The following is a 117,124-nucleotide window of genomic DNA, read 5'->3' as shown; positions in this document are numbered from 1 at the left end:
GGGCACCCCAGGACGTTTGCCACTGCTGGGGGGGAAACCTCTCCTCCTTTTTCCCCACTCTCTCCACGCCAATCCCTTGGCCCATGTCCGGGCCGGCCTGCTGGCGTTGAGGGGACCCGGACCATTTTATTGATAAATGTCCCATGATGGACATAGGGACAATGATCCAGGTCCCAGACGTCCAGCAGGCTGCCCACGATCAGGCTGGCCGAGAAAGAGCATGGTAAGGGGGCAGACGTACGGATGGGAGAGGCTGAGCTGGGACCACAGAGACTGGATTCAGGGGAACCGAGTGCAATCGAGAGACAGAATCTCTCGGAGCGTGATGATTTTCCCCTGGAGCAGTCTCAGGATGAGTCGTTAAAACACGCGTTCGAACAGGTCCGTGCCATCGACGGTCAGCCTCTCCAACCCGACCGGCCGCTCACCTTTCCCTATTTTTCTATTATTAAAGACAGGTTGTATCGAGTGACACAAGACACTCAGACAAAGCAAAATACAACCCAGTTATTAGTACCAAAAAGCCGTCTGGAAATGCTTTTCCAGGCGGCTCATTCTAATCCCATGGCAGGACATTTAGGTCAAATAACGACACTTAATTGTCTCATGGCCCGTTTCTTTTGGCCGGGCATTCACGAGAACGTGCGCAGGTGGTGCGCACGACCTTCTTGTCGTGAATGTCAGCTGGTAAATCCTCCGGCCGCCCCAAAAGCGCCATTGTGCCCACTTCCTCTAATGCAGGCCCCCTTTGAGAGAATTGCGATGGACCTCATCGGGCCATTAGAACGATACGCACATGGATATCATTTTGCATTAGTAATAGTGGACTATGCAACATGATATCCCGAGGCAGTGGCGCTCCGCAACATCTCGTCTAAGAGTGTCGCGGACGCACTGTTTCGCGTAATCTCCCGGGTGGGGATCTCGAAAGGGATCCTCACTGATCAGGGCATGGCGTTCATGTCACGTACATTACGCAAACTTTATGAGTTATTGGGCATTAAATCGATTCGTACCAGAGTCTATCACCCACAAATGGACGGACTGGTTGAACGGTGTAATCGCACGTTAAAGACCATGATTCGTAAATTCATTCACGAGGACGCCAAAAATTGGGTTGGAACCCCTGTTGTTTGCTGTGCACGAGGTCCCGCAAGCCTCCACGGGGTTTTCCCCCTTCAAGCTCCTTTATGGACGTCAGCCCCGCAGCGTGCTAGACGTCCTAAAGGAAACTTGGGAAGAAGGACCTTCGGAGAGTCGTAATGAAATTCAGTATGTCCTGGACCTGAGAACAAAACTCCACACCTTGGGGCGGCTCTCAATGGAGAATTTGTTTCAGACTCAGGACAGACAGACCCAGTTATACAACAGGGGAACCCGACAGAGAGAATTTTCACCGGGAGATAAAGTCCTTGTATTGCTCCCAACATCGAGTTCCAAATTACTCGCGAAGTGGCAAGGGCCCATGAAGGATACCAACGCATGGATCACCCATAGGTATCTGGCTTTACAGCCTTTTAAGTTCCAGGTGGTCCACAGGCCCGGTGCACAGATGGCTGTGGCCGACTTTCTCTCCAGGAGGAGGGGAGAGGAGGCTGCAGGCTGAATGGCTCCCCGGGCTCCCCAGTCGGGCGGTGGGGTTATGTGGCAAGGGGGGTGTGGTTTAGCGAAGTCTGTGACAGGGAGAGGATCGGGAGACAGGTGCGGGGTAACTGGGTCAAGTGCAAATGACGAACACCTTTGTGTTGTTTCAGTGATTGGCATGGAGAGACCATATAAAAGCCACGAGGAAACATAATTTGAGGAGAGAGTACTGGAGATCGGGGGAGCGTTCGTGACTGGAGTGCTAAGCAGACCGAGAGACTGTAAGGACCGCATATAGCTCAACCGAGCAGGGACCAGCATGAGAGCGAGAATGAGGACTTTGGGCTTTGTATGCGAGAGCGTGGAGTGCGCAACCACGTTGTTTTTGTTAGTTTTTTGTTTGATTTAATAAAACCCCCTCGAACTCCTAAGCCGACCCTGTCCTCTTCCTTCCTGGAACTTGTAACTCTACTACAGTGGTCTTTTACTTCATTAATATTACCTACAAACACACTTTTTTTTTTTTTTTTTTTTTAATTGTAGTGGAAACTAATTTTCTATGCCAATAATGCTTGCTGGTGAAATTTGGATAGTTTAATTGCCAGTTTTCCAGAAAGAAAGTTACATCTGAAAAGGTATTCAAGGTTTTTTAAATATGCATAATAGGTATTTTTTTCTCAAAAGAAGGCATATCATTCAGCTGAAATAGTTTTCTAAACTATTTGACCAGGGACCGCCAAATATGATGATCTCCTTATAAAGGAGTCCTAAGGCCTACTGTGTGAGAATTTTTATTTATTTTACAAATCTAAAATAAGAGTCCAATCAAATAAACCGAATGACTGATTTTACTGAGAAAAATAAATAAAGGGTATCCTCTGACAGACACTGTTCTGACGCTGTGGGCACTGGGCATTCCTTGACGTCGAAAGGGCATTATTGACATACAGGATATTATGTAACAAGTTCTGTTTTTATCCCGTTTTTTTTTTTTTTTTTTTGAGTATTCTTTTCCATTTGATTATACACTGGTATTTCCAAGTCATACAAGTCCTCTGGTTTCGGTCGATTTTTTTTGCTGACTAGCAACAAATTGAGTTTACTCACTTTAACCACTATGAATCATGCCCACTACAGTTACATTTTTTCTTAATTAGTGGATTTTTATTTAAGATCCATTAGTGGTTATATCACACATTAAAAAATTGGTTTAACTTTATTTTGATGGTGCCTTTAACACCTTCTGTTGACATTAAGGTATTTTTTAAGACAAAAGCCATGACAATATTCATCAGCCCTAATTTTCACAACCCTCAAGAGTGAAAATATCAGTCAGATGACAGAAGGCATGTAGTAGATTGTGTACAAGATCTTGAAATTGAGAAATTGATGCACATATCGATGGATATAACATCACACCATTTATTTCCATCAAGAGGAGCATTAATTTTTGGTCAAGATCTTGTTTTGCCAAGCACTCTGTAAAGTCTACTCCAGCACATCCCAAAGACGTTCAATGAATTTAAGGTCTGGACTCAGAAGTGCCAATTCATGTATGAAAATGATTTTATACACCCTCAACCGTTCTTTCACAATTTGAAATTTCATAGACTCGTTTGTCTGTTTAAATCCAAACAGCGACTTTCTTTTTGGCTGGGCAGTGTATATTTATAGATGTATAAAGAAAATTTGAAACAATGAAAAATACATTTTGTAAATCTTATTTTAATCAAAGAATTAAATTCGGGCAGGTTGAGAAAAGGTGGCCAACTAATGCTAAAATAAACCCCTCCCATTAGTTGTTCCAATGAACACAGATAATATCTAACGGTACATATTATCCACAGACAGATATTTCTTAGTGTGAAACCAGAGATGATTCTGAATGTTCAGTGGAAATCTAATAAGTAACCGCTGCTGAACTAACACTTTTGCTCATGTTTGTTGACAGGCGTAGTGTGCAACATATCAAGACAAATTTTTAAAAAGACAATTCAAAGAGAAGCATCATCTCTAACAATTTTACCATTTTATTGGAATTTTAGTAAAAATATACAATTTTAGAGTTCTCGTATTTTGCAGGAAATCCAAATCACAGTCATTGTTTATAAAAACACAAAAAAGTTGTCAACAGGCAATAATGCATGAACTGTTAAAACATATATAAAAACAAACATTATACCACAATGTTACTTTATGTTTCCACTTCTGAGTGATGGAAATAAATGTCAAATTAATGTGAACAGTCAGCTGCCAGCTACTCTCTGTGTCTCAAATCAGAACTAACACTGAGCTGTCCTCCACTGACGACAGACGTAAACGCAACATCACAACCTACCCCAACCCCCAGTGGTTACTGGAAACCTATGTAGATGATGAGAAATTACTCTTTTGGGAAGGGAGGTCGTAGCGGTTTCCTCACTCTTGCACACCTGTCAAAACCACATATTCCTATAGGTGTGCTGGAGTGAATGTCCTCTATAGAGCAGCGATGGCTTTAGCTGCCATCCTCCGGCCCAGGGGAAGGCTCAAGTCTGTGATGGACAGCACAGTTTTGGGTTTTGCAAGTGCCTGAAGCTTCACCAGTTCTGAAATCTGTGAAGACATATTCAAAAAGTAAAGGTTTTCCATACTAAAATTTAGAGCTGAATCATAATTTTAACTGATAATAATAATTTATGCCAATAAAAAAAAAAAGAGATTGAGATAACTTTTTTCAGTGTCCTTCCAATGTACTTACTGTAGTAATAATAACAGTTAATTATGCACAATTACATGCAACTAACTCTAAACCAAACCCTACCCTATAGTAAGTACATGTTAATTAATATTACTCGGTACTTAAATGTATAATTACACTGTAACAATGACAAAGCGTAACCGATTTCGATTATTGATCAAGAATTTTCTTTGGTTATACTTTATTTTACGTTGTCCTTGTTACAGTGTAATTATTCATTTAAGTACTGAGTAATATCAATTAACCACATGTACTTAATATTGGGTTTCGCTTTGGTTTAGAGGTAATTGCAATTTAATGTAAATAAAGTGTTACCATTTCTTTTTACATTTCATTAGAATTTTTGCACATTCATATAAGCACAAATCAAGAGAACGCCATACGCAGGGTTTATTTTAGCTCATCTAGTTTCCTGAATTATTATATGTATTATTTACATCAACACACTCTCAACATGAAAAATGGTAAAACCTTAATTCTTAATATTAATTCCAGATATTCCAAATTGTTATTTTTTTCCTATTAAAACAACAAAACTTTGTACTGTAGCACAGAGGTTGCACAAGTGCATCCACAATCGCAAACAGTCAAGTTTTTGTTTGGATTTATTACAGTCAGTCACTGAGAATGTTTGATCCCAGATTTAGTCATAGCAAATAGCACAAGCGGCCCCATGAATGAACACAGTTTGGCTGTATTAAGCTTTCTTTTGAGCAGAATAATCGCAATGAAGATCGCTAAACTCCAACAAACATGTTTGTCAGCGTTTTCAGATCATCAGCGCTTTATGCAGTGCAGAGAGAGCATGTGCACATGGTTGCCAGGTTGGGAAGATTAAGTAGAACACTGGGCAGAAATGTATCCACAGAAAAGCTCTGATTGGGGGGGGATTTAAACTCTTGACATCTGGTGACCAAGGCAAGATATCAGAAATGTCAAATTATAAATATCAAGCAGGCAAATATCGCAGACAATTATACCAATTTAAGTGAGAGAAGCAGAAATTTTAATCATGATTCAAATACGATTAATTGTGTAGCTTTACCAGAATGCTGAATGTATATCAGTGTGTTTATGTTGTGCATGTATAGTACTGTAGATGATTCCCTCACCATGGTAAAGGGCAAAAATTGCAAGATACTGCCCCGGCTGCCCTGTTCTGAGCACTCCACACACTCCTCGATAAAGCTCTGAACAAACTGTGTGTGAGGGCCTGCTGTCTTAGACCCCAAAAGAGAGGAAATCAACAGGAACAGATTTGCTAGAAAGAAAAAAAAAGAGACAAGAATCTGCCTGTAAGCACGGCTTGTAAGAGGTAGTGCAGTGGTTATTTAACCTATATAGTGGGACTAAATGTTCATCAGATATGCAGCACAAACCTAGCACTCTGTTGAGAGGGTCTCTCATATTGACAGTGTGAAGCTGAGAGGCAGACAGTGAAGTGCTCATGGAACGGTCACCTAGAAAGATAACATCAGTTTATTTAGTGTCAGTTTTAACAGACCAAAATGTTGTAATATACATAGAAACCGTAAAAAAAATTGTACTATGTCACAGTGGCTATCAAAGCGGATTTCACTATACTTCCCTTTCTTGGTTTACTGCATGAATAAAATCAACACTTTCATTTTCAGCTCTTCCTCCTTTTTTAGTGAAAGTGACAAAATAGTCAATGCTTCCAGAAACTTCTTATAACAATACAGTTTTCTCGATTTTCTCACTTTCTATTTTCTATCTATCCATTTACGTTTATTCATTGAGCAGATGCTTTTATCCAAAGTTGCTTACAAATGAGGAATGCAACAAGCGATTCACCCTAAAAAGACAATAATGTGAGAAGTGTTACCAATTCAAAGTTTCAATCGTTGTCCAGATTAGTACAAGATTTTTTTCAGGGAGGGGAAAAAAAAGTCTATATTTGTGAAGTAACAGTAATCTTAAAGGCATTTAAAAATATTTGTATGAATTCAGCAAATAATCTTAATCTAAATGAAGGAAATGAACAAAAATGTTTTTTAGTTTGTCTTTGGCAAATTATTTTTGGAAAATTAGTTTCATCCATTGTGTCATGGCATATTGAGTGATACTGCCACAGGAAGCTCAAAACTATTGCAAGCTATGTTGCATTTTTGTGGGGATTTTTCTGCAAAATTGACATCTTGCTATTATTGCAGCATAGGCAGATTTGGTTAACAAGTTTCTAGATTGACTGATAGATAAAAATTGCACATTAATCCTCAGATGGACGTGATTATAATGCAGTTGTTTTTTTTTTTGTGCAGCTTGTGTTAAGTGGGGCAGGCAGGAAATGACCTGGACTGGACAGCATGACAGTCTCGTCCTCATTGGAGCTAAGCAGACGCATCAGTTTAGATGGCTGTGTGTCATCCAAAGGGAACAGGCTGGTGTAGTCCTAAAAACAATGAGAGAACAATGAGTGAGACTTAAATTTTAGTTTAAGTTTTAAGAAGTATGTGCTAAAGGGGTAAGACATACATGTGTTAATTATGCAAATTTCTGTAAGCATACACAGCATGACTGAGTTCAGTTAAAGTGCCCCATTATGCTTTTTCAGACATTACCTTTCATGTAGTGTGTAATACAGATGTTTTTGTAAAGGTCTGAAAAGTTCTAAAGATCAAAGTAAACAATAAGTGGAGTTATTATCTGTCTCCCAAAGAAAAAAAAGATTGATTTTGAACGGCCTGAATCGAGTCATCAGTAATTCCAGTCTTACTTCCTGCCCAGACCTACGTAGGTTTGTAACAAATTTGTATAATGCCATCCTATGTTCTTCATAGGCTGCCCGCGAACAACGTCTACTTTGACCCGTCCTCAAACACCAGTTGTAGCCGAGGACTGGAAGAGATTAGTTTCTTGTTGTCGACATGTCGAGAAGACGCAGTTTTCTGCGCTGTGAAAGCAAATCCACTTAGCAAGCAATTATCAAGGATGAGGACCCGGGTTCAAATTGATACGGTAAAATTGTAACTGTTCATATCACTGTGGCTCAAGTGCTAAGGAAGCCTCTGGAGCAGAAATTTAGATAGTCATTCAAATAGGCATTTCCTTACTGACACACGCTGTAAGCGGTAGACCAATCACAACAGACTGGGCATTCTGACCAATCAGAGCAGAGTAGGCTCTCTGAAAGGAGAGGGTTTAGAGAGGCCAAATCCTTTATCAAACCTTTTCAGACACTGTGAGAAAGGAGGTGATGCTGCTGCAATATATATATATATATATATATATATATATATATATATATATATATATAAAGTGTAGGTGTTTTTTGACCTTGTATGCATGTAAACCTATTAGGTCTCCTAGTAGGAGACATCCAAAACAAAATTAGGAATCTTTACAAAAGCATAATAGAGGCAATTTAAAACATAAGCTGTGTAAGAAACAGTGTAACCAACCTCTATATCCTCGCGCTGTCTCTTGCGCTGTCGTGCCGATGCTTGACCCTTATGATGAGACGAGTAAGAACTGAGAGCACACCACACTGACAACCTATAACACACACCCGCACACACATTATCATTTTTTCATAAAGACTTTATGAAATCAAAATAGGATTTCTGTGGCTTTTAGTTAGTTTTGAAGTTAACATCTGGGTCAATGACGTGGCGTGTCAATTCTGGTGTCCAAAGCATATTCATAATATTTTAAAAAATAATAAAAAAAGTTATACATTTTTAAATGCACTTCATTAAATGACTCAACTTCCCCCCTTTAATTACTCATGTGAGAATTCATTATAAATAATTAATCCTTAAGGAACTACTGAACTCAAAAGTCCTAAAATGTCATTCCGGGTAACTGCCCCGGCTTAAAATCTGAATACAAAAATATGACAAAAATGTAAAAAATATAAATAATTGTATTTAAAATCTACTTGGGCATAATTCTATTGATGTTTTCAATGATACCTACAAATATAGTGATAATACTAAGCTTATTTACATTTTTATGACAAAGACTTTTGTCTCCAAATTGTGATTTCCCTAATGTCATTCCTGGATAACAGACATCAATGACCATTTTGGACCATAATGCATTTTGGTATGTCATGTGACATAATATTGTATCAAAAAGAAGACCATGAAGGAGCACCAGAACATGTGCAAAGGTCAGTAAGCGTCACTAAATTGACATAAAATGTTTTTTTGGTCTTTTTGACATTTTTGGTCATTGGTGCACTTTGTAGCAATATCATGTGTCCTTTTGGATAACACTAATAAAACATTTATAATGTTTTTATATTAAAAAAACTAGGTTGCATAATTAAATAGGTTATATAATTATACATTTAAGTACTGAGTAATATTAATTAACTACATGTACTTACTCTAGGGTTAGGGTAGGATTAGGATTTGGTTGAGGGTTAGTTGCATGTAATTGTGCATAATTTACTGTTATTACTACGGTAAGTACATGTAACATACATAACAAGGACACTGTAAAATAAAGTGTTACCAAAAACTATCTATTTGATCTAAAAGATTACCTTAAAGTGATGATAGCTAAGATGTAGTTTTCCATAGGTGGTTAAGTTAGTGCCTAATTACAAAGAAATATATTTGTTTTGTCATTCCTGGATAACATATCATTCTTGGATAACAAAAAAATCTCTGTTAGCCAGGACATGCCATCCGTTATCCAGAATGACATATGCATAACAATCTAGTTTTTAATTAACATTTGTAAACTTTTAGGCATAGTTATTATAGTTCTATTATTGACATGATTAACATAATTGTATGTTTATCTTGATTTCATATGATTCAATGAGTCACATGGGTCATTATCATTGAATTGAATTTTGTAATGTTAATGGTCAAATCTAGCCTAGAAATCTAGACGCACCCTAGCGGCAGCAAAATTTATTTTGCAGCCAGTGTAGTCTAACAACTCTCCGTTGACTTTCAAGCTGGAAAAACCAAACTCTAGTCAGGCCAATCACATCGTGTATAGAGTAGGCGGGGTGGGCTTAACATAATGACGACAGAGTTGCGACGGTTCTCTGCTACTTGAAAACAAAGAATGGCTGCTGCTGCGGGCGAACAGCGGTCTTTTGAAACGGCTTTGGCCACGACTCTGGAGGACTTGGAGTTAAGCTGTTCTTTGAGAAAAGAACAAAGAATGGCACTTAAGTCAAAAAGGGTTATAAAAAAGGAAGATGTGTTCCAGATACGGCAAAAGTTTAATCTATCAACTAGCCCCGCTGGTGGGAAAACGCTCTGGTTAGTTGTAGCGCTATCCTATTGCGTGCAGAGGGAATTTGAAAGACAACCGTTTATCCCGCCCCTCGGATTGAGCCGTGCCAATGGTGAGTTGCCAGACCTAACATCTTGATGTAGGTCTGGCTTGCCAGGCTAGGTCAAATCATGAATAATGTAATCATATTTATTAATACATCAACATTTTATTAAAGCTTTAGTATAGCTTCTGGTGTTTTAAGGTCAATTCTGTCCTTCCAGATGCCTCTGTCTAATAAAGAGAGGCAGAGACGGTTCAGAGCCAGGATAAACGCAGATGCAGAAGCTAGGGCTGAGTATCTTGGAAGAAAGAGAGCAAGGTATTATAGTGATGACTCAGTGGAATAATAATGTGTCAGTAACAAGCAAAATTAATTAAAATATTAACACTCATTTGCTATAAGCTTAAATGTTTTAGCTGTATAATGTGTTGGACTATACCCTTGGCCATTGTTTATGAAGCATTATAGTTTTACAGATTTACTGTAATATTTTGAAAATATGATTGTAATGAAATTGATGTAATTACAACCTGCATCTAATACTCATTATTGTGTGTAGCTACTACAAATCAAGGTTAATTCCCAAAAAGCCTGTACAGCAGATGATCCCTTCTGCTGCAAGAACAAAAGGGAGCAGTGGAGGGTAAACCAGAGGAATTGGAGGGAAAGATTAAAGCAGATCAATGAATTAATGAACGACACTCCAGTCTCAATGAATGAGTCTAATCTTGAAGAACCCCAACCCAGAGAGCCAGATAACCCTCAAGAGAATGTCCAGCCACTTGCTTCGTCTACTCCAGAAAGAAATGGCAACGTGCAAACAAAAAAAGCAAACAAAAATAAACTAAAGAATGAAATAGACAAACTTCAAAAGACAACTTGCTCCGTCAAAAAAATATAAAAAAAATAAGAGAAACTAAGAAAATGTTTCACAAAACAATAGTAGAGCACGTCAATGAAAAACGCAAGTCACAGGGAGCCAAGAAGCTTGCTGCAGTAAAGAAGGCAGAGGTTACTCACTTCCTGTGTAGGGATGAAAATAGACTTCTACCAGGAAAAAAAAAAGACACAGTTCAAAGAAGAGTCCTACAAAAACCAAGGAAAGAGTTACATTTACAATACAATAAAGAAACACAAAAGGAACTCATACTTGTCATACAGACAGTTTGTGCGCTTGCGCCCCTTCTACATAACAGAACCTAAAACAAGTGATCGCAACACATGCGCCTGCATTGACCACGAAAACATCCAATGCTTGTGGAGAAACTATTTCAAAGTGGCTTTGTAAAAGTGGCAAGGATTTCAGAGTTGTTGGCATCCATTGTGTGTGATCCTCTAAGAAAGGATTGTATGTATCGTGTCTGTGTTAAGTGCTGTTGCAAAGAAGTGGAAAGAGCCCCTCAAGAACAGAACACCACCACCACATGGCTACAGTGGGAAAGGGTCAAGACCGTTCAAAGGTCAAGAATTCACAAACTTTGTGGAAAAAAAAACAGAATGTGGAATGTGGCAGGACCTACAAAGAATACTGAATGAAAAACTTGATCTGCTTGCCAAACATCACTACAACTGGATACACCAGGTTGAGCAGTGCAGACAAGTGGATTTCTCTGAGAACTATGCTTACAAGCTCCACACCGAGAAGTCGTAAACAGGCCACAATTCACACCAGTGTGGTCTACACATCAGATGGGAGTCACAATTTCAGACAGCCTACGTCATGATGAAAGAGATGTGTGGGCACACATTGAGCCAATTTTAAAGAAGTTGAAGGAGCAGAAGCCCACTCTTACAACCATCCATTTCATGAGTGATGGGCCTGTTACCCAGTATAGAAATAAGCGCAACTTCCATCTCCTGACCACACTGCCATTTATTTTGAGCTTCAAGGAGGTGACCTGGTATTTCTCGGAGAAAGCCCATGGTAAGGGTGCACCAGATGGCGTGGGTGGCGCTGTAAAGCGCACGGCTGATCAGAGGGTGAAAATGGGAGAAGATATTCAGACACCAAAAGAGCTCTATGAAGCTTTACAGAGCACAGCCTCTTCAATCAAGTACTTTTGGGTGTCAGAAGAGGACATCCTAAGACAAGATGAAGCTGTACCGGAGAAGCTGCCTGTTGTGAAGGGCACAATGAAAATTCACCAGATTGTGTCTCTTATCCCTGGACGGTTTAGGCACAGAGAGCTGTCCTGCTTCTGCAGCCGAGGAAAGGGTAACTACTGTGACTGCTTCAGTCCAAATGAAGTGGACATGAATTGCATAAATGTGTGTGAATTACCCACCAATGCTCCAGCAACACCACCACATCTTACTATGACACCAGATATTGTTGGAAGGTTTATGATTGTTGAATATGATGCCCAGCCATTTGTAGGCCAAGTCCTGAATCTGGTGGGTGATGATGAACTTGAAGTGAGCTGCATGCGACAGACAATGGGCAGAAACGCCTTTGTGTGGCCAACCACCCCAGATGTAATATTTTATTACATATTTGACATGCAAGCTATCCTATCGGAGCCTGAACCATTAACAAACCGCTCGTCACAACTATGTATCCCAGGCTGGGAGAATTCCAAAACATGTGGTAGTCACATGCCCACACTCATTGGGTGTCAAAGGTTCCAATCTTCAGTGTCACAGAACAGAAATGTCTGAAGTTCATTTGGAAATGTTCAAAAGTTCCAATCTTCCCTTCATTAACAGTGCTGTAAATTCATCTGATTAAATATGTTTGTTACACAAATGGTTACGTGAATAATTACAATGTCACTCATTCAGTAAGTATAATTTCTAATGTAGGTAATGTTATTACCAAATCAAATGTAGGTACAAAATGTATGAAATATGTTAAGTATTAAATGTTTTATTACAAAATGTATGAAATGCTGTTGCATTTAAGTGTTGGCTGAATTAATTTACATAAAATAAAATAAAAAGTTGATTAAACTTTTTTTAAATCATTAAAAATGTGTCAGTGTCTCTTACTTCGTTTCAAGTTTGAGTGTTTTGTAAAGAAAAATGATACCTAGGATGGTAAAATATTGCAGAATGTCCTTCCGTCTAACAGCATGTCATTCCGACTAAGAATGACACAGGAAATTAATTTAACCCATATTTGTGTGTTAGATTACACAATTCTGTTTTTGTTGAAATCTTATTTACTTTATTGGAAAACATTTTTAAACATTCCAGCTTTTTTTTTTTTTTTTGGTTCTGAATTTTGAGTTATCAGCAGCCAAAAATGAGCCCATGTCTATATGAAATTGATTATATTAATTGTGATTAAACTGTAGTTTTCCAAGCACTAATTGTTTGTTGAGCTCCAATTATGGATATCAGTACATTTGTATATGCCAACAATGGTAGAAATGTAATTAATTAAAAAATTCATTACGTTAACCAGGAATGACATTTTCATGGGGAAAAAGATCTGATTCACCAAAAAAAATGGTTAATTTCATTCTTGAAATGTGTACATGTCATTGCATTATATACACAACACTCTAATAATTTTTATTATTAGATTAACAAATAATTTTTTGCCAGTTTTTTTTTTCTTCACATTTTAAATTCTTATCTGTCATTCACCCATCTACATGCTAATATACTTTGAAAGGTTGACAGAAAAGACATTTAAAATGTAGTCTCTCCTCTGCGCTAAAGCAGGTGTTCCCCCATGCAAATTCTGTCAGATGAAAGAAGGTTTACATCTAGTAAGGGTGATTGACCTCATATAAATGTTCATTTAACTAACTGTAACTAAATAAAAAAAAAGAGAAACCAAGGAAAAAGCCTGACAACTTCATATTCATCACAACGGATGTCCGTTTTGAATCTCAGACTGAAAAAAAGAGGAAGCAGATGAAAGCAAGCAAGTCAAAAGAGGAAAAAGAGTAAAGAACTTCAGAGTTCATTCATACATAAATTTGTCATTCATTTATGAATAGGGTTGGGAATAGAAAGAAATTTTCTGGTTCTGGTTCCTGATAAAAAAAAAATAGTAGTAAGAGGAAAATGCACAATCATTTTTGTCTGTTATGTCTTATACTTGTCAAATGAGTTTTACAGACTGGTAATGTCAACAAATTCAACATATTATTTAGCAATTTTTCCAAAAATAAATTTTTCTGAAGGAAAATAAACATTTCTGCATTCTCTAGGATAATTTGGGACCTCTCCTATAGCTTATTGTATCTCCAGCAGTGGAGAATACCCTCTCAGTAGGGGTAGAATATGCTTGAACACGTAAAATCCAGACAGGTGAAACTCTAGCGCTCTAGCAGTTAATAAAAAGAACTGCATGCGTCTTGCGGAAGAACATTGTCGACGGAGCTACTTCTCTATGTTTATGTCTATGATGCGGGTGAGTGACGCGAGTGAGTCACGCAGGCACTTGGCAACTCCACAGGGGTGCCGACCCGACCGGTGTAAAGTAGTCCGAGACTAAACGCTCATTACGGGCTTACCGTAGTGATTCAGGATAAGACAAAAACACGGTTTGAAAAAAGGCATTCATGATGTACTCGCTCATTATATACATTTTGTAAATTCTGAACATAAAAGTTACAGACTGCAGCTTTAACAGTCATCTTATGAATGTTTTGAAGCATCAGATGTAATCGATACACTCGTTATTTGAAATGACTTTCAAAAGGTGATTTTCTCTGTTCTGGTTGCTACCGTAGACATTGGTGTTTATACTCGAACTATAAACTTTTATCTCAGCATTTCTGTAATCATTTGAATATTTGTAACACAGAAATATCGATACTGTGTGGTTGAAAAGACTGTGAAAGTGAAGCTGTTTCATATATATTGACAACTGCTCTCTCTGGGTCAGCGACAGCACAAACAGATTTTAATGTGCCGGTGTGAAGTTTTTGCCATTTAGGAATAAGATCGCGTGGGTGTTTGAATCAAGATCTAGATCGTTTAAAGATTAATCTTGCAGCTCTACTGTCTTTATTTTTTTTATTTAACCTTTATTTAACCAGAAAAAGCTCTCTGAGATTAAAAATCTCTTTCACAGGAGTGTCCTGGCCAAAAATGTGCAGCAGTACAATCAATTCCATCACAGATAAACATCACACAAACAAATTAAAGGCACTTAAAAGCAGTTGCATATTGTTAGATCAACTTCCATTTGCCGGATAACTGATTTGAAATGGTCTAGAGTCAGCAGATTTTCTAATTTTAATTTAGATTGGAGGAAATTCCAAATTCCAAATTCCAAATTCCAAACTCCGGCGCTGCATACATAAAAGACTTCTTACCTCGCTCAGTTCGAGTGAAAGGAACAGAAAGAGTATAAAAGTTTTGCGAACGAAGAAAATAATTCTTGGTAATTTTCTGTTGCATAAAACAACAAAGATAAGAAGGCAACAACCCCAAGATGGCTTTGTAAATAATTAAGTACCAGTGCATTTTTCTTCTGATAGACAGAGAAGGCCAACCTACTCTGTGATACAAAGTGCAATGATGAGTTGAAGATTTACAATCTGATATGAACCTTAGAGCACCATGATAAATGGCATCTAAGGAAGAAAGAAGATAAGAAGGTGCAAACTGATATACAACATCACCCTAATCAAGGACAGAGAGAAAAGTAGCAGAGACTAATTTCTTTTTTACATTAAAAGAGAAGCAAAACTTGTTCCTGAAATAAAACCCAAGCTTGATTTTCAGTTTATTCTTCAGTTGAGTGATATGAGAGCTAAAAGATAGGGCATCATCAACTATGATGCCTAGATATTTGTACTCTTTTACTAATTCAATCACTGTACCTTGAAGGGTCTGAAGAGATACTAAATTATTTTTAAGTTTTTTTGAGTTGGAAAATAACATATACTTGGTTTTATCAGTATTCAGAACAAGTTTTAAACTATGAAGCCTTAACTGAATAATATTAAAGGCTGACTGAAGCTTAGACAAGGCTTGCTGTCCAGAGGAAGCGCTGCTCTCTTTATACTCTCTCTGCGTTGATATCTGACGCAAAACGTATACGCGCGAGGTAGCGCGAGGGCCAGTGCATTCATTACTATTTTAATTTTCATGAGGTGAGACGTCGATATAAGGATAAGTTCCCAGCACTTCGCCCACACATCGCACCAGAACCGTTTTCGGAACCGAAACTTAGGAATTTCGCACGGTTCCGGCATTTATCAAAAACATTAACGGTTCTGGATAAGAACCAATTTTCAGTTCCCAACCCCATTTATGAATCATGTTCAAAACAACAACAACAAAAAAGCACAGAAATAAATAAATAAAATTAAAGTTAGATAATCTTAATATAATAAAATTTAAATCAATATAAATTGGTTTTATAATAAGATATTAAATAAAATATTTTTTTTTTTAAATGGGGGGGGGGGGGGGGTGTATTTTTAAAAAATATATTTTTTATTTTAATTGTATGTTTTTTTTTTTTTTTGTATTTCAATTAATGTTAATATATTAATAGTAATATTTATATCAATTGTATTTATAATAATAATACATTAGTTTAAATAATTTTGATCCTGCTGCCCCCTTGGAAGGGTGTTCTGAGTGCCTGTTTTGATTAGTCCACCAGTTATATTTATGCTTTCAGTATAAAAAGTAGTATCATATTAATACTGTATATTAAAAATAAGGACTGTACACAAATAATAAAACAAAATTATACCTAATTTAGGGTTTTGTTTATAATTTAGTTACATTCAATCTGCCTGCGCAAATATTTACACTAGAATACAACATATAAAAATAACAATATTGCAAATTGTGATTCTGTTCCATTTTTAAGCATTATAGGGATCCATTTCTTTCTTCTGCTGAACATAAAATATGATATTTTGAAGAATATGGGTAACCAAACAGTTGATGGGCTCCATTGACTTCCATAGTATGGAGAAAAAAAAATTCTAAGGAGCCCATTAACTGTTTGGTTACCCATATTCTTCAAAATATCTTAATTTGTGTTCAGCAGTCATGGCTCGATGTCATGGTGCAAAGGACTCCAAGTTGATTTTACTTTATCCCTTTAATTATCCTTAGTTATACAGATTTGGAATGACAAGAGGGTGAGTTAACCTTATTGCTTTAAGTGTACCTTGATGTAACCTTAATGTTAAGTGTACCTTAAAGCAACACTGTGTAGGATTTACTCCCATCTAGAGGTGAAATTGTATATGACTACCAACTGAATATTACTTTCTAGCCCCTCCCATTCCGAGGGCGTTTTAACTCCTACGGTGCCGTATTATTTCAAATCTGCCGGCAGTCGCGAGTAATCTCCCTCTCGCATTCGTCTCGGTGCCACTGAGTGTAAAAACGCGAAAGGCGAAGCTTGAATTTCCAGGTATGTCCCTCTTTGGCTAATGTATTTTCAAGATGGATGCGCAAAATGGCTTCCGCCATTCGAGCGACTCGCTCGTATGCATTCTAAATGGCAGACTATACACTTACGAGAATACTTAAAGTGTGTAATGTATTCACCACAATTTTAACACAAAATGCTATTTAAAAAATAAAAGAGAAAAAAAAGGCCATACTTTGCCAGGGCTCTTCCAGGCGGATCTACCAGGCTGTGCCAATGGGCAGGGTCAGTGAGGAGACGTGGCAGAATGTGTCCCAGCAGGGTGAGGGTGATCTGCTGTGTGTCCAGGCAGAAAATACTGTACAGCAACTCCACCACACGAGACGCCCACTCTTTACGGGTCTCCTTCAGGAGCTCCTACAACAACAAACATGCACAAAAGTCGGATTACAGGTACAATTCATTTCCCTCAATCTTTAATAGTGCAATCCCAAACACATTTACCTTAACCAGGTTGTTAGTAAACCAGAAAACCCCTCCCATATGTAGTAGGTTCTCAAAGAGATGGAATGCATGGGAGTCCACCCAGCCCTTCTCCAGAACCTCCCTAAACTGGGTTTGCAGAGCCTGGTGGATGGGCTGGCGGGCTGGGAGAAGGTTACGGTAGGGAATAACCTCCTGACCTTCGACCGCTGGTCGCAGGGAGAGTCCAGTCTGCTGAAATACATCAGCGCACATGTGCTCCAAGATAGAACTCATGATCACCACACTGGAGAAGGTGTGAAAGAAAGAGGGAGACAAATACAATTCTTTCAGGGCTATTCAATTCTGTACCTGGAGGACCACGATCAGCATTGATTAGTTCCAACCCTAATCAAACACACCTGCCTGAAATCTTGAAGACCTGGAACTAAACACGGCAGTACATGGCACATGACTTTCATAAATTCTTTTGTGTGCTGTCAAAATTAGTGCTCTAACGTATGCGATTAATTTTTTCAGTTCAAACCGTTAAAAATATTTAACGCAATTAAAGCAGCATCCGTTTTTTCTGTAATATTTGGCTGTCGTTACATTATATGATCACACTCTTATTCATGTAAATGCTTTTAAACCATTCAAAACAAAAATGAGAACAAGGTTCTAAGCGCCTCAGCCCGCTTAGAACCTTGCCGGAGGTGGTACGAAAAAAAGTACCTGGAAGCAGGTACAGGTACAACTTTTACACAGTGGAAAACCAAACAGAGCCGAGTTGAGTCGAGCCGAGGCGAGCTGGTACTGTGTAGTGGAAAAGCGCCATAAGTGTGGTTATGTAGTGATCCCTACCGCTCATGGTAGAACTGCAAAGTGTTTTCTCCTGACATAGGAGTCATAAGCTGACGAATCATAGTCTGAGGTTTCTCTCTCTCATCCAATCCTAGCATCCGAACATGAGCCACCAGCCACGCCACTGCACAGATGGCCATACTGCACACCTTCCCTTTGATGTTATCAGTGATCTTCTACACTCACAGAAAGAGAAAGAGATTTCTTCAGTTACAGCCATAAAGATGAAACGAATATATTCTGACAATATGGCACAACTCAGAAAAAAAATCTTTCCAAATTGTCATGACTCTTATTGCTTTAGAATCTTTGAGCCTGGTTAAGGCCCCATGAATGTCCTCACCTGAACAGCCTCTACTGATAAAACTCCATTCTCCCAGGCATTGAGAACCTCCAGTATAGCTGCTGGAGTACTGAGACATATTTCATGCCATTTCATCGAACTGGAGAGAGAGAGAAAATGTTTTACTAATAGATCCTTAAGACAGAAAAAAGCAGCGCAAAACCAAACAACCACAACCATAAACTAGGGCTGGTCCTAATACCATTTTTTGAGCTTCGAAGCTTCGGTAGTAATGAACATCGAATATTCGAAGCTTCGGAGAGAGGGTGCTGAACATATTCTTCTCTCTAATAAAGGCAGGAATCTATATGTGTCTGTCTGTCCGTTTGCATTTTGATTATTTTCAGAACCATTCATCCAATCGACTTCACAAGGGAGTGCAGTGTCGCATTTGGTGCAATATAGATAGACACGCGAGACGTTCAGAATTAATAAACTTTTAATAAACTACAGAACAACGTGAGCGGGAAGCGGCGCACCTCACACGGGCAGGGCTTACATGCTCTGAGAACGGACACTGCACTAGTGATATTAAACACATCTTCCCCATGAATAACACAAAGTAAACACACTCGCACGTAACACACACACACAGGTCTGTTAACTTAAGCAATACCTTTAATAAGGTAGGCTAATATTTTTCTGACTAACAAATTACTGACACAGTAAAGGGTAGATTTAAATAAAGAAAAATTAAATTTAAATAATGAAAAAAAACGAAATTTAAATAAAGAAAAACGAAATTAAGTTAAATTAAAAACGAGATTAATTTAGATTGATAACGGGTAAAAAGCTTAATAATTTTGTTTCTATTATTTGTTATTTGTTTCAACGCAGCTTAACCCAAAATACAAGCTCAGGCATGCACTTCTGTCCATACACTCCGCTGTTCTGCGCTCTAGCCAGAGAATACTCCCGTTGCAGGAACACTTTAGTAGGCCAAGAAGAAGCAAATATATTTATTAAGTATAACGAGGTTGGGTTCCTTCAACTGTCCATCCTATTAAAAATGGCTAGGCTATATAAGATAATTGTAAAAAAAAAAAAAAAAAAAAAAAAAAAGAGTATTGTATTTCGTCAGATTTTATAGTGTTGAACATATTCAAGCACGAATGAGAACCGTTTCGGGGGGGATGCAAGGTGTGCAACAAAAAAAAAAAAAAAAAAAAACGAATATTCGAATGTCAAATTTTCTAATCGAATACAAACCCACCGAACGAATATTCGAATATTCGGGTCCAGCCCTACCAAAAACCTCCTCCATTTATTGAAACCAAACTGCAAAATATTAATTTAAAAGCCATAGCTCATTAACATTTTGAATTAACAATTCAAAACTTTAAAAAAAGTTTTACATTTTACTGAATTTTTATTTTTTTTATAAAAAAAAGTTTACTGAAGTTTTCATAAACAAGATTGTCCTGTTCCATGAATAAGCAAATTCTTAATCAAATGCAGTATATACACAGAAAATATGTGATTTTCAATGTAAAAATATACTAATTCTAGCTTTGTTAACATTTTGTTCAAAGAAACGCTTTCAATTTACCATACTATTTGGCATTTAGTAAATTATGTTTTAACAAAGGTCATTTTAAAGGTGCACTATGCAGGATTTTCTAAAACAATAATAATAAAAAAATAATACTCAAAATACAAAAATAATGCCTCTAAATGAATTATGTATGGTCCGCTAGAAGTGTGTGGTGGTGTTTGTGTCTAGAGACACTGCACTGTGCCTGATTATTATAATAAAATAATAAAAATGTAAATACATATAATATGTGCTATTTATACTAAGCAAGTCATAAAAAATAAAATACACATTCTTCAACATAAAATTGCATATGTGCTTACATTAGAATTTCTTTTCATTGAAGTGGCATGAAAAACCTGTGGCTTGAACTGCTCAATGGCTTTTGATTTTTGAGAGGTTGAAGAACTATAAATGCCCAGGAACCATCTTTTCTAGAAACAGCAGCAGTCAGCACACAGAAATTCATCAACATTTTCATAATAATAATAATAATAATAGATCTGCCTTTCTCATCACAGATGCATCACTCAAAATGAGTCAGCCTTATCTGATATTACACTAGAATTATTTACCTCATGTAAATGGATGGAGATATAAAACAATGGTAACACTTCATAATAAGGTTTCATTAATTAACATTATTTAACTACTTTAGTTAACATGAATTAAGAAAGAATGAACAATACTTCTACAGCATTTATTAATCTAAATTAATGTTCATTTCAACATTTACTAATAAATTATTTAAATCAAAAGTTGTGTTAGTTAACAATAATTAATGCACTGTGAACTAACACAAACAACTGTATTTCTATTAACTAACATTAACAAAGATGAATACTGTAACAAATGTTTTGTTCATTGTTAGTTCATGTCGTCATAATACAATAACGTCATTAAAGAACAGAACAGCCGGTGTAGACATGAATATTCAAAATGTAAAAATGTAAGAAGTAAAATACAGTAAAAACAAACAAACATTAAAATGATGAAGACGTTTTCTACATATTATCGACCAGCTCTACACATAACGTTGGATTTATAACTATATTCAACTTTATCTGCATACATACAGTACCCTCATGTAAAGCGATATATACTATAGCACATCTCAAATGATTGATTGTCTATATTGTCAAAAAATTTAAACAATATTATCGCACAGCTCTATATAAAGTTGGATATATAAGTACATGATGAATATTATCTATACAGTAAAGATAGGCATTTCATCATTTTCATTTATAAGCACTAAATATATATAGGTCAAAAATGGCATGCAGGGAATTTTTGGAGGCGAAAATGTTTGAGAGATGACAAATAAATTGTTGAAGCAATTCACAAACAGTTTGAACCGATTCATAAAAATAAATTAAACTTAACTCTAACACAGCTACTGAAGTGGACGTTTTGTGAAGATGTTAATGTGACAAGAGTGATTGATGTGAAGAAGCACTTACACAAGCTTCATCTCAGAGGAAGAATTGAGCAGGGCCACCAGACTCTCCACCTTCCCAGACTCAGGTCTGAAGCAGGGGTGGTCTGGATTCAGGGTTTTCCCTTCCTCTGGCATGCAAGTCTGCAACCAAGTCTCAAAAAAGGGTGTCTCGCTCGATGGGCTGGGGTCCGAAAGAATCACCTGGACAGACAAGGAAGAGGATGTCAATGACTCAGGTATAGGGGAACGCCTAAAAAAGAAGAAGTGTTCTGTGACGGAAGGATGTGGTTATGAATTATGTAATAATGTTACACAACTTCATCAGACTGTAACACCCTTTTGCTCTATAGCTCAAACACTTAATCTGTAGAATAAATATGTGTGAAACTGACCTCTGACCCATAGGTCTGCACGACATGACACAACATGAGGAAGGAAATGTCAAACAGCAGAGCTCGTACTGACGCAGACTTCGCTGGAAAGTATATTCACAGGTGTCATGTTAAAAGTGTGTATATAAACACACACACACACACTAAAGCTAAAAATTATCAAAGCAAGTTCACACGGCAGATGCGGCCCGTATTACTCTAGTAATACTCAAGGACAGAGTGTCCTTCACTTTCCGTTATAATTTAGAAAAATACATGAAGATGACAATTTTAAAAGTGTCCCGAAATTTTATCTTGCATGAACATTTTAGCCTAATGCCCATCTGAATAATAACTGATTAACAGGCTGCATGTAATTGTAGCAAAATAAAGCACATGACTTACATCCTTCTCCACTGATGTGTTTTGGAAACTCATTAAGCCTGAAAGATAACAGCAAATATATATATATATATATAAATAGACACTTTGTTCATGTATTTATCTGAGGAAATATAAGATGATCCTGATGCAATGTATCCAGTTTCTGTCATATTGTCATACTTGATAAATTTGCGAGCGAAAGACTTGAGCTTTCCAGTCGCTGCGGCAGCGGCCAGTAGCAAATCAAGACTTTTCCCTGAGAGCATGTGACCCAAAACTCCCAGCAGCCCCTCAGGAGATTTAGAATGATCTGCATCCACAGTCTAGACAACCAGAAAGAGAAGAAAATCGGTCAGCTAACAGGTTACAATAAGGTTCCATTTGTTAATATTAGTTAACATGAACTAACAATGAAACAAATAATTCAAAAGCATTTATTAATCTTAATGTTAATTTCAACATTTACTAATACATTATTACAATAAAAAGTTGTACCTGTTAATATTATTTAACGAACCTGAGCTATGAACTAACAATGAGCAGTTGTATTTTTATTAAATAAAGGGTAACACTTTATTTAACAGTGTCCTTGTTATTATTTAACATACTTACCATAGTAATAACAGTAAATTATGCATAATAACATGCAACTAACCCTCAACCAAACTCTAATCCTACCCTAACCCTATAGTAAGTAATTGTAATTAATTAAAGGAACTGTATGTAAGATTGTGGCCAAAACTGGTACTGCAATCACTTTCAAATTACTGTAGAGCGGTGCATCCCCTCCCCCTCCCCCCTGACTAGAGGTTGCCAGATAGGCTGCAGGATCTAGCAGGAAGGTAGGCTGACACGTTTGTAGCTGCAGCTGTGGTAACTAGAGCAGAGCTGGCAACCCGGATGCTGAAACACAACTGACTTTGTGATTGGTAGATAGGTGGAGGGTGGAGCATCAGGCCAAAACACAACATGACAACATCAACATCAGTTGAGGGCTGCAACTATCACTTTTAAATTACAATATCCTGGCCGGACTACTGTTGTCAGTGATATAAGTATTTGAAATGAACATGATTTCTTAATGTCTAGTGACATATCAGGGCCATTTTATGATTAACTGAAATACACTTCTTACATACAGCTCCTTTAATATTACTCCGTATTAAACATATAATTGTTGTAACTATGACACCTTAAAAATAAAGTGTAACCAAATAGAGTTAAAGAGTAATAAATACTGTATCAAATGTATTGTGCATTGTTAGTTAATCTGTATTAACTAACATTAACTAATGAGACTTGATGAGATTTTTCTTTACTCGTCAAGTAAATAGAGCATGAAACCATTAACCAACTCATTTGGAAGAGACAGACAACATATTCAAAATCATATTTCACTCTAATAGAAAAAAATATATATATATTTTACATAATGAAAATAAAGCCTATTTCCAGGACCATTACTTTTTTTTAATTTTGACAATTTTTTTTATAACAATTTTTCCCTCCAAATTCTGATGACAATTTTTTTTTTTGCTCTAAAACACTGTACATATAATACTATAAAGTATAAAATACTGTGAGGTAAACCGTCATGAAAATGAATTGTTTCATCAAAACACCATAACTGGATCAGCTGGTGCAGTCTTGTGTTCATCTGTCTCCAATTTTGAGTGCAACGCTCACATCTCAAAAACTGATGCACAAAAATAAGTCGCCTACATTTTTTTCTTTACGATAATCCGTAACACTCGGATGAACATCACAATGCAGAATAGAAAATCTGTCACTACTTCGGTTTCATCGCGACTATAAACAGGCTAATTTCTTTCTTTTTTGATATTGTGGTAAAATATAACTTGCACAAGTTTTTAACAGACTTTGTGAGATTCCAAGACAATCAATATAAAATTATATAAAATCAGCTGAGGACCTTAAGGATGTTGGTGACTGTTGGTTCGGCTCTCAGGATGAGGCCTGGGTTGGGCTGAATATTGGCATTCTCTGCTGTCTTCAGTCTGGGCGCATGTTCTCTGTCCTCAGTCCTGAGGAAAAAAAAGAAGAAAAAAAAAACATGGCACAGAGAGAGAAATCAACAAGGAATATAGATAAAGAATGTGTATGTTGCCACATTTTAATGATATAATAAAAATAAGAATAAAATGTTCTGACAATACCGTTTTGCAGTAAGATTGGCAGTGTTGGGATCAGACAACAGACCCAGTTTATTACACTCCTGCAGTAACAGACTCAAGCAGTCACAGCTACACACACACACACACACAGTGAACAACAGCCTTATAACTGAACAAAAACAATATTGTGAAGTCAAAAACACACATGGAGATTCAATGGTATTCTTGAAGTACCATATTCACATCAAGGTACATGATTATGGTAACAGATCAGTGTGTATATATTTATGTAAGTTCCAAGCTCTACCAGTTGATCTAAAACCATGGTATTTATAAATACCTTCAGGGTTCTTGCAGGTTTCAGTTAGTCAAATTTAAGACCTTTTTAAGACATTTTAAGACTATAAAGATTGAAATTTAAGACCTACATTGCATTGCCAAAAAAATATTCAAATTAAAGAATTCATTTTATTTCAATGAATTCAGTAATTGAAAAAGCATTAACTTAATTTACAGATAAAGCAATCACATTAGTAACCTTCCAGACCCAACAATGCGTGTCAGAGAAAAGAACAGAATCATATATAATGTTTTTTATAGAAAATTGTACTTTGCATAATATACTGTAAAAAACACATAAGTTGATTTTAGTTGATCATAGCATAACATCCGGCCAATGGCCATACAAATCATCATTCCAGCTTCCTATGTTTCAGCACATAACTAACACAGGTGTTGGTAGTGGCGACATACTTGCATCTCTGGTCGGCTTTATCCAGCAGTGGAGTGAGATTCAGAAGATATTCAAATGCCACGTTCACATCCTCCGTAAAATCCTGACAAACACACACACGGACAGGTCAGATAAAGTGATTAACATTATGTGGACTGACATATTTTGCTGACAGACATATGAGGTTTCAGGTGTCATGAGAGATACAAATTAGAACTAGAAACAAAATAGTTAAAATCCTACATGTACAGGTGAAGTAAACAGTCAAATAATTGTACCTGTGTCTTCTCTCCTTGTGGGTACTTCTTCAGCCTTAGTAAAACCTGAGGAATCTGGAAATGTCATGTGAAAAAGCTCAATTTTACTCCATAAACAACAGCTTGACTGAACTCCAAATAGATAATAATTGTCTGAAACAAAGTCAAATAACATAGATAAAGAGTCTTGTTCTTCAAATAAGTTTACCAAAACTTAAAATTTTCTGTCTTAATTTAATCACGATATTAATTTATCTAACATTAATGGGGAAGGAAATGCTTTCCACATATATGTTGGACCTTAAAGGGATGGTTCGGAGTAAAATCAACCTAGGGCCCTTTGCACCATGACATCGAGCCAAACACCCCCCCCAGAACCCTTTTTTCCCTTGGTCAAACATTATTAAAGTTAGAGCTTATTTAGAGAAATCAGCCGGATGGTTTAGTGCAGTCGCTAATGGCTCCAAATTTGTATCTCGTAAATTACCCCACTAATAATACCTAATAATGGTACCAAACTTCTACAGTAGTACAAATAGGTTCTGTACTCATAAAACGAGGCATTGTAAAGTTTGTAAGTACATCAGGAGTACTTAAACATAGTTTTTAGAAATACAATTTTTCTTTAAATAGAAAATGTTATTATTTTTAAGTTACAAAATAAGAAGCAAATAGCAGTTTTATAAAATAAAATATATATTCTTAAGAATGTTTTGTGAATTCGGCAACCAGGTTTGGAACAATATGTGGGTGAATAAATGATGACAGAATTTACAATTTCTATTTCTATCTCTTTAACTGGCCTTTTTAGCACAGCCAATATTACAACTGAAAGTTCAAGAGAGACCAGTGATTGGTGACTCAAGCAAACCTTTAGGAAGGTAAAGGCTGTCCATTTGAGCTCCTCATTCCCCTCTGGAGACTCGATGAGTCCAGTGAAACAGGCCTTCCAGATCTCCAGTACAAACAGTGGAGCTGGGATACGCTACAAACACAGATCACAAAAACACATCAGAAAACCCACACATACACCACTTCATCTCAAGTATGAACACTGGTGTCTGAAGCCACCTGCATCCTCTTGATCATCATGAGCTGCTCAACTAACGGCTGCGTCTCTCCAGTGAGATTCATGGTTCCCTCCAGCATGACGAAGGCATGGACTGAAGGAAATGTGGTGTGGACCGGTGGATCACACTGAAGACACAACATCTGAGGAATACTATGAAAACACAAATGAATCATTTAAAAGAATAAAGGCAGCTTTAAGTGAAATATGAAAATGAATCAAAATTACCAACTTTTTTAAAGATTCATCTTTGTCATAATGCTTCTGGACATTAAGTGTCTTTAACCTGTTAAATACTTCTATGTACAAACATTTAAATGAATCATTTGATACAATGCACTTACTGTTTACATAAATGTAGGTATTTTTTTCTTTAATAAAAATACATAATAAAAACATGTAATAACATCTATATTTAAACTGTTGATCCTATGCTTACCCTTAACCCACCCTTAAACCTAACCATATACCATATACCATGAATGACCCTAACCCTACCCATATCCTCCCTCAATAGCAGCAAAAGTGTTTTGCAATACAACATAAGTGCATTGTACCAAACAATTACCTTGAGGACATGGTAGTTAAAGAGACCTAATATAAAGTGTCTCCTTGTTATTGTTAAACTAGCCTAATGACTAAATGGCCAAATTGCATTAAAATCACTGCAATAATCACAACATTGCTTCATTTTATAATTGCCAGCAACCTCTTTGCAAATGCATTGCGAGTAATCAGTTTCTTCCCAGCTCTTTCATTGCTGCACTTCAAACAGTGAGTCTTTTTGGATTCTCACCTATTGACCAATGAAACACACTCCTCAAGATTTTCCTTCAGCGTTTGATTGGTCACAGCATTAAGATTTTCTGACAGCTTGAGCAAAGCTTGCTCTACATTGGTCCAGGATGCTTATGAGACAAGAGAAGACATGGCAAATTAAATGGGACTCAATATAATGATCATCATGATTTAAGATTTTATAAACATTAAAAAGCCATTCAATAAAAATTTACCCACATATCATTTTTTTTTTTTAGATAAAATAAATAAATTTGGAAACCATTTCTGATTGGAGATGCAGAAAAATTAGTAATCCGATTCTCTGAAAGGCAGAGTTTAAAAGAAATGATTTGTAAAAATGAAATCACACTGAGTCATTCTGATTAATAGGCCACAGAAAAGTGTTATGTTGGTAATGGAATACTTGATGACTACTTACTGAATCCTGTGTGGTATACACTATTTTTTTCTGCTGGCATTATGCAATAAACAGCAGTATGCTATAGTGTCACATGGTCTCAAGTTGCAAGTGAGAGTAGGCAAGATTGACTCAGAAAATGGATGAGAATATAACAGTACAAAAATAAAACAAAGCAAATACAGCCAAATATGTGATTAACAGTGAATAGTTTTTTTTTTTTAAATACATTTTTATAAAGTGACAACGTCCAAAAGTGACACCAGTTTTACATTAACGGAAATTAAAGGTACACCACGACATCTGTAGTGCAGGGGCAAGGGAGGCAGTGTCTCCTCAAATATAACTATATGAGAAAATAACCAATATCACAAAAATAAAGCTACGTAAATATTACAAAATGTGACATTAAAACGTGTAAAAGTCACTCGTTATAAAGTAACACTGTTCAACAGTGACTCCAGCAGGTAAAGTTACAGCGGGAGGCTGTAACCCCTAAAGTGTGTGCTATGATTGGATATGATCAGTTATGATTGGTTCGTGTGATAAATCCTGCCTCTTGTTTTCATGCGCGATCTGGAATTGGTCTGAATGAAGACAATGATGGTGATAATGGGAAGACAAATTAAAAAGCAAATTACAACTCCGCCACTTAGATATCACCACTTTGTCACGTCAAAATCAAACTTGAAATGGCCTGAAAACATGACTGAGCGGGGTTTTAGTGAGCGATCAGCTTGGGGAAATTAAAGGTACATCTTCATGTCTGTGACCAGTGTGTACAAGCTTGATGACTGATGAAAATAAGTTGAAAAGTTTAAAGCTGAACATTAGCTCACAAATTCTACAGTATATATATAAATTGTTACTGCCTTTAGATATTATTTTGGAATAAAAACCCTAACTTAATGAAATTTATACTTGGGTAAATAAATAAAACATTACATGGTTAGTGTAAAAATACAAAACAGAAATGTGTAGGACAGACAGACAGAGTTACGGCACGCACGGAGATGAAAAGGGTACGTATGGACTTATCTAACTCTGGGGGATATGGTGAATAAGCTAAAGTCCCAAAAAATCGGCGTGTTCCTTTAAAAAATAGCTGAACTTCAGTTCACAACTAAAATTTACATTACTTTTTTAATTTTTGAATAAATGTAAAAATGCAAAAAAAAAAAAAAAGCCTATATATATACACACTTGGATTTAAGAAATATATGATTCATGTAAACATACAAAACAGTATTGTATTGGTGGGTTTTGATGGAGTAAATGTTTGTTGTTATACGTTTTACCTGGAAAAGGGTCAGAATGGTTGAAAATCATTTTTCTACAGAGAATTAGCAGGACCTGGAGAATATTTCTGAAGAACAGTGCTCAATTTAACTGCTCAGGACAAACAAGGGACTCAGATCGACTGCACTACATTACTGCCATTCTCCACAATGTATTTGTAAAAGTGGGGATTTAGCACTTACTAGCATGAAGCTGTGTTACTGAATGAATGAATGACATTAAGACCGCCACCTACTGGTGGTTTTAATTGAATATTTAAAAGTACCACTTTATTTTACCAATATTTTACCAATATTTCTATATTGAATTATTTATTTTATCTAAAACATTATCTCATAATATTATTTATGCCACTGTAATCGCATTTATGCCACATCTGAGCAGCATTAAACAGTGTATAAATACTATTATACTAAATACATTTAGATGCTGCTTGTGCCACTTCATTTGATTGAATTTATTCATTTAGTTGAATTTATTGCTGTATTTAGTATAATAATAATTAAATGACTGGAATTTTAAGAATTTTACATAAACCGTGAGACATACATTTAATAGGGTTAGAAAAACATTGCCTTCATAAAGGTAACACATGTACCTGAAAATCACTTTAAGAGGGCAAATATTGGAGAAGGTGTGACTGCAGTCTAAGTGGAAGAGAGGGGGTACGCAGAAGGGTGTTAAATGCCTCAGGGGGTACACCACTGTAAAAAGTTTGGGAACCACTAGTGTAAGGGAAGGGTCAACAAGAAATTATTTACAGCTGTAACTACATGCAGCTATATTTTGGTATATGTAAAAAACACTATGTAACCACTATGTACAACAAGTCGTTTGAGAATCATTGAACAATTTGGCGATGTGCAATGTATATTATCAGAAAATGAAAGATGCATGTCAACCTGTTTTAGAAGATTTCCAAAACAAAATTAGGAGCCTTTAAAATAGCATAATAGGGGCACTTAAAAAAAAAGATAGATTTCTTCATGAACGACTGAGCACCAAATAGATTGAATTGACACTATTTACACTGTTGCTTATTTATATAAAGTACTATGTAAGTATATCATAAAGAGATAATTATTATTAATTATTCTTAGTAAATACACACACACCTTGTTCCTCCAGGCGTGCAATGTGCACCAGGGCTCTGTTCTTGGTGCTGTGTAACAGATTGTTCATGCGTTCCAGGCAGGCTCTCAGACTGTTCTCTACTGCAGGAAGACCGCTGGACTCCCGCAGTCTCTCACAGTACCACGCACAGCCCTGCAGGAGCCAAACCACGGTACACAGCATTGCACGGCACAGCCCGATACACTCCTCTGTCTTTCCATGGCAGCTGCAGGAAAGAAACACAAGAGAGAAAAACATATTACTTCTGTCCTAGGAAAACTGCATCTCACTGACTGTTAGACAGACTGATGCGACTAACTGATGGATGGGTACCTGAGTCGGTTGGAGAACATGCCCATGATCTCAAGCAATGATTTGATACATAGCTCCCGTGAAAAATCATCAAACTGTGGATAGACAAATGGAAATTTAGTAAATTAAATTAAGTCAAAAAAGTCTAAAAATAATATGTTTAAAATAAAAAAATAAAAACCACAAACCTTGCTGATTGCTGTCAGCACACTAGAGTATGACACCATCTAGAGGTGGGAGAGAGAATATCATGTCAAAAAGCTGCTGGGCCTATTGCAGTCATCTTGAACTTATACTGACACCTAATGGTGTAGAAGCAGCATCACACAAAAGTAAAGCTTACAGTTCCTGTTGTTGTTGTTTTACACATGCACTATTAGCAGACAGTCATCGTGATTAATTTATTCTGTGAGAAATGTTGCAAATAAAAGGCTATGATAAATCAAGCACTGCAAGCAGTACGTTTTACCTGTGAACTGATAGCATACTTCAGGTAGGACAAGATGAGAGGGTTGGGTGATGGACCAATCATAGCCTGCTCCAGAAGAGCCTCTGTATCAGGAGAAACAATAATCACAACTTAACAACTATACGACAGGTTACATGCATCACAGAGTGTTATCTAACACAGCGGCTGTCAACTGGAGGGTTACAGGTCTGTTAAAAAATAAATAAAATATAAAAAGCAAATAATAAAATAATAAAATGTGCCATATTGTACGATATGGCGCACATAAAATTGTCAGGGTTTTTTTATTCATTTTTTATAGAACAAAATTACCATGTAATAATATTGGATATCACTGAGCCCCTTGCAGTGTGTGTGTGTGTGTGTGTGTGTGTGTGTGTGTGTGTGTGTGTATGTATGTATGTATATATATATACAGTATATATAAATAAAAAATTTAAAAAATTATAATATAAAAGTATTATATAGTTAAGCCTTTTATCATGTAGCATATTTGAATGATTTCTGAAGGATCATATGAAACTCAAGACGGGAGTAATGGCTGCTGAAAACAGAAAATAAAATAAAACTGAAAAAAGTTATTCTAAATTGTAACAATATTTCACAATATTACTATTTTACTATATTTTTGAACAAATAAAGACCGCCTTAGAGAGCATACGAGATGTGTACATGATTGCTCAACAGTGGGCAAAATGAATTGCTCACAAATGTCTAAAACTGGGTTGTGTATAGTGTGATACAGTAATTTCTGTACTTAATATGAGATGATATATTTAGATATGACCTGCTAGATTGAGGTAGTCCCATGTGGATCCTTTAGGACAGTTCTTCTTGATGTTAATGGCCCATTGATAATCACTCCAGCGCTCCTTCCACGCCTGCAGGATAGCCTGCTTCAGACTCAGATTCACCTTCATTCTGTCTGTTTTATAAACTATAACGTTACATCAAAACATTAATTAATCAACCATATATGGAAATCATTTGTGTACGGCAGAAGAACGACAGACATCATCTCTACTCATAACGTCTCACAGAAAAATAACACATAGTTATCGCATAAGGTGTATAAATCAAGATTTCTTGTTTTTAAAATCCTGCTTACCACAAAATATTCCAGTTCATGCCGTAAATGAATCAGGTTTTGTTCATTTACAATTCTCAACACCCCAGCGCTGCCATTTTGTTCTGTAAGATCACGTCCTCTGATTGGCCGAGAATGTCTGTTTGCTACAGTATAGCTCAATCCGATTGGATAGTGTGATATCGGGTCCTCTTATTGGTCGGGAGATTGTATTAAACTTTTGATTTAGGAAGAGAAACACTGAAATGTAAGTTTCAACGTTTTCACCATAACAATAAACGAAGTAATATTAAAAGCAATATAATGTCTTTACATTATACCATGCCATATTAATGGGTTTCTTTCATGTAAATACATACGTGGATATTGTAATCATTCAGTTCCAATGATAGCCTAATAGCCAAGCTATATATAATGGTACCACCAATCATTGCATCTTTGTACCACCATGTTACCACCGTCATGCTATTCTGTAAATATTACTATACCGTTATAAATATATTACAACTCTAAATCACTTTTTAAATTATAAACACTAAATGGAAATATGGAAATGTATCAATTCTGCTGGTTCCGATTTTGGATCATATGAATTCCAGTTCCTTAAAGATTCCATAAATACTCTTACGAAAATTAACCATGGTTTTACTACAAAACAACAACAACAACACGGTTCTTGTGGTTAAATCATGGTAACACAGCCAACTAAACACACTCTTAACTTAGCCAAACAATTCAACTTTACTGCATAATGAAGTGCTGTATTTTTTTCTGGTAATGTATTTATTAGAAGTAAATGCTACCGGTGTGTTCTCTAATGATTTTATAACGTAATCAGGTTTAGACACACAAATACATTAATGAAATTCATGTTTATCGTAAAGTTCTGTTATACGTTTTTTCCCCTACCCCCAAAAAATGTCAGACACAACACAAACATGCAGCAAATTTTAAAAAAAAAGTTTTTAAAAAAAGTTTACTGTTGTACAGTTCTGCAATCAAAGTTTATTGATAACCCTATAATTTACATCTGGCCAGAGAATTTCATCTTCACAGAATATATTCTTATCATACATGATTATGGTGGGGAATGTGAATGTTCTTCTTCCTCAACATCACGTTTGGTGGTATTTTGGGTGGTAAACAGTTTTTATTCCATTCAACTTCAGTTCTGAAAAATGTTTGGGCATTTACAGAAATTGCCACTCTCAGAACTACAAATGTACACCATGCACCAATAATATACAAATATAGAAGTGGAATGTCTTAGTTTCCTTCTCTCAAGAAGACACCATGAATTACTACATTGTCTGTTAGGGTGACTCCCATTTCATTTGAAAATCTGTACGTCTCTTCACAGCTCTTCCATCCTGCTGTGCCCTTCTTTTCTGTTCATGTCTTCTTGTAACAGTTGATTGGGAGTTAGGATGATTCTAAGAGCCCACACACTTTTGGGGCCCCCAGAAATCGATTTCATTAGTAGTAACAAGCATGTAATAGAAATTATAAATGTATAATCTACCAAAGAGTTACAATTACAAATAAAACTAAATTATATGTTATAAATATATGTTTGGTGCGAAATGGGTGCGGTAGGCGGCCCAACCTCATATTCTTTCATAGGGCCCAAAATTGCTAGCGGCGCCCCAAAAGGCTATAATAATGTTTGTTACTTTTGATTGTGGTAGCTGTGTAAACAATTAGAAAAATCGCATTTCCTGTGATGTGTGTATTAACCCACCAATTTGGGGCCAACTCATTCCAAGTGCAATTGAGAATATGACATTTTTTGTAAAAAAAAAAATCAATAAAAAGAGCTGCAACTGTTTTGTTTTTTTTTCTCCCTGAAATATACAAATTTTGGTTGGCTGTGTGAACTGTTGTGAACCCATTTGAGACTTTTGTACTAATGCTTTGAGAAAATTATGCATATTTTTTGTAATTTGTATGAAAGTTACAAAGTATTCAGATCACCGTTTTAATTGTTTTGAAAGCAGCGATCTGAGTTTGGAAAAATGTGTCAAATTGATTGAGAAATCTGTAATTGCTGTAACCGGGTCATTCAGTGCGATTTGTGAACCGGTTCAACCGAATCGGCTCAGAGTAGTGATGGGCATTCCGGCTCTTTTTCGTGAGCCGGCTCGTTTGACTCGGCTCACTGAAAAGAGCCGGCTCTTTTTGACTCACAAACGGCTCTTTAAAAAATATATGTTTTAACTCGCTGAAAGTCCACCACACAACTGTGCAACGTGAATATTCAAAATTTTAATTGTCCATAACAACCCCATAACTAGCCTGCTTGCCTTGCACATCTTATTAGGCTATTGGACAAAGTTATGGCTGACTATTTTTCTTACCTTCTTTTTTTACTTTTTAATGTGTAGGCTATATTAGGCTATTGAGCTTGTAGAAGTTTAGCTCTTGCGTTCTTCTGAACATCTTGCGCTGCAATTGCCCGATGTCATTTCTGAGTCATATCAGACCATAACTCTCTTTTAAATGCATATTCCACAGAGGTAGTAGGCTACGATTGGCTGTTTTAAAATATAATTAATATCGAAATAAAATAACAAAATAACCCAGGCGGTCTCATCTAAGAGACGTTTAGGCCTCCTCCAATAGTAGACAGCTGGGCATAGCTTGCAGGTTTGCTTAGTGGCAAACTTTTTTTTTATTTGATTGGTTCAACCGGCACCCGCCCGAATTTAATTAAAATATTATTTTTCGTCACGTCATCCGCCTGATCCACGGTTTATCCGTATCTCTAGTGTGTGTGTGTGTGTGTGTGTGTGTGTGAGTTAGCTCGGCCCTCCCTCATGCAGTTTAATTGGTTGACATCGCGTGTAAGATTGACAGGAACTGAATGTGAGGCTGATCAGACAGTCGAAACAAATGTGTGTGCGCCTTTAGGCCTATATAATTATGTTTTTGTTGGTTTTTGATTAGTCAACTATTTAAAATGCAATTAAAATCATGAATTATTTCATTATTAGCCTACATAATGATTTAATTTCTATAGGCAATATTTTTAAAAATAGAGTCGGCTCTTCAGATATGCGAGCCGGCTCCCGTCGTTCACCGACAAGAGCCGGCTCTTAGATCCGGCTCATTCGCGAACGACCCATCACTAGCTCAGAGTCAGAATAACTGTTCGTTCACGAATTAGACATTGCTATCGGGTTTTGTTAGAGCAGGTCTCGATGTCAGATGCGAGATGTCTCCATCGGGCCAGGTGGTACATTAGATCGCTATCGAAAGCCGAATATTATTTTTGGGCTTCATTGGTCGCATTAAATGTTTATGATTCACTAAAAAGGACCAGCTCATAAGAGTAATTTGTTCTCTCAGGTCTCGTTGTATCGGACAGTAGATAGTATACTGTGATCATACATGTCATCATCGCAGCTTACATGATCCCAGAACACCCTTAACTCAAATATTTCTCTGTAATGACACAGGTGACATATTTATCATTTATTTTGTCAAGACTGTCATCAAGCTGTCTGCTATTCAAACACTACTTTAACTTTTTTTCCTTCTTTTTCTAAATGATATGTCAATTTATTTAATTTTTTTTGTGGATGCTTTCATGTCCACAAATATGTTGGGAATGTCTTATTATTGTACAATAAGTTACAAATGTACAACAATGTACATTAAACAACTATTTATGTGCCTCATATGTCATCAAAAGGAGTTAAAATAATGATGATTAATAAAAATTACACACTTAACCTTTAGACATCTTGCACTGATGTTCCAGAATCACTTTTTCAATAAAATATCTAAATGAACAATTTTGCAAGTTATCTTTATTATTACTATATCAATCGGTAATACATTGTGAAAGCCAAAGCAATGTTTGACATTAATAATGGCACCTGCAGCATAATTGTATTCAGTCTTTCAGAAATGCCATCAAGTGGTCAGTAATTTTTGTCCATCTTCACTGTGTCCATTTTTCCCGCCGTCCCGTTTTCCATTAACAGTGTTCTGTCGCTCTGTCCGATCTTTACCAGCAGCAGAAAGCATCTTCTTTTTAAAACTGAAATCTGTGCCTCGACTGTTGTCACAGTCATTCTGAAAAAAGGAGCAAACTATACCTTTAATATGCAAAATCAGTTACAGGTGTAATGATTGAAGAATGACTGCTTAAAGGGATAGTTCAACCAAAAATGAAAATTCTGTCATTAATTACTCACCCTCATGTCGTTCCAAACCGTTAAGACTCTCGTTCATCTTCTGAACACAAATGAAGATCTTATTGATGAAATCTGAGAGCTTTCTGTCCCTCCATTGACAGCTACACAACTGACCTTTTGACGCTTCAAAACATTCATAAGAGATCGTAAAACGAATCTATATGTATTGAACGGTTTATCTGATGAATATATTGAATTTAGACTTTTATTCACATATATTTACTTTTATTCAGTTGCGGAGCTGTCTATGGAGGGACAGAAAGCTCTCAGATTTCATCAAAAAGATCTTCATTTGTGTTCCGAAGATAATGAACGAAAGTCTTACGGGTTTGGGATGACATGAGGGTGAGTAATGATAGCACAAGTACATCTTGGAGATGTCTATTTGATGTCTGCATTTACATCTGTGCAAGATGTATTTTTTAGAGTGCTCATCTGCAAGGACATTTCCTGTTAGATGTCATATAGACATTTAGAAGATGTTTAAGATTTAAAATGTATGTAAAACTGCCTTCTCTAAGATATCAGATGTTTTTACACAGCAGATGCTTTCCAGATTAACAGATCTTTAGCAGACATCTTACAGATGTACCTGTGCAATCTGGACAGATTAACTATTCCTTTAAGCCAGGGATGGGCAACTTCAGTCCTGGAGGGCCACTGTCCTGCAGAGTTTAGCTCCAACCCTAATTAAACACACCTGAACAAGCTAATCAATGTTTTCAGGATTACTAGAAAAGAGTTTTTGCCAGGGTTGGAGCTAAACTCTGCAGGACAGTGGCCCTCCAGGACCGAAGTTGCCCATCCCTGCTTTAAGCAAAAACAACAGGCAAATGTTTTAATGTAGCATATTCAAACAGCACAGCAGTTTATTTACTGAGCACAAATTGAATATACAGCACAAACCACCTTTAATATAATTAAGCTAGTGTGAATCTGTTCCACTTCGATATAATATGACTGTCCTTCATATTGAAAGATGGTTGTATGCTGCATAGCAGTGTGCCAGCGCCATCGATCTCCAAATGTTCCTCTTTGCATTTGAGAAGACTGAAATGAAAAATCTATGTTAATGTTCTACCTGTATATTAAAACGTTCCAGCAAGCAGTTCTGCAACCTTTCTGTCCCTTTTTGCATTTAGCATTAAAAAAACTGTAAGACTGATGGCAGACTATCTAGACTCAAAAAGGGCTACTCACTGAGAAAACAAAGGACTTTTCTGGATATTAACATTTGAACTCTCTCTTGCAAAATTAGCATCCCCAGCCGAGAGTCAATACCTCAGTATTGTCTTGTAAGAGTATCTTTTACTCTTTATTCCAGATCATATGATGTTTTGTATTGATTTTCTTTGAATTATGGAATTGGCATGATACATTTACCTGACTAATAATAAATTGTTACATTTGAATTTATTCTGACTTGCTCTGAAATTATTTTCTCAAGAAGATTAAGTGAAGGCAAATGTTACCGCAAATCTGCGTCAGGTTAGTAATGGACTGAAGTCCAGTTTTGAGTGGAGCATAGGTCGCACCAACTGCGATCTTAGAGCTCCGGCTAACACTTGGCACTAGTTCAAGTGTACTTAGACTGTAAAGGCTAAAAAGGGAATTTCCGTTTAGGACAACAAAACGTTGATCCACCAACCTAAATTTGGGTAAGCCTTACCTCTGTTTAATGTAATGTTACTCTAGCTAAGTGTTTGTGGGAAACCATGGCATGACCAAATCAATGCTAATATAAGAGAAGTAATGTTGGTCGGCTTATATCTGTAGTAGTGGTCATGACCTCTGACTAGAGATAGTGTTACTTTAATTCAAGCGTATACAGATCTATGGGGACTAAACAAATACTTTTAGATAGAGCAAGCATGAAGGCGGCCATCTAAACAGTATAGTCAATTACCTTGAGTTTGTGATTGTGAGACCCACATTAAACAGCCTGCGTGAGGCTCTCTGTGTGACATAGATTTCTAATGAATGAGTAAAATATAAAGTAAAGAGTTAAATAGAATAATCTAGACATTTGATTATTCTATTTAACTCTTTACTTTATATTTTATTCGTTCATTAGGAATCTATGAATTGGCATTCCAACCTAAATTCGAGGTCACAATAAAATGGAGTTAAAAGGAGTATAAAATTAAATTGGAATTAAAATACTTTGCCACACTAAAAAGACAGAACACACAGGAAACCTTCACCCGGTTATCGGAAACTGTCGTTAGGCCAATTGGGCAGGCCTTACAATAGCTACACTCTTAGCCATACTTTTTATACACTACCATTCAAAAGTATGGAATAATTAAAGGGTTAGTTCACCCAAAAATGAAAATTGTGTCATTAATGTCATTCCAAACCCGTAAGATCTTCGATATTTTTGATGAAATCTGAGAGCTTTCTGATCCCTCCATAGACAGCAAGCAAGGTCATTGCAACTTTCAGGGCCAAGAAAGGTAGTAAAGACATCGTTAAAATGTAATGTTATGAAGCGACAAGAATACTTTTTGTGTGAAAAAAATAAAATAAATAAATAACGACTTTATTCAACAATTTCCTCTCTTCTGTGTCAGTCTCCTATACGCTGTTCGCGTTTTTGTTTTTTTGCGCACAAAAAGTATTCTCGACATTCCTGTTGCTTCATAACATTACATTTAAAATGTAAATTGTAAACCAAACTATTTCAACAATGTCTTTACTGCCTTTCTGTGCCTTGAAAGTTGCAATGACGTTGCAGTATATGGAGAGATCAGAAAGCTCTAATTTGTGTTCCGAAGATGAATGAAGGTCTTACGGGTCTGGAACGACATGGTTTTAGTAATTAATGACACAATTTTAATTTTTTAAATATTTGGAAATAGAAATATTTTGTAACATTATCAATCTCTTTACTGTCACTTTTGATACATTTAATGCGTCTTCTGGGACACCAGGCGAGTACTAGCTCAAGTCTGCATTCGATGCATCCTCGGTATCAAGAACACATCCGGGTTCTTTCATGCGTCCTCTGTACTTGCGTTCTTGAGAATTGGGTCTGAACTTCGACGGTTAATGATGACGTAAAACGAGAACACAAGGACGCAAGATCGCTGAAGAACTCATATTGAGAAACACCCTTTGTTTGGATCTGTATCATGATCAAGGGCAAGCGGGAGATTTGAATTCAGTCTACTCTCGTGAAGTGGATTGTGATATTAACAGTGGTTCAAACCAATCGTATTCGTTGAGAGCAGCCGTGAGCAGGAGCCCTGTTGTCAGTCAGTCCATTTGGATCACTGATCTATATAGATCAGTGGTTTGGATTCTTCGGAAATAACGCCCTTTTCAGTGAGCCTGGTTCGTCACAGCGGACATCATGCCAACCTATCACCGGCTGAGGTAAGAGTCTACATGTGAACAATATTTTATATTACATTTGTGTTAAGTTTACGTTACAGTTTTCAAGCTAATGTTAGCATTTTAAATGATGTTCAGTTAACTGGCTAGAGCTGGAGGCAAAACACTGAAAATGTAGCATGCATCTTTACATTTTCCATCTGTTTTAAGAAAGATCAGTTGAACACTCACCTCAAAAGACCTAAAACAAGCTTTCGTAGACTTGTTATACATAAAGTCCGTTTAATTGTGTATACATTCTTTGTTAATACACGATAGTATCTGTCAGTAAATCAATCTCTTAAATGGGACATTTTGAAACACTAGTGTCTGGAAGCTGAAAACTCTTCTCTTAAAAAATAGTAACCACGTTGTTGGCGGATTTTTATTAAAATTTTTAATAACCACAGTTATACTACAAATAGGCCTAACGTTACCAAGGTTTTTTTTTTTGTTAAACCATAGTTCATTTTCATAAGGGTTAACGTGGCTATCAAGACCGTTAAGAAAACGAATTCAGTAAATACTGTACTTGTTGATGATACAGGAAAACACATGAGACTAGCTATATAATGCATATATGTGCATATATTAGGCTTAAAGTAAGTTGAGGTTTTGCATTGTCCTAGTTGAACATATTCTGACATGTGTAAATGTAATACTGAGTTGTAAATAAATAAATAAATAAATAAATAAATAAATAAATAAATAAATAAATATATAGTGATTTCAGGTCAAGTGGAAAGCAGAATGATCATGGCAAACAAGGTATGGGAAGAAGTAATTTAAAATATTGTAATGGCAGAGTCTTCTGATTCCATATGATTGCACTAAAAGTGGCAGAAAATTTTATTTGTTTTATACTATATTTCCCCATGTGAATATTCATTTGATCCTTGTGAGGCCACTGCACAAGGTTTGGTTTTGCTACAGTAAGACCACAATTGTGTTAGATTCCACCCATCTATATCTATCTATCTATCTATCTATCTATCTATCTATCTATCTATCTATCTATCTATCTATCTATATATATATATATATATATATATATATATATATATATATATAATTATTTTATTTTTTTGTATTGTAACTAGGCTCTGTCATTTAGAAACATGGGTTTTCCTATCACTTTGTGACATATATCTCTACCTTTCATTCCAGCCAGAGGATCTGACGGTTGCTGCTCGCATCTCAGCCTACCTGATGGAAAATTCTTGCTGGATGAATGACCTTCAACTCAACCTTGCCAAGACAAAACTGCTTATGGTTTCACTTTCACCCAAACCATGCGATCCTGCTGATTTGCCTTATACAACATCAGAAAGATCCGGCTCTTCCTATCGGAGCCACACAACTCCTTGTCTAAGCTCTTGTTCTATCCAGACTGGACTATTGTAATGCTCTCCTGGCAGGCCTTCCAGCATCAGTCAAACCTCTGCAACTGATCCAGATGCTGCAGCAAGACCTAAACTCACTGCTTCAGATCTATGTGTCTCCAGAAGCTTGTGTTCTGCAAGTGAACGGCGCCTTGTGGTGCCATCATCCCAGAGAGACACACAATCACTTTCACTGACCTTTCCCTGGACTGTTCCCTGCTGGTGGGATGACCTGCCCAACTCAACACATTTTCAAGAAACCGCTAAAGATCCATCTTTTCATAAACACTTGACCCAATAATACTAAATCTTTGTTTTAAAAAAAAAAAAAACAATAATAATTGCTATGAGTACTGTGCTACACTAACTGGGACTTGTCACAGCACTTGTTGCTTCTATTGTTCTCTTAATTTTTAAGTCACTTTGGATAAAATGTAAATGTGTAAAATAAGTTATATTAGAGTATAAAGGTATACGGCAATTGCCTTTTAATGTGGATATTTTTACATGTTCTAAATTATATACTAAGATTGTATTTCCTATCATTCACGTATCTTGATGTTATGTGTTGATGTTTAATGAGTAAAACTGTAAATGTGCAGGTATTCTGAACTTATACATTTAGTTAATTTAACAAAAATTGACTACATTTGCTATTATTAAGTACTTAATTAGAGATTGGTCAAAGTTTTAAAATTGGAAATGCAAAAATTAAATATACAATGTATGTAAATATACAAACTTTTAAATTTATTTGAATTTATTTGAATTTATGTACTTATTGCATTTTTATACATAACTTCACAGTTATTATACACAGAAAAACTATATTAAAAGATAATTACTGTAGATAGACAGCATTATTATAAAATAACTTTATAAAACCCTAAATTTACAGTTTAACCTAAAAGTTAAATGGTTTTTTTAATATAATATGACATCATTTATCCGTTTTTCCGCGGTTTAATAAGCCATTATCAACAGTAATGTACTGTAATTTAATTTGGAACTTTTAAAGTCAATTCTGTATTTTTACTGTTTTTGCCAGTAATTTTGTGAAATGGTTATTTGCCGTAATTTAACGGAATCCGTCTGGAAACTTTGCTGCCAGAGATTTACCGTTTGTATACGGGATTGATTTTTATTTTTTTTACAGTGTAGTAGCTATGGATTTTAATAATTTTAGTAATATATAGGTGAACATATAGGTGCATATATAGGTGAACATATAGGTGCACATATAGGTGCATATATAGGTGAACATATAGGTGCATATATAGGTGAAAATATAAGTACATATAGGTGCATATGTAGGTGCATATATAGGTGAACATATAGGTGCATATATGTACATATAATATAGGAAAACGGCCAATTTTATATATGTCACATATATTAAAAACCTATATCAAAACCTATATTAAAACATATGTTTATATAGGTTTTTTCCGTGTGGGAACAGACACGATGGCGAAATCTACGCATCTCAATTCTCCAGCGGCAGTCGTTTTTTTTGTAAACGAATTCAACCCAAACGCTCTTTGGTGACGTGGATGATTACGTTACTGTTGATCATCTGTCCATCATCGCATAAAGCCCGCCCTGACAATTTGATTGGTCCGAACAGCTCAGGTTCGAGCATAGTTGCTCCACAACGGATCAAGTCCAGACCGAACTTCCCGACCTCAAATGTTGTGGGCGGGGCTAAGTTCGGCTGGCATCCAGCCTAGTTTGTCACAGCTGTGTCCCAATTCAGAGGCTGCATCCTTTCAAGGCTGCATTCGAAGGTTGACTGCATCACCGTGGCGCGACAAAGTCTGTCCCAATTCGAAGGCTCCTTCAAATGCGTCCTTCGTTTTGCGGGTAATGAAGGATACAACAGATGGATCCTTTGCATCCCACGCTACCCCAGAATTCATTGCACTGAGGTGATGACAGGAGAATTTGCTGAATTTGAACTGGTATATTTGGATGAACTATTCTATGAAAGGCACAAACCAGTTGGCCTGACCAAATTTAGACATGTGAGTGGGTGATTTGTAGTTATCTCACCCCATCTGAATGCTCGGGGAGGGTCTGATATGGTTGTGATGACTCAGTCTTGCAGGGTCTGGCGTCTTCCAGTAAACCCACTGAAGAATCAAAGTCCTCATCAGTACTGGAGCCCTTGAAGAAAGAGGAATGAGTGCTCTGTATCATGACATAATTGGCTGTTTAAAATAAATAATTTTTCATTTTCATACAGGCATTGTAGGCCAAATCTGGAAGCAATGGGCTTCATGCACAGCTGCACTACTTCCTGAACTTCAGCCAGCTCTTTGTTTCCTGTCTGCCATTATTGGACAAACTGATTAATCCAGGTGTGCCTGACCTCAGTAACAATAATCAGACACACCTGGATTAATCAGTTTGTCCAATAATGGCAGACAGGAAACAAAGAGCTGGCTGAAGTTCAGGAAGTAGTGCAGCTGTGCATAAAGCCCATTTAGCATTTTAGCCCTTCCGGTTCAATGGGTTTTTTAAATGGGTTTTTGAATATTTTAACTCAAACTTTCATGGATTTTTTTTTTTAAACAAAGCCTGAAAGAGTTGTCAGAACCTTAATGGTGGAGCATTTTTTTATAGCTTACAATTAGCTTTTTACTTCTGATGATTGCTTCAAAATTTATAAAAGTTGTGGTCATTTGTGAAGATTATGATAAACAAAACCTGTAAGAATCATAAACTTTTGTTGGTCACAAAGCTTATTTTCTGAAATAATCTAAAAGCCGATTGAAAAATCCTATTGGGGTTTTGACGAGAGAACCAGTATAATGCTGGCTTCTGGGTTGGCCTACAAAAATATGTCATCACTGCAACACTTTATTGTTCCTCATACAACAATAATAGGAAATGTGGAAACTAGTTAAGGTTAGGTAACCTGGGTGAAAGGTTTGGATTGGGACTGAATGTTCTTGGGGGAGCCAGAGCCTCTTAATCTTTCACTGAACCAGGAGAAAGGCACAAACGGTGGACCAGAGGAACGTGAGGATCGGTTCTCTGTTCTCTCTGAATCCCTGCATACAAACACACAAAATACCTCACACACTTGCATCTATACAGGTACGCAAGGAAACATAGGTGCTCAGATGACTGACATTAGCTGAGTAAACACAGGACAGACTCACATACATACCGATTTCCTGCTGATAGTCTGTTGGATCTGTCTTTCCTGACCTTTCCATATGTGCGACGCAAAGTGACTCTGCCCCGCAGAAAAACAAGCAGATAAAATTTAGATCCCAACTCTGGCCACTACTGTGTCATCTGTATGATGTTAGTGGTTGACAGAGAGCTTAAAAAATATTTGCTCTCATATACAAATTCCTGGAGTTTACAGTCGTCAGGAAGTAAAGCAACAAAATGCCTAATTATATAGTTTCTATATTATCTGCATGTTTAACATTAAAAAAACTTTTAACCTATGCCAATATTATTACAAATGAAATGTAGCAAACAAACTCCTGAAAAACTGTAGTTAGATTGTACATTGTACTTTAATAAAATTAGAACTTAAACATGTTAACTTCTATTTTAACTGCTTTTACTCAATTTAAAAATATTATTTAACTGAATCAACTTAAATACAGTTATTTACAGTAGGATTTGTAGGAAACTAACCCCAGATCAAGAAACCGTCTCCTGGTTTTCTTGTCCAGCAGCACTGTTGGACTCTCTGGTTCATCAGGGCCTGTGTCATGACTGTCATCTGAAAACAGATCATCAAATTGAGCATCAGAATCCAGATCACAATCTGGGCCCAGGTGGTCAGATATTTTAATCTGGAACAGAAGGATTTGGAAATATCATGTTTTGCTATCCAGGATCAGGTAATCCATCTCACTTTTATGGCAATTTTTCAAAAGCAAGATTGGATTGGATCACCCTAAAACATATACACTGTGATGCACAGATACAACTTTTCCCGATTACCAAATCCGGATTACACGTGCTCTGAATGGGCATACATGTAACAGTGTAGGCTACTAGCTACTGTCAATAAAAACAACAGGTAGAATAGTCAGTGTTGGGACACTTTATGTGTTTTTATTTGAATTGTTAGAAACTACTTTTGACTGGTACATCTCAGATAATTGACTGATCATATTTAATATAAAGTGATAAATGGCATTTAAATTAAATAATTTTGTTTAATATTGATAGCTGTTTGGGCTGGGGAGATTATATTATGGAGAATTACTTTTTTTATTTTATTTAGTGTACTGAAAGGCGTATTAGGCAACCTAATGTCTACTCTATCTACTTTTTTTTTTTTTTTTTACTGTAACGGTAAACAAATCAAGTGAAAAATGTGAATACATTTGAATGAATATATACTATATGATGCAAACATTTTATTATTTGAACAATTTTATAATTTTATTACGTTTTGTTGCTGAATTCCCCCCTTAATCCATCCTTCTGATGAGATCACGGTAATCCTAATTTATTTATTTTTTTTAGATCAAAGGTATCCCAATCTTACTAAAAAAAGTTTTGAACAAAAACCAAGACTGGGTTACGTGATCTAATTCGATTTCAGAAATCATTTTTCTTTTGAACAACCTATTTTCAAGATTTTATCAAATCCGAGTTAATTATTTCAGAAAAACTGGGCCCAGGATAAGAATCATAATCAATCAATAAGAATTCAGAATCATAATTTGTCCAGATCAGAATAGAGTATCTACAAAATCTATAGTAATCCAGGTCAGAACTCAGAACCAGAGCGGGAGTCAGATTCAGGATCAGAATCAGTTCAGATTTGCTATCAGAATCAAAATAAATTCAGGATTAGAATTCACATTTATTGTCCAAGTTACTCTTTTAAGTAATCTTGCTGATTTCTTGCTACTTTATTAGGTATACTTTGCTAGTACAGGGTTGGACCCCCTTTTGCCTTCAGGATTGCCTGAACTCTTTATTGCATAGTTTCAACAAGGTCCTGGAAACATTCCTCAGATATTTTTTGTCCATATTAACATGATAGCATCATGCAACTGCTGTTGATTTGTCGGCTGCACATTCATGATGCAAATCTCTTGTTCCACCACATCCTAAGGTGCACTTCAGGACTGAGATCTGGTGACTGTAGAGGCCATTTGAGTGGTGAACTCATTGTTATGTTAAAGAAACCAGTTTGAGATGATTTGAGCTCTGTGACATGCCGCATTTTCCTGCTGGAATTAGCCATCAGAAGATGGGTATACTGTGGTCATAAACGGATGGACATGGTCAGCAACAATACTCAGGTAGGCTGTGGCGTTTAAATAATGCTCAGTTGGTACTAAGGGGCCCAAAGATCGCCAAGAAAACATTCCCCACACCATTACACCATCAGTGACCTGAACCGTTGATACAAGGCAGAAGGGATCCAAGGTTTCATGTTGTTTACACCAAATTCTGACCCTATAATCTAAATGTTGCAGCAGAAAACAAAACTCATCAGAGCAGGCAACGTTTTTCCAATCTTCTATTGTCCAATTTTGGTGAGCCCGTGTGAATTGTAGCCTCAGTTTCCTGTTCTTATCTGACAGGAGTGGCACCGGTGTGGTCTTCTGCTGCTGTAGTCCATCTGCTTCAAGATGATGTGTTCAGAGATGCTCTTCTGACCTTGGATGTATCGATTGGTTATTTGAGTTACTGTTGTCTTACTATCAGCTCAAACCAGTCTAGTAATTTTCCTCTGACCTATGGCATCAATAAGGCATTTTCGCCCACATAACCGCTGCTCATTTCATATTTTCTCTTTTTGAACCATTCTCTGTTAACCCTAGAGATGGTTGTGTGTGAAAATCTCAGTAGATCAGCAGTTTCTGAAATACTCAGACCAGCCGTCTGGCACCAACAACCATGCAACGTTCAAAGCCACTTAAATCACATTTCTTCCCCAGTTTCAATGTAAGCAGATCATCTTGACCATGTCTACATGCCTAAATGCAATGAGAAGCTGCCATGTGATTTCCTGATTAGATATTTACATTAAAGTGCAGTTGAACAGGTGTACCTAATAAAGTGGCCGGTGACGGTGTGTGTATATATTTGGTGATGAGATGTACTTATGCAGTTCAAACCTTCACTCTGTGAGTATTCTCCATAGTGTAGGAGGGGTTGGCTGCCCTCTCGTGACTTGAGGTTGTCCGTCTCGCAGCGATGGGCTGGGGAAGATGTCTCTGAATGGACGCAGGGTCTGCAGGGGGATTTAGAACGGGTGAGGTGCAAAGTCTCCTGAGAGGAGGTGTTCAGGAGGTGTCTGTAGCTCCGTCTTTCATCTTGTACCTCCCTTTCTCCAACCACAGTGTAGGGGTCAAAGGTGAAGGACTGGTCTCTCCGTGAGGAAGGGGAGGAGAGAAGCAGATCAGAGGAGGGGGAGGAGCAGCGAAAGGAAGGGTGGAGTGGAGAAGATGAGGTCTGCACGGTGCCGCCGTAACTCTAAACCGCAGACACACACAAAGACACACATAGCATTTTTGAACTGGCATTGATAAGAAGAAGAAGAAGAAGAAAAAGAAGAAATGTTTCTTGAGCATCAAATCAGCATATTAGAATGATTTCTGAAGGATTGTGACACTGAAGTGTGAAGTAATAGCTGCTGAAGTTATTTAAAATTGTAATATTTCACAATATTGCTATTTTTACTGTGTTTTTGATTAAACAAATGCAGCCTTTATGAGCATCTTGATGAGCAACTTCTTTCAAAAACATTAAAAATCCACTTCACTTTGTCATTCTTTAGTTATTTACCTATAGTAGTTAATTAATCGGATGTCTCACAAATTCACAGAAAATAGCTTACTTCCAGTTGCGTGATAATGTGGATGGGGCATTAATTGAGTCAGGACTGCTGTTGCCTCAAAAAATAGTTGTATTATGATGGCCCTTATAACAGCGAACAAGTTTGGAATGACATGAGGGTGAGTAACAACATGATACATATAAGATATTGTCATTTGTGTGTGTGTATACACACCATTCTATCAGTGCTCTCATCCCCATCTATCGAGCTCACACTATCTCTCAGGCGGGTTCGGGAGGGCCGATGCCTCTTGGTTTTGATTGACAGTTGTGCTTTAGCTTTTTGTAGGCTGCTGTCAAGTCGTTCTGTCTCAGGAACCACCTCTGTCAGATCTGATATGGTATAAAACACATACAGTAGAGACATATGTAACACTTTTTTGATATTGAGTATTTGGAGGCAAACATGTCGACAAAGACACAAACTGCAAACATGATGAAAATCTTGATAAAAGACTGGTCTCAACTGGTCTCAACACACACTCATGCACATATTAGTGTTCTCGTTACAATCCATAAAACGCAGTGACACCGTAAAAGCAGGCCTGAAGCGCTATTAAGCTGTCAGCAGCCTAGATTACTTATATGAATGATGAGCGGTCATTCCTCATGTGCACCCTGGGGGTGTGTGTGGGGTCAGAAACAGGAAATACACAAACACACACTGACATATACATGAAAGTGAGAGAATGACAATGGGCAATGTGTAGATATGTGCAAAATACAAAGTTACAGATTAAATTTTATTCACATTTCAGTATTTTGTGTTTAGAAAATGAACGTGTTAGTAAAAACCAAACTGCTCAACTTCACACAATTACATTCATAGACATAAATTTGCTGTGATTTAATGATTTGATGCATAAATAAATAAATAAATAATTATACTGTGGTTAAATTCAGCAGTTTTTTTGCACATTTATTTGAATTCTTTATATTGTATACTGCTTACTATTTTTAAAAAAGTATTATGTTTAACACATTTTGTAAAAAATATAAAAAAGGACGGTAATATGATACTTTGTTGTCACATGACATCGTTATGTTTGTGAAATGACCTCATCACAATGATTTTGTTATTATGAGTGGCGAGTTACAACGAGTTACAACCATCATCTTGGAAATTAAACCAAGGTCAAGTGAAGAGCATTGCATTGTGGGATTTAAAAAAATTGGTACAAAAACATCAGTTGTAGAAAAACTGTCACTGGGGTGGTACACTTTAAATGTTATTGTAATTTGTGATATTGTGATGTGATGTATTATTATTTTCTTCTGTTTTCTGGATTATAATGGAGTGCTGCAATGTTATGTAACAACATCCTGCCCAGGGACTACAGATGCAAATTAGCTATCTAGCTAACTCTGGCACAATATTTGTGTTGTGCATGGTCCCTGTTAAATAAATTAACTAAACGAAAAAAAAAAAAAAATACTAATGTACAATATTTAGTCTACTGTACACTTTAGGTAATAGACATAGACTGTAAAAAAAGATGGACAGCGCATCTCCTCTTCCTTTCACTGTAGAAATATTAAGCAAAAACATCCCAGCAACGGTCGTTGCCATTTACATCAAGTTCCCACCCACACTCCCGCTCCCGCAGACTCAATCGTAAGCACAGCTGTCAATCATAACTTTACACCCCATTTTATAGCATCAAAAAACGAACTAAAACCAAACTTACTGGGGAAACGAACACTTGAACATACGTCTATGTGATAAGAACTACCTAAAAAAAATTAAGTGTAATTGGATTTTATTTGATTGGCTCACATCCCATTTGATTACATGGAGAGGGCGGGGTTTAAGACCTATACTGCAGCCAGCCACCAGGGGTTGGTCAAAATGCTTTGGCTTCACTTTTCAGGATGTGTGCGGCACACCTAGTAACAATATGGGCCTTTTAGTTACTAATATACACCCTTTAGGAGTAAATAAGGTACTGCACTACTGTAAATAAGGTTCTGCACTACTCCACTTTCCTGCAGAGTTTAGCTCCAACCATGATCAAACTCACCCGCCTGTAGCTTTCTAGTAATCCTGAAGAATTTGATTAGCTTGTTTTCAGTCTTTTATATTTAGTGTTAATTGATTGATTGGTTAATGAGTATGCTCCCAATTATTGTGGATTCCTCTCAGGTGTGTTTGTCATGTGTCCATGCCATGTGATGTTCTATTTAAAGGAGAAGTTCACTTTCAAAAAAACTTTTGCTGATAATTTACTCACCCCCATGTCATCCAAGATGTCCATGTCTTTCTTTCTTCAGTCGCAAAGAAATTAAGGTTTTTGATGAAAACATTCCAGGATTTCCCCCCATGTAATGGATTCTATTGGGACCCAAACGGTAGAAGGTCCAAATGACAGTTTAAGTGCAGCTTCAAAGGGCTTTAAACGATACCAGACGATGAATAAGGGTCTTATCTAGCGAAACGATCGGTCATTTAAAAAATAAATAAAAAAGTTTAAGTTTTATAAGCACAAATGTTCGCCTTGCTCTGTTCTGTGATGCGCGTTCGTAACGTCACGTAATACGCAATTACGTTGAAAAGGTCACGTTTGAAAAATTTCTGTCCTGAAGAAAATGTTCTTTTTGGCTTTTTAATATTAAAACACCCAGGATACGCACACGAATGGGCATTTTAAACGATAAACTGACACAAATACATTTGAAAATGTGTATATGGTCCTCCTTCCGCACATTTGTAAACACGTCAAGCGTGACCTTTTCAACGTAATTGCGTATTACGTGACGTCTTCAACGCGCATCACAGAACAGAGCAAGGCGAGCGTTTGTGCTTATAAAACTTAAACTTTTTTATTTATTTTGGAAATGACCGATCGTTTCGCTAGATAAGACCCTTATTCACCGTCTGGTATCGTTTAAAGCCCTTTGAAGCTGCACTGAAACTGTCATCTGGACCTTCTACCGTTTGGGTCCCAATAGAATCCATTACATGGGGGGAAATCCTGGAATGTTTTCATCAAAAACCTTAATTTCTTTGCGACTGAAGAAAGAAAGACATGGACATCTTGGATGACATGGGGGTGAGTAAATTATCAGCAAAAGTTTTTTTGAAAGTGAACTTCTCCTTTAAGCTGCACCTGTACCAATAAACGATTGATTGTGTGTTCTCACTGCAACCTGTGTGAAGCATGTTTATTCTCTGTCTTTAGCCGGTATCTAGTCAAGCTCTGTTTAATAACAGGTTATGGGCCCAGATGCGTTGACGTTTGTGCAGATACGGCGTGAGTAGCAAGACAGTTTGTCTGCACGTTTGAATTTGTGTCTCAAGGTTTGGAGTGCCAGCACTATGAGTGAAAGGACAAGTTCACGTTGGTCTCGTCTTGTGTTCGACGGAGACGAAAAGAATTATGAACTGTGGGAGACAAAGTTTTTGGGCCATCTGCGGTTGCAGAAATTGAAGGACACAATTTTGAATGGGCCCGCCGTGAGTTCGGATGCAGACGTACTGGCTTAGGATGCAGCAAAGAATGCTGAAGCAAATGCTGAACTGATCCAATTCCTCGATGACAAAAGTTGGTCCCTGGTCATGCGAGAGGCTGCGGATGACGGGCGTGGAGCACTCAAGATCTTGCGGGACTATTATGCTGGAAAGGGTAAGCCCCGCATTGTGAGTCTCTACATGGAATTGACTTCCCTGCAAAAGCTGAGTGGTGAGAGTGTGACTGACTACGTCATACGTGCCGAGACCTCAATCACAGCGCTGAGGAATGCTGGAGAAGTATTGAGTGATGGACTATTAATTGCAATGGTTTTGAAGGGGCTGCCAGAATCATTCAAGCCTTTTTCCATTTTTGTCACTCAAAGGGATGAGACTCTGTCTTTTGCGGATTTTAAGACAAAATTGCGGAGTTACGAGAGCACTGAAGGTATGCGTAAGGTAAGGTACAGCTGTGGCCGAAGACAATGTCATGGGGGCCTGGGCGCATTCAAGGAAGGCCAGTGCCCCGGCAGGCATAAGGGTGCGGAGCACTGAGAGCAGGGACATTGAGTGTTTCCGTTGTGGCCAGAAAGGACACAAGGCAAGACAGTGTCAGCGTGATCAACAGTGGTATAGCCAGGGTAAGCGTATCACATGGCGAGGAGGACGGAAACAGCAACGGCAGGACGATGCACATGGGGTGTACGAGGTGGATTGCATATCATCACCGACCTGGCCAGGTTCAAGAGCTTTGACGAACGATTCCAGGCCGAGACGCACTGCGTGGAGCTGGCCGATGGCACAAGGTGCAAGGGGGTCGCGGAGCGCAGAGGAGAAGCAGAGGTGTGTCTGGTCAACAGCAGGGGGCGGCACCTCAGTGCCACACTGAAGCAGGTGCTGTACATCCCCTCCTATCCCCAAGACATCTTCTCCGTGAGAGCTGCAACTTCCAGCGGGGCAACAGTGATCTTCAAGGAGGGTGAAGACGTCCTGCAGTATAAAGACAGTACATGTTTTCTTATTCATGAACATAGCAGGCTGTTCTATTTGCCTACTGTGCCAGTGAACAATGACTGTGATGATCAATATATTTGCCATGATATTCAGAAGTGGTATGAGATTTTGGGACACTGCAATTTTAATGATGTTCAGAAGTTAGAGAATGTTGTGGATGGTATGTCAATAAAGGGTAAAGTACCCAAGTCTATGCAATGTGATGTGTGTGTCCAAGGTAAATTCATTCAGAGTAGGAACAGAAAGCCTGATGTGAGAGCCAACTGAGCTCTAGAGTTGATACACACTGACTTGGCAGGCCCCATTGACCCAAAGTCCAGAGAAGGGTATAGGTACGCACTTTCCTTTACTGATGACCACTCAAGTGCAGTGTTTGTGTACTTTCTGAAGCACAAAAGTGACACAGTGGACGCCACAGAGAGGTTCCTAGCTGACACGGCCCCATATGGGAATGTTACATGTATCAGGTCTGATAATGGTGCTGAGTTTACTGGACAGGGTTATCAAGTACTACTTTGCAGGAACAGAATCAGACATGAGACATCAGCACCATACTCACCACACCAGAATGGCACTGCTGAGGGCAACTGAAGAACCCTTTTTGATATGGCTAGATGTATACTCTTTGAAAGTCAGTTACCCCAGGAGCTATGGCCGTATGCAGTCCAGACAGCAGCAGTAGTGAGGAATAGATGTTTCAACAACCGCACCAAACAGACACCTTACTTTATGCTGACAGGAAGGAAACCCAATAAGTCCAGCATTCAGAAGTTTGGTACTGTGCGTTATACCTATAGACAGGACAGGAAGAAGCTAGACTCAAGGTCTGACAAAGGCATCTTCGTTGGGTATGATAAGAACAGCCCAGCCTATATGGTCTACTATCCTGACAGTAGAAAGGTGATGAAACACAGACTGGTGAGGTTTATGTCCAATATTGAGGGACAGGAGACTGATGACGTGTCTGATGACGATGACGTTGGTGTGCGGTATAGCACAACCAGACCTGACCCTGACAAACCCAAGCAGTGTGACATTCCAGAGACTAGGCTAGGCCCAAGCCAGATAAGTCTATAGTCAGCTGAGGTCAAGCCAGAATCGTATTCTCCAGATACCCTGAGTAGAGAGAGGAGATACCCTGGTAGAGAGAGAAGGGTATACCCCCGACTGAGCCTGGGTTCTCCCAAGGTTTTTTTTTTTTCTCCATTAGGTCACTGATGGAGTTTTTCGGTTCCTTGCCACTGTTGCCTTTGGCTTGCTCAGTTGGGGATATTTGGGGATATTTAATTTAATTAATCAATCAACAATACTATTGATCAGCATTACCAAACGTGGACGTTTTCCACTAGAAACAAGCATTGATGTATTATTTTAATTTAATACTGTGAAGCTGCTTTGATACAATCTGTATTGTGAAAAGCGCCATATAAATACACTTGACTTGACTTGACTTGACTAGAAGGAGGCCAGATTTCTATGGGATGGAGAGTGATCAGGTGCAGATCAGCATTGATTATTGCTATAAGATGGTTTCCAATGTACCTCAGACTTTCAGAGAAGCTGTGACTTCATCCAACTCAAGAGAGTGGGTAGATGCAATGGATGAGGAGATGAAATCACTGAGGGATAACACCACATTTACTTTGACCACCCTACCTGAGGGCAAGAAAGCAGTGGGGGGTAGATGGGTGTATGCTATCAAAACCAATACTGATGGATCTGACAAGTACGGTATAAGGCCCGCTATGTCGCCAGGGGGTATAGTCAGGAGATGGGTGTAGATTATGGAGAAACCATTTCTCCTACTGCCAACCTTACCAGTGTGAGAGTGTTAATGCAGAAAGCTGCTCAGGAGAATCTGATCCTCCATCAGATGGATGTTAAAACTGCCTACCAACATGCACCAATTGATTATGAAATTTACATGGAACAGCCAGAGGGGTATGATGTAAAATCTCAGACAAATGAGAAAATGGTGTGTAAACTGGAGAAATCATTGTATGGGCTAAAGCAATCAGGTCGAAACTGGAACAAAATGTTAAATGACTATCTGTGTGAAAACATCTTTGTACAAAACCCAGCTGATCATTGTGTTTACAAGAGAGAAACAGAACATGAGAAAGTGATAATATTGATATGGGTTGATGACTTGGTTATTGCTGCCAGTGATGAGAGAGCTTTAAAAACTGTCAAAGAGATGCTTACTGGGAAATTCCAGATGAAAGATTTGGGAAGACTGAAGAATTTTCTAGGTATCACTTTTGACCAGTGTGATGGGGGTGTGACTATGTCACAGCAGAGTTATGTTGGCAAACTGCTGGAAAGGTTTGACATGCAAGATTGTAAACCCAGATCGACACCTTGTGAACCAAAGTTGAATTACACCGATGGTGATGAAAAGCTGAGTGACCCCAGGAAATACAGAGAGGCAGTGGGTAGCCTAATCTACCTAACCTCATGCACTAGACCTGATCTGAGTTATGTTGTTAGCAAACTGTCCCAGTATTTCAGTGAGCCAACAGAAGAGCAGTGGACAACTGTAAAGCATGTACTGAAATATCTGAAAGGTACAAATGACAAGATGCTCTGTTACAAGAAATGTGATGAAGGGTTAAGGTTGGTGATTTACAGTGATGCAGATTGGGCAGGTGATGCAAATGACCGACGTAGTACATCTGGTTATTGTGTTATCATGTAAGAATGGTCCTCTGATTTCTTGGAAGACCAAAAAGCAGCCAACTGTAGCATTATCAACATGTGAGGCTGAGTACATGGCATTGGCTGCCACTATACAAGAGTGTTTGTACTTGACACAATTGCTTGAACATCTTGATGATTATCAGTATGGTGTACCTATGATCTATGAAGACAACCAAGGTACAATTGCATTGGCAAAGAATGACCTAATGACTAAACCAGCTACAAAAGTGAAGCTACTTACCTTTTCCACGTTCTTGTTTGGGTTATAGCCAAGCCAAGATGTAATGCAGTTGATTTCCATGATGTTTCTTTGTTTTTGTTTTTCTTTGTGATTGAATATGAATGATTGTGAATAATGTGTGAGCAAGTGGGGGTGTTAATTGATTGATTGGTTAATGAGTATGCTCCCAATTATTGTGGATTCCTCTCAGGTGTGTTTGTCATGTGTCCATGCCATGTGATGTTCTATTTAAGCTGCACCTGTACCAATAAACGATTGATTGTGTGTTCTCACTGCAACCTGTGTGAAGCATGTTTATTCTCTGTCTTTAGCCGGTATCTAGTCAAGCTCTGTTTAACATTTAGGTTGGAGCAAAACTGCAGGAAACTGGACCTCGAGGGCTAGAGGTGAGCACCCCTGGCGTTTCGGAGTTTTAGGTTTGAGAAGGGTGTTCGGTAACACCCTCTTTGCGGCTGATATGCGCCCTCAATGTGCACTTTTCCCAGGCCCGCGTCTCCATAGTAGACTTCTACCCAGCAGTCAATGCGGCATTATGTTATGACAGTGTGGACTGGGAAGAAGGCGAGGTTTTCCATATGAGACAAGGCCAATATGACCCCATACCCTCTTTAAGTGTAAAACGTTTATGGTTACTCATGTAACCCTGGTTCCCTGAGATTACGGGAATGAGCATTGCGTCAGTTTTAGCTGACACTTATAGGGAAAACTCCTGTTTTCTCAGAATCCTGAAACCAGATTAGTTCACGTCTGTGCAAGTGCACTGACAAATGGCCTTTCAGCCTGCCGAAAGGGGTGGGGTTGGCTGCCTATAAAGCCACACAGAAATGCCTGTTAGAATCTTTTGACTGAGGAGCGGCTTAGCATGACTCGCTGGGCAGTGAGGTAGCACGGCAAGCTACACAATGCTTGTTCCCGTTGTCTCAGGGAACCAGGGTTACGTGAGTAACCATAAACGTTCCCTTTTGATGTGGTTCACTCGCATTGCGTTAGATTAAACTGACATTTATGGGGAAAGTATTCCAATAGTGCCGTGTTACAATAACAGAACGGAAGCTGCCGCACAGATATGCTGACAGCGCTATCACCTGCATTCTGAACGGGGTGGAAAGCACTTTCGGTACATAACCTTTTCACGGCCTGAGAAACTTTACATCGTTAGGACAGAAATCAAGGCATGAAGGTTCCACAGACAGAGCCTAGAAATCTACAACTCGCTTGACTGACGCAAAAGAACTTAATGACTAGGTTGTGGTTCCCGATCGATTGGCTGGCCATTAGGGTGTGATTTGCCGTGATGGCCACCACGTAAACTTTCAGCGTGAACGGTATCACATTCAGCGGGGTCTATTTTCAGAGTTCTTCACCTGCTTCAAAAAGGTAGGGAACCCTTGCCTCTGAGATCGTTCTCATGACTTCCCAGTGAAGGCCTAGTGGTTCCCATCGAGGGGGCAAACATGCAGGTCCCACAACTCCAGTTGGGAGTGCCAGACAATTCCTCTTGCCAGGGAGAGAATGTCTCTCCTCAGCGTTATAGGCCATGGACCTGCTGGTCCAATTTTGGGAACCAGGGCTGGTTCTGCCAGCGTGAAACCAGTTCTGCCAGCGTGAAACCAGAAGAACAGCACATACTCTTTCCCGAATTCAACTGATGACCTGCTAAAGCAGGGCTACAGGGGGGAAGGCATAGAGGCACAGAATGCAGGCAGTGGGAGTTCTCTTCTGTCGCAAAGAGGTCTACATCTGTCTGACCGAAGGTGCACCATATTGAAATCTCCACGTGACAACATGTCTGCTCCTTCATTTGAGGAGCCCGGCACGTGAACAACCCTCACTGAGCGGAGGTTCCTCTGTGCCCATGGGAGAAGACGGCTTGCCAATCTGTGCAGAGGGCGAGACCTGAGACCTCCTTGGTTGTTTAATGTAAGCAACCACTGTCCTGTTGTCCCAGCAGACCAGGACATGATGACCTTTGAGTTCTGGAACTTCTTAAATGGCAAAATTACCGCCATAATTTCCAGGTGGTTAATGTGCCAATTCGACATGGGCAACCCACCCCAGCCTGTTTTGGAGGCGTCTGTCACGACTACTTTCCTCCTGGGAACTGAGCCCAGAGTTACCCCATTCTGGGATTTCCAAGGGACCAAGGCTCTGACACAGCCTTGGGTCACCCTGAGAGGGACAGTGTGTCGGCCTGTGTGCCACGCATGGGGTGGGGTGAGACCCTTTAACCAGAGCTTGAGTGTAGAGCAGGCCCAGCGGAATGACAAAGGTAGCTGCCGCTATGAGTCCCAGTAGCTGTTGCCACCTTTTTAAAATAATCCATTCAAGGTTATGTGTTACAGTGATTGTCTCATGGTACTCTAATCTAAAGTTTATAGCTTTTGACCAGCAGAGTGTTTATGACTGACCCAAATTTTGAGAAGTTCAAATAAAAGCTGTAGGAGTTCCAAAAATGGAAACTGAAAACATCAGGTGCACTAAACTTTATTAAAGTAATCAATAGAGAAAATAAATGACTTCTAGGCTATTAAGTTCATACGCTCCCCAATCAATTTTCACTATACGGCAGGACCTCATTAAGAGAGACAACCAGGAATATTGTACCATGCGAAGAGGGGTCTTCTATAGAGTGTAGGAGTAAAAACATTAATTTACTTCAAAGGTAAATTGATTTTTAATGATAACTTAAACCTTTAATGACAGACATACTGTGAGTTATGAGGTTGTTAATCAAGGTTATGTACTTTTGCTAAAGCCATGCATTTGCATAATTTCAATTTATTTAAAAAAAAAAAAAAAATCATGTTTAACAGCTGAATTTGTGGTGAAAAATGACATTGCCCATGATTTTCTACAGAAAATGTCATAAATCAGTGAGTCCCAGCGAGAAAATTGCACCAAAAGTGCTTGCATGAAGCAACACAAATGTTGTAATTGTGTCAATCTTGCTATGTTATCCGAATTTTTTTTATTTTAATAATAATATATATATATGTATATATATATACTTAAACAAATCCCTATGGGAAAAATGAATGAAAAAAGAATTCCAGAACCAGCGCTGCTGAAAAATGTGGCCAGCACTAATGCATGTTTTGAGGGAGGCTGCTTATTGGGTCTGGGGGAGTAAGGGCATGCACATAAATATTTTATATTTTTAGGAGCCACCCTGCCACATGGTTCTACTCCATTCCATTCTCCAAAATTGTTTTCAGATCTCAGCACTAATTCCTGCGGTGACGTAGACACTGACTCAGCAAGGCTGCACCTTCAAAGCCTGTACTAAAATCCTATGAAGCCAGCCTCTTGAATATGCCCATTAAATCTACCATTAATTCCTTAATTCCCATTGCCATGATAGATAGCATCTAAAAATTCACAAAAATGTTTGATAAAATATTTACAACTCTAAAACAAACCAATGCACATCCACTGAGAGAATTGTAGCCCCTGGTGCTTTTAGAGGCCAGACTGTAGCTGCTCTCTCCTGTAATGCGCTCAGTGTATTGGGAGTGTGGAAATGAAGATCTGGACATTAATGGAGGGGGGAAGGGTTGGGCAGACAGAAGAGGTCACTCACCAAACACATCCTCTTCTGCCTCGGCCAGTGGAGTGGAGGACATCTTAAATCTGAAAAAGAGAAACTTTCAAATTTAACTGCATGGACAAGATAACATTTCTATACTGACCACATACAGGGCAGTGGTGGCCGGTGCATTCAAGTGGGGAAGCACAGATCAATTGCAAAGTACTGGGATCTGTTATTTTTGTTTCTGTAATGTTGATTCTAAAATCAGCTTCTCAAACTACCAATAAGCAGTGAAATTAACTGAAAATAATTGACCAAGCTCAGAACTCAGAAGACAATCTCTGGACATTTACAGCTAAGTTTTAATTTAATAAAAAAAAAAAAAATTATTATTTATTTTTTATTTTAGAGTAAGAAAGTATTCCCTGTGCTGTTTAAGAGTTTACCAAAAAATTAAATGAATCATGTCGTTCCAAACATGTATGACATTTTTTCTTCTTCTTTGGACCACATTTGAAGAATGTTGGCAACCAAATAATTTTATATGGACAAAAATAAACTATATATAATTTTATATGGACGAAAAAAGAAAGAAAGAAAATAAAAAACAGATATAGTTGTCAAAAAAAGAAAGAAAAATATTCGAAGTCTTAATGGTTTGGAACGATATAAGGGTGAGTGAATGATGACAGAATTTCCATTTTTGGCATACTATCCCTTGTTTCATTCTTGTTTGTATATTCTACATGTTTTATGTATTAAATTCACATAAGCACAAAGTCTCTTAGTAGGGGAACAAAAAAATACACATACAGCACTGTTGGCCATGTTAGATTTGGCTGCCACGTAGTGTCCAGGCAACAGGCCACTGTGCCATCTGCTGCCCAGCACCTTCAGAACGGTCAGTGCCCCTGCCATTACATTCATAATATCTATCTATCCATCCATCCATCCATCCATCCATCCATCCATCCATATGCCCACAGTCTATCTCTATATTTGTTTGTAACTTAAATTCACAGTAAAAATAATAATAAAAATCAGGTTTCAATGTAGACCAAATCTGTTTTTACTTATATTGACAACCACTTAAAAAAATAAAAAATAAAAAAGCTAATAGCAAAGAGAAAGGCACATTTTTTATTATGTTCATAAAAATTAGCTTTTCAAGTTACCACAAAATACTCCACAAAATACTTATATAAAGAGTGCACAATGTCATACACACGAATACACAACACTATTATGCTAACACACATGACACTAAAATAATGCAATAACCATTAATTTGACAACATACGATGTAACATAAAACCCTAATGTACATGAATGATAAGAAGAAGAAAAAAACTAAGAACAAACCGTCATATCAATGAAAAACCGTCAAGAGTGAGCTGTCTCACAGAAAATTCTGGGAATGTCAATTTACAGTTTTTCACTGTAAATTATAAGATGGCATGTTCTTTTTCACTTCCAAGAACAATATTTTATTGCAGTAGACTATTTTACTGTAAAATTACATGAAATGTCTCATTAGATTTTCCCTCTGGATCTATTACAGTTTTTAACCGTAAAGAGTAAGGTAACAGATATTAACCGTAGGATTTTTACAGACTTTTATCGTCATGGAACAGTGAGTAGAGATGGACTGTGATTAGGAGAGGTGGTGGAAAGATTCACATCCCCTGTGGTTAAGTTCAAACACCTGATCCATTAGCCATGGCTTCTTCTAGGGATAAACAGTTACTAAATACAAAATACAAAATAAAAAAGACAGGACTACAATTTGATCTCAAACATCTAACTTTTGGTTCTTGTTAAGAAATCAATATAGGCTGTTTGTCTGTATGACTATAAAGGCCTCACTTTCACAAGTCATGTGATGGAGATATAAAGCTAATGGCCATAAAACTGCCCCCTCAAACATTATCCCATCTATAAGAATTGGGGGGGGGGGGGGGGGGGGTAGGGCTGCTAAGTAGCTGACAGGCAGGGAATGGCAATAGCAAACAAATCAATATGGAGATGGGAAGGGACGAATTTGACCTGTGTGCACATATCAGCAAATAAAAGCTAACTTTCACTGCAGGGCTAAAAAAAAGGGTACATGCTCATCAACATTTCCTTGCTACGTAGAGATGTATAACCTTGTATGCAGTACAAAGCCTGATCAATACATTACGTGTGAAAGAAGTATTTACAATCTCTATAGAAAGCATTAATATAGCTCACCTCTGCTATAAGAGCTGCAGATGACAATCAGGAAAAACAGAGGCTGTAAATCATGAATATTTCATTATGACACATGGATGGAAGGGGGACAGGATGGAAGAGAAAGATGGATAAACAGACTCACCTCTATGTAGTTGCGTATCCCACAGCACAGCTCAGCTGCTGGGATGGGCTGTCATACTGCTTTTCTGCCCTCCTCACGGGATGCTGCTGGAGGACTTCTGTTCCTGGATGAGCACAAATTTACAACGTCATTGGGCTACTCTGCATGTACACACACACACACACACACACACACACACACAGAGAGAGAGAGAGAGAGAGAGAGAGCCCTCAGCAACAGAATGTCAGACACTGCTATACACACCCAAGGACAGTGTTGAAATGAAGGAGGCTGAGAGAGATGGAGAGAGAGAAGGGAGGGAGGGAGAGACACATGTGCATCATGAATCAATGTTATTACCACTCCAACAACCAATCAGCTTTTATACCCGTCACAGAGGAAATCTATCTGTGTGTGTCTGCTTCCATTTCACTTACAAATACATTTAAATAAAAAAAGGTACTTACGTGTCGCTATGGTAAATCTGCCTATATGTGCATTATCATCTTTAAAAATGCAATCACACAACTTCAAAAACATATAAAGCATAATTTTAATATGCATATTAATAATAATAAAAAAAGTTTTTACAATAGGCTAAATGTATAGGTGAAATCATGATTTTACATTCATTGACATAGGTCATAGGACAACAGTGTGCGAACATATTTGCGTTGTGCATAAAGCACGAAATATTTTTATGGAATATTGCAGTATTATAAATGATTCATCATTTATCACATCATCATCGTCATTATTATTAATTAATGTGCCCAAGTAATCGTTAATCAAAATAACTCCCCCTCCCTCCTTGCATCGAGATCTTCTCTTTTTTGATGACGTGTTAACTGGAGCGAGGGCGGGACAACCTGTCACTCACATGAGATCAACAATCCAATGATCCAATCAGTTGCCGATATACAGAGTCGCAGAAAATATACATTTAATATAATTGTTATTTAATATATTTTTTTATTTCATAGACTAAACGTTATAATATGATTTAATATATTTCATCCTCAAACTCAAATTTTTCCAATCTTTTCTCAATGTATTTTTATGCCATTTAGATCGTTTGTTTGACCGTGAGAGAGACCGGAACAAAAATCTCATTGGATAAACGGATGTTATCTCTTTTGTTATTGGACCTATGAAAGCAGGCGGGTCCCTGTTTAAAATCTGTAACGCCATTGGTTAAGGATTAAAAAAAACCAAACCACACCTTACAGTGATTGGCCAGTGACTTTGGCGGGAGGAGGATACGTGTGTGATTTGAAATTTGAAAGGCGGTTAGTGAGACTCGTTGTTATAGTCGCGCGTGTTGGTGCATTAGTTCAGGCGCTCAGTCATAACTTTAATTCAGATAACGTTAGTTTGAGGGATCGCCTAGTGATAAGGGAGAGTGATTTGATAGCAGTAGAAGACAAATCTGCATAGATTAAAATTGGATTTGTACTGTTTCGGGCTAACGTTAGAGGTATACAGTGACAATGGCAGGAACAGAAGGACCCCTGAAGGTAAATTAATTTGAAATTAAAACTATCATTATCATAAGCACCGGACTCGTTAAGATGTATATGACGTACTCATGCTTTTTATTAACAGCATAAAATGAAAGATAACATTCAATTTGTTGTCTCCTATCCACGAGCAAATGAGTAACCTAACGTTAACTTAAATCCTCGTCGTGATCGACTGATCTTTTTGTTCATAGTGTCCAAGTAAGTTAACGTTACTCATAAAAGTAACGTTAGCAACTTTAGCGTCGAGATGTTAACTTTTTACATCAGTATATTAACGTTACCCTACTGTCGATATTTGGGTCATACTAGAGTTTAACGTTAACTGATGTTTCTCGCTGGCGAACGTTCCGCTACTTCTTGCGTTTTGTATGGGGTTGGGTAGCATATAACGTTAGCGTTGTTCTGTAGGCAATGTAACTAGACACATTTTTGCATTGCGTTGTATATTGAGTATTTTGATGTTAGGAACTAGTTCAATAATATTGATGCCTTTGTTATAAGTTACGTTAGACCCTTACAGGAACGTTATCATAGTAATCACAGTTCCCGCTACATTAGCATACTATTGCTACAATAAACTGGTAACGTGGTGTTCGCTGCCTTGGTCACCAAAAAGGGAAAAAAATAATTTACACCGATTCAAAAAGCTTCCTTTACCATTTCCCCACTAACGTTACCTCTCCTTCTGGTCTCCTATGTCTGTTAGCTTTGAGGCTAACAGTGTGCTGCTAAATGTTGACCAAAAACTTTTTTTGTGTTTGAAATGCATGTTAAATTTTACATTCATTCTCACTTGAGTAATTGATCCACATAGTGATGGCACTGTTTGCACTCTTTCCAAATTTGTCCAAAATACTTTATAGAATAAGACTGTCCCTCACCCTAATGACACCTCTTAACTTTTGTATTATTATCAGATTTTGTTAATTTTATGGTGTGGGGTCACATTGACATTAATTGGATTTAGTAACATTCAAAGGGATAGTTCACCCATGAATGAAAATGTTGTCATTCATTCACCCTCAAGTTATGCCAAAAATCTGTATGAGTTTCTTTGTTCTGTTGAACACAAAATATATTTTAAAGAATGCTGGTAACCAGAGAGTTGATGACACCCATTTTTTTTTCCTACTATGGAAGTCAGTGGATGCAGTCAATTGTCTGGTTACCAGCATTCTTTAAAATATTAGCCGATCTTTTGTGTTCAACGGAAGAAAGAAACTCATACAGGTTTGGAACTACTTGAGGGTGAGTAGGCTAAGTAATGTCAATTTTAATTTGAGTGAACTAACCCTTTAAACCTTTTCTCAAGTTCCCCCCAAAAAAACGTAAGATTGCATTTAACTTTCATAAACTGTGAATGTTATAAACAAATATATCTCTTTTTGAACAGAAGTGTGGAAAAGTACTTGTTTTGTTTGCTTTCCTGAAGCTCAAACAGTAGAGCAAGGTGCTAACAATGCTAAGATCATGGGTTAGATTCAGCTAACTGAACCTAAATGAAATGATAAAAATGTATGCCTGCAATGTAAATTTCTTCAGATAAAAATCATCAGCGTAGTTGAGAAACTGGCATAAATGAAATCAAAAATGTTATATTTCAACTCTGTGCAGCTGCCTTTAACAATGAAATGTATGATGCTCATAATCTCAACACTTTGCAAGCATTTTCGTGATACTAAATGAGAAGGTCACCGAATTTCAAGACTACTATGTTAAGAAGTATTTACTTCAACTCAGAATGGTCTAAACTGACCAGGCAGCAACATAATGTAAAGCTAAAAATCATTGGACTGGTTGCTGTTATGTTACCTATTGTCCTTTGCCCCACATTTTCTATATCTCAATTTCTGAAAAAAATCCATCAATCTTACCATGAATAATAATTGCTGTAACATTTGTGTCTTTCAGAGTTTGTTTGAGAATAAGGCTCTCAGTAAGCATAAGAAAGATGAGAAGCGGCTGTCTGTGGAGCGGATCTATCAGAAGAAGACCCAGCTGGAGCATATCCTGCTCCGGCCTGACACCTACATCGGCTCTGTGGAGCCCGTCACTCAGGTAGAGATCATCCATTTGTGCTGAGAGAGGTCATAATGTTTATTAGGGCCACCCGTACCGTACACTTTACTTAAGCAAGTAAACGTTTCTTCACTTTCTTTTTCCTGTTTAGCAAATGTGGGTGTTTGATGAGGATGTGGGGATGAACTGCAGAGACATCACATTTGTTCCAGGACTCTACAAGATCTATGATGAGATTCTGGGTGAGTTTTGTCATGTGGTAAAGTGAATCTCATGTAGTCTGCAGCTAACAGTTTTTACTAATGGACTAGTCTTACCATTATTAGAACGATTAATCGACTATTCTAGAGATCATTTATTCTAAATTCTGTCATTTACTCGTCCTCATGTCGTTTCAAACTCATAAGACTTTTGTCATAAACAAACATGTACATTTTTATTGGAACCTGATAGAAATCGGTCCCTCCTTGTAAAGTCCACACAAACAAAACTAATATCATCAATCATAAAACAAGCGGTTCAATCAAAGTCTCCTGAAGCGAAATAATTGCTTTATTTAATAAACTGATTTAATTGATGCATTTATTCGCATAAACATTAACGCACATATATAGAGCACATCAAATGTGGTAAAAGGAAGCAAGCAGGTTTGAACGTTGACTCAGTTTTGACCTTATAAAAAGATGACATGCTCAGATGATTGCTGCTTGAGTGTAATATTCACTCTCTGATTCATAGTGAATGCTGCTGATAACAAACAGAGGGACAAGGCTATGAACTGCATCAAGGTCAATATTGACCCGTAAGTAATGCACATGCTCTGGCTGGTCAGTGTTGTAGATCGAGAGGACGTCTAAGTGGTGTGTGTTTGTGTGTGCAGCGAAAATAACACCATTAGTGTGTGGAACAACGGGAAGGGTATTCCTGTGGTTGAGCACAAAGTGGAAAAGGTGTATGTTCCTGCCCTGATCTTCGGCCAGCTCCTGACCTCCAGTAACTATGATGATGATGAGAAGAAGGTCACAGGTGAGGCTGCACTGGAAGTGAATGGATTTATTTCAAAGCACTAGACTTAATGGGGATTTGTAATCGTGTGTTGTCATCAGGTGGCCGTAACGGATATGGTGCGAAGCTATGTAATATCTTCAGCACTAAGTTCACTGTCGAGACCGCCTGTCGAGAGTCAAAACATTGTTTCAAACAGGTAGGCCTGATACCTGACTGCTCCAAGCATGTTAAAAGAGAACTGCCTCAATTTTATTTTTTATATATATTAGTTGTAGATCATTTTATTATAATATATCTATGTATTAATAATACAAGTATGCACTAGTATTGTTTTGAATTATTAATCCAAAACAATAAGTGCCATGATGCCAATTTGTATTATGATCACTGATCTATAATAAACAACTGGTTTGCTTATGACTTAATGTGACACCATCGTGCTGCCATATTGGGGTTCCCACACATTCTATTGAATTGGAAATCATCTGTTTTAATAGTGAACATTACATAACCTAACAAGTTTATATCTGAACAGGGATGTGATATCCACTGGCTCACCTTCATGGTTTAAATTGGAAATATTTTCAATATTGCGATGTGGTATTTTTCTTTGTCACCAGTTGCTTGCAAAATGGACAATTCACTTTATAAATAAATAAGCATGATGTAACAGGCAAACTTAAACTTGTTTGCTTAAAACAAAAAGCAAGTACGTAGGCCTACACTGACAACTGGATGGAACAAAACAATCTGATACTATGTCAAATGATCTGTGCATTAGGTCTTGGAGTGTAACATTTTATGTAATGTATAATAGGGATGGGCAATTATCACAATAACATTTTTCATATCAGACGATATCGATAATTATCACGTCATCTTTATTTCTTTCAAGTTTAAAGGAAGATCTTTGCTCTTGAGTGAGAATTGTAGAAACCTGAGGTTTAAGCATCAGAACATGACAAACACTTGTCAAACAGGTGAACATTTAACAAATTACATTTAGTCTCTTAGAAATGCACATTTGACCATAGCTTGAGTTGGGATGCCGGTGTAAAATTATTCATTAGTCTGTAAACATTATACCCTAAGATTTGGTCTTCCATAATATTTGGGTCATGTTAACCACAGGTAAAGCCACACATTGCTCTTCACTACCGTGGTAAAAAAAAAACCGAATTGCTTCTATATTTATGAAAAACAGTAGCCCTAAGACATTTAATATAATACCAATGCAATTTGCTATTTGCTTAATAACAAAAAATACTCTAATTGTATTCCATGATTTTTTTTGGGGGGGGGTTTGTATGTGAGAACTCTGCACCAAGCTTGAACGTTTTTCATCGGATCTCACAGTGCTGTGGTCAGTGGTCCTGTGATTGAAGCGGTCAGCAAGTAAATCATTCACTCTTAAGATCACGCTGCGGTGTTTTGAGGCGAATTGATAAATGTTCTGTGTGGTGCACGGTTCAAACAAGCATCTCTGTCGTTCCACTTTTGGTGTGTTTGCCGTTTGTTTTTCATACACAACAGAAATTGCAGCGCTTATCAGTTATTGCCACCAGTCCTGCATGCACAGCAATATTTGTGTAGTACATAAACATTATATCGAAGTTTTGTTATTTTATAGAGGACAATTATATCGTGATAATTATCGTTATTGTTTTATCGGCCAGCCATAATGTGTAATTGTTACTTTGTTGTTTGTTTTATTACTAACTTTTCAAATCAGTCACTCTGACTTTTTACATCTAAATTTACAGATTACATATAAAATAGCACTTTGTTTTATGATCTGTGCTGACAGTGATATTTAATTTTTATGAATAAATAGGATAAGTTAATATTACAAACTGTTTTTCTGACCATAAACATTAAATGTTCACAGTAACAATTTATATACCTATATCCTAAAATCTAGTCTTGTTCAAATGCTTCTAACCGGGTCAATCAGCTTTTAGTCATTGATGCCCTCTGGTTGTTGGGACTATCAATATGGCTGCCCGAACACTTGATGCTTAACTGCCTGCTGGCAGTCCAGTTATATTTGGAGATCAGTGATTATCATGTGACTTAATGGTGTCAACTGTTGATCAGAATGTGATATGCCTTGTCTTGGAACAAAAGTGGTAAAGTGTTTTAATCTTTTCCCCAAAGACATGGTTTGATAACATGAACCGAGCAGGTGAGTCTAAGATCAAACCCTTCGATGGTGATGACTACACCTGCATCACATTCAATCCAGACCTGGCAAAGTTTAAAATGCAGGCTTTGGATAAAGATACTGTGGCATTGCTAACTCGACGAGCATATGACATCGCTGGGGCCACTAAGGGCGTCCGTGTCTATCTGAATGGCAAGAAACTGCCAGTGAGTAGATGATTGGGTTTTGCACTTGGACCTCATGAATTTTTCTGTTTATATCACTGTATTAAATTTTTTTTCCTAAGTTTAAATTTCTTTATCTTTCAGGTGAATGGTTTCCGTAGCTACGTGGACCTTTATCTGAAGGACAAGGTGGATGAGACTGGTTCTCCCCTGACGATCGTCCACGAGAGTGTGAATGAACGCTGGGAGGTGTGTCTCACCCTTAGTGATAAAGGGTTCCAGCAAGTCAGCTTTGTTAACGGCATCGCCACAACTAAGGTAAACGTCATCAGGTTTACAACATGGCATTGTTGTTGGGGTTTAGCGTTTAATTTTGTCAGACTGTTTGATTTTTAATATATTTGTAATGAAATCTAATTTCTGTTCCTGTTTACTCAAAGGTTTGATGCTTAAGTTGCCTTAATAGTAGTAATATTCCATAATAATTCATGTGAATCTAGCAGTTTAATCCCAAGTCTACTGAAGAGAAATTATTGCTTAATCTATTGATTTGATTTTATTTAATTGACATTTGAACATTTATCAACACACAACAAATTGCTTGACATGAGAGAACAAACCTGATCGGTTTCCTTAAATTCTTGCAGAATGTCTTCATGACAAGGGTTTCATTTAATTCTTGTGGAATCTCTGTGACAAGAACAATGTTAAGTCACATTTATATAACGCTTTACACAATACAGATTGTTTCAAAGCATTTTCAAATTTCAAAGAGACTAACTGACTATTCCATATTTGGTCGATTATGCCTCTTCTCGTCGACTAAAGTTTAGTCTACTATTAAAGGGCAACCCTAGCTCTGATTCCCAACACAAATATAACCGTAATGGCACAGAGGAAAGGTGTCGTGTTTTTTTTCTTTTCTTTTTTTTCTGATGAACAGAAGAAGTGATCCTATTATTATTGATATTCACTATTAATATTGTTTTCAAGATGGCGCCGGTGTCTATGGCCTGCCGTCTGTCTCTGCCCACTTTGTTTGTATTTACGTTATTTTTGTCAATTATTATTGCAAATGTCAACTCTCTACTGGTCTATGACCGCCAAATACTCTTAGACCTTCGACCCTTGATTAAAAACTTGGTGCCATTTGAGCATGGTTTGCCCTGGTGAATGCTAGATCGCTAGCAAACAAAACTTTCATCTTGAAGGACTTCTTTGAGTCGCGCGATCTGGATTTTCTCTGTGTAACGGAAACGTGGATTCCAGTGGGTGAGTCGAGTGCTTTTTGTGAACTTTTACCGTTTGACTGTTTGTACTTTAACTCCCCGAGGACGTCAGGTCGTGGAGGAGGACTGGCAACAGTCTATAAAACAAATTTTAAGTGTAAACAGCTCGCACTCGCTGTATCCTTTGCCACCTTTGAGGTGGATTTGTTTGAACTGAGCGGTGCATCTCCAGTGCTGTGCGCACTCGTATATAGGCCACCCAAATACAACAAGGATTTCATCACTGACTTTTCTCAATTTTTGGCTGAGTTTGTGCCAATGTATGACTGCCTCCTTATTGTAGGGGACTTTAACATTCACGTGTGCTGTCCTGAAAAGCCAAGGGCAAGAGCCTTTTTAAATGTCATTGAGTGTTTTAATCTTGTCCAGTGTGTATCTGGCCCCACGCAGGAACGTGGGCACACTCTTGACCTGGTTTTAACTCATGGCTTAACTGTTTCTAATCTTGAAGTCTGTGATGCTTTTTTCTCTGATCATATGCCTGTTGTATTTGAAATTTCCCTCTCTTGTGTCGTAGTTAAACCGCGTGCTCCTGTGCGCCGTGGTCGGATAGTTAACCCTTCCACTGCTGCTCAGTTTTCTTCTGTTTTTAATCTAAATTGTCTCTCTTTGTCCTAACACAACTGTTGAAGATCTGTGCGCTGGTTTTAATGATGCTTGCCTAGCAGCATTAGACATGGTTGCCCCCGTAAAAACCAGGATGTCTAAACCGAGATCTGACCCTTGGCTGAACGATGTCACCCGCGCTGCCAGACGCGAGTGCAGAAGGGCGGAAAGAAAGTGGAAGAGAGATAAACTCCAAGTGTCATTTCAGATACTTAGAGAGAGTTGGTGTTCTTATCAAAAAATTGTAAAAGCTGAAAAGACCAAGCATGTTTCTAACATTATTGCTTCTAATGGTCAAAATCCTCGAGTTCTTTTTAATACCCTCAAAACTGTTTTTAATGTCCCACAACTCCAGTGCTTTGAGAACCCATCAAAAGTGTGTGAGGAGTTCCTTCACTTTTTTTATCCATAAGGTGGAGAGCATTAGGGCCCTTATTGGTCCACCTTTGTATGACCCTGGCATTTTTGTAACCTGTTCTGTTGTTTTGAACCAGTTTGAGCCTGTTAGCTTGCCTTTTTTAGAAAAGATTATTGGTCAAATGAAGTTCACTGGCTCCCCCAATGATGTGATTCCCTCTCGTCTTTTTAAAGAGGTTTTTTCTACAGTGGTGCCCTGCATACTTGATATTGTTAATGTCAGTTTAATTACTGGAGTCGTACCTATGAGTTTTAAACATGCAGTTGTTCAACCCTTGTTAAAGAAACCTGGTCTAGACCGACTTGAGCTCTCTAACTATCGGCCTATTTCTAAGCTCCCTTTGCTTTCCAAAATTATGGAGAAAGTTGTTTATCTGCAGCTGAGCACATTTTTGAATGACAATTGTATAACTGAAATTTTCCAGTCTGGGTTTAAGTCAGCCCACAGCACTGAGACAGCTCTGCTGAGGGTTTTCAACGACATTCTTCTGGCTTCGGACTCTGGTGATACTGTTGCTCTGCTGCTATTGGACCTTACGGCTGCGTTCGATACAGTCGACCACCAAATTTTATTGTCTCGACTGGAGAACTGTGTGGGCATTAAGGGGTTGGCCTTAGCCTGGATTATGTCCTATTTGGAAGGCAGAAGTTTTTCAGTTCAGGTCAGTGATGCCGTGTCCTCTTCGGCTCCTCTGTCGTGCGGAGTTCCTCAAGGGTCTGTCCTTGGGCCGCTACTTTTTTCAATGTACCTGCTGCCTCTTGGGTCAATTCTTAGAAGTCACAATGTTTCGTTCCATTTTTATGCTGACGACTGCCAAATATATGTGCCGCTAAGTCAGTCAAAAACCCTTTTAGAGTGTCTGAATGAAGTGAAAGCATGGATGGCTATGAATTTTTTGTATTTAAATGAGAGCAAAACTGAGTTTGTGTTATTTGCTCCTAGTGACTCAGCTGCTGCGGTTCCTGTTGACTTGGGTTGTCTAACCCAAGACATTAGCCCTGTGGTTACAAACCTGGGAGTCAAGTTGGACGGTCGTTTAAAACTTGATGCCCAGATTAGTGCAGTGGTGAAGACCAGTTTCTTCCAGCTGAGGCAACTAGTCAAAGTAAAACCGGTTTTATCTCTACATGATTTTGAAATTTTAATCCATGCTTTTATCACCACTCGTTTAGATTATTGCAATGCACTTTACACTGGTCTTAGCAAATCACTTATGGCACGATTACAACTAGTCCAAAATGCAGCTGGTCGTCTTTTAACTGGAACTCGAAAATTTGACCATATCTCACCCATCCTCCAATCCCTCCACTGGCTTCCTGTGCACTTTCGCACTGATTTTTTTATTTGTTTTTAAATGTCTGCATGGCCTGGCCCCTCAGTACCTGTCTGATCTGCTCGTGCCCTACACCCCGTTTCGTTCGCTCCGGTCGGCTGACCAGGCACTACTGGTCGTCCCCAAGACCAAACGAAAATCCAGAGGTGACCGTGCGTTTGCCGTGGCAGCTCCGAGACTCTGGAATGAGCTGCCTTTGCACATCAGATTGACTGAGTCTCTTCCTGTTTTTAAATCCCGTCTTAAGACTCATTTATTTTCTTTGGCTTTTAACTCAGTTTGAGGGTTGACTTTTAGTTTTGTATTACTGTTGCATTTATTTTTATTGTTATTTATTGTTTTATTATTATTATTATTATTTTTATTTTATTTTTTGTTGCACCTCTGTGGTATGTTATTGTTTATTTATAGACTGTGTTCAGCACTTTGGTCAACAGTGTTGTTTTTAAGGTGCTTTATAAATAAAGGTGGATTGGATTGGATCCGTTTTGGATGTAATAATTATCGTTTTCGTAAGGGCGAACTGAAACCCCATTTAGAGTTAACCTGTAAACATATGTGGACATAATATGCCTATTTAATCTGTCTCAGATACTGTAAATTGACAGAGGAAAGTGCTTTCAATACAGTGTTTTGTGTTTTAGGGTGGCAGACACGCAGACTATGTTGCAGACCAGATTGTGTCCAAACTGATTGAAGTGGTTAAAAAGAAGAACAAGGCTGGAGTGGCTGTCAAACCTTTCCAGGTACATACAGATTATCAGCAAACCTTATAAAACTTAAGGATTATGGCTCTCTGGTTGACCTGGTTGATCTGTGTGTGCAGGTGAAGAATCACATGTGGTTGTTTGTGAACTGTCTGATTGAGAACCCCAGCTTTGACTCTCAGACCAAAGAGAACATGACCTTGCAGCAGAAGAATTTTGGTTCCACCTGCTCTCTGAGTGATAAGTTCATTAAACAGGTGAGAAATGTGACACTTCAATCATTCATTTTGAATTGAGCCTGAACCATGCTGAATGGGATAATAAAAGTGCTTGTAGTCTGCATATAATTATTGCTGTCGTGATCAATAGGAAATAAACACCTCTATTGAATTTATGGCATGGCATAGTGCTATACCAGCACACAGTTCCAGGTTAAACTGGTTTGCGGGTAACTGTTGTCAGAAGTACAGATATTTCAGTACCAAGTCAGAAGTTTTAAAAATGTAACCATACTAGCCGCCTTTTAGTACTGAGTACCGTCTCAATTCAGTCTCTGTAGATAGGCTGCTGATTTTAAACATTTCTATGCATATTTTTGTAAGCTCCTTGAAATGGGTCATATGATTCTATTTTAAAAATGCATTTTGTTTTATTGGGTGTAATAGAATAGGTTAGCATGCTTTTAATGTTCAAAAACTTTACTTTTCACATACTATACATTATTGCTGATTTCTGCAAAGCCTCTCCTTCTGAAAAGCTGTGTTCTGATTGGCCAGCTGACCTAGTGCGTTGTGATTAGCCAAACACATACAGTGTGTGTCTGAAATTTAACACCCCTTACCGTAATTGAGAGCTTCAGATTCTGAAAATGCGGACGATCGATCGGAACAAACTTTGCAAGCACGACTTGAGGGTTTCAACCCCTCGGTTGAAATCATGTTCCGGGACTGGGGCACCGCAATACGACTGAAAGGGCACGTTGCTATTAGCGATTACTGGATGTGACTGTGAGTGCAGAGAAAACAAATCGCGCACGCATTATAAAGCCACCTAGCAAACAGTTTGCGAGTGTCAAATTGTATTTTTCACAGCTTATTGCGCTTAAAGGGATAGTTCACCCAAAAATTAAAAAATTGGTGGGTGATATGGCAAAAATCTCATCACGATTTTTTTTTTTTTTTTTTTCAGGAAAATCGCGATTCATGATTTTATCACGATTCCTTTTGTCGTTTTTACTGTTTTGCAAGTGACTGAGCATTATAGCCAAAATAATGTCCCTATTTTAAAAACATAGCCTTACAAAAATATGAAATTTTAAATATATAAAATGAACATTTAGGCCAAAGTGGTGAAGATAAAAAATAAGAACAAAGATACACATTACATATACAACTTAATATACAACTGAATTAAACAGTTTTTTTTATATTTTTTTTTAGTTACTGTAGGTGTATTTAACAGTAGCGTTGAAGAAAGAAATTAAATGAACAAATATAAAAATAAAACACTACATAGACTTTACTGTATAGATTATACATTGATTCTTATTAAAGCTACTATTAAATTTCTCAGTCAACAGCAGTGAGTGAGGTTTTTTATTTTTTTATTTTTCCTCTGTTTTTTTATTAACATTTAAAGGGATAGTTCCCCCAAAAATGAACTGTCACTAGCCGCTTTCCGACCGGAGGAACCTTTTCACAGTTCCTAGAACTATTGGCTAAAATACCCGGATGTCGGCGTGTTCGCACCGCAGGAACTAGGAACGATTTTAGTTCTAGGAACTCCATTTGGAGGAACTAATTTAGGTCCTACTTCAGAGTAGGGTCTAAACCAGCACTATAGGAACTACCCGTGACTTTAGTGTACGCTGATTGACCGAACGCACGCGGAACACCAGTACCCGCCATTTTTAAAACAGCTATATGTAAACACACAGATTATAGCCTATATATTTACTCCATAAACTAACTATACAAACATGGAAAACAGTGATAGATGGGTCTCTAAACCTTTATGCTGAAGAGAAAATCCAACGCAACTTTGAGGGGACCAAGCCAAACATGATTGTTTATCTGCCCAGCTAGCAACACTGGACATCAACCACACGGCATAGGCTAATAACCTTTTTTTCATATATTGTCTACTTTCTATAACAGTTCTATCTAATAACATATTAAACAGGTACTGTTAGACAGATCGCTAACTAATAAACACAGAGGATGCGAGCATTGTTTGCTCTGGCGTTCTCAGCGCCGCCAAAATAAAGGTCTGTCGCGCCGTCAAAATAAGTCACCGTGCTTGCGTCACTCCCTTACCCCTCCTACCAGTTCCTATGGCCACTTGGCCAGTGCGAACGCAAACAGCAAAACCGAGTTTGGGGGAGAGTAGTTCTTAGAACTGTTTAGAAGTGGACAGTTCCTAGAACTAAGTTCCTGTAACTACTTGGTCGGAAAGCGGCTATTTACTCAAGTTGTTTTAAACCTGAATAAGTTACTTTCTTCTGTTGAAAATAAGTTATTTTGAGGAATGTGGGTAACCAAACAATTGCTGGTCGTCACTGACTTCCATAGTATTTTTTATTATTTTTTTTCTATATGGAAGTCAATTGGGACCAGCAACTGTTTGGTTAGCCACATTCAAAATATCATTTTGTGTTCAGCAAAATAAATAAATACAGGTTTGGAATAACATTAGAGTAAATAATGACAGAATTTTTGGTTTAATTTTTTCATCCCTTTAAGGACAAGAGTCAGCATGTTTACTATAAGGCTACTGTTACTTTAAGACTGGCATGCATCTAATATACACACATGACACGCACCACATTTTCTCTCAAATGTTTACTTTCACTTTAGACATGACCAACTGTGTTTGTAAAGTAACGCAATAAGACTCCAAAGATAACTTAGTCCAGTAACCACACACTGTTTGCAATGCTTTTAGTACCTGTACACTCCAGGTGTGTGCAGTCAGAAAAGCGCATGTTAGAACAGCGCATCAACACATCATTAAATGTTTGTGAATTGCATTGTCCCATGAGTCTAACTCTTCCTCTGCGTTAACACGTGATGTGAATGTACGTCGCGTTGTACAGTATTTTGAGATTGAGGCGCCAGAACAACTAATAGAATGCACTGTAGCACGATACTACGATACTTCTTAAAGCAGATCGTGGAGACATTTTAATCCGCTACGATCAAAAATTGTGATTTCGCACACCCCTAATATGTAGACTTTCATGTAACATTAAGGTTATGGAAAGGTCGTGGAAATTTATTGGTAAAAATCAGTGTTTACCCTAACTGTAAAACTGCATGAATTCACCTCTCTGTCTTGTCTGTAGGCAAATGTCTGTGGAATTGTGGAGAGCATTATGAACTGGGTGAAGTTTAAAGCCCAGGCTCAGCTCAATAAGAAATGCTCTGCTGTCAAACACACTAAGATTAAAGGAGTCCCCAAGCTGGATGACGCCAACGATGCAGGTAACGTTTTGTTGTGCTCTTATTATCAGGGTTCCCACGGGTCCTTGAAATCCTTAAGTTTGTGAATCTTTGTGAATGTGACGTTCGTCTGTTATAGAACAACTTAGTTTGAATAAACAAGCAGACACTGATTAGCTACTTGATCGCCTAAATTAAAAAAATTAAATATTTGTGTAGTGTTCAATGTTGTTATCGATAGAGATACGCGGATGGGGTATTATTTCATCTGCAACCGCATCACAAAACTCATCATCCGCACCGTTTTTTGACCAAATTTCAAAGCCGCACCCGCCCGCCATCCGCTGATTGTTTTGCGGTCTATGGACGATGCAATGCTCTGCTGATGCGAGCCGCAAGAAAGCCCTTGTCTGTTCTAGAAAGGATGCGGCAAAGATATTTAATGCTAATGTATGAGGCATAGGCCTACGCTGAGTTTCATTCATTTACGATGAGATGCGCTCTAGTTCACAATGCAAGTGAACGTGGTGCACCGGCGCCTCCATGTCATGGTTATTATATTGTCTGCTATATTTTTATTTATTAAATATATGCAATTGGTTGATGAAACATTTATTAAAATTAAGATACAATTTGTACAAAATGAAATTTGCTTTAAAGAAAGGTTTTCTACAAAGCAAAACTTAATGAAGTGGTAATCATGTCTGACGATTTACAAAACTTCATTAAGTGGTAAAAAACCATGTCTCCCGATATATTGCGCATCTTATGATCCTATCTTTTATTACAATTGTTTTTGAGCTAAAATGTAATACACATCATATAGGCTATATACACACTGTATATGTTTCTTTTATCAAACATGTTTGGGGCCAGTCAAGGGGTAATTAAACTGCACGATCAGTTATCGGTAATGATACGTTGTTTATTATTGCAAATGTTTTTCATTTGTTTAATAAATCTCATAATGATGGCACATCACTATATCATAGTCATAGCTTTCATTTCTATCTCAAATGATTGGCGGTCAGTCAGGGGGTACTTGGCAAAGAATCAAATACAGTTGGAAACGACGTAGACCATTAATAACACAGACTGTTAACAAATGTTTTTAATTAGTATTTAAACATTCTCTATGATAAAAAAATGTTTGTAAAAAATATTTTAATAACACGGTTTTGGCGGTTATAGAGTTCTAATGACGGTGTTCAACTATAACCGTCGGTCTCACGGTTATATACTAACCGTCACACCCAGAGTCGTGTATGGGTTTCCCTTATTTTGCCTCACTGAAGGTGGTAACCCTACTTGCCAGAGATCCAAAGGGCCATCACTTGGCCAGCGCAGAGTCTGTTGTCTCTAAGTCATGCAGCTGGATCTACACGCAATATATTCATATATCTTAACTTCTGGTTACATGAGCCTAAGCTCTTTTCAATAAAATCCATGCAAAAGTAAATATCAGATCATTTTAGAATACAGTATAGGATGTACAGAATATTTTTCAGTTTTATGCAAAACTGAAATACGACAAATAGAATGGCCAAAAATAAACGCAAAATAAAAAGCTTTTTTGCATAGTTTTGTTTGACACGTGAAACATTGTTAAAGTTATCTTACACGGTACACAATGTAACCTTGCTGTCACTCGAAATCTGTCCCCACATTAAGTCCTTGAATTTGAGGGTATTGGACCTGGAAAGTCCTTGAATTTGAAGTTAACCAAGGTGTGGGAACCCTGTATTATGTTATGACACTTTGTTCTGCCTGGATATTATATCAGGATGGTTTGTTTGTTTCAGGTGGAAAGAACTCCACTAGCTGCACTCTGATCCTGACTGAAGGAGACTCGGCCAAAACTCTGGCTGTGTCAGGTCTGGGTGTGGTGGGACGTGATCGCTATGGTGTCTTCCCTCTGCGTGGTAAAATCCTCAACGTGCGAGAGGCGTCACACAAACAGGTCGGTCAAAAAAAAACTACACTTATGTTTTATTAACTGGTTTGATCATTTCCATTGCATGACCCACAAAATAATTGTTTTGGTTTTTAGTTCTTGACTATTAGCTCTGTTTCCTTTTTCTTAGATTTTTCCATGTATAGATATCTATGATTATAATACTTGTGTAGTGTATGTTAGCTTAGCAGGCTTGCTAACTTCATTTTGAAGTTTCTCTCTTCCATATAATGAAGTGAATGGTGACCACAGCTGTCTCAGATTCCCATTTACTTTGTACTGACAAAAAGATATAGGCTATTCTCTTGATCTACATGCAAGTCAAATGGGTTACCGTAGTTTTACATTCTACGTTTCATTCACTGAGACGTTTTCTTTTTTTGTAGATCATGGAGAACGCTGAGATCAACAACATCATAAAGATCCTAGGTCTGCAGTACAAGAAGAACTACAGTGACTCTGAATCACTCAAAAGCCTGCGCTACGGCAAGCTCATGATCATGACAGATCAGGTCAGACTTGACTACATAGTGTCTGTTACAGGATATTGGACTGTTGTAGTTTGTTGCCTGTGTAATGTCGGGTGATTTCTGCAGGATCAAGACGGATCTCACATTAAAGGTCTTCTCATCAACTTCATCCATCATAACTGGCCATCACTGCTGCGCCACAACTTTCTTGAAGAGTTCATCACCCCAATCATCAAGGTAGATGCCAACTGCTCTTGTCATCAACAGTGCATAAAATGTTAGTTGTTAAAAGCATCTTGACTGTGGCTGTCATTGCTTTCTAGGCGTCCACTAAGAAGCAGGAGCTATCTTTCTACAGTATTCCAGAGTTCACTGAGTGGAAGGAGAAACAAAGTAACATAAAATCCTGGAAGATCAAATACTACAAAGGTTTGTCTCAAACACCTGTGGTAGTCCACTGGCAAATGTAAGCAATGTTTTTACTCAGTCCTCATCTCTGCACAAGTGAAGGGGTCATAGACTGGGTCACCTGCACACTGGGTGTTTACTTGGGCTGGGTGGTATGACAATATATATAACGTTCCTATTGTCAGAGAATTTGCTATATAGTTTATATTGCGGTATGCAAATATCTGTGTAGCAGAGCACTAAGTTATTGATTCTTTTGAACAGTGGTTCTCAACCTTTTTCACTCCCAAGGTCTCCCATATTTGAAAAAATATTAGAAGGCTACCCCTCTACTAAACTATTACTAAAAATGATTGATTGATTTTAATTATTTGAAGTTATCTTGAGCCCCCCTTCAGCTGGGTCAGCTGGGGCCCCTAGTTAAGAATCACTCTGATTAAAGGAACATATGTGAATGAGAAAGTAAAAAGCAGGACGTGCACGATGTTAAAGTGTTTGGGCAATAAGCCGTGGGAAAAATAAATCAGTGTGGTGCTTGCGCTGACTTATAACCACACTGACAAATTCGGTTCTCTTTCGCAGATTATGGGCAAAGAAGCACATAATTGGGTCAATGCCCATCATGTATAGCAGTGGTTCTCAAACTGGGGTATGTGCACCCCTGGGGGTAGGTGAGGTGACACGGGGTACGCAAACAAAATGCTGAGTTTTGCCGTTCATTTAATTCTACTCCACCTTAAAATATCATTAAAACTGATCATGTGTTTCTAGCAGGTAAAATGCCATAAATGCATCACATCCAATCAAATTACCACCTCTTTCGCAGTCAAAACTGACTGCATCCTCACAAGCCAGCAAATCACACTACATTACTGTCATTTTCGACAACATACCTTTGTAAAAGTGGAAATTTAGCACTTACTAGCATGAACAAATTTTGACACGGACTGTGCATAGAAATCGGTTGAGATTCAAACTCTCTTTGATACAAAAAATACCCTGCTTGAGTTCTTGCTTTTAATGTTGATCATATATTATATGAGCAAGAATGCAATGTTTCCCGAATATCCACACGATTGCAAATGTGACATTGATTTCATACTACAGTTCAGCAAACGAAAGGGTAAAATTAAGTGATGTTCGTTTTATATACAGTATTGCAGGGTTTGAAATTAACACCTGTCAAATGTGGGTTAAAAATTAACAGTGGCGGGTAACACTGTCAAATCACTAGCCAATTTGCCGTTACTTATGTTTACTCACTTTGCTGGGAAGTTCGTGAGCCAAATCTGTGCAGATTTAGTGCAAATACTAAACTCGTTAGTCATCATGATATATTAAATACAGCGTTATCTGGCTTACTTGAACATGCCAGTCACTATGCAACAAATAACGGCGCGCTTGTTCATTTGCATTCATACATTGAAGCATTAGCAAAGATTAAAAGGCATTTGGTTAACAGAAAAGACATTGTTACCAAATGGTTGACATTTGTATGACAAACAAGTATTTGTTACTTCAATGAGCTCATTGTTTCTGCCTTAAATTATTACATTGTTTAAATCAGGGTTCACCAATCTCGGTCCTGGAGGGCCGCTGTCCCTGCAGAGTTTAGCTCCAACCAGCTCCAACACACCTGTTTGAAAGTTTCTAGTATGCCTAGTGAGACCTTGATTAGCTGGTTCAGGTGTGTTTAATTGGGGTTGGAGCTAAACTCTGCAGGACAGCGGCCCTCCAGGACCGAGATTGGTGAACCCTGGTTTAAATGAATACATTTTTAGCTAACTGATTTTGTATATTTACATTTCTGAAATACAAAACTTAGCCAGTTACCTCTGATAACCGATCACTCTAAATTGTAGTGTGGAGACTCTGCAAAGCTGCTTTGAAATGTGTATTGTGAAAGTGCTTTTTTTGTCCTGTTCTTTGTAGTTTGCTTTGTTGTTATTTTAACTAAAAATTATTAATAACTATATCGTGATCTATTGTTAATGTGAAATAAGATTTTTGTCGTATCACCCACCCCTAGTGTTTACAATAACACTTGACAGTGGTTCTAAAACGTGCATGTGTATTTGGTCGTTTGTAAAATATCTCACATGTAGTTTTCTGTCTGCTTCTCTCCAGGTTTGGGTACCAGCACATCTAAGGAGGCCAAAGAGTATTTTTCGGATATGACGAGACATCGAATCCCCTTTAAGTACTCCGGGCCAGCTGATGATGAAGCTATCACCCTGGTAATCATTTTTCCTTTATAGGAACATTCCTGCTTTTTGGGAGTTTAGTAAAAAAAAAAATCATAAGCTTTTTAAGCTTAAAATCAAGCTTCCTGAAGATGTTTGTGGCTTTGTCTATTTGCAGGCCTTTAGTAAGAAGATGGTAGATGAGAGGAAGGAGTGGCTGACCAGCTTCATGATCAACAGACGTCAACGCAGAGAACACAACCTGCCTGAGGTACCACAAACCTGAAAATCAATATAGAGATGTGCTATTTAAGAAGAGTTGATATTTGTGTGCCACCTGGTGGGGTATACCAGAAAGCAAGTTATGTGGTAAGGGTAAGCAAGCAGATAACCCCAACTTTCAGTTCCAAAATCAGAGGTATCGTTCAGGGTATGCAAGTAACCATATGCATACATACATGCATACATACATACATGCATGCATGCATGCATACATACATTCTCATGTTGATCTGCGTTCAGACTTTTTTTTTTTTAACAGGATGTTTTCTATGCTATAATGTATATGATAAACATCTTGCCTTTCAAGCAATGTGTCTAAACATAAAAAAAAAAAACTTATACAGCCTAGGGCTGGGACGGTTACCGCATTACTGCAATACCGTGGTCACGTGACGCCTACCGCGGGTCTGAGCTCGTCACCGTCATCACCGCAAAAAAAATAAAAAAAGATAAACACTGGCCTTCATGTGTTCACGTTGTGTCTAATGACATGGATTCATTGATTCTAATGACATGGATTGTGTCTAATAACATTGTGTCTTGCATGGATTCAAGGTTTTCTAAACAAAACTTATCAAAAGATGGAGCAAATCCGACCTTTCGCAAGTTCGCAAGTTGTTCCATGACACATAATAACATTCCATTCGTAGGCTATTGACTATAACCCCTTATTTACACTCTGTGGCGCGTTACGGCTGCGACGCGGCTACCGGAGCTGATCGCGCCCACTCTAGTCAATGCTTGTTTACAACAGCCACGACGCGGCGCGTTTCAGAAGCGTCTCTCCGCGCCGCTTCGCTAAAGATAGGCGCCTAGTCTATTTTCGACGGACGCCGCACCGTAAATAAAAAAAAAAAGTAAAAGCAGGACCTCAGCTTTTAATTGCAAGTGCTTATTTAACAATTCTCTCACGTGAAGACCGCATTTGTCAACCCTCGCGGAGTCGCGGCATGTAGCCTAGAAAATGGATAAGTAGGCTACATAATCAAATTCACAAATATTACACCATTTAAACATTATTAAAAATACATAGGCTACTGAGTTACTAAAACAATATTTGTCAAAGAATACACTTGTTCACAGTTTGAACGTTCTTGTTTCCATTTGTTTAATTTCAAGATCTGAGGTGAATTATCCATTGTTGCTTTTACAGCTACAAAGCTGGAGCACTAAACGATATTCAAAGTCACATTGCATGCTTTTAACATTAAATAAAGCACATAAACACTACCTGAGATTATCATTGCCACACTTTGTTTGTTCCAGCCGCAACGTCGCAAAAAAAAACAACTGGGGGAGGGTGGGAAGGGGGGTTGAGGTTTAAAGCGGTTTACCGCAATACCGCGGGAATTTCTTGCTTTTCAACCGCGGTAAGAAAAAATCCATACCGTCCCAGCCCTAATACAGCCATGTTATCTTTGCAAGCACAGACTGTTATTTAGTTTAATCAGTATTTTTATTATATAATTGGCATCAAACAAAGTAGTTCTTATTCACAGTTATTGGATTTTTTTTATTTATTATAAATTATTAATTAAATAATTATTGCACAACCACCAAATAGGGTGCGATATGCACCAAGTATGTAAATAGCCATTAAACAAAAAAGTAGTTTGGCGTTCTTTTTCTTAGCATCCATTTCCATTGTGATTTGTTGTGCTGTTGAGAATGTCTTGTGTGTTAACCGTTAACATACTCTGAGTTGGTCGAACTTGCTCCCGGATGCATTTTTGGAACCAGCATACCTCGAGTAAGCAAGGTTTAGGTTAATCAACAAAGAGGTCAGTGTATGTTTGACGGAAAGATAACCTTGTTTTCTGGAATACCCCCCCAGGAAGCATGATCTTGTTTCTGCTTTTTTGCAGGAGTATCTGTACGGACAGAAAACAACGTCCCTCACCTACCATGACTTCATTAATAAAGAGCTTGTGCAGTTTTCCAACTCTGACAATGAGCGATCAATCCCCTGCTTGGTGGATGGTGAGAAGCATTACATGTTTAGCAACATTATAACAACATAATAAATATTGAAATGACTAAAGGCTATTCCAAAGGTTAGGCAGTACAATCCAGAGTTGTCACAATACAATAAAGGCATTTTGTGATAGTATACTGTACCTGTAAGTACTCAAAAATAATTCCAACTTGAAATATATGTTCGTGCTGCCATTTTAAGTTTAGTCAACTCAACTATCCAAGTTGCCACTTAGTACAACTTCACATTTCAAGTTGACTAAACTTAATTAAGGTGGCTTGAACAAATTAAAAAAAATTTACTTGGTAAAACTAAGTATTAATTGTAATACTGTGCAGTATTGTTAATTCATAATTCCAGTGGACCACATTTTGAATGGAAAAAATGGACCACATTTTCATAAAATATGTAAATGTAGCCTCAATGAAAACAACTAGACTAGATTTTAGATGGAAGCGTTGTGCAGGTTTTAAATATTTTTGTAAAAGTATTAAATTGGAAGTGCAGATACCCTGTATACGATTGAGAGAATATAGTTACTATTGAACAAATTCAGAAAGTGATGCGTGTTTGTTTCAGGGCTGAAACCAGGTCAGAGGAAAGTGATTTTCTGCTGTTTTAAGAGGAATGATAAGAGAGAGGTGAAAGTGGCTCAGTTGGCTGGATCAGTGGCCGAGATGTCTGCGTACCATCATGGAGAGGTGAGGACTTGTTTCGTTCACCTGATTCATTGTGCAATGAATTGAGTTTGCGTTGGTTTTGTTTTTGAGCAAAATACTGCACCATAATAAATCTGCAAATACACATTCAGAAGAATTTTGCAGACTCGAAGATAGATGATCATGTTAGATTACTGAACACAAAATCTTCTATCAAACTGATGTCATGATGAGGTTAAGCCAATTAACCTGGCAACTTTCACATGATCCAACAGTCCATAGGATTTTAAATCGGTATACAACCAGAAGTTAATTTGCCTAGCAAAATATTAAGTGATCAAGGTTTAGCTAGTTGGCTTAGCCCAAGTTAGTTTCCTCTTATTTAAATGTTTTTGTCTTCCTTAGGTCTCTCTGATGATGACCATTGTGGGTCTTGCTCAGAACTTTGTGGGCAGTAATAATTTGAACCTGCTTCAGCCTCTGGGTCAGTTTGGCACACGTCTGCATGGAGGCAAAGACTCTGCCAGCCCCAGATACATCTTTACCATGCTCAGGTACACACAGACACACAGCCAGTGATTATGGCTCTGTACCAAAACCCAGTGAGCTGTCTTGCTGTCAACTAACTACATGGGCATCTACTATCTTGGGCTGCATTGAAACCATTATGGAATCTATGGAGCCCTTTTTTTTTTAAGCATGTCCAATTTAATCTGTAAATGTTGGCATAGAATTGGCATTGATTATAAGATGTTGTTAATGTTAACAAATTAAAATTGCATTACTATTAAAGTAAATATCTCTTTTCAGTCCGCTCGCTCGTCTACTGTTCCCTGCTATGGATGATAACCTGTTGAAGTATAACTATGATGACAATTTGCGAGTGGAGCCAGAGTGGTACATTCCCATCATCCCTCTGGTGCTGGCTAATGGAGGTGAGGGCATCGGCACAGGATGGGCCAGCCGCATCCCCAATTTTAATCTGCGAGAGATCATCAACAATATTCACCGCCTGCTCAATGGAGAAGAGCCACTTCCCATGGTAAAATAAATTAAGCGTTTTTTTTTAAATGTATAGTGATTTTCATAATGCATATTGTTGTTGTTGTTCCAAACCAGCATTTATTAACATTACACTCCTCTAATGCCCACTCATGTTATGTATAGCTCCCCAGCTATAAGGGGTTCAAGGGCACCATTGAAGAACTGGCAAAGAATCAGTATGTTAATAATGGAGAGGTGGCCATCATTGACTCCACCACCATTGAGATCACTGAGCTGCCAATCAAAACCTGGACACAGGTGTGTAACGTCTGTTCTTATACTTGCTTTAGTTCTATGACTGTGCATTAAAACTATCAAATGTAATGCATGCTTCCTCACAGGACTCAAATGTTGATATTTACCCTCATTTGGTATGCAGCAAGTAGGGGTGGGCAATATTTAGGTTGACAACCGAAAGAAATTTTGGGTTATCGTGCCATTGGTTACTCGCATTATAGTGCAGTTAATTGCATGCAATTATGCATAATTTATAGTTATTGCTACAGTAACTACATGTAATGTGAAACTAGGACACCTTGTAAATGTGTTATAGAAAATTGTCATTTACTCACCCTTGTCTTTCCAAAAATAAGTTCATATTCGAAAGACGCATGATCTTTCAATGGAGGGACATTAATCTGTTAGGCCTCATTTAAAATAAATTGATTTGTTTCGAAGATGATTGAGTCTTGTGGGTTTGGAAATGACATGAGGAACAAATGGCAACACCCAAAAATGAATAAACCTTCCTGTAACGAAGTTCAGATGTTACGGGAAGGAGGCGGGAACCGGCGAACATTCAACATTTTAATGATAAAAATAAACCAAATACAAAATGAAAGTAAAAGCACACAAAACAGAAACAAAACACAACATAAATTCAGGCCTGTCCTCTCTCGCTCTTCACTGTCGTCGCTCCTCCTTTATGCTTCCGCTCCTCCGTGAGAGATTCGAGACCGGTGCGTCTCGCAGGTGTCGCTCATCAGAGTAATCACGCCACCGGCCTCATGCTGCTCTCTCACGGCCCTCGGCCTCGTCCTGCTCGCCACACTTCCATTTAAGGCTTTAGCAGTGTCTGCTAGGGTTAAAAATATATTATACAAATATTCTAATCTTTCATCCACTGCAAATTCATGTTTCATGCTGTTTATAAATCAAATAAAAAATGTGTAAAGTGTTTAACCTCTCAAATGTGATGTAAAGCTGGGTGATGCAAAAAATGATCCCAGTTAGTTTAGCAACTAAACTTGACCGCTTTTTCTTTGGAATAAATTAACACAACATCTCTCAGATCTATAAGGAGAATGTGTTGGAGGTGATGCTGAACGGCTCGGAGAAGGTTCCTCCGCTGATCACAGACTATAAAGAGTATCATACGGACACCACAGTGCGTTTTGTCATTAAGATGACAGAAGAGCGCCTGAGAGAGGCAGAGGCAGCTGGACTACACAAAGTCTTCAAGCTACAGAGTCTGCTCACCTGTAACTCCATGGTGAACAACACGCACCACATTTTACACCTCACAAGATGCATTCGTTTTCTGCCTAATCCTGAAATCATCTACTGTTGTCCGTCTCATCGTCTTGCAGGTGTTGTTTGATCATGTGGGCAGTCTGAAGAAGTACGAGTCTGTTCAGGACATCTTGAAGGATTTCTTTGAGCTCAGACTGAAGTATTACGTCCTCAGGAAAGACTGGCTGCTAGGAATGCTGGGAGCTGAAAGTGCCAGACTCTCCAACCAGGCCCGATTCATTCTGGAGAAGATCCAGGGCACGCTGGTCATTGGTGAGACATGCTTTTTCTTTTTTTGTCATTGCTTTCACACCACACGCAAATGCAGCACGCATTAACAGGCTAGAGCATGTTTCAGAGTAAAACTCTTTACAGCCGGTTATTATATATTTTCTGCTATAAAAATTCTATGGTTTAACTAGTGATGGAACTATCGATTATTTTGATACCCTACATACATATTTTGATATGTGTGTATATACATATACATGTGTATACATATACATATACATGCGTATACGTGTATACATGCATATACATACATGCGTATACATCTATACATGCATGCATGCGTATACATATGTATATGTGTGTGTGTATATATATGTATATATTAGGCTTGGCACGATAGTCGGTGTTACCGGTGTTACACGGTGTTCAGTCGCAACACCGGTTTCATCACTTGCCCACCGCAGCACCGCAAAAATTATTTTTTAAAGCAATTACGCAGTATCCGTATTTTCTGTCACCAGTTGACTAGCGTTGTATGATCACCCTCAACCATTCAAGCGCGACAAAACAAGAGACCGCGCTGTAAGTCCTGCCTATTACACACACACGCACGCACACACACGGAAAAGACGCGCGTCAGTATCGAGTTCTCTTTTCGGCCTTGAACAAAACATAACACAAATTATGCCAAAATGTCCATTTTGTCGAGTGTCCTCATAAGAGCAAATTATTTAAATAATATCATAAATGAATGTAGAGATTTGTGAGAAAATGGGACGCGTGTCAGATGGAGTGTCATTAATGTTAATCAAAGAACAAAGGTAAGAGAGTAAATTACTCACTCAGACCCGGCGCCAGGAGGATTAGTATACCGGTAGCCTAATAATCATGAATGCACTCTCTTGTGTGTATGAATGAATCTTTTAACACATCTCCGGCGAACGGCTTCTTCACGTAAAAGAAAAACTCTTAATAAAGCGCAGTGAAACTCATGTGGCATTTCCTGATGGAACGAGGTTGTTCGTTAACTTCATTTTATACGTGCAATTCACACGAGCTCTAAACGAATGCGAGACTGCTGCGATTAGTCAAACTTTATTAATGAAACAAAATCAGAGGGAATAGTTTCTTTAATGTATTTTTTATTTTATTTTTTACCGGTTGGCCGGTCACACGGCTTTCATAGTTTTCAGTTAGGCTAGTGCGGAGACCAGGGCCGGGTTTCCCGATAACGATGCATCTTAGCTCTTAAGAGCGTTCTCTATGTGCAAGGTTACGCGTTCGTGCTACTTAGAAGTCGCTGTCCATTCGCGAAGTGCTGAAATATAACCTAAATAGAGGACACTGACAACGCGCTGAAAGACAGGACCGAGCAGGTAATATTTAATATGAAACAAAGTCTCAACTTTCAAATTTGGTCAGTCAAACAAAAATAAAATACGCCTACCGTTTTTTGGCTCTTTAATGTGTCGTGACAGATTGCCTCAGTTAAAGCCAAAGCCAAATCCACCGAAGTTAATCAATAACTCTTCTGACTGCTTTGTCGCACAAAAATTGTGGAATTTGATTGGTCAGATCGCATGTCAATCAAACTCAATACGAATGATGAATTGACGCCATGTAAAAAAAAATTACATCACTCTAACACCCCCCACCCCCACGATGAAACCGGTAATACCGGTGTTGTCATAAGTCGATTAACCGGTGGGAGAATATTATCACCGTCACATCTCTAGTATATATATGTATGTATATGTATGTATGTATATATATATGTATATATATATATATATATATATGTATATATATATATATATATATATGTATATATATATATATATATATATATATATATATATATATATATATATATATATATATATATATATATATATATATATATATATATATATATATATATATATATATATATATAGGGTTTCCCATACATTCATTAATTTATGGCGGCCCACCACAATATCAACGCTGAACGCCACGGATTGATTCAGATTTTTTAACTATTTAATATGGGTAAAATTGTATTTTATTGTAGAGCTGCGCGCTGCTTGCTCCCTCTCTCTCTCACAAACTGACAGCGGAAGCACCTCCAGGTCCAGTTTGGTGTGAGTGTGTGTCTGTGTGTCTGTGTTTGAATCTGTGTGTGAGTCTTTTTGAATGTGTGTGTGTGAGCCTGTGTTTGAGTGTGTCATTAAGTTTGTGAGTTTGAGTGTGTGGTGTGAGTGTGTCCATCTCCAGGTTTGTGTGTGTGTGAGCAAAATTTGCAACAAGAAGTCTGTGGAGCAGTCATAGCATAGAAAGTGTAGCAATAGCAATGTCTTTAAGTTATCTGACATTAAGTGTTGGCAATGGAAATGTGTACTTGTCACTAAAAATATATATATATATTTAACTTAACCCCCCCCCCCCATTAGAATTAGGATAGCCCAAAAGAGAACTACTTTAAGCAGTAAAAGTGCAACAACAACAACAACAACAAAAAAACACCAACAAGTAGTGTCCTGTTCAAGTAATTTCAACACAAACAGCTTTGGGGTTTGTTTAGGTTACTTACAGGTTTTTTTGCAAGAAAATCAGCATATCTACATTTTCTGGCAGTAGCTGGGATCTTTGTGCATTTACAATATCCCCTGCTGTAGAAAAAACACGTTCACTAGGAACAGAAGTTGCTGGAACTGTGAGGTAGCCTTTGCAAGAGGTGAAAAGTGTACCCACATTTGAGCATTTTCTTTCCACCATTTCAGTGGACAGCTAGTGAGGGGAATAGAAGTGTCCTTTTTGTACATGTCAATCTCTACTTCTATCCTACTTTTGGACTGGGTGACTGGTGGTTCAGAAAAAGTTGCACCAAAGAGCTCTTCCAGTGCTGTCTTTTTGCTAGGTGGCTGTTCTGGCTCAACTCTGTGTGCTGTATCTCTCTGATCTGCTGCATCAGTGGGATCTCCATCATTGGCACCTCCCTCCTTCGTTTGCTTCACAGTGACAGCCTTAAAATATAATAAAATAAATAATTAAGGTATACAAAGTATAGTTTCAGTTAAACACATAAAAGGTGTGCACAAAGTAGGTTACACAAACATTGCAATTGGAGTGACAAACACACACAAATGCAAATACACTGATTCTCAGACGATTTGTAATGCAGACATACCTGCTGTAACTGGTTTGATTTGTTCAACCGGTGGAAAACCTCTTCACGTTGTTCAGGGAGTAAGTGGGGCAATGACCGAAATCTGGGGTCCAAGGCAGTACCCTCTAGTAGATAATCCTGTTCAGGGAACTACACTGCGACCAAAATGGTCGCATATGCGACCTTTTGAAATGCCATTGCGACCCTAATTTTTAATGGGTCGCAAATGTATCACTGATTATTTTTGCACCTATGTTTTAGGCAATATGCTATGATTTACTATGAGCATTTATTAAAACAGAAATGTATATTTTAAGAATACATTTTATAACGTGCTCTGAGCATTCAACACATCAAGTTGGCTTCAGCCCCGCGACCGTTACTAGATGTACCATTGTATCAGTGCTGCGCGAGCTCTCTCTCTCTCAAAACACGGACGCGCGCACACAGAGAGAGAAGATAATTGTAAAATGAAAATTGACGGGCTATAGTTTAAATTTTGTTCTTGCTTGTTTTGTTTTTTTCTGTCAAAATGGCAGAAAGCATTTTGTATTATCCATCCGTGTTTTTAAAATTCGTTAAATGATGAACGTTTTGCTGTTAACACAGCCATCGTTAATATGTCGGATTCGTCTAACTTATACTTGATATTATTTTTAGAATAAGTGATTCGTTATGCTATTATTGGACTCCTGTCTATTCATTGTCAACTTTTCTATAAATATGTTTGTATTGGCTAACATTTATTCAGCTAATGCGTGTCCTGTTTAAAATGTGCAATGTTCAAACGCAAAGACAGCACGTCACAAATAGAAGCCCTTTTCCCTGTGCTATTTAGTATCATATTTGGATATTGGAATAATAAATTAAGTAGCCTATCTTAATTGTACACAATGTTCCTGTTTTTACTGTTTTCTAGGGGTTTCTTAATTTTAGACAAGTTGACCAGCACATATTATATGCAATCCAATGCAATGCAATATAATGCATGTGTGTCCTATGTGTGACATATTTTGCAAACACAGGTAAAGGTGCCCAATATCAGTCATTTCTAAAGTAAAAAAAAAAGTGTTTTGGAAAATATCTCTTTATTTGATTATCAGTAAATTTGTTTTCTATACAGAGATATCGGTATCGGCCATAACAGCAATATTAATATCGGTTATTATAGGTATCGTCCACAATTTTCACATCGGTGCATCACTACTTAAGAGTTCAGGAGTCTGCCCATCTGTGCCAACCATAGCATGTTGAAATCCATTTTGCACTTTGTGTACTGTATTTTCTATTGCAGTAAATCTATCCCAAACAATGTTAAAGAAAACAAAAACAAGAAGGCATGTGGTTTAAAAGATGGCAAGTAAAATAAAAAGCACATCTGTATTCAATACAGTTTCATTATTGTTCATTATTATCCAGAGCGGCTTACTATAAACAATTTGTGCGACCAAATCATGTTTTGCGCCAGTAACTGAAAAAGTTAGTAGCGCAAGTGCCACCAGTGGAAAAGGTTAGTGTAGTTCCCTGCTGTTCCTCTGTGAATCTGCTTGAGAGGTTTTGCAGGATGGCCGTCTTCATGTTAGCAATGGTTGTGGAGTCTTTCTCGTCCAGTGTCATGCTCTGTTCGATCATGGCTTTCAAGGGCACAATGAGTGACAGCGTGGGGCTCTTTTCATCAGACAGGACAGTGGTGGCTTTTTTTAGCGGTTTAAGAAGGTTTACGATTTCTTCAGCGTCACTGATGTCAGCGCTATCCATAGTATCGAGTTGACGTGCATTTTTGCGCACCTCTGTGCTCAAGAGGGCTGCCGTTATAGCAGCTTGTTGCTCGAGATAGCGTTCCAGCATCTCCATTGGGCTGTTCCATCGTGTAACAACATCCATGATAAGCTTGTGATGCGATCTCAAGCATCTTTTGCTTTGCCACGAGCACAGCTGTTGCTGTGGTACTGCGGTGAAAGAAAGCCACGACTTTCCTCACGCGACCAAGCAAGCGACTGACGAGGGGAACATGCAATCCTGCTTGCGAAGCGAGATTTAATGTGTGCGCAAAACACTTAATGTGAGGTGACAACCCTGCTTCTCTCACTGCCACAATCATGTTGCGTGCGTTGTCTGTAACGACAGCAATGCTATGAGCAGATTTTTCAAGCTCCCGCTCTTGTATGGTCGCTTTTAAAACATCGGCTATGTTTGTACCAGTGTGCGACTCAAAGCGGGCGAGTCTGAAGCACAAAACTTTTCATTTCCCTCTCTGGTAATAACATGCGCTGTGACTGTGATGTAACTCTGAACAGCCCTCGAAGTCCACCCGTCCGTTGTTATCGCCACACTCTCAGCCTTTTTCAAACCATCTGTCACATTTGCTTTAACTTCATTGTACAGGGCTGGAATTACCTCCTGACTGAAGTGCAGGTGTGACGGAATATGGTACCTGGGCTCCAGTACCTTCACCAAGTCGCAAAATCCAACACTGTCGACAACAGAGAATGGCCTCATGTCTTTTGCGATTAAAAACTCCGATGGACCTGGTTATTTCTTGAGCTTTTGCACTTGACTGAGACCACGTTGAAGCAAAACTACGTTGTATAGATGATTGGCCCTCTTTTTCGCACCCGTTTGCAGGAGTTTGTTTTTGTGGTGCTGTTTTAAGTGACACATCATATTTGTAGTGTTCGACGTCGTGTATAACAGTGTTTGTTTACAGTATTTACACAGTTCGTGTTTTGTCTTTTTTTACCGTCCTCCTGTCGAGTAACTGGAAAACCAAAATGCTGCCAGACGTCGGACTTGTAAGTGGACGGGGCATCCTCTACTTCAATTTCAGTTGAACTCATTTTGCCCTGCAACTGCTCAGTTTAAGCGATTCATTTGAGCGTGAATGCAAGCGTGACACGGGTGCGGTAGCTCAACCAATAGGATAAAACGGACGTCATATCGTTTAAAAAAAAATCATCATAACTCTACGATACATATCGTAACATTTTTGCATCGCGATAGATCGTACCACGATATGTCATTACACCCCTAGTATATGTATATGTAGAAGAGCTATAAAGAAAAAGGACCGTTTAAATCCCTACATTAAAAATGAAGATAATAAAGAAACCGATGAGAGGAATTTTCTGCAGTAACACACATCTGGACACTGTAAACTTTTTGTCATTTCTTGATCGTGTAAATGTAAGAGGTCTTACATTTATATTCAATTACATGCTGTAATCCATATTTCAGCAAAATTAATATTTGAGCTGAATATTGTCTCCCTCTCTAATGCGTTCCATCTGTTTGACGCGCATGCGTGCGCCGGTGCTCATTCAGTAAAGTCTGAAGTTTAACGTAGACTATCAGGATGAGCCTTCGTGCAAAATGGAAATACTCGCGTGAATTTGTAACACTTACAGAAAAGGATATAACAAAGTGAAAGTTTTGCACCGAGAAAACATTGCACATTAAACCATTATACCTTCCTCTGATTATAATCCCCTCAGTTATAAAGGCAGAAATGTCAACACAACCATGGAAAACACTCAAATAATTAAAATCACAATGAACACTTAACAATTATCTCTTAACATTAAGGTGCAAAATTAAAGAATACGTAAGAAATGCTTAATAAAGTGTGCAGATGTTATTGGACATTGCTGGTGAATACGGCTGTGCTCCAAAGGGAGCGCGGCTAAGGTGGTAAAAGAAGTTTGTGGTATTACCAGTCTTGGTGGGGACGACGGTCTTGCATAATTTGCAGACGACATTGGTCTGACTATGGTCAGAATTATAAAATCCCAAAAACTGCCATACTGGCGAGCTGACTTTTCCTGTTTTATCAACAATTTCCTCCACTATTTTTAGATGCATTTTTGTCCATAGAAATGCGTTATTCAGTGCTGTAATTTGACATGACTGGTGGAATTTTCACTTCACGTTGGGCAGACACGACTAATTGATGACATGTTGTCGTGATTTTCATTATCGTTTATCGATTTTATCGACCGGTTGTTACAGCCCTAGGTTTAATGTTTCAAAGTGAATGAATACAGCCATAAATATTGGTTTTGGATTATAGTTTTATTACATTTTTATGGTAAAATTGTTTACTATTTTATAGTCGTATATTATCTGACTATTTTTGGCTAAGTTGTGCAAACATACAAACAAGCACATCAAATCTGGAGCCTTTAAGAACAAAAATACACTTAAAATCATGTAGCCATATTTTTTTTCTAAAATCTTTTAATGCTACGTTGCTAAGTAAATGTAAGCATGACAACCTTGTAATGTACATGGGAACATGGATATGAATTGTGAGATCTTAGTGTAAATATTGGGGAAATGAGTTTGCCCAATTAAATGTCAAATCACATGTTAATCAAGTTACCTTGGAATCTCTATGCTTCAATATTTAATCTAACTAGCATATTTTTAAATAGATCTTTTAGGTTTTTGTTATGATGCTTCTCCTCTATTTTTAGAAAATAAACCTAAGAAGGAGCTGATCCGCATGCTTCAGCAGATGGGCTATGACTCTGACCCTGTTAAGGCATGGAAAGAGGCTCAGGAGAAGGTACGCACCACAACCGCCTCGTATTAAATCAAGCTTTTGTTTTCTTCCTTTGTTACCTGCATCACAATAATTTTCATTGTTTGGTAGGATGTTGAGGAGGATGCTGGGGAGGATGAGGAGAAAGAGGAAGATAAGTCTGGCCCTGATTATAACTATCTTCTCAGCATGCCCATGTGGTTCCTGACCAAAGAAAAGAAAGATGAACTGTGCCGACAGAGAGACGCTAAGGTGACTATGAGTCTGTGATGGATGGAAACAGAGCTGGTGATTTAGTATAACAGTGGAGTTTAAAAAGGTTCTCACGCTTTTGTTCTGCAGTTGACTGAGTTGAACACGCTCAAGGTGAAGGTGCCCACTGATCTGTGGAAAGAAGATCTGGCAGCTTTTACTGAGGAGCTGGAGGTAAATGAGATGATCATATCACTTTACGTTTTTTACATTTGGTGTGTCCTTTATCTAAAATGACACTTTTGCTTTGTGTGAAGAATAGAGATAATTAAGTTGTCATTTCATAAAAATCAGGCCTTCATGTATTCAAAATTAGTATTTCAATGTATAGCCTATTGATTAGTGATTTAAGTCATCCATTGTTATCCGTTTATGTAAATAGCGTGTAGAACAGAAGGAGATGGAGGCACAGACTGTGATGCCTCAGGTACAAGGTAAAGTGGGCAAATCAAAAGTGGTGAAGGTAAAGAACGAGACAATGCCCACCCCGCAAGGCCGCCGCGTCATCCCCCGCATCACCAGCACTATGAAGGTTCAGGCCATTAAGAAGGAGGGAGCCAAACGAGGCAAAGCTGCAAAGGTATGTAGAGAATGAGATTTGCATGCGTGTATAAAACAGCTTTTGTTAGAATGTCTGAATGGTCACATCACTAAAAAGAATGCACTGATATTGTGAAGTTACAATTTAATTTTTTTAATTAATTTTTATTTTATTTTTAAATGTATTCCTGTGATGGCTAAGGTTAATTTTCAGCAGCCATTACTATAGTCTTCAGTGTTTCATGATCCCTCGGGAATCATTCTAATATGCTCATTTGTGTGGCTTTTACATTGTCAGTGGTTTTCATAACCAGATCTTGTACGTGTAGCTGATCCTGAGGGAATACTTGTGTGTATTTTTAGAAAGAGGCTGGTGTGGTGATGAAGATGGAGTTTGATGATGAAGCAGACATAGCTGCTGATGGCTCTGAGATTGGGCTGACTGCTAGACTCACTAAGAAGATCAAGAAAGAGCCTGCCAAAGACAAAAGTAAGAACACCCAGACATTTACTATTTGAAACTGTAGGATGTCTGTGGACTGCTGCTTTTCGGGTCTTTAGAACTATGGTCTGTCCTGTAACAGACTGGTTTAGCTCAACTAACAGAATTCTCTTCTTCTCTTCTCTTCTCTTCTCTTCTCTTCTCTTCTCTTCTCTTCTCTTCTCTTCTCTTCTCTTCTCTTCTCTTCTCTTCTCTTCTCTTCTCTTCTCTTCTCTTCTCTTCTCTTCTCTTCTCTTCTCTTCTCTTCTCTTCTCTTCTCTTCTCTTCTCTTCTCTTCTCTTCTCTTCTCTTCTCTTCTCTTCTCTTCTCTTCTCTTCTCTTCTCTTCTCTTCCTATAACTTGTTGGTTCATAGCACAGTTTCTTCTGGTCTCCGTGTCTGCACTGTTTATTGTTTATAACAGAATTCTAAGCAGAATGTGAATGCTTCACTAGATCTCGCAGTGATGTTAATTCTGCAGCGAATTCAATCGCTTTGTCACTGGATCTCCCAGCGCTAGGCCTATGTAGTAACAGTGTAGTGTGAACAAAGATTGGTTTGCAAGTAAACCTGTTCTGAGCTTGCACTGTCTAATATTGGACTTAGCTGATAAATGGTCCGCACTTCGCAGCTCAAATGAGAAGCACTGTTTTGATCCGCTTTTGTTTGTTTGCCGTTTGATTGTTTTTCATATGCAACATAAATGGCAACTCTTATCAGTCTGGCATTGTGGTGGTTGCACCAGTGCGACCTCTGACAAAATTTAGTCGCACTGGGAAGAAAAAAAGTTACAGTCTGGAGCCCAGGTGTAATACCATGAAATTCTGATCCTAATGTTTCATCTTGATTATGTGACAGACTCAAAGTCAGGCAAGCAGACCACCCTCGCCTTCAAACCGGTCCAGAAGAAGAACCCCTGGTCTTCTGATGAGGAAGAGTCTCAGTCTGATGTGGAGTTCATCCCTGAGGAAGTGGCTCCAAGAGAGAAGATACAACGCAAGGGTGAGGTTCTTTTTACACGCACATTTCTATTAGGGCTGTACTCAACCAAAAAAAATCTTGGTCGACTGAAGTCCTGAAGTTTTCGACTAAAAATGACGTTAGAAAAAAAAGTTCAATTAATTAGCTGCGCACTGTGCGCAGTACTTGGTAGCCTTGTTGTCCGCTTAAATGAATTATAAATAAACATAAAAAAACTAGTAGGCTATTTGCAGTATTAAATCGTTTTTGACGTAATTAATTTGCACTGAAATGAGTCTGACACACGAGTCTGTCGGCTGTCGGCTCTGACTGCGTTGCATCACGTGCACCTGCGCAATATCATAGCCTATAATTTCCGAAAATAGTACTATGTTGTCAACTAGTGATATCATGACAAGAACTTTTGAGGAATATGAAAAATAATTTAGACAATTGTTTCTGTCATATGTATTATAATAACTGACAGACTATAATTTCAGCCGCTCTGTGCAGCTCGCACAGTGAGGCTGAACCTATTTTTTACAGTCTATGGGCTGAACATAGGAGCTCAGCTTAGCGGCTGAGACACGAATAGACTATTAACTTAAAGCTTTTACTCTTAAACACAAAAGGCACGTCCACTTTAATAAAAAAATAATATTTATTAAACAAACCAGATCAAGTAATATTCAGCAAACCTTCTAGTAGCCTACTTTCTTCAATCTGTCCGTCTTCTCCGGTGAGTTGGGCTAATCCAAAAGAAGTGAAAACAAGGGGGGTGTTCTGAAGACAGACTGTTACCTGTGAAACAGGGGTGCTCTGAAAACACCCCCATTAGCAATTAGTGCTTTCCACCTGATGAAATGAACGCGGCAAAACTGATGAAATGAACGCGGCAAAACTGATTACCGGTAAATGAACGCGACAAAACTAATGAAATGAACGCGGCAAAAAATCAACCAATCAGAATTTTGGTCGAGCCAGAACGTATCGACCAAATAATCGACTGGAAGAATACAGCCCTAATTTCTATATCATATCTATAATGTGTATGTCGAATGAAGCCATATATAATCTTATATTTTAATGGCTTTAAATTATTTTTTTCTAGTATAATTCTAAAAGTGTCTTCCATACAGGTTGTGATAATAAACTTGAATCACAGCTTTGATCCTAAAGCTAAGCATTAGACATATTATTGGGAGATATAGACTGCCAAAAAGCAGCAATTCTGATTCTGTATAGTCAATGAAAATATCACGACTGCAAAAATTGTGAATTTTCACTCCATTTAGGCCTCTGAATTTTAAAGGGATTTTTTCCTCAAGTTCATTATGACGACCATTATGAATGAAAAAGGTTTATAAACAGCCAAAACATGTTCATTTAAAGCCCTGTTCAGACAGGATTAGCTTTGCAAGGGTAGATGGAGTAATGTAATTTTTACCACAGGACGTCTGTAATAATAATGGCCAATTCACACAGGATAAGATATCTCAGTAAAACTAGCAGAAGTGGGAGGGGTAACTCGATTTGCGCACCGCCGTCACCCTCCTGTTGTCGTGTGTATTACGTTGCTTCCTGATGTCACGTGTGCAAACACCTATATAACCTATATTTATATATTTAAAACTGTTAAGTCCGGTCAAATGATTTATTAAATAAGTTCATAATAAATTCAGATTGGATTATGTTGGTAATAGGCCTAACCTAACTCTAGTTTAGTGCCTCTAAAAAGTGTTCGACCTTTTTGATCTGAATGCTGTGTGTAAAACACTTGAGTTTTGCCACAGACTTGTCCCTCCGCCTAGAACGCAACTGAATGCTTTAAGCGCCTCGATACTTGAAAAACCGCAGAAAACTATTTTTATACAGGAAATGACGGAATATTTACGTACATATTTACAGCGGGTCTATTCGCATGGGATTAGTATTACCTGAGGTAATTTTTCCGGACCTTTTTACTGAAGGTAAAAGTCGCTGTAATCTTTACTGACATTGTCCGTAATGATTACTGAGATGGGACTGAAATCACTGAGAGGCTCTGGTAATAATTACTTAACCTCACCTCTCCGTTAAACTAGCCCCATCCGAATAGGGCTTATGGGGCCGTTTACATGAGATCGTTTTCAGCTAAAGACGTTTTGGCCGTTCATTTACACTACAAAGGCATTTTGGGGGCCTCAAATTTCAGAAAGTGTGAGTTTTTGAACGCAACATTGTTAGTGTCTCCGTGTAAACCACAATTTTAATTTGTGAAAACGTTGTCATGCGCATGCATATTATGTGTTCAGATTTTAGTCTTTTTCGTGGATCTGTGTTAACGGATTATTTTGGCATTGTCGTTTGCATGCAAAAAATGCTATTCCCCCCCCCCCCCCCTATATTTGGGGTAGAACAGAAAATATCATTAACCTGGTATAAAATCAGTGGAATCTGATTTTAAGTGTGAAATATCCTTATTAATATAGTGAAACAAACGTGTGTGTGTGTGTGTGTGTGTACCTACTTAACCATATTCTGGGGACACATTTGTATCCAGAAGTGAGCTAAACCTGACAAACTCCTTTTAGGGATGACTTAATTCATTCTTTCTTTCTTTCTTTCTTTCTTTCTTTCTTTCTTTCTTTCTTTCTAATTGTAAAAATGCAGTTTTCTGATAGGTTGTTGGTTAGGGTTAAGTTACAGTATTTATTACTAGCTGTGTGTTATTAGTAAGTATTTGATCTTAACTGAATATAAGAGAAGTGCGATTTCTATAAGGTTATAGAAGTGATCCAGTAATGTAGAGCATCCAGTATGCAAATCATTGAAATCCATGTCAAAAGATGTGGGATCTCTGTATCTAAAAAAAAAATTATGGGAGAACCATATTAAAAGTGAATTTTAGAACTCAAAAAGCGAATACTTTTTGCGTATCTGTGCAGCTGCTGCTGAAAAGAAGTACAGTCTGTCAAGCAGTGAGGATGAGTTTGATGACTGGTCAAAGAGCAGTAAACAGAAGCGCGCTGCTGTTATTGATGATGATGACTCCTTCATCCCTGAACCCAGCGGTGCACCTGATAGTGACATGGACTCCCCTCCTCCTGCACCTGTTGTGTAAGACATCACTTGCTTTTTACTTCACAGATTTTGTTTGTTCTCTATTACATCTTTTAAAACTCTCCTTGATTCTTTCAGGAAAAAAGCTCCAGCGAAAGCCAGCAAACCAAAGGCAGAGAAAGCCGAAACCAGCAGCAAGTCCAGCTGTAAGTACCGCACAATTCTCTGCCCATCACCAGTGCTGGGAACGTTACTTTAAAAAAGTAATTAGTTATAGTTACTCACTACTTGTTCCAAAAAGTAACTGAGTTAGTAACTGAATTACTCTATAATAAAAGTAACTCGTTACCAGGGAAAGTAACTTTGCGTTACTGTTAAAAAAAAAGCTGCTATATGTCAAAGAATTTGGAAACACTTTGCAGTTTGAATGTCCTGTATAAACAAAATTACTGAGTATGTTTTTATGTTTTCACTGTTCGATCACGTCTGTGCCTCACACACACGCGCGTGCACACAAATGTAAACACTTTGACTTTTCGATCGCGCCCGCGCCTCTCTCCCTCTCCCTCTCTCTCTCACACACAAACACACACACACACCACATTCCAGCATTCCAATCTTTAAATCACAGCTTGCTGCAGAGCCATGTTCAGAGCTAAGGCAGGGCTACAGATAAAGAACCTGCGTATCTAACATTAGTTCCGCATTACATTAATTAATTTGCGCACAAGTTATTTATTTTTATACCGTGTATTCTCCGTGTAAATGTATGCACCGAACCGTGACGCCCGTACCGTTTCGGTTCAATACGAATACATGTACCGTTCCACCCCTAGTTCTTGCCTTTGTTTGACCTCAATGAATTTGAAGTAGTATATCTCCACCTTGAAAATGCCAATTTTTCATCAGATTGCTCCTGACTCGCCATCTCTGCTGCTTCATCGAATCTCTAGCTTGTGTCTGTGTGTGTGGCGCGTGTGCTGGCATGTGTGTAAAAACACTGGCTCTGATTGGCTACCATGAAAGACATGACTCTGCCTTAGCCAATCATAATCGCTTACCTCGTTATTAACCCACCTCCTCACTAGCTGTGCGAGCCAGGGGACAGGGGTGCGTTCGGATTACAGTTTATCAGAGAATGTCTAATAGAGTTTATTCAATCAATGCATAGTAACGCACCGCATTTAACGTCCAGTAATGTTAACAGCGTTGTAACGACGGGAAAAGTAATTAGTTAGATTACCCCGTTACTGAAAAAATAACGTCGTTACCTAACGCCGTTCTTTTAAACGGCGTTATTCCAAACACTGCCCATCACAGATCATTTCTTTAGCTTTGTCTGTAACATCACCTGCAGATGGTTTATATGTTCACTGTGCTTGTTAATTTAGCTCTTTCTGAGACCAGCCAAGAGCCAGCTCCTAAACCTGTGAAAAAATCAGCTGAAGGAGCCGCCAGGAAACCTGCCGCAAAAAAGACAAGTGCTGCTTCGAAGAAGAAAGCACCAGGTACTACAATGTTAAAATGTTTTCGGAGAATGAATTAAATTCTTTGAAGTTAAATACTTGGTTTCAGTAATAAAATGGCATGTACTTGGTAATACTGAATATCAGTATAGATAATTTTCTTAAATCACTTACGGCTTCATCTTTCTAGACACAAAACAGCCCTCAATCCTTGATGTGCTCTCCAAGACAAGTCCTAAAAAAGCCAAAGCCACCAAGAAGCCTACTGCTCTCAAACGATCTTCCAGTGACTCTGGAGACACAGCCCCTGCTGTAGTTGAGAAGAAACCAGCCAAGAAGAGGAAGACCGCTCTGAGCAGTGACCAATCAGACAGCTCGGACTCAGACAGTGGCAATCTCGTGGCTCGCCTCAAGGGCAAAAGCATTGCTGGAAAGGTAGTTTAGCACTTTACTGTTGAGGAAAATTAGCATTTTAACTCTAAGACCAGCTGTATCATATTTGTGTCTCTGCACGGGTGTGGGGGCATCTGTAGTTTCCATGGGAGGCTGGATACAAACTGGAGCTGACAATCTGTGTTTACCTCGGGACTAGCGTCCCGAGATAACAACAGAAAAGCAGATGTGAAATAATTAGCGTAGCTGCTGTTCATAACAATGATGCATTCAATCTGATTCAACTGTAATATAAAAGGTAAGTATTATGTGAATGCTTGGCTAAAGAAATGCGTCTTTAATCTAGTTTTAAACTGGGACAGCGAGTCTGAGCCTCGAACAATATCAGGAAGGCCATTCCACAGTTTAGGAGCTAAATGTGAAAATGCCCTCCCTCCTTTAGTGGACTTAGATATCCTAGGAATGACCAGAAGCCTCGAATTTAGTGATCTTAAAGAGCGCGATGGATTGTAAGGCGTTAGAAGTTCCGTTAAATACCCAGGAGCTAAACCATTTAGGGCTTTATAGGTCATTAGTAATACTTTGTAATTGATAAGGAACTTTATAGGTAACCAATGTAGAGATGATAGAATTGGTGTTATATGGTCATATTTCCTTGACCTAGTAAGAACTCTAGCAGCTGCATTTTGTACTAACTGTAGCTTGTTTATTGAGGATGCAGGACAACCAGCTAATAAAGCATTACAGTAATCTAGTCTCGAGGTCATGAATGCATGAACTAACTTTTCTGCATCAGAAACTGATAGCATGTTACGTAGCTTAGCAATGTTTCTAAGGTGGAAAAAGGCTGTTCTTGTAACATATGAAATATGACTTTCGAAAGACAAGTTGCGGTCTAATATAACACCCAGGTCTTTTACTGTAGAGGATAAAGTAACAGGACATCCTTCTAAAGTAAATTTGTATTGTAAGAGGTTTTGTGGGCAGTTTTTTTGACCAATAAGTAATACCTCCGTTTTATCTGAATTTAATAGCAGAAAATTACACGTCATCCAGTATTTTATATCTTTAACACACTCTGTCAATTTAGATAATTTATTGTTTTCATCTGGTCGTGATGAAATATATAATTGAGTGTCATCAGCATAACAGTGGAAATTAATTCCAGGTTTTCTTATAATATTACCAAGTGGCAGCATATATATTGAGAATAATAGAGGGCCCAACACAGATCCCTGCGGCACTCCATAGTTTACTGACATTATCTTCGATTTTTCACCATTTAAACAGACAAAATGGTAGCGGTCTGATAAGTACGATCTAAACCAGCTTAATGCCTGTCCATGAACACCAGTGTAGTTTTGTAGTCGATCTAAGAGTATCGTGTGATCTATAGTATCGAACGCAGCACTAAGATCGAGTAAAACTAGTATTGAGATACAGCCTTGGTCAGAAGCTAGAAGTAAATCATTTGTAATTTTAACGAGCGCAGTTTCTGTGCTATGATGCGGCCTGAATCCAGACTGAAACTTTTCATAGATGTCATTTTCTTGCAAGAAAGAACACAATTGAGCGGACACAACTTTTTCTAGTATTTTAGACATAAATGGTAAATTTGAAATGGGTCTGTAATTTGCTAGATTATTATGATCTAATTGTGGTTTCTTAAGAGGTTGTATAACTGCCAACTTGAATATTCTTGGAACATGACCTAAAGATAAAGACGAGTTAATAATATTGAGAAAAGGCTCTTCCACTACAGGTAACACTTCTTTCAGTAGTTTAGTTGGTATTGGATCTAATAAACATGTTGTTGGTTTAGATGCAATGATAAGTTTATTTAGCTCCTCCTGTCCTATAGTTGTAAAGCGCTGTAGTTTTTCTTGAGGGGCGATAATTGAGGCTGAATCATAAGACACCATTAAAGATTGTACATTTACAATTGTGTTTCTGATTCTTTCTATTTTCTCAGTGAAGAAGTTCATGAAATCATTACTGCTAAACTGTAACGGAATATTTTGTTCGGGTGACGTCTGTTTATTTGTTAGTCTAGCCACGGTGTTAAATAAAAACCTTGGATTATTTTGGTTATTTTCTATTAGTTTGCGGAGATGCTCAGCCCTGGCTGCTTTTAGGGCCTTTTTATAACGTGACATACTGTCTTTCCACGCGATTTTAAAGACCTCTAAATTAGTTTGTTTCCATTTACGCTCTAAATTATGAGTTTCTCTCTTGATAATATGCGTAGTATTGTTATACCATGGTGCTTTAGTTTTCTCTCTAACCTTTTTTAATCTAATTGGTGCAACAATGTTTAATGTACTAGAGAAAATGGTGCTCATAGTGCTAGTCATTTCCTTTAGTTCATCTGTTTGTTTGGGTACACTAATCAGCTGAGTTAGATCAGGTAAGCTATTTGAGAATCTATCTATAGTAGTTGGAACGATTGTTCTGCCTGGTCGATAACGTGGCGCAACGTGGCAAATTTCAGCAGTACGTAGTATGCAAGTGACCATGTAATGATCAGTGACTTCATCACTTTGCGGTATAATATCTATATCGGTTGGATTGGTTCCATGTGATATAATTAAATCTAGCGTATGATTAAGACGGTGAGTGGGACCAATGACGTTTTGCTTGACCCCAAAGGAGTTTAATAAATCTGTAAACGCAGCCCCTAACGCATCATTTGTGTTATCGACGTGTATGTTAAAATCTCCAACAATTAATGCTTTATCGACATTGACCAATAGATCTGACAAAGTCTGCAAACTCTTTTAGGAAATCAGCGTAAGGCCCAGGTGGTCTATATACGGTAGCCAAGGCTAGAGATAATAGGGATTTCTTTCTTACATCTAAGAGAGTAACATTTAGTACAATTACTTCAAACGAATTAAACCTGCGACCTGTTTTCTGAGTAACATTAAGAATATCTCTATAGATTGTTGCAACACCGCCGCCACGACCAATCAGACGGGGCTCATGTTTATAGCAGTATCCCGGAGGAGTAGACTCATTAAGACCGAAATAATCATTAGGTTTAACCCAGGTTTCAGTAAGGCAAAATACATCGAAACTATTATCTGTGACCATTTCATTTACAATAACCGCCTTAGGTGTGAGCGATCTAATGTTAAGAAGACCTAGCTTTATAAATTGTTTTTGTTCACTACTATTGAGATTTTCTGGTTTAATCACAATTCGATTTTTCCTGGATCCTACAGTAGATTTAATGTTTGACCTCACTAAACGAGGAATAGACACAGTTTCAATATAATGTTCTACATTGGTACTTATATCAATTAAGTTTGGACAGCAAAGAGTGTGATTTGGACTTTGACTTACTAGTCATATGGTGTGTAACGTCTTGGAGATGTTGTCTGACAGAAGAGCCGCTCCGATTCTGCTGGGGTGAAGGCCATCAGCACGGAAGAGCCTAGGTCGCTCCCAGAACAGATTCCAATTATTTACAAAGAGCAGTCTCTGTTCATTACACCATGACATTAACCATTCATTTAGAGCAAGTAATCTACTGAACCTTTCTTGTCCTAGTCGGTACGTGGGAAGCGGTCCAGACACGATGATCGTTGTTTCAGGCGATGTGCTGCGTACCGTCTCGATCAGGCTCCTGTAGTCCTTCTTCAGAACCTCAGTCTGCCGTAGCCTGATGTCGTTCGTTCCCGCGTGCAGCACGACAGCTCCGACGCGCTTGTCACTGTTCAGGATCTCGGGGACCTGCGCAGCGACATCAAGAACACGAGCACCAGGAAAGCAGTGAGTGCGCACCTTACCTTTACCTGAGGAAGCGTGGACATGCCGGACAATGGAATCGCCGATGATCACAGCGTCGCGTTCCGTCTCGCGTAGAGGGGAGAAGCGGTTTCCGGGTGGAGATCTCGAAGGCCGGGAGGGGCGGAGAGGTCCTAGCTCTGGTCCTGGCTCGCGTCTTCCGCTGTGGAATCACCCAGGGTCCATGGTGTTGTGTCGGTGCCGGAGTGAACGAAACCAGGGATGATCGCGTCCTGGCTGCTCGGGTCCTGTGCAGAGAAACACACGGAGTAGACTAGGTCGGAGTCAAAAGGTTACTAACCACTGACTTGTGAACATCGGCGCGTGATGTTTCAAGCGCGGATCGCCGATCTCGCAGCTCGGCCTGTCTCTCTAGTAGGTCGCGGATCTGCTTCTCCACCGACTCAAGCTCTAACTGCACAGCATGTAGCTCGAAGGTGTCCTCACCTGCACTCAAAGGTAACGTTAGACACACATCCGTTATATTCGCCATTATAGCAGATGTGCTATAATGGCGAATTATAGCTTTCAGTGATACGGGTGTAAATAAGACGATCGATAGGCGCGACCACGCGTGCAATGCTAGCGGGCTAAGGCTAGTAGCGGAAGTTCGGAAGGTTGGATATAAGTAGTGATATCAAAGCGATCCGATTGTTTTTTAAAGAGAAAAGTATTCCAGATATGTTCAGACGCTATAAAATGAAAAATGTTCGTTTGTAAAAGAGTGTAAAGAAGAAAATCAAGGTTTCTGAATTAATTCGACGGAGCTCCAAACACAACAACGCACTCAGTGAGCCATACTACATGAGCCATAAAAGCCTGAAATATCAAATATGATACTCGAAGAAATAATGTTTGGATGCATTTTTGTTTTCCCCTCAGATTGATCTAAAGGTTCCATAAACTGTTCTATAAAATTTTTTCGTTTTAGACTTCTAATTCGTGACAGGTGTAAATCATAAATCATGGGGTATTTTAAAATTTTGGATGAACCATCCCTTTAAAACCAATATACATTGGTTTATTAAAGCTTGAGTTTAATCCTTTAATTTCCCATTTCAGAAAGCGAAGAGCTGGGATGATGACGACAGCTTTCAGCTAGAAGAGAAGGTCGTGACCTCTGCAGCTCCCAGGAGTCGAGCTGCACGCGCCACCAAACCTGTGACCTACGCTCTAGATTCAGAGTCTGATGACGATTAAATGTTCTGAAATATGCCTGTATTCATTATATTCAGACCAGTTCGATATTTTTTTTTTTTTTTTTTTTTAACTGGAGAAATGTTTTTTAAAAGAAAATAAACCTTAAAGTAAGTTAGTTTTAACTTTAATGCAGAAAGCCTAATTTATATTGGCTCAAAAAAAAAAAAAGTCTTGACAGAAACCAGGTCAAATACATGTGGCTAGTTAGTTTCTCACGTTGTTCATTGTTTTTATACCTGTTGTCTTGTCTTGTAAATATTTTATATGTTCTCTTATTTTCCAAAGCTTGTAATAAATTTTTCAATTGGGATTTGTTTGACTGGTTTTTGAGAAGGCAGTTGACTCTGCAGTTAGTTGTTGTTACTATTTGTACTGTTGGTTTCTCCTTTTTCCTGCAACCACTTCCTGCTCACAAGTAATGAGTTGCATAATCGGATAACTTTTTTCGGTAACACTTTACAATAAGGTTCATTGGTTAACATTAGTTAACTACTTTAGTTAACATGAATGACTATGAATGATCAATACTTCTACAGCATTTATTAATTTTAGTTATAATTAATTTCAACATTTACTAATCAATATTAAAATCAGAAGTTGTATTTAAGATTAGTTAATGCACAGTGATGAGATGAATACATTTGTTACAGTATTTATTAATGTTAGGTAATACATTAATGAACCTTACTGTAAAGTGTTACCCTTTTTTCAAGTAACTAATAAATTAACTTGAGATGTTTTTGTAGTTCTAGAATGTGAGCATACATTTACTCTTCTCAGCAGCACAAACTGCATTTCACTTTTTATTCATGAGAAATACTATCTGAATATTACGCAAACCTGCAGAAAATGTTAAAAATACTTTAATTTTTTTTTGAACCAATGTCTTTTTGAACCGATGATCCAATTCAACCATTCTAATAAGCAAAGATGACTTAAACGTCACATTTGTGTTTTGTTTTTATTGCTAAAGTAAGTCTTAGTTTATTCTGTCTTATTCTTCTGCAATCCAGATTTGGCAGCACAGCTCAAAGCTCCCTCTACTGTACAGGTGTGAATGTCCATTTCCTTCAGCCTGAGGCTTATTCAATTCACACATAGCGTGAAAGGGCCTTTACAAAAACCTTATATTGATTTATTAAAAAACAAGCAAGCCCAGTTCGGGTGAGAAAAGGCAACACAGAAGTAGCATAACATTACTTTCCATAAAAAATAAAGCAATTACTTTATTAGGGAAGTGTAACAATGTTTAATGCATTCTTTTTATAAGTAACTTTCCCCAACACTGCCTGAAACTGTTTACGTTAATCTACATAAATAGAGATAGCAGGTTCTGGTGTGTTTGATCCGGGTTGGAGCTGAACTTTGCTGGAAGGTAGATCTCCAGGAACAGGATTGGGCACCCCTGGCCCTGGTATACACATTTTCAATTAATTACAGAAAAGCATACACTGAGGCATCCTAGTACAAACCTGCATGTTCTCATTCTGAGCGCCACTCTAAACTCTTTAAAAACAAGAGTGGGTTTAGTCCTCTAATCATTCCACCCTCTACAATCCAATCCAGGATTTGAAACTGTAATAAGAAGGATATTACCGTTACATAATGCTCTTGTTACAAAACAAATATGTTTGTCAGCATGACCCTGTTTATTTGCAATACCTCACTGTAGACAGGAGATGGTAGAATTGTCTCATATTCTCACAACACTGTTTTTCACTTTCTCCTTTTTGTCTTTTGTACTTCCCTGCTACTGAGGCAATTGTGTAACTGTTCATCAATGCAAATTTAATCATAAAAATCACATGTGGGTCAAAATCACTGATCTAAATAAATTTATATAGATCAGTGGTCAAAATTCACTCTTATCAGACATTCCAGAAATTTCTCAATTAGGCTACAGTGTCTTTGATCATGTGACAAAAATGTAGGCTATTTAACATGTTTTTATTTAAAAAGGAGTTGGTCAGACTTAAAAGTAAATTTAAAAAACTTAATTTTTCAACAGCCCCCCTAAGCCCGAATGAAGTACTACTGTGTCAGTAAAATATTACTGATAAACCCTTGTCTGATATAGGCTATTACTGCATATCAACCTGAGACTGAGGCTCATTTTCCTTGATAATATTTTAGCGCAACAAACTTCCGTATTCTTTAAAACAGGCTGCATCACTGCTGTTTCAGGTCTTTTGTAGCCTACATGCTTTGTTAAATATAAAGCCGTTTTTCTCAAAATGCATTCAAAGGAGCGAGCAAAGATGAGCATAACCGATATCCATTGCATGCAGATTGAGGACTTAAACACACCAATACACAATCTAATTAGGCCTAAAATAAAATTTATATCCATTGACAAGTGTTACGCCCGTTTCACACACTCCGTGTGCACGTGCGTATTGCGGTGCGTGTGGCGGTGAGGGAGCAGCACGCGTTATAGTGCTTTCACATGCTGCATTTGCAGTGCGTAACTGATCTGCGGCTGTACCACAAACACATAATTACTATTTTTATTTCAAATCCAGAAGTTATGCAGCAACTTTTATTTAAAAAAGTTTTGTCAGCATTGCGATTCTCTTTGTACACATACACTCTTTAATAGACGTTTAAACAACGCATTATTCAGTGCTACTTATATAATTCTATATAGATTTATATAGACTATTAAGTTGCTCAAGCAAGTGGTAAAATATTTAACCATGTAGCCTACTTATATTAAAACCGCAAACATTTTAAATTAAAACTTAAAATTGACAAAAACAGCCGACTCCGTGCCTTTTCTTTTTAGAATTTTAAAATTTTAATTTTAATACAATAAATCTTGCATGTCACAAAGAACTTGTTTTTCCACCTCCATGAATGAGACGATTGTTGTTCATTATGTTGCCTTGTTGAGGTAAATTGTAGTTTTCCTTGCTTTACCCTGGTCTTAAAGTAAAAAAGATGACTGTGAAAAATAGTAGAATTAAATCAAATAGGCCTACATTTATGGTGCGATTAGCCTACTACATTCTATTTAATTAAATTCATTTATGGTGAGATTATTATATTTTCATGTCAATCTGTGTTCATTTTGACCCTGAACCATGCGCTGGCAGCACAGCAAAAGACTCGGTGCGGAAACGATCGCTGCACATAGACTACGCACCGCTCCTGGAACGGATCGCCGGACCGCATCCGCGTGCAGTGTGAAAGCTCTGACCTGTTAACATGGGTGCGAAAAAAAATACGCACCGCATACACACTGCAAACGGAGTAGGCTATGTGTGAAACGGGCGTTAGTAGACTATAGCAATGAGCTTCGTACACAATTTGCATAGAGCAACCCAGCTACATGTTCACAGAATGATAACTTTCTGACAAAGTTAAGTTGATAGTTCGTCCAAAAAATTAAAATTCTGTCATAATTTACTCACCCTCAGGTTGTTCCAAACCTGTATGAATTTATTTCTTCTGCTGAACACAAAAGATATTTTGAAGAATGTTGGTAACCAAACAGTTAATGAGCCCCCTTGACTCAATAGTAGGCTATATATTTTTTCATACTATGAAAGTCAGTCGGCCCCATCAACTGTTTGGTAACCCATATTCTTCTATATATTTATATTTGTGTGTGTGTTCAGCAGAAGAAAGAAATTCTTTAAAGTTTAACACCTTGAGGGTAGTAGGCCTAACATTACAAAATCAATTTCAATAAGCTACATTAAGTTTAATTTATTGACAAAAGTTTTAATGTGATGGTTTAATCTTTACATATTTACGACAGTGAATAAATATGTCGATATGACTTAAATGTTTGTATGTCCTAATGGTCTGATGGGAGAATTTTTGCTAAGCATGCCAGAGGTTGGGGGTTTTGATCTGCCATCGTATAATTTGTTTATTTTTTCTTCATTAAAATCAAAGATGTTAATCAGTGACTTTATCAAGGGCGGGGACACGTTTGTTTGCATTTTGTTTTGTGATTTCACCAAAATGAATAGAGTCTTCAAAACAGCGTTAAGGCCATAGATGGAAGCGTTTGTCTGTGTGAACACTGTGAAGTGTGTGTACTAGCCCCTAGAGAACGCTGTTGCCTTCTGCCACTGATAACACTCAGCATTATTTCAAAAACAGAACATTCCACGATTTGCGCACATGCACCCACATAAAGTCACTATCAGACATGACCTTACTTGCAAAATCATATAGGATTTATTGGTCAGTAGGCTATAGTACTACAACTAATCAACTTCAACGGGCATCTCTTTGTGTTTGTGATGACAAACACATTTGAGTGGCGTCTTAACATGTTCAGTTTCATACAGAACTTGAAGGCGAGATATGCCTTGCTATATTTTCTTCTTTAAAACACTGTCTAGGCTACACCAGAGGCACTGCACTGCAACAGCTTGATGAGGCTGTCTACACCGGATGCATCAAAGTGAAGGTCGCATATCCATGTGTCCTTCCTTTGTGTAAGAAGTTGCACAAGTGCAGAGATAGAGCATCAGTTTGTTGGAAGTTTTATCATGTCACATCGCACCGCATCCAGTGTTCACAGAATCACTAATCATAATGGGTTCTATTTGTTTTTATCATGCCGCTCACGTCTGGTGTAGACACGTTGTTTTGGTAGTTGTGACGTTTGAAGTAGATTCTTTGTCTGCTTTAGGTTTACCTGCCACTGGCAAGTCCTTTCACAAACTTGCCCATGCTTAGTGCAGAACCAGGCATCATTCATTTTTACACGGCTCCCTGCAATACTCAATTCTGATTCTTCAATCAATACTTCACGCCATCTAGCGGTTTGTTATTCCACGACAACAACTGCTACAACTGATAACAGACCAATCAAGTGGGTACTGCAAAAAATCTTGAGGCAATAAAATGTCAAAATAATATTTTTTGTTCAATTATTGTCAAGTAACCATTAATAAGCGGAATAATTTCACAGTGGGGTCTTGTATCACCCTGAAGAGGTTTCTTTTGCAACAATCTGCTGACTGTACACTATTCCTTAGCCTTGCCGCACCCTCCTTTTTATAACTCCTTTTTTTAGATAAATATGCCGCTGTAGTTCAGCTTTTGCAAAAGCACTGGAGCTGGGTTTCATAATACTGGGTAAAAAGCAATGATAGCCCCCCTTCCATATTACAAGTGTGAAATCTCTAAATCGAGTTAAAAAGTTCAAAACAATGATATTGTGGGATTAAGCGCAGTGTGGAAATCCCTGTAATGGATTAGTGTCATAGGTTGTTTATAGGTTTATTGTGGATTTATAGATTGCTTAAAGAAAAGAGAAATATTTCTCTCTCTCTCTCTCTCTCTCTCTCTCTCTCTCGACACACACGCACACACTTGTATATGTGGTTTACGGGGACTCTCCGTAGGTGTAATATATTTCATACAAAACTAACTGTATATTCTATCTCCTTACACTAACCCTACCTCTAAACAATCACAGAAATCTAAAAAAAATACAGTAATAAAATGTAGTGCTGTACTTAGTACTGTATGTTTTTTAAGACATTTGGGAAGTTTACATTGTTATACCCTTGTCATTATAGCTACTCTTCTCTGTCCTCATAAACCATATATATAGGAACACACACACGTGTGTCTGTGCCTGCGGGTATGTAGCCACATGTATGCAGATTGGGTTCTTGTGTTCCTTTGATCTGCATGAAGGGAATTATAGATGGCTTTTACGTAACTGTTCTCCTGCCCAAAGAGGAAAAAAAGATTAACGTCTCAAACTTTATTCTGCTTTACTTTCAGTGTTTTCCTCTCTCCCTCTCTGAAGCCCGGCAGGCTTGTGTGCGGTGTGGAGCTGTCTGTATTTAGGTCAACTCACTCAACGAGTGATTCTCTGCATGGAGAAAAGGAGCAGTGGGAAAATATAGGTGCTGGTACTCCCCTTCTTCTGCATACATATGAGGGTATAGAAGAGAGGCAGATTTCAGCAAACTAAACTGTACATTAAGTCCTTAGACTATATTTTAGACTATATTTTCTTGATAATGGTCTGTTTACAATGTGCTATGTGCTATGCTATAATATGCAAAAAAAACAAGCTGCTGGTTTTGCCAGTGTTTGCGATGTTGAATGTTTTAAAGATATGTACGTTTTGTACCAATCAGCGAAGTTACTGTTTCCGTGGAAACAGGAATCATGAAAAAATACTGTAGCTCAGCAGTGACTGTTGCTCCCATGATACATTAGGAATGACACAGTTGTATTTATTTTTTGTTTACATTAGTGACTAAATCAATCATTTTTATTGTATTTAATTTTGTCAACTGCAATCACTATAAATTATCTTGGGCCTGGTTGATTTGATCAATTTATTACAATTCCTTGATGAAGCTTTTATTTTGTATAAAATTCCCTCTGGAAAAGGAGAATGGGAAGACAACACTATTAGAACAAAGGCCACTGAACCCCTACACCTCACTTGCGTAAAAACGATTAAATATCAGAATAATGGCAATAGTCAAACTTTGGGCTTATGAGACTAAAGACCCATTCACATCAACATAAATGTTCACATGCGATTTTTCTGCTCAGACCAATGCAAGTAAAATGGCAGATGGCCTGAATGAAAATGCTAATTTAATCTCTGGATGTAGGTGGCACTCATAGAAAAGCAGAAATACTCCAAGACTAATCTCATCCTCAGACGTCATGTCCTTAGACAGTTGGCTGAATGTCTGATGCATAAGGCACACAAAAATGGGAAACACTTCTGAGGGTTGTTCCATAAAAGACGCTTAGAAAAGCGGGGATTAAACTCCAAAACCGGACTTGAATGAGCCTAACAAATAAGTTGGGGCTAAAGTGGTTCCATAAAAGGTAATTGAAGTTCACGCAATCTCACTAATTTGATCCAGGTTTATCAAGTCTACACTGTTAAAAAAATCTGTAGAAATTACAGTATTATTGGCAGCTACTTGCCAGTAACTTACTGTAGATTTAAATTGATGTTATTTACTGGCAACAGTTTGTTCAAAGTTAAATGAACATTAAACATTAACAAGTCTTTATCTTTACAGAATAAAACTAAAATAACAGCCTCATGCAAAGCATTCTGGGAACCAAAATCTGAAGGAAAAAAACAGAAAAAGGTTGATGAAGATTTCTGGTTCCCAGAATGCTTTGCATTAGGTTGTTATTTTATAGTTTTATTCTGTAAAGACAAAGACTTGTTAATGTTTAATGTTCATTTAACTTTGAGCAAACTGTTGCCAGTAAATAACATCGATTTAAATCTGGCAAACAGCTGCAAAACTACAGCAAATTTTTTACAGTGTAGATAATTGCGTGTGCACGCGTTTTTGAAGCAGCCCTAGAGGTCGATCGTGGATCAAATCGATCCACCATCAAACAGCGTATATTTTATGCTGGTTTTTTTCCCCCTCAGTGCAAAACTTACATTTTACAGTTATATTAGAGTTTGATATAAATATGTGAATGTTAGATTTTTATTAATATTTATTTATTGTTTTTTGTCTTTTTCCCCTTAAATCATATGTATGTGTTGGTGGGTATTATCACAAAAGAAAAAAAGTAGAAGGAAAAATAAGGAATATTTATTGGGGGGGAATATGATGTCTTTAAAGGAACTGTCCATTTGTATAATTGTGTTAAATGTGTTTGAATTGAAAGACATTATATATATATATATATATATATATATATATATATATATATATATATATATATATATATATGCTAAAATATTTGTTAGTTGGACATTAGATGTCCCTTATTTAGAATTTTAAACCTACAAGTGTATTTTTATGATAGCAATAACTGTAAAGGAACTATTGTAATGGGGTAAATCAAATGTAGGCTAATATACTGTCAATTACTAAGCTCAGATTCATCTTACCAGTTAAAATTTATATTGTGCTTTTGTAATTATTTATTTTTAATTTTGTGATTTTAACTTCTGCTTTAAAAAGCTTTTTTTTAGATTGTGTTGTAATGTTCTTCTAATAATCATAAACGTACTACAGCTGCCAAACAAAACCAGAGAGAAATGTATTCATAAATCTTTAAAACAATCTAATTAAATCTTGGGCACAAAACATTCAGCCAGTAAAAAAAGAAAACCTGTAGTATATATATTGTATTTATCTATCTATATCTATAAATACAGTACATATATATATATTTATATAGGGTTCTATATTGTCTAATTTATCATTGTAGCCTTATTTAAGTTGATTTTCTGTATACTGTGTATTTATTTTTGGACTAATAGTGGTTAATAAAGTCCAATAATGGTATGAGAGAGTGTCAGTGGTAATATCATTGTGTTCTTGTCGGTCAGTGTTAGAGGATCTGTGTAACAGCTGAGGCTTAGCCTGACAGTTAGCCTGCCCTGGACCAGGCTAGTTTCCCAGCATAAGTTGCCAGGGTAACTGAGTTTGAACTATTTTAAGTTTGCTTTATGAAACAGAATCCACCGACAATAAGTCTGACTAACCAAAATAAGCCTGGCTTGTATTCTAATCTTGTTTTATGGAACAGCCCTCTGGAGTTTCACAGTTATCTTCTGATTTGTTGAAGTCTACAGGACAGGACGCTGAACAAAACGAACTGTGATTGGTAGCTTTACATGTCGGTCATACGTCCTCTTGGGTGGTCCTTGGCCAATGAAAGCTGCTATGGAGTCCAGGCCTTCTGCCATCTGTCTGAAGGTCTGGCTACATGAGACTACTCCGGGATACAAAGTTTTATATAACGTTTCATTTAGCTTGCCACAGAGAATAAAGGAAGTGAAACTGTATTTACATCTTTTCAAACATTCTCTAATATGCATGACTCAAGTGTCATATATGTTTGAGTTTCAAATGAATGAATTTTGTCAAGTGCAATTACCTTTTACAGATACTGTACCCCGTGTTGGGACACTCAATCGGAACACAGCTGTAGTTTAATGTAACAGCAGAGGCTCTAGGCATGTGAAGGGGGTGGATTTACAATCCCTCTTCTTGTATTATATAATGAATTGGAAATCATAGTTTTCTTAAAACCAGTGTATCCATTTCTGGTATTCATGTTACAGGCAATGTCTATATTTGGTGTCTGAGAGGTGACTGAGTGTCTGGCCCACGTCAGGAATGCAGTAACAGTGTTTACTCATTTAGCCCAGCTTCCAGAGAATAAATATGTACTTGTTTTGTAATTAATTTGCTCATACAACCAAATTAAACATCAAGAGTTACATTTTTAAGAAATAGAATTGTCAGTCTAAACTTTATTCTGCTCCTCTCATGATAGTTGTATGAGACATGTAAGACAACTGTGTGTAAAGTCATGAAGGTCAGTAATCTATCCACTTACCCATATGCATGAGCATGTGCAATTCTTTTAGGATTTATAGCACCATTGGTCACTATATGTTAAACTATGACAGTGAATCATGTGTAGAAGTGAAGTCTTTCTGTTCCAGTGAAGTCCTGACAAAACTCGGCCTTGAAAGGAAAATGTTTTATCTAATTGTGCTTGCAGGGATTCTTTACATTTTTTAGAGGCATGTGACCATGCCAAAGAAATAGTCTCTAGGAGAGTTTAACAGTGTCCCAGATGAGAAGAGTCCTTCTGGAATTTATGACTCACCTTACCGAAGTTTCTTACGTATATAGAACGAAGTGTGTCCAAGATATTGTCTTTTAATGCCATAATTTATGTAAAGAACCTCTAGGCCCCATGCTGATTTTCTAAAATAGTTTGCGGATTTTCTCTCAGACCTATTGGTCAATATCGATAAAGCATTGATTGTTAAAGACTTTAACATTCACGTAGATAATAAAAATGATGCGTTAGGGGTTGCGTTTACAGGTTTACTAAACTCCTTTGGGGTCAAGTAAAACGTCACTAGACTCACTCATCGTTTTAATCATATAATTAGATTTAATTATATCGCATGGAACCAATAGATATTCTACTGCAAAGTGATGATGTCTGATCACTAGCTTGTAACGTGCATACTGCGTACTGCTGAAATTTGCCATATAGCGCCGCGTTATCGACTAGATAGATTCACAAATGACCTGCCTGATCTGTCTCATCTGCTCAGTGTCAAACACATAAATGAACAAGCAGTATGGACACCATTTTCTCTAGTACAAAACTGTTGCACCAATCAGATTAAAAAAGGTCAGAAAGAAAAGTAATGCACCATGGTACAACAGCACTACTCGAGACTATCAAGAGAGAAACTCGTAATCTAGAGCACAAATGGAAACAAACTCATTTAGAGGTCTTTAGAATCGCGTGGAAAGACAGCACTTCTCGTTATGAAAAGGCTCTAAAAGCAGCCAGGGCCGAGAATATCCGTAAACTAATAGAAAATAACCAAACCAATCCAAGGTTCTTGTTTAGTACAGTGGCTAGATTAATAAACAAAATAAACAAATAAGCCTCAATTATCGCCCCTCATGAACAATTGCAGTGCTTTACAACAATAGGACAGAAAGAGCTAAATAAACTTATCATTGCATCTAAACCAACATGTTTATTAGATCCAATAGCAACTAAACTACTGAAAGAGTTGTTACCCGTCTCAATATAATTAACTTGTCTTTATCTCTAGGTCATGTCCCAATGTCAGGTTTCGTACAAACGAATCAGGCAAGATGGTAAATTTGATATTTTAATAGCAGAATGGATCGGACACAGCGTGAAAGGTGAGTAAACAGGAAGTAGATAATTGGATGAAGCTTAACTGAATGATAACAAAGTCTCTCTTTCTCTTGCAGATGCAGATGATGAAGATTCTCTGAAGATGGACTGAAGACAGGCTGAAGAAGATCGGGATCGACGGTAAGTATGCAGGTAGGTGAAGTAGAGAGTCTGTGTGTTATGAATAGACATATTGACGAGACCAGACAAAGAGTGAGTGACTGAGTGCT

The 117,124-nt window shown here is 37.9% G+C and overlaps 3 protein-coding genes across 6 annotated transcripts; 1 reads left to right on the top strand and 2 right to left on the bottom strand.

The window, feature by feature from the left end:
- Positions 1-3,596: 3,596 nt before the first annotated feature.
- med24 (mediator complex subunit 24) lies at positions 3,597-32,091 on the bottom strand. Of its 2 annotated transcripts, none has more exons than XM_084135171.1 (26): positions 31,986-32,091; positions 31,665-31,814; positions 30,878-30,960; positions 30,597-30,635; positions 30,430-30,503; positions 30,099-30,322; positions 27,283-27,394; positions 26,489-26,639; positions 26,289-26,402; positions 25,439-25,492; positions 25,181-25,263; positions 24,470-24,556; positions 24,226-24,337; positions 22,473-22,615; positions 22,314-22,351; positions 21,930-22,012; positions 21,560-21,738; positions 18,563-18,662; positions 18,220-18,395; positions 17,398-17,662; positions 17,129-17,310; positions 7,747-7,840; positions 6,638-6,737; positions 5,704-5,784; positions 5,437-5,585; positions 3,597-4,179 (listed from the first exon to the last, which is right to left on the bottom strand). In XM_084135171.1, the coding sequence occupies exons 2-26, from the start codon at positions 31,795-31,797 to the stop codon at positions 4,063-4,065; spliced, it is 2,973 nt and encodes a 990-aa protein (XP_083991297.1). In that variant the 5' UTR covers positions 31,798-31,814; positions 31,986-32,091; the 3' UTR covers positions 3,597-4,062. The 2 variants fall into 2 exon arrangements, with proteins under 2 accessions (XP_083991297.1, XP_083991298.1); XM_084135172.1 differs by having other exon boundaries at positions 31,665-31,802.
- Positions 32,092-35,092: 3,001 nt separating this feature from the next.
- samd14 (sterile alpha motif domain containing 14) lies at positions 35,093-61,329 on the bottom strand. 3 transcript variants are annotated; one of them, XM_084134747.1, is made up of 10 exons: positions 61,289-61,329; positions 61,046-61,148; positions 58,741-58,790; positions 47,933-48,090; positions 47,037-47,394; positions 44,584-44,671; positions 44,099-44,167; positions 43,844-43,979; positions 42,976-43,089; positions 35,093-36,044 (listed from the first exon to the last, which is right to left on the bottom strand). In XM_084134747.1, exons 3-10 carry the CDS (start codon positions 58,781-58,783, stop codon positions 35,883-35,885), a joined length of 1,128 nt encoding a protein of 375 aa, XP_083990873.1. In that variant the 5' UTR covers positions 58,784-58,790; positions 61,046-61,148; positions 61,289-61,329; the 3' UTR covers positions 35,093-35,882. The 3 variants fall into 3 exon arrangements, with proteins under 3 accessions (XP_083990873.1, XP_083990874.1, XP_083990872.1); XM_084134748.1 differs by lacking the exon at positions 61,289-61,329 and adding an exon at positions 60,922-60,964 and having other exon boundaries at positions 35,542-36,044; positions 61,046-61,119; XM_084134746.1 differs by lacking the exon at positions 61,289-61,329 and having other exon boundaries at positions 35,542-36,044; positions 61,046-61,178.
- A 964-nt stretch (positions 61,330-62,293) lies between these two features.
- Positions 62,294-106,533, top strand: top2a (DNA topoisomerase II alpha). Its single transcript, XM_084134906.1, has 35 exons — positions 62,294-62,541; positions 64,459-64,605; positions 64,718-64,808; positions 65,305-65,368; positions 65,447-65,592; positions 65,673-65,770; positions 67,732-67,944; positions 68,047-68,220; positions 72,193-72,294; positions 72,375-72,512; positions 75,599-75,737; positions 77,498-77,655; positions 78,036-78,161; positions 78,246-78,356; positions 78,443-78,548; positions 80,655-80,764; positions 80,889-80,981; positions 82,858-82,972; positions 83,547-83,668; positions 84,032-84,180; positions 84,437-84,668; positions 84,794-84,928; positions 85,962-86,162; positions 86,260-86,455; positions 94,034-94,125; positions 94,213-94,353; positions 94,444-94,527; positions 94,736-94,933; positions 95,257-95,383; positions 96,232-96,375; positions 99,261-99,432; positions 99,514-99,581; positions 100,767-100,883; positions 101,032-101,276; positions 106,086-106,533. Exons 1-35 carry the CDS (start codon positions 62,515-62,517, stop codon positions 106,221-106,223), a joined length of 4,719 nt encoding a protein of 1,572 aa, XP_083991032.1. The 5' UTR covers positions 62,294-62,514; the 3' UTR covers positions 106,224-106,533.
- The last annotated feature ends 10,591 nt before the right edge of the window (positions 106,534-117,124 follow it).

Source organism: Abramis brama (assembly GCF_963993115.1).
Source record: "Abramis brama genome assembly, chromosome: 14".
NCBI lineage: Eukaryota > Metazoa > Chordata > Actinopteri > Cypriniformes > Leuciscidae > Abramis > Abramis brama.
The sequence above is the reverse complement of the archived record's forward strand: the minus strand, read 5'-3'. Positions and strand labels throughout refer to the sequence as shown.

Coding starts and splice junctions, on each gene's coding strand:
- med24 (XM_084135171.1), bottom strand. CDS start 31,797: ATGAAGGTGAATCTGAGTCTGAAGCAGGCTATCCTGCAGGCGTGGAAG. Junction 17,663..18,219: donor TTGCAGTTCTACCATGAGCG/GTAGGGATCACT, acceptor CACCTTCTCCAG/TGTGGTGATCATGAGTTCTA. Junction 6,738..7,746: donor GACAGCGCGAGGATATAGAG/GTTGGTTACACT, acceptor CATTGTTTTTAG/GACTACACCAGCCTGTTCCC.
- samd14 (XM_084134747.1), bottom strand. CDS start 58,783: ATGTCCTCCACTCCACTGGCCGAGGCAGAAGAGGATGTGTTTG. Junction 47,395..47,932: donor ATGAGAGCACTGATAGAATG/GTGTGTATACAC, acceptor TCTGCGGTTTAG/AGTTACGGCGGCACCGTGCA. Junction 44,672..47,036: donor AGAATACTCACAGAGTGAAG/GTTTGAACTGCA, acceptor ATCTGTTTTCAG/ATGACAGTCATGACACAGGC.
- top2a (XM_084134906.1), top strand. CDS start 62,515: ATGGCAGGAACAGAAGGACCCCTGAAG. Junction 72,295..72,374: donor TGGCTGTCAAACCTTTCCAG/GTACATACAGAT, acceptor CTGTGTGTGCAG/GTGAAGAATCACATGTGGTT. Junction 78,162..78,245: donor TCATGATCATGACAGATCAG/GTCAGACTTGAC, acceptor TGATTTCTGCAG/GATCAAGACGGATCTCACAT.